This window comes from Thermobia domestica, chromosome 7, assembly GCF_964235325.1.
Source record: "Thermobia domestica chromosome 7, izTheDome1.hap1.1, whole genome shotgun sequence".
Taxonomy (NCBI): Eukaryota; Metazoa; Arthropoda; class Insecta; order Zygentoma; family Lepismatidae; genus Thermobia; species Thermobia domestica.
In genome coordinates, this window is record NC_137460.1 from 299,286,579 (window position 1) to 299,430,757 (window position 144,179).

Genomic DNA, 144,179 nt, shown 5'->3' on the forward strand with positions numbered 1-144,179 from the left:
GCGATTTGCTGAATTCTCTGTACATCGAATTTTTTCTTTCTAAGCGTCAGTTTCTCAATGTTGGACTAGCCGGTTCTATTCCTGCTGAGGTAATTATGGAATTTTTATCATTTGTAATATTGATACTTCTGATGCATACTAATATGACAAACGTTCGATTTCTCTGGTTCTTAGAGTTGAGACGATTTCTTCAGAGGTTAAAAACCAACAACAAGAAGATACGTCATCAGTATCAACCTTGATTCGTACTGTCTGGGACAGGGCCGGCGGAAGGGGAAAATATCACCCGGGCAAAGAATCCATATGGCACCCCCTACAACCCATTGGTTTTACTGAGTTTAAATTTGCTATGCTACCTTACAGATAGCTGCTTTTAAAGCATAACTCCTTGAACTCTATAACTACGAGGGCTATCCAGAAAGTAGATTACGTTTTCGTCTGTGTCCGCTAGGGGCGGGGCTAGCGCGGCCATCTTGGGGTCAGAGCGTTGCGCAGCTCAGTCGGCATCTAGCCGTGCTAGTGAGAGGTTCGTGCTGTGCTCCGTTAAGATACTGTGACGGTTTGAAATGTCTGCGTTAATTGAAAATCCCGCGAGCTGCGAGGTGCGTGCAGTAATAAGGTTTCTGACAGCAAAAAACTGTAAACCGATAGAAATCTATCGGCAGCTGTGTGAAGTGTATGGGGACAACATTATCACTGAAGGTGGAGTGCGACAGTGGGTCATAAGATTTAAAAATGGCCGAACCAATGTTCACGACGAAGATCGAAGTGGGAGACCCAGCAAAGTGACTGCCGAACTTGTCGAAAAAGTCGATGTTAAAGTCCGTGAAAATCGAAAGTTCACAATAACGGAACTTTCTTTGAGTTTTCCACAAATTTCGCGAAGTTTGTTGCACGAAATCATCAGCGAAAAGCTTGGTTACCACAAGTTTTGTGCAAGATGGATTCCAAAAATCTTGACAGAGGACCACAAAAATCAGCGAATGGCTGGAGCGTTGCACTTTTTGGACGCCTACAATAAGGATGGTGACTCTTTACTCGATCGCATCGTTACTGGTGACGAAACATGGGTGAAACACGTGAACTGTGAAACGAAATTGCAATCAATGCAGTGGGGGCACACAGGTTCTCCCCAAAAACCCAAGAAATGCATGCAAACAATGTCGGCAAGGAAGATGATGGCGACTGTTTTTTGGGACAGAAAAGGTGTGATTTTGGTGGACTTCCTGGAAAGACGCACTACAATAAACGCTCAAAGGTATTGCCAAACTCTGCAAAACCTCAGAAGAGCAATTCAAAACAAGCGCAGAGGAATGTTGAGCTCTAAGATCTTGTTGATTCACGACAACGCCCGGCCCCACACGCAAATGTCACGCGTGAAGTTCTTGAATCTTCTTCAGTGGGAGTTGTTTCCTCATCCGCCGTACAGTCCCGACCTGGCACCGAGCGACTTCCACCTATTCCCAGCAATGAAGAAGTGGCTGGCTATGCAGCGTTTTGATGACGACGAACAGCTGCAAGAAGAGGTAACGAAGTGGTTGAAGTCGCAGGCGGCCGAATTTTTTCGACGAAGGAATTTCCAAGCTCGTACATCGCTACGATAAATGCCTTAATTTGAATGGTGACTATGTCGAAAAGTAGTATTTGTGTGTGGCTTTCATCTGTATATAATAAAATTTGTTTCCTATACTTTGTTGATTTTTTATTCCAAAACGTAATCTACTTTCTGGATAGCCCTCGTATAACTATAAGAATCAATTATCAAACTGAGTAAGATCTTAACTTTTGTCAGTTAAATACACAGAGTAAGTTTTGGTTAACGATATACGAAACAATTATTTACACATGAGCATGCAAAATATTCTACGTCACTGATTAGAAATTTACAGAACGATTCAAGAAACAACGATTTATATAAAATTAAGATTCATGATGCGATACAGCATTTATTTACACATATATACATAAACAACCTTCTTAACTGCGAAAGAGAACACATATATGAATAAAATAATATACAAACATATTTCGTAACAGCATTGTACAAAGATTTCGTAATACAAATAATACAACCAGTAATATAATTTTATATCTTTATACAGTTTTGATGCAAATTGTCCTTTGACTTGTTTACAATGCTAAGTAAATTTAACTTTTCGTGCCTTTTTCTCTGCAAAGTAATTAATTAAAGTATCAGTGTCAAGCTCACACAGAACATCACATTCAATAGACATCATAGAAAGGCCTACAAGACGCTCTTGCGTCATCGTTGATCGTAGGTAGTTCTTTATAAGTTTCAACTTGGAGAAACTTTTTTCTGCTGAAGCTACACTTACAGGAATAGTTAGCAAGATTCTTAGAGCAATAGTTGCATTTGAAAATAACCCAATAAGGGAGTTCTTGCAAATATATGTAAGTACTTGCAACGGTTTGCTCCTACTTTCAGAACCGAGAAATGAATGTAAAAGTAAGAGCTCTTGATATAACTGAAATTCGTCAACATCACAGTGATCTTTGTCTGTGCAACACTTTAGTAAATATTCTTTGTCCGTTATTCGATGGATGTCACACAAAAACCCAAATATTTCGCTGTGCTGCTTCAGTTGTTGAAATCTTTCATTCAGGGAACAGATAATTGTGTCTAATGTGCAAAAATAGAAGTTACTTTTAAACGCACTGTATGGATCATTAATCGGTTCGTCTTCAGATTCATACAAAAATTTTCTAGGTCGGAGTTTTGGTTCATTCTCAAATTGTGGTTGAATCTCGAGCTCTTCAGCAATTACTTTGGCATCAACCAAAATATTCTGGAAACCTTCATCACTTCGCATGTTCTCAAGGCGACACTTGGTTTTCTTAAGCAGATCAACTGCTTGCTGAATGTCCACTGATTCTTGTTGGAAAACATGGCTAACCACATTAACACAAGAAAGAACTTCATATCAAAACACCACAACACAAACGAACTTAAAATTCAGGAGCTTCCTAGCCAGGGAACAAGCCTTATTTTTGCCCATAACGTCTATCTTTGAGTCCTTTGATGCTTCGAAAAGAGCATCGTAAATTTCTCCTAACTGGTAGCGAAACGATTTGACAGCATCAATACAACTCTACTTAATTAATAGATGAATGCTTGAAATACAGCTAAAGTTGGTTAATACACATCTAACGAGTAAAAGTCTCATCGCTTTGGTACATGTATCAAGCATCAGTGTTGGTATAGAATGTAATTATTGCTACTTATATCAATGGGGAAAGAACTTTCTTTGAGCCTGAAGTTCGCCGCCTATCTGAGAGGCCACCACCCTTCCCACCCCAGCCTGCTAAGACGTTACGTGTGTAAACACCTCTTCTCTATTAAACGTAATAAAACGAAAATACGTTACGTAATGTAGGCCTACTTACCTGTACTGTGCTGTTATCTTCTGGAATATTTGTTGATTCCTTGCTGGTTTCCTCATTCTCTGGTTCTACGTCTTCATTTCCATTATTGTCTGTTTCAGGAGTACGAAAGAATTTCTTTAATGCTGCTGACTGTTTCTCATTTTCAGCCGCTAATTGTGCTCTTCTTTTTCTGTATACATTTCCAGAAGGCTTCTTTTTTTCCGACATATTGATAAAGAACACATTAACGCAACGATTCTTCTACTAAGAGTCGAAATTCAGGAGACAAAAGAAGAACACGCACACCATGAAGCCTGCACTACATGTACTCCCATGCGCAAAAAAAATTGCGCGTATACTGTAACTCACGATTTTCCGCATTTATTCCTTTTTCCTTACGTTTATGGGTAAAATTGAGTTATTAGTACGGTGTATGTGGAGATATTAGAGAGCAATCCATCTAAGGAGATATTTCCAAAAAATATAATAAAATAATAAAAATATAAACAAAAAACAAAATTATGCTCGGTTTTGTGTATACTGGCAACGATGATTTCTAGGGATTTTTTCAGTAGCACAGCACGATTGCGGAGGGAATTCAGTAGGGGAGTCGAGGAGATGGATCAAGGAACTGGATACTGGACTAAAATGTTGCATTTATTGGTTAAAACCGAGTGTGTAGATTGCCTGCCAAATATAAATTAGCTTCTGTAACTAAGATGTCGTACGAAAATATAGAATTAAACAGAAAAACAGAAAAACTTATGTTAAGGTTCGAAGCGGTACGCACCATGGTTATGAAGATTATTTCTTAAGAAAAAAGAACAAACACAACGTAGCCTGTGTGGTTAGGTGGATAGAGTGGCAGACTCGTAGATATTTTATTATTTTGACACCACATTGAATCCCATCCTATCCCATCCCATTTTTTTAACAAAACATTATTGGAAGTGTATAACTTTGATGTTAATAAGAACCGAAACAGTATAATAAGGAAATAAATTATTGATAGTATCCTTTAATCGACGTATTTATTCAGCATTAGAATACGTGTACTATTGGAAACAGTTATTGTTTTCAGTTTATGGTCTTGTATGTTACCTGACCGTTCTTGAACAGCAGACAACTCACTTCGGATTTGTGTGTCAAGAACAGGAAAAATAACATACGCGACCTTGACAGTCTTCCCAAGTTTAACCCTTGTTATATCGACATGACGTTACATCGAATGATGCTTGTTGTCGTGAAAAAAGGAAGAAAGGAAAAATCTGATGTCAAATTATCGTTTGTCTGTGTGTGTGTGTGCTTGTGTTTGTTTTTTTTCTTTTTAGAGTATTGACTTTCTCCCTCTCTCTCTTTTTTTCATATACACAATTGCAAGAAATTATGACCGACCTTTGTGGGTTTATTGGGAATAGGACGATTTATTTTGGATTGCTAACAGACGACATTTTTTTAACCATTTGCTTTAAACTTTGGCTTTGTGGCTCTTAGCACCCACGAAAGGTCATTATAAACTATATAAGCAGTTCCCGTTTTCACCGGCCGCTGAAAAGATATTGGGGAAGAGAAAAGTGCTTGCCGTAAAGATAATGAATAAAAAAACAAATTAAAACAAATAATTTATAAATCTTTATAATACACTGTAAAGTTACGAGCGATTACGGCTAAGAATTTAACGTGAGATTAAAATTACGAATATTATATATTATGATTAAACAAATAATATACAATAAGTAAACTACAAGCAAATTAAGTGCTTAAAAACAATTACTTTATTTTTAATTTTTATTTTTTTAAAATTATTTACTTTGATTAGATGGCCTTTTTGATTTATAGGAATGATTTTTTAAAAATTTTATTTATAATTTGCGCTAGCGGCAACGAATGAGAGTAGGGGATAATTTATATAAAACTTGCGTTTTATTATGCACTGCACAAGGAGGGTGGGGATTAAGTCAGCCGCAGTTTTTTTCTTTTGGGCTTTTTTTTTTTTTTTACAGAAATTTGGTTTTCTGTAAAAGTCAAAAACTAATTTGAGTGTTATGCTTATATTTACTAAATTCTAACGACGACAAAAACACGATTTCAAAATGCAATCATTAGTCTGTGTAAGGAATGTTTTCGTTGAACGAAGCTAAATTATACAGATCTATGTATGCGGAACACGAATATTTCCAAAAGATAGCATGAATATGAACGATAATCATACCATATTTCTACATTATATAGTAGCGTGAAAAACTGATATTAAAATGATATAACAAACAGGCATAAGCTTTTTATTCTAGCACGGCAACACATTAAACTTAACTCATTAAATTTTGGGAATTACAAATTATCACCTTACGTGTCGTTGTATTCCTATTCGTTTTCACGTTCGAGCGACGAAAGAAGAAATTGTAGTAATAGTGATAAAAATCGAATTCGAGATTTTAATGAATTCAAGTTTCACGACCCCACATATCGAAAAAGTAATTTTGAGGTCTCTCCATCTGTTCGTCTGTCGGTTCGTGACGCTTTTTCATGTATTCAAATAGAGGCCATACTGTTCGACGTATCTGGACCGAATTCTAGACATGAAGTTTTTATAACACTTTAAAAAAACTAACTAACTATATGGCCTATGGAACCCGGAGGTTCAATGCCGCGTTCACAAAAGCTCTCCACTGACTTCTATTCTTAGCTAACTGCATCCAGTTTCTACTTCGTATTCCAATCTCTGCGAGATCCATCTTAATATTGTCCTCCCATCTGCGCCTAGGTCTTCCTAATGGTCGTTTTCCGATTGGTCTTCCAGTCAAGACTTTGAAAGCATTTCTACTTTCTTCCATTCTAGCTACATGACCCGCCCACCTAAGCCTCCTAGACTTGACGACCCTAACAATGTTGGGTAGATCATATAAATTGTGTAGTTCCTCGTTATGAAGTTTCCGCCATTCTCGTTCCCCTTGGGTCCGAATATTCGTCTCAGGATCTTCTTCTCAAATACTTTCAGTCTATGTTCTTCCCTCAGAGTAAGTGACCATTTTTCGCAGCCATACAGAACAACAGACATAATAATCGTTTTGTATATTTTAAGCTTCAAATTCCTCGACAGAATTCGCGACAACAAGAGATTTTGAACCGAATAGTAACACGAATTCCCTGCTTTGAGTCGACATTTAATTTCTTCGTGAATATGATTTTCCTCTCTTAATATTGATCCTAGATATTTGAAACTATCCACTTTACCAAAAGTATTATTTAATATTTTAACGCATCCATAATTTGCTGTATTCCGGTCCCGACGCACTTCCATGTATTTAGTTTTCTCTGCATTTACTTCTAAACCCATGTCCCTGCAAGAGTTTAATGAGATCTCTGCATTTCTTTCTATTGTTCTCCTATCATCCCCTATTAAATTTACATCATCAGCATATGCCATAACCTGGTCAATACCGTTCAACTGTAGGCCCTGGTTGCTATCTTTGATTTTCCTTATAGCGTATTCCAGAACGAAGTTAAATAATAATGGCGACAACGCATCTTCTTTTTTCAGGCCATTTTCGACGTGAAAGCTCGTGGACAAAAATTTTCCTACCCGGACTTTACTTTGGGATTCATTTAAACATATCTTAATTAATGTAATTAGCTTTCTCGGTATTCCAAGTTCTGTAAGAACGTTGTACAATGCTTCGCTCCTAACCGAGTCGTAGGCCTTCCTAAAATCAATAAATAGATTATGTAATAGGGTATTATATTCCCACTTCTTTCCGAGTGTTTGTTCAATGGTAAATATTTGGTCGATAGTTGATCGATTTCGTCTAAATCCGCACTGATAATCTCCAATAATTTCATCTGCGTATGGGGTCAATCTTGCTAATACAATGTTTGACAGGATTTTATAGGATGTTGACAGAAGAGAAATGCCTCGATAATCATTACTGTCAGTTTTGTCGCCTTTCTTGTGAATTGGAACAATGATTGATTCTTTCCACTCTCGTGGCAATTCTTCCTTGTTCCAGGTAAGGAGAATGAGTTTGTGCATCTTGTTCCACAATTTCTCGCCTCCAGCGAAAATTAACTCAGCCGGAATTTCATCTACACCCGGAGATTTGTATTTCTTTAATTTCTTTTTAGCGGTTTCTACTTCTATTTGGTTGGGTTCTAGAATATACGGTTTTGCGGTGTGTATCTCCTTTTCTCCACGCACACCAGTTTTAAGTTGCGTGTTAAGCAAATCGTCAAAGAAATCTTTCCATCTATTTAAGATGCTATCCGTGTCAGTGAGAACTGTACCGTCAGATTTATTTAATATATAAGCACGAGGTTGGTAACCTATCTTAAATTCGTTGATTCCCTTATACATGTCCCGGATGTTTTTATTTTTACTATTATCTTCAAGTTCCTTAATTTTAGCTTTCAGAAAATCGCGTTTCTTTGTTCTAAAAGTTTTGGAAGTTTCCCGCTTGATATCTGCGAAATTTTGTGTAGTTATTTCATTCGGATTTTGTAGCCAGCCTAATTTTGCCTGTTTTCTCTTCTCTGCTAGTTTTATGCATTCCTGGTCGAACCATGGTTTATTCCTACGTATTTTCGCGTGTCCCAATTTTTCTTTTGCTCAAATGTTAATGCTATCTCTAATTTCAATCCAGGTATCCTCAACACTAGTGCACTCCGAATCTTCTAAAATCGAGAATCAATTCGAAACTTCAATCTGGTATTGTTCTCTTACCTGGCTCTCTTCTAATTTCTTTAAATCGAATCTCTCCGTTTTCGGACAATGAATATTACCTTTATTCAACGATAACCTCTCTCTTATTGTCGCTGCTACCAGGTAGTGATCAGTGTCACAATCAGCCCCTCTAAACGACCGGACATCAATTATGCTAGATTGCCTTGTTCTATCTACTAAAACATGATCAATTTGATTATGTGTTTTCCCGTCTGGTGATGTCCAAGTGTATTTATGAATGTCGCGATGTGGGAATTTTGTACTCTTCACGATTAAGTTTTTGGATGTTGCAAAGTTCACGAGTCTAACTTCGTTGTTATTACTTTCCTTATGCAGACTTTCGTTCCCTAAAGATTTTGTTTGTATTTTTACAAATATAGTATGAATCATTGCTCTGAAAAAATACGTAAGGTGTAATTTACTGTATGGGATGCATTTTTTTGAACAATTTTCTCAATCACATTTTATAAATAAATGTATCATTAATAACCTGACAATATGACACAACTCGTTCGTCCTGTAAACATTCAGAAGAGGTAGTTTAGCCTACTCTTCGACGATTTTCCCATTAACGCCTGACCCAATTTTGTTCATATTTCATAAATAAATGTTACATAAATAACCTAACGATATGGTATAATTCCATCATCCTAAAAAGCTAGAAATGGTATATTACTTTTCGGAGCAAGTTTTACCCTACGATTTTGTCGATAATTACTCTGGCAATTTTGTTCGTATTTCATAAATAGCATAACTCGTTTGTCCTGAAAAGATATACAATGGATATTTTATTCTTGGGGATGACTTTTTTAACGATTTTCTCAGAAAGTATTCAGACGCTTTTGCTCATAGTTCACATACAATTATCTCCTTAATAATTCTAATGTATGGCATAAGTTATTTCTAACAGAAATATGACGAATGGGTACTTTACTTTTGGACGCAAGTTGCTTCGAACAAACTTTTCTAAAACATTATTTTATTCGCATTTCCCAAATAAATGTTTCAGTAATAGCTGCAGCCTAACACGAGTCAGTTTAAGAAATTCGAGCGAGAAAATTCAGTGCGTTTCATCCGTACCCATTCTGAAATATATTTTTAAATGTTACACCCAATCACAATTTTCCTAACAAAATCCAAACTTCTTTTTAAATGTGCCTTGCTGTGGCCAAATGGTTCAAGTGCATTGGTTCTGGATTTGATTGCCGGTGAGAGGTAGTGTATTTTTATCCAACGTTAAGGAATAGGTGCAAAGAGAAAAGTGTTTAAACTAGTCTAACCAAGCTAATGAATAATACAAAGAAATAATACAATATTACGAAATTATAGAAGAAACGTCGTTAATATTAGATATTTGCGTGTAAAAGTCCAACCCATGACTGTCAACTCCAAAGGTAAGAAAGTGAAACATCCAATACCAGGTTAATCAGTGGTCTCTAGTTAAAGCTATCCTACTAAGAAGTGATTGAGATACCAAAAAATATTGTAATCGCTGGGAGACATGTTAGGAGAATACATTGGGTGAGAGAGTTTAATACTGGAACTCATGAATAGTCTCTGCACCTTCGTTGAGTATTGAAGTGCGTAGGTCTATATAGGTTTGCATTGAAATGAGCATTAATACACAACATCTGTTGAACATTACGGGGGGCTTGCGGACAGGTTTGCAGTACATTTTACGGGGTTCGATATTGTAACGATCCTAGCAAATTCCTCAGCCTTTCCGCACTGTACTCTATAAGTTAAATTCGTGCTTAATTAAAACTATGTGTTTAAATTTAACACTGTTAACCGTTAATACCTGTGCACAACGGGCAACAATCCGCCAGTAATTCTTTATTTTTGCCCTTTGTTTTAGCGCCATAAATGTCTTTGTTCATAAATTTCTTTGTCTATGGTTTTGCATATACGTAGCGTGGACATTAAATTTTGACTTCTACGCCATATGCATCTAATTACAAACACACCTATAGAACGAACACAACAAACTTGGAATATATAGTTTATGTATGGAAAATCATACACGAGGCGCTGCACGGGAGAGCAGTGTGCATACATATGGCAGTCAACTTCCTAAGAAATTTATAATAATAATAATAATAATAATAATAATAATAATAATAATAATAATAATAATAATAATAATAATAATAATAAAAACAGAAAACGAAACAATTATTTACATAATGTATTTATTTAAGCATGGAAGTGCAATAGACTTAAGTTATTTCTCTCTCTCTCTCTCTTTGAAGGCAACAATCTTTAGGGTGCCAAGACGTAGAAAAGGACTTGTGGCACTCATGACTATAGAGTGGTGTGTGTTTGGCACATCGGGTTCCTTCGTTGTTAGCCCCAGCTTTCTAGACCGGATGCAGTTATTCCCGGTAGAAAATACAAGAAAATATACCTTTCTATTACTATTGAAGTAAATAATTACACTCATTCCCTCAACGTGATACTTGTTTGTTTAACTGTATACAGACAGCTGATCCATGGGAGAATCGTTGATAATAATAAATAAAATAAACTCGACAAATATTCTTGTAATTTGCTGTGCACGCCACTGTGCCAGTTATCCGGTTGTGGCACACTGGAATATAGGGTATGGCTTTCTAATCTTTCCCCAACTATTTTAACTGCTTCAATTGAAATTAATCTATAATAATAAGAGTGAATTTAGTCTTCTTACCCTTCGATTTAGAAATAAGGTCCGCTAGAATTGTATATTTAAAAAATAATAATACTCAGAATTTTATAGAGTAGTTTGTTTTATTCGAAATAACATACTTCCTGCAACTGTTTGGGTTGGAATTATTTGAGATAAAATCTTTAAGTTTTACGACCCACGGTTATACCGACTAGGCTAAAGGACACGGTGATGATGAGAAATGAATGAAATGGTCTAATGAAGAAAGTGGGAGAAAACGGGAGAACACCGAGAAAACCCATGCACATGGTGTTTGTCCACCACAAAATTCACTTGGTGCGAGCTGGGGTCGAACCAAGGATCCCATGCACCAAAGGTGAACGCTTTATCACTGAGCCACCGCGGCCCCTCTGAAATTATTTATAGGAGAGAGTGACTACTTTATGAAAACTTGATATCGAACACATTTGTTTAAAAATACCAGCTTTTTGTGAAATATTGCTTAATATTCAGGAAAACCTAAGTCAATAAAATAATAATAATAATAATAATAATAATAATAATAATAATAATAATAATAATAATAATAATAATAATAATCTTAAATTAAAAACTCTCTGGACCTAGTGCATTGGCACAATTCCACGAATTAAAAAGAGTTTGTTTACTTCTCATGTAAGTGTAGAAGGCTTAATCCCTGTTGCTTTCAATATACGAAGAAGGTATCCAACTGTCAAATGATATGCTACATAAAATGCCCTATGCAACATAATGTAATATAGAGTCATCATTTCAGGTTGTTTAAAGAACACTTTCGTTTTAGCAAGAAAGGAAGAAAACAGAAAATACTCAGTTTTAATTGTTGGATATTAAATGCAGTTCGGATGAATGGAGTAAGACACCGTAGTTCATTGTATGAAATATAGTGGGAGTGACCAAGCCATTGCCTATGGAAATATGGAAAGAGATACGTTAATGGTGTTAGTTGCCAACTGTTGTAGAAATGAAAAATTTAAGGAAATCTCTAAAACTCTAAAATCACAGATCCAAATTGACTAACTGCTAAGTGAAACTGCTAAATCTGACTAAAGCAAAAAAAAAAAGTCTTAATGACCTGTGTTGCAGTTTCAGACACATCATTCTCATATCAAAACTACGATAGAAGTAAATTATGAATACAGGTGAATTTGCAGTTATGGAATACCAACAAATGATTTTGCTAGATGTAAATTTTGGGGAAACATTTTTATAAGGTTTGAGATTTATTTATTGGTTTGTTTGTTTATTAGCTTCTCCATGCCGTAAACGTCGCCAACACCTAGTGGCCCACTTGCTGGTAAATGACGATCGTCAATATAGCGACGCGTCGAAGGATTGCCGCTAGTGTGCCACTAGTGGCAGGGATTCGTCGAGTCGAAGCAGATATCTAGAATCGGGGATATTGAAGTTACCACCACGTAACAGCGAGGACTTCATTTTGATCCCCGCTCCTTTGATTTGTCACGGAGAATCGCAAAGGGACCAACACGAACTATCGCCAGTCATGTGCATGCGGTTATTATTATATATTACTTTTCCCTGACGAATTGTTATTATAAGGACAATACTTGAGCTCCGAGGGTCAAGAGTAACTCCTGCCTTTACATCATGAAGTGAAAAATCTTGAGATGGGTGCGTATAATTGTATGAATTTAGTTGGCAACTGTCACCGATCACTAGCAAGTGAATATGGGAGAACTATGAAAAAAGTAAATAGACGCTTGCAATTTTGTTATAAAATTACATGACGAGTGCGTTTGATCTGATTCCAAACAGTTATCGTCAAATATACACGGTTAATGGAGCACTCTGATTAGAAATATTAAAAATTCTTCAACGATTTATCACTCTACAAGCTGTCTTCATAATCGCCTCCGTGGCGAATTCGGAAGAACACGCAACTAATAACCCTAAGATTGGTGGTTCACGCCCAGCTCAGGGCACTTTATTTTTACTTTTTTAAAAAATGTTTGTAGACTCACCTTAATGCAAAGGCGATTTAACGTATTTTAGGGGGACAATTTTGTGGTTCGTTGGCGTTCCGTCGCTTCTCTGTCAGTGGTGGTATAATTTTCAAAGCGGAAGTGGGACCAATTTTTGGCTGCGGGACCACCAATTTTTAGGGACATGTCGCTAGTTGCCTATCGGTAGTCCACCGACGCTTACGGCATGGGGTTGTCCCCTCACAAGTGAGGCAGATTGTAATCGACAAAGAGTGTTTGGGAAAAAGGGAAACATCTTCCGACTTCGACTTCTGAATAATCCTTTTAGGATCAAGTCGAATCAAGGCTGCGTCACGGGAAGGTAGAACAAGTGAGGCAATCTTTCCAAGCACTACGCTGAAGAGCCTCTGTCTCATTCAAGACTTAGACTCTTCAGGAAAAGTAACAAGTTTATTACTTGTAATTTATTCTTTGAGTCAAAGTATTTTGCAATAAACCATCGTTTTGTAAGATATTTTTACGATTGTATATTATTAATTTCGAAAATTGTACACATAATATAATTTCCCATCATGGATTTGAAAAAATCAAAGTTCGAACAAAGAAAGATCTTCGATCCACATGTCTCTTTCATTATTGACCCTTAATTTATTTTAGTCCTAGGCAAAGTGAATCGACGGGATGGGTCTAAGTGAAAACATTCATTCAGATGGTTAAGTAATCTGGAAATTCCTGCTGTTATTTCACGAAACACAACAAATCTTGAGAAACAAAAACAATTTTGCTTACCAAGGGAAGGGAGTAAATCATCTGCTTATGTTTGCTTAACTAGGAAGAAGGCAAGGGCGCCGATCCTAGGGGGCCGGGCCCCCCAAAGCTCATGTAGGCCCCCTTTGTATTTATGAATATACAATATTTGGCATAATTTGAATGCAATTTGCCTTAAAATCCTAATATATATCGTCTGCATTTGAATGCCCTCCCAGAAAATAAATTTACAGAGAAATCGGCGCCCTTGGAAGAAGGTCTAGTGAAAGGAATAAAAATGTAATAACGTAATGCTTGAACAACTCTATCTAATGAAGAAAAGTAAATTAGTATTCAACACTTCTTTCAATTTTAAGCATTTCAAAGATTCTCGTAATTTAGTAGCGTCCCGGATTTGCATTTTTGAAGTACGGGTACTCTATCTATACCTTAACGTTTCAGACCACGCGCTTAAGCCGCTTTGCCACAAGAGGCACATAGGAGTTTTTCTTTCGATTTCCTTAGGAATATTGAGAATGGTATGACTTTTAAAACTATGTTTAAAAAAAGAATACATATCGACACAATAAGATGATAATCTAATACCTAGGAAATATATTGAATTGTTTTTAATTTGTTCTCACGCTACCAAAACAGTATTTATTTTTTTATTCCAGCCTTTTAATATAAGCATTTCACACTATTGTCTGTTCTAGGACAATACAATTCTAGTTCATGTATATGCTAGCTTTGGAAATACAGTAGAATTTCGCTTATCCGACATAAACAGGCAGGCAGAACGCTGGATAATTGTGCTAAGAAAAGACCTATTAAAAGTAAAACTTATGATATAATTTTACATATTACACATCTAATAATAATGTTTTATAACAAATAACTGCACTGCACTGAATCAGGGACGTATCCAGCGTGAGGGCCTGAGGGCTGTCCCCCTCCGAAACTCAAGCACTTTTTAATAAACATGCTTTTACCCTTTTGAGATTCTTTTATATCAGTTTACTAATAGTCAGTGTCCAAACTTTGGGCAATGTGCTGTTGTCTTGTTATAATTCTAAGAACATACCATAATGCCATTATACCATTTGGAATTAAAGAACAGGAATTAAATAGGATTAACATTTTGTTTCTGTTCTGTTTTTAACTTTAATATATTAGAACGATACACTCAATGTCTTCTTCCTATTTTTGTTAGGTGATATACGTAGCAGACAGTTCTCTTTAGTTACATTTCACTCGAAAATATGTTTCATTTTGTTTGTGCTATAATGCAGTTTCCAAAGTAAACCGGTTAATAAATGAAAAGTAGGAAAAAGTTTAAGAGAAATACAGAACTGTTGCATTATTATTATTAATATTATTATTATTATTATTATTATTATTATTATTATTATTATTATTATTATTATTATTATTATTATTATTATTATTGATATTGATATTTTTAAAACATTAGAATTACGTGCTTACGAGGATTCGTGTTGGGCCCCCTCCGAATAGAAAACCTGGATACGTGTCTGCACTGACTGATAGATGTATGAGTCAACGTGTAGACGGGCGCGCTAGGCGATATACATGAAAAATAGATTAAGACCAAAACTTGCAGTTCTTCTTACCGATTGGTGCTTTCTGCAATGATATATCGGATCATACGGTATGTGTAACAAAGGATGGTCGGATAAGCGAGACCATGGTGTATTGGTGTTTCACGCACCTAAACCTGTAAAATGTTTGTATAAACGATTATCTTTCACTCCCTAGCTAAATTTGTGGGTATGATCACACACCATGCCTCATAAAGTATAGTCTTATAAAGAAAAAAAAAATTTTAGCTCAAAGCTAAAGGGAAGTCAACTTCGGTAATTCACTTTAGTTCTTTTTTTTTAATAATGGCAAACTAGTCCATTTCATCACGATAAATCACGTTTGATACTAAGATGTCTTTTTGTGTCCGTATATATCCTTTACATTTTGTTGGAGACAAAATTGTTATTTTCCCAAGAAAACAGGGTGAGAGAAGCTATACAACAACATGAACTGAAAACAATAGCTGTTACCAATAATACTGTAATCCTGGATATCAATAAGTTGTCCTTAGTATATTGCTTCGGTTCTTATTAACATGAAAATTATAATGTTTTGTAAAAAAAATAAAGAATGGAATAGGATGGGATTCGATGTGGTGTCAAAGTAATAAAATAACTACGAGTCCGCCACTCTATCCACCTAACCACACAGGCTACGTTGTGTTTGATCTTTTTTCTAGGGAAAGAATCTTCATAACCATGGTGCGTATCGCTTCGAACCTTAACATATGAGTTTTCCTGTTTAATTCTATATTTTCGTACGACATCTTAGTTACAGAAGCTAATTTATATTTGGCAGGCAATCTACACACTAGGTTTTAACCAATAAATGCAACATTTTAGTCCAGTATCCAGTTCCTTGATCCATCTCCTCGACTCCCCTACTCAATTCCCTCCGCAATCGTGCTGTGCTACTGAAAAAATCCTTAGAAATCATCGTGGCCAGTATACACAAAACCGAGCATAATTTTGTTTTTTGTTTATATTTTTATTATTTTATTATATTTTTTTGGAAATATCTCCTTAGATGGATTGCTCTCTATTATCTCCACATACACCGTACTAATAACTCAATTTTACCCATAAACGTAAGGAAAAAGGAATAAATACGGAAAATCGTGAGTTACAGTATACGCGCATTTTTTTTTTTTTTTGCGCATGGGAGTACATGACTTCTGATTTATAATGTTCTTTCACGAGACATTTGACAGTACAAACAGGACTAATTTCTTTTTTGTTACCGATAACTCAATATTGTTTGTGTGTATTGTTAGAGCGGCCGACATAGCTTTGTCGCAAGGAGTGCAACTGTCGGCACCGCGGCGGTTGTAAGTGTCAAAGCGTGTTATTGTTGCTCAAAACTCCCAATTCTCAACAATAGCCTTTAGCTTTGTCAGCGGAGATTTTTTATAGACAAATAAGGTGAAGGGATGAAGGGATTTCCTTTATAGGAGATTTAAGAAGAAACCGGGGTTGTTATAAAGAGTGAGGCCTATGGCATGAGATAATAACCAATGTTGCTACACAATTTATGAAAAAGTTAATTTTTAGTTCACCGTTTACAATAATATAAATTTAGCAAGGATTTTGGCGCCCCCAAACTCCCCTAAAATTTGGCGCCCCGGGCGGTCGCCCGGCTCGCCCAGCCCTTCCGCCGGTACTGAACTTACCTCAAATTCAAAGAACGGAGTAAAGTCACGCTGTGACAGGAGGTACACCTTCGTTCATTCAAGATCTTCGAGGAAGTAGAACTTGAAAATGGAATTAAGAATTTTATTTAGGCCTGAAACGTGTTCAACTATAAAGTGACATCACTATCAGCCAATCAGAAACGAGGAAATTAATAGATGAAATCACGGAGAATCAATGAAAACACAGTTTTCATCATGTATCATGAGCCGAAACGTGATGTAAGGAAACAATCTGATTGGTTCTGACATTATTCACGTTTTTCCCCTTACACACCAATCGTTACGACATCTAGTATCGCAATTTTGATCGTGACATCATACCGTTGACCCGTTAGTTTCTTCCGAAATTCAAATTAGCACATATAAAATGTGATTCAATTTCCTTAAACTTGATTAAAAAATGTAACACTCACCGATATGTTACGAAAGTGTTTTGACATAAATGTAAAGTTGAGCTTTAAAAGTCCGTCAGCTGAGAAAAAAATTGCTGATGTAGTATAAGCAGATTCTGCAATTTCACAATAACAAACTGTGACGATGTGCAGACTCTTTTGTATTACTTAGCTCGTTTTATTCCACCATAATGTAGAGATCTGCTCACGCTAATTCTATAGCGGATGTCACAAAGAAAATATAATCAAATTACACCATGATTTTCATGGGAAAGGTGGTTTAATCATGGGGAATGACAACATTATTTATAAAAAGTAAGTTTATTACATAACTAAAATGGTAATATATGACAACATTTAATTGAATGATTAATAAGAATAATGTGATATTTGATAGTTCATTTGATTGTTATATATCTTAATATAAATTGATTAACAGGCAAGTTATTCAGGCAAGTTATTGGAGATGGAAAATGAAATACTAGTATGCGACAACAGTTCTTAACCTTGAAAGTTTTATGGTAGGTACACAAATCATTTTGAAGTACCGCATGACATCTCTAAACTTGAATTTTATGATGCAACTAGAGATTATACATACCTTATGGTAGTATTCTTGTAACTCTTAGAAACTTTGACGATGATTCTGTCTGGCTACAACCGACGTCTCGAACCTATGCACCTCTGGACCTCGGACCTTCTGAACTTCTGCACCTCTCAACAACCGTTTGAGACCTTGAGGTTCTTTTATATTATTCTCGAGGGTCACACCCAAGTCTCACATCCGTCAGTACATCCGTTTTATCATCTCCACAAATATGGAAACTTATTGCTCTTTTGCATTTTGATTGGCTCTTAGAGACTGCCGCACCCAAAATACGTGGCGTGACACACATGTACATACGTGTACTGTCACAGCCGGAAGAATTCAATAGCGTGATCTCTAGATTTATCTATAGATTCATATCTATTTAACCAATTTCAACATATTAATGCGGTGTCACGTTGCCAAAATCATGATTATGTATCCCGTATGATGACAATGAGTAATCTTCGACAAGTAAACTTCCTACAAAATTGCGCAGCAAAAGCAACATTAGTCACCTTCAGAAGGTTTTACGTATTTCCTTTTTCTGTTGCTAGCTTGTAGCAAGTCAAGAGAGAAAAATGTCTTTTAAAATGCATATTAATCAAAATAATCTTTTTCAATTCCTTCAATATAGAGCAATGTAACCATATTTTTGAACTCAGCGTCACATTGCCACTGCTTCATAATTTTCGACCTCGAAAATCATCAAGAAGCGAGCGTTGAAGCTGGAACATAGATATCCAAACTTTCCGAGTGACCCTCGTAAATATATATATATATATATATATATATATATATATATATATATATATATATATATATATATATATATATATATATATATTGAAAAAAAAGTTTTTGCAAAGTGAAGAAAGCATAGGTCATGTATACTTATGAGTCTGTTGTCAGCATAGTCGCATTTCATCTTTTCTTAACAATAATACAGAGAACGTTTATAACAAAATGGTGTCCCTGTTTCTTCACATAACACAGCTAAAATGGAAATACAGTTGATTATGAATGAGTTACATCAACTAACAAGAATATTTTAGTGATTAGGAATGAGTAACATCAATTAACAAAAATATTTTAGTTTGACACATCATATAACATTACTGATGTACTATATCAAAGTAAAGATGAACAACATTTCAATGTGCTAAAATTTGCAAGAAGTCACTTGAATGAAATATTACACTAAAGTTGAAAAGTTAATGACATATTGAACATGCTACATTAAGAGGAAAAGTCAATTTTCTCAATTATCGTAAATGCTACGATTGCAAGAATGCAACAGGAGAACAACCTACATAATGTTCATTAACAACTAACAGTTCTCAGTTCTAAAGATTCATTATTAAAAAAATCTTGCATAAAAACCTTAACGACAAGTATCCACATTTTATTGGAATTGTAATATATGCAAAAGGGACAGAGAATAAAGTAATGACAGAGAGTGAACTAGACTACTGGACAATAACAGAGAACCGTCCGGTTTATCATTCTAACGGCGATTTTGTAATGTTCAGCACACTATCTTAAATTCAATTCAGTTTCTTTAGTACAGTAGATTCACTAATGGCAAATTCTGAGCTTTAATAAAAGTGAGTATTAATATACGGTTACGTACGTTAAATACTACAATCTAGTGAGATGTGCACCATCTCATACTCAACGAAATAGGGTCCCATTAGAAATTTAACACCACACAAAAATAGTATTGTTATAATTAGTAACAATGTAATATACTCAGGAGCACAATAGTTTGCATTATTTCATTACATTACACACATATTTTAATTTCAATATTGTGCTTATGAAGTGATTGAATGAAATAAGAGAACATAAACCATTGATTAAGAGATTGGCACCTAAGATGAATGGAAAAGAAGATATGCCAACACATAAATTGTGGTAATTACATAGCAAGACAGCCGTGTTGCGTTGTTTACAAGGATAAATGAATGATTACAATTTAGTCACCCAAGTAATTGGTAATGAGTAATTAGTAACGTCAACTATTAATGGGGTTTAAATAGAGAATGGTTACATAAGGATTCGAGATATCAACAAAGGTTGAATTACTATTATTGACTACAATTGATTTGTTAATTTATTATAATGAATTTCCAATATTTAAGTTCATGTAGATTCAAGGAGGAACTACCGTCAAACTGTTGATATTGTGATCTTGAATTTTAATTTACTATAGGTTATATTATTTTAAGCGTGACAAACAACGAATATTAGTTCAATATTGAGAAATATATATATATATATATATATATATATATATATATATATATATATATATATATATATAGAAATTGCCTTGAGTCTACATGTCATGAATTTAAAATTTATTGGAACCCTGTTTCGTTTTAAGTAATCCTCCAAAATAATGAATAATCCTCTCTTTCCTTTCTCCTTTTTTGTGCGTTTTAAAAAGTTTACAGGTGTATTCAAAGGAGCGAGGAAAGAAAAGGATCCTTTGTTGTTTATTATTCGGGAACTTCGGAGAATCGAACCAATACTTAGTTAGATTTGGGACCTTCACACCTAGTGGTTTTTACTTCCGCCTGGTCATGGGCGAGTTTTTAGGTATACCGAATTGAGCCAATTAAAGAAGTTTAATCATTCACATATTATTAATCTGTGACGAGGGGGAATCGAACCTCAGAGTACTTGTATTCAGGAACTAAATCGGATCCTTAATATAATTTTGAATCAACATGGAATCAATCTGGAGTCAACGTTTCCAGGGGGCTATTTCACTAACATCACGACAATTGAACAGATACATAGAATAAAAAAAATTACAATTTCATGCATAGACGAATTACATGAGAGGAAATATTAGATAACAAGTATTATGAGCTACGCCGTGGACAACCACAATGCTTCGATAGGGGTTTCCTGTTTACGCATTAAAATGATATTACAGGAACTTGTGTGAATGCAACGAAGAAGGTTGCAGCAATATTTCCATCTGTAAGTATGAGTTTTAAACCAAGATAGGGTATACATAACTACAATTATATCCTTCAAGCTGTTTATGTGCGATATCGATATACTAGTGAAAAAATGTGGGGATGGGACGTTTTAATTCTTACTAATGTTAGCAAGTGAACCCATAACGCCTAATATGGGTTGAAAATATGTTTTCTGTTATTCGATTGGTGGCTGTAATTTATTAGTGGAAATCCGTTCGGGCGTTGGCAGGAAATGTTGATTCGTATCAAAGTATACTATTGTTCTTTAATATTCAATCCTAGGAATTCAGAAGGTATGCCAAGTAGGTGGTGTACAGTGTACAGTGTATTTAGTGCAATTTTAGGGCAGTTATTTAGTAAAGTGAAGACTTAGACAAAAAAATTGATGTAGAATTAGTATTAAAACGAAAGTATTAAAGCGAGAACGAAAGTATTAAAACGAGTACAAGAAAAGGAAAGTTTCGTTAACCAGGTAAGTAAATAGGCATATTCGAATGTCTTTTCCTTAGTCCTACCAAACATCATATAGACTACCACGAATAACACATTAGTGATACTGCAGGTGCTCCAGGAATACTATTTTTGAAGGGTGAACTATCCTTATAAAGTTCACAGTCATTCACTTGTCCGTCCAATAGGTGTTCCAAATGTCTGTAGATTTAACCAATTTTTAGAAGTATCCCCTTTCAGTGCTGGCCGTTAATTTTGAACGAGGTGCCTCTCGAGCCGTAGTCAAGAGTTACTCATGAAAAGACAATTGAAAATATATTAATTCATAATCTTATAAGCTCTAAATAACAACTAAATAAACTCTAATTAAGAAATCCAAATCATTAATACATAACAATAATATTAATCACCATTAACGAATTTTAATACATTAATACTTAATGATAACTTCTGTAACAGCACAACACAATTAATAGAATGGATATATAGTAAGGAAGGATAAATAATTTATTCTATATTCTTATATTGTTATTTTATGTTCTTGTTCATCCTTTTTTTTATGAGTATGAAAACGTTGGTAGTATAATCTAAAGTGCATGCGTAGCCGCATAATAATGCATTTGTCTGTTCATTCATATGTGTGTCCTTGTTCTGCTGATAGCGAGTAGTTGGAATTTTGTGATGATAAAGTCTTCCGGGCTTCCAACTTTACGTAATAATTTGTTACATAAGATTAAGTAATAGTGAAGTTGAAGAGTATAAAATGTTTGCATGCAAATGTTGCATAGACTTTCTCTCTTTTATATATATATATATATATATATATATATATATATATATATATATATCTTTTAAAATAGTAAATAGGTAAAAGAAATCCACACAATTGATATTAGGCAAACCCCTGTTCATATGATTAATTATTTATGGTGTTATTTGTCTATTTTACCTAATCAAGAGTCTACCTGTGTCTTTTAATAATATAATTTGTATTAAGAGATAATAGGGGTCTGTCGTCGGCTAGAAATGAGAATACATTTTAAATAACTTGATTGTACTTACAACTTGTGGCAAAACAAGCTTTCATCAGTATAGAAAGGAACTAGATTATTACAAAATTACTTTATTTTCCTATGTTAAATAGCATGTTGTACCATATAAATTAGTGGGATAAAATTTATTAGATAATGAAAATAATATTAGATAATGAAAATTTATTAGATAATGAATTTCTTGAATTACGTCCCATGATTATGCCTGTTAGGCTAATGGAGACGGTGGCGATGAGTAATGATTGAAATGATGAAATGAAGGAAGTGGGAAGAAACGGGAAAATCTTGAGAAAACACACGGTGTTGTCCACCATAATTATTAAGATAAGAACACTAATGAGTAAAACTTAGAATATAAGGTTAGAATGCACGTTGAAGAGGAAGAAGACACTCATTCAATGACATTTAAGAGGACTCACTCACTGGCCGCTCAAAATACTTCCGGTACAATTTAGGAAAATTTACTCCAATTATTCGGGGACGCCGGTAGCAGAAAGTTAAACTATACCATAAAAGTTTGCATGATGTAACGCCCTGTCTGGTGTGTGGATGGACCCTGACAGTCTGCAATGGGGTTGATGGCACTATGTTGGTTACTAACAACTTCCGTTAGCGGCAACCCTGACTCTAGTGTGATTTTAATTTAACTTCGTTAGGCAGGGGTGTCCCTGGGGGAATGTTATTAATTCACTTCGCATGCTCTCAGCAAGTGGATGTGAGAGGACTGAAGTATTTCACCAATTAACACCTACACATTGGAACAAGACTTGAATGCATGGAGTCTGGAGTATATGTAGAATTAGTAATTAGAGGGAATGTAGCATGAGTAATGACATGTAATGCATGTAGTAGTGTAATATGTAGTATTGACATAACTTGCTTGATTTCCTTTTCACTTTTCTTATTATCACAATATAGTTTATTATCAGTTATATAACTGATGCAACGCAAAGGTTTTATGCATGTTTCATTGGCAAGGTTTTGTTGAGTGTTTTTGTTTCTTATTTTATTTTAGTTTTTTTTTCATAATCAGTAGTGCACTCAAGGAAGTTATATCTATATGTGTGCTAACTGTATCCATAAGTAATATACTATTGGGATATATGAGTAATATACTAATTAATAAGCTAGCCTATAAGTTACTGAACATAGTGTTCTTATATAAAATATGTGAACGAAGTCAACACTCTATATATATTACACATAGGGAATGATAATGACTCGGTCTTTGCTTAAAATCATCATAAGCTATTGTGCAAAAATATATATATATATATATCGACAATGTGCAAAATATATAATAATCTAACAATTTAACTAAATAACTATTACATATACATATTCAAATAAATCTAGCGATTATATAACGTTACTTCTACACTTCTAATGATAAAACAACAGTAATCAATATTAATCAATAATACAAAGATAATCAACATTAGCCTGAAACATAACTTGCGCAACACATATAATTATGTACTAATAATATCACCATAACTACATTATCATCTGTAATCAAAGCTCATCTGTAATCAAAACAATATAACGTTCATAATAGTACCTTAATAAGGAGTAGTAAGGCGCATAACTCAATAACATTTGATATATTCAGATAGTCAGCACAGGTAAGAGTCAAACTGTCTAGGAAATAGAAATCACTCTTAGGACTGACGCTTCATCCAACCTAAAGCGGTCAGAGTAAATGCACTCGTACGCAGAAAGCCTTCTTGAGATAGGCTACTGTGGAGCACATATTCCTTATTAGCCAATGGAACAATAATATTTTTTAGCTAATTTAATGGTGACAATTAGATAACAATGTAAAGGTCATGATTAAAGACAAACGTCTAAACAGAGTTCGAAATGGAGCAGTGGGCGAACAAGGATCAGCCTCCATTTTGTAACACAATATCAAAGGCAATTCCGTGCTCACTCGAGAACGGAAGGCTTCCTATCCGAGAGCATCCTAAATTCTTTAAATTTTCAGCTTTGATTAAATAACTTTAGAATTCATTTAATGTTATTAATTTTCCTTGCAGTATAATTTGCTATTTGGTGTGAGTAAGGTGGAAAACAGTTCCTTTACTGCTGAAATAGAGATCCCATCAGAATAGGACCAATCCAAACCATGAATTTAGTGGTCTGAAAGTGAATACGTTTTCATAATATGCACCCTTGAGAAAATAAAAGTTATTTATAGTGACTACTGCCTTGTAATTAGCAATGATGAAGGAACTATGCCTATTAATGGATGTTAATTAATTATTAATCTTATTATTGTTTCCAGATTATAGAATGCTCATGACTATTCATTTGTTTTAATGTACGGTACAATTTAGTTACAATTTATTATTATTATTATTATTATTATTATTATTATTATTATTATTATTATTATTATTATTGCATGAAAACTTTCTGAGTAAGGCTGTTGCCATTCAACTTGACCTAATTCCAATAGTAGAGGATTCATCTCAATTAGTAATGATGGTGATTTTTATATCTTAGAACCTTCTTTTTAAAGTAACGCACTTCATTGCATACAAATTATAGATAAGGATTGTTGTCCTGAGAGTGTGTGCTAATAACAGTTGAATAAGGAAGTAGATAACTTACTTCCGGAATGTAGTAACTACTCAAGAAAACACTATTACATAATAGCAGATAATACTGTTATAAAGTAAGATCGTTGAGAAAAGAACAATGTTTGATTTAACAAATATGAAGAATATCACAATATATATTTTTTAACAAGTATGAAATATATTACAAAACATATACTTGCTTAGAGAGAGAGACCTTTTTAAAAAAAGGTACAGAACGTTGCTGGATCAGGCCGGAAATAAACCGGAAATAAAAAGAAGTAAAGGGGAAGAAGGCGTCCTTGCTTCATAACAGAGCACATTCATGCCTATACCTACATTCATGCCAATCCCCCCAAAAAAAATAAAGAGGGAGGGGTACACAGGTATTTCGGGGCTACCTATAGTGCTCAAGCAAACGGTGAATTGTGAATTGTCATCCATCTGCAGTATCTGTAATACAATGATGTATGTAACTATAATACCTTTTTATAGAATATACTATAATGTTGCATTGCATTAATACAAACAAAGCAAGACGTAATTACTTACGACCAATGACAATTTATAGAGGCATTATCTGTAAAAGGAAGCAAAACATGATTATACAAAATTAAATTATTGTTGCTCGTGTTCTTGTCTGTTTCTGTTTTCAAATGACAATTTCATCGTTCTCACTGCTGCAATATCTAATGCTTTAGAGTAAAATAATACTAATAGAAATATGGAAACGTACACCTTTCTTCTATACGAGGACGAAGCACACAGTGATTCATGATTGGTTATCTTATGATATAAGGGAATATAAATTATTATATGAGTCCCTTTTATATATTTTTATTTCCTTAGCTATCTCTTCTAACTACTAATTACCTGCGCAGAAATTTAAACAGTAAAAGGAAAGAAAATAAAATTGAAAGAAATACAATGAATAAGATAAAAAATACCAATGCTCGCTTATTTTTGAGTTTTATCTATAGGTCTTACATTTTGAGAGTTCTATCCTTATTGTTAATCTGTCTATCACGTCTGGCCTCTATTAATATAATGACCTCCTATACCACGGCCTCTATTATTATAGAATCATTGTCCTCCATGATTCATCAGTACACTCTGTCGATTGATTTTAACTTGGGTAGACTATATGTCACATTATGGAGCTCCAAGAGAGCATCAAGGAGGGCACGTAAACCTACTTAACCTTAGCAGATCCATTCAACTTTAGTCAATCAACTTTATTTATACACGACCTGCCTTAAGAGTAAGATATTTTCCAATACACGGGGTTCAAACCAGTTGTAATATGTAATATGTATTCATAATTAACTCTAGTTTGTTACATGCTTTTAGAACTGCATACTTAATTCTAAAACGTTCATAAGGTGTTTTATTCCGTCTTGCCAATAAGGCAATGGTTCACTAAGCTCAGATGAGGTTGCGTGGGCAAAAGCCTATCTGGACCTACAAAATACGAAGGCGTATCCTATTTTTAATTCTTATTCTCTCTCATTAATGCGATTTTCAATCCTTCTGACGGAAGTATTACTTTTAACAAATAAATATTTTTTTTTATTTTCCATTTCTCTATTTCTCTCTTCTTTTCACTTGGTGTTTTTTGTTTTGTCTGTCTGTCTGTCTGTCTTTGGTCTGCTGTCAACACCAGGAATATAGTACCTACGCAAGGAATCAAGCTGTTTCCTTAGTTGTATATACTTTCTTCTTATTCTCTTTTCTCTCCTTTTTTTTGTAGCAGGGTTTCCGACCATATATGGATTTAAAACCATTTTGTACTTCTCTCAACTACTCTTTTCTCTATTTATTCCTTCTATACATATAAATATATTTACTTAATTGATTGGGTACCCATTTACTTATTTAATTATTTATTTAGGTATTGATATAACATTTCTTTCAGAAAGCCTGCATCAACATTGAATTTCACGTTAGAAGTTCCTACGCCTATCGCGATAACTTAACATTTTTTAACTATGAAATGATCGAACAATTCGATCAGGTTGAAACTAGAGAACTTGGACAATATAACTTCGTTCGTTCAACATTAACTTTCTTAATGATGCACGTTGCATACATTTAGGAAATAACCCGGCTTAGTTACCAAACTTGTAATGAGGTCTAATCATTTTCTTTTTACGTATGGGCTTTCCTACGCTTATCAATTTTGGCTTGTTGTTTTTACTGCTGACTAGTTAAGACCTTTGTGATAATTTTCTTTATACGATCAAGATTCTTTTTCACGAGTTTTCCATACGGGGTTCGGCATGGAGTCTCGAGTTCGAGTCCTAATTCAGCCATTCTACCAAACACCAATTCAAAAGGAGAACAAGGATGGTGTTTGTGTTTTATAGTATTATAAGAGTAACAAGCAGTTCTAACAAATAGAGCCCAATCTTTCTGGGAAGTTGACATATATTTCTTCAAATAGTTTACCAAAGCTTGATCATATTTCTCCATTCGTGAATTTATTCTATGATGGTAATTAATACTAAACTTTTGATGTATACCGAGTAGAGTCATAATTTCGCTAGTTACTTGTGTGTGGAATTTAGAACCAAGGTCTGACAATATATGGCGGGGTGGACCAAAATAACAAATAATATCCTTCAACAAAAACTTTGCAACTTTCTTGGCTATTATTGTTCTTAATGGTCGTGCCACTACATAGTTTGGAAACATATCGACAGCGGTGATGACATACTTATAACCATTAGAGGAGAGCAGTGGGCCAAATACTTCCAAATTTAAGGTATGGAAAGGAGCTAGTGGTTTAATTGGTTCATGCAACCCTAATGCTGTAGTGGTTGAGTCCTTACGTTCTTGACATTCGCGACATGTCTTAATATATTGTTTGATATCGAATCCCATTCGAGGCCAAAAAAATCGCTCATTGACACGAGAAAACACTTTGCTCTCTCCAAGATGTCCGCCTTCTAGACATGATGTATGGATAGCATATAAAATTTCACGGATCATACATCGTGGAACATTGTTTTAAATCGTTATTGGCTTTACGATATAACACCTCGTCTACTAATACATAAGGGCGAGCCTCATTATTAGTAGGATCAGACCTTACTAAATCACGAATTCTACCAAAATATTCGTCTTCTTTCTGTGCCTTGATTACATCAGTCGCGTCAATTTTCATCGTGTTTATACACAGTCCATCTTCGCGATTGGCATTTTCTTCCTCACTTAGAGTTTGCGTCGGATATCATGACATACAATCTGAATGACGATTAGAGGGATTACCCCTTATCGCTTTAATCGTAAAGTTGTAAGATTGTAAGCGGATTAACCAACGAAGATATTTGCCTTTCAGATTTTTCATGTTCCTTAAATAGCAAACACAACAACTATCAGTAAATGCAGTGAAGTGAGGCACTCCTATTAGATATTCATGGAAGTGTAACACGGTTTGTACCAAAGCCATGGTCTCTTTTTCTGGGATCGTTAAGGACTTAGCTTCATGGTCTGAGATTTTTCTGCTATAATAAGCAATCGGTTTCTTCTCTCCATTCTTGATTTGCATTAATACGGCGCGAATTCCGTATTCAGAAGCATCTACATACAATTCGGTAGCATCTGCTTCAGGATCAAAGATGGCTAATACTGGGGCAGTAACGAGTTTCTCCTTTAAGATATTAAAGGCTTGACGTTCTTTATCTCCAAATTGAAAAATTACATCAGGCTTACTCAAATCTATTAAGGGCTTCGCGATAACTGAAAAGTTTTTAATAAATCTTCGATTATAACTAGCCAATCCAACGAAACTGCGTACATCACGAACTGTTTTTTGTTCGGGAAAGTTAGTGATAGCCTCGACTCGTTTAGGATCTATCTTAACCCCTTCGCGTCCTACGACGAATCCTAAGATTGGTAGTTCAGCTTACATAAAGTGATATTTTGAGGGATTTAATTTTAGATTGGCTTCTCGCAAACGAGTGAATACTTTCCGAAGTCTATCTAACTTTTCGTCTATAGATTTTCCAAAAACAATCAAGTCATCCACGAAGCATGCCATAATATTGAATTTTAACCCTGCAAACACTTTGTCGATCATTCTTTGAAATGCTACGGAGGAAGTGGAGAGACCTTTTGGGACCACATTAAAATTAAACAAACCGGCACTACAAATGAATGCAGTTTTCAATTTATCCTCTTCCTTTAAGGGAATTTGTAGAAAACCAGATCTGAGGTCTATTGAACTTATGAATTGAATATTTGTGAATAAATCTATTAGGTCGTTGAGTGATGGAAGAGCGTAACTCTCAGGAGATATGACGGAGTTCAATTTTCTATAGTCCACTATGAGTTTCTTAGAATTATCTCTCTTCTTAACTAAAAAAACTGGTGATGCGTATGAAGACCAACAACTAGAAATGATGTTTTGTTTAAGCAAATTATCAATCTCTTCTTTCATGGCTCCTTTTGTCTCTAAGGTCTCTCTGTAGGGTGGTGAAGATACAGGGATGTTTGAAAATAATTCTATGCTATGCTCATATTCGTGTGTTACAGTTATATCATTTATTGTCCACGCAATAATATCTTGAAATTCATTCAATAGATCTACTACCCTTTTTCGATCTTCAGACGAAAGGTCAGGGGAAGTGTCAATTTCTTTGCCAACATCGTGTTGTAATTTAGATTTCGAATTTTCGACTTTCTCAGCGGAGAGTGGGCTGGCTTTAACCGTGTTCACTCTTATCTCTGGTGTAGGAATACATTTCTCCAAATGTCCTATGATTTGAGCATCTGGAATAGTCACGTCCCGCTTACTCAAATTAAACACAGGCAGTTTAGCATACCCATTTTCTTCTACATAAATTGTAGGTGGTATTAAACATGAGTAAGTTCGATACAAAACATCATTCGGTTCAACATAATGATCTCCAGTTATAGGATAACATGGCTTAACTTGCACTAAACCAACTTTCCCAGCAGGTATTTGCATGCGCTTGGCAGTTGTGATCAAGTTACGAGATGTTTCCTGCTCAATACAGTTGATTTTCAATATAGGACATTCGTCCTCAGGTTGGGAATCACAATGTGCGTCTTCAGAAAGGGAGATTGAATCATGAAGTTCTAAACTACTTTGAGGCACGTCAATGTTCGTAGGTGGTACTGATGTTGAGCTAACGCTTCTATTCGTCCTAGAGTTACCATTTTTGTTGCAAAACTGAACATGTGACAGATTTAATACTGTTTGTTCCTTGCGGCTTGGCAAATACTGAACATAAAACTTCATGTTAGGATGTCTTTGATTGCCATTAATAGTTATAGACTGTAACCCTATACCGTACGTGTAACGCTGAATGAAATCTATTCCTAGAACCATTTTCTCGTCTAATTGAGACTGTTTAACTAATGCCACATTTAACCATAAACGACGCGATCTTCGACCATAAGTCCAACTTGGAAACTTAACCGAACCACTGGGAGTGATTGAGTTAACTTATCCGCTAATGTGCGCAAACGAATAGTGGCACGCATTCGCTTAGCAACTGGAAAATTTTGAGGGATCATTTCTTCAGCCAAAACAGAGACTTGCGAACCACTGTCTAATAATGCGTCTACTTTTTTATTAAAAATTCGAATTGTAGTCGTGGGCAATCTTTGATCACACAAATTCGTTCGAGCTCTTTTCACTTCAATTGGCCTACCATCTCTCCCGATTTCACGTTTATATGTCCACATTCTTTTAACAAACGAATTGTTTTAGCACCCATATAAGGTTTTACATGATGTGGTCTTAATTCTCTATATTTTTTCTTCATTTCCCGATTAGATTCAGTATAAATGTCAGCTAAATACAATAAACGCAACACATGAATAGCTTGATCTATTGTCGATACTTCCTTTAATACTAAGGCCTGGACATAATTTGAAAGCAACGCTTTATACAATAGGCGTAACAATTCTCTCTCTCCCATTTCAGGTCTTACGAACTTCCAGTCTCGTATTAAAGTATATGCGAAGTTATCAGGTGGGAAACGAGGAGGGAGTCGTTTTCTCCTTAATTTTTGTTCAAGCTGTCCTTTATATAAATCGTCAGGAAATGCTCGAGAAATCATTTGCTTTAATTCTCGAAACTGCAACTGTTGGATGGCATCCTTGTGACATAGGAACCAATCAAGGGCAGAATTTTCGAGACAGGCCGCTAGATATATACATTGCTCCTGGTCGAGCCAATCGAGAGCACGATATATGGTCTGATATTCATCAAGGAATCTTGTAACAGATTCTTTAGGGCTTCCTTTAAATTTCGGCAATTTCAATACCGGGACACTGGCTACTCGATCTTCTGTTTCTTCCCGTGCACTTGATTCATCAGAATCTTGTCAATTTTCTATTTGGGGTCGTTTCGGAGGGAGTAAATTAACATTTATTGCCTTATTCTCGTCCAAGGGTAATGAATCCTCTGAGGGAGTCTTCACTTCGTGATTATCTAAAATTTCTTGCCTAATATTATTATATAACAAAAGCGCAAGTGCGTTATCGGCAGTGGGAGAATATTTCACTTGAGGAGGATGAGAAGCAATTTGCGGATATTTAAGGAGACGTAGATTTTCAATACAAGGTTCTTCATTTATAAACTCTTTAAGTTCTTCGCCTGAGTCATATGAGAAAGGACTCGGTGTTAGTACGTCACGTGCAGTCTTTTCCTGACAGAGCTCCTTCTTTGCCAATTGTTTAATTTTGTCTTCTGAATCATATTTACTTGATTCAGGTGGAGAATTTTCAAGGGGTCGCCCACATGAGGTGGTATGTCAAATGGAAAATAAACTTCATCCATGACCGCTTCTGAAGCAACTACTTGCTGCTGTTCTTCTTTCTTTAAAGGTGTTGACGCTAACTTAGGATCGAACTCAAAGTCACTAGTCATAATACCAGGGGATTCTTCGGAAGAACTAACTGCACCTTCATTAGAAGGGTTAGTCAGTTTTTCTGGCTTAAGAAAAATTGTGCGTTTCGCGACCGCTGGTTTATACTGTGTACTGTCCAAAGGAGTCAAGGATGGCATTTTATTACAAGTTTCTTCGAACTTAGCTAAATTCTCTTTATAATGCTGCGTTTGTGTTATCGGTTCCCTATCCACAGGATAGGGTAAACTATTCTGCTGTGGATGGTTTATCCGCGGTTCAAGTAAAGTAGGCGAACTGGCTACTCGGAAACTGGCTTGCTGCACGGGCAGATCTGTTGCTTCTTTTGCCAGGGGACATACTTCGGAGCGCAAAGCCTGCGTAAGCGCGGCTTTCTCAGCAAGAATTTTTCTGCAATATTTGCAACTTGCTTCCCCCGTTTTTGCAATATACCAAGCATGAAATTTTGGTGGGGATTTCTTAGGTTTGAAAAAGGGGAACCAATGGAAAGACATTTTGAATTACTGTTTTCACTATTTTTTCTTTGTTTTGTTTTCTCTAATCAGAAAAAATTAATGGGGGGGTATTTCACTATGAGCAATATAATCAGATCACTAATTGACATTAGAATCCAAAATAACACAATTGCAGTAATGCGACAACTTACATAATTTGCTTAAATTATCATGCACTATGAACAAAATACCAAAACATAACATAAGACATAAAATAGAAAAGGAAAAGATGTCATAGCAGCACCACAAAATTTTTCGTCCCGAAAAATGAAAAAGAAAGAAGAAAAGCTTTGGACGAGCCCCCATTTGTGACGATGTGCAGACTCTTTTGTATTACTTAGCTCGTTTTATTCCACCATAATGTAGAGATCTGCTCACGCTAATTCTACAGCGGATGTCACAAAGAAAATATAATCAAATTACACCATGATTTTCATGGGAAAGGTGGTTTAATCTAGGGGAATGACAACATTATTTATAAAAAGTAAGTTTATTAGATAACTAAAATGGTAATATATGACAACATTTTATTGAATGATTAATAAGAATAATGTGATATTTGATAGTTCATTTGATTGTTATATATCTTAATATAAATTGATTAACAGGCAAGTTATTCAGGCAAGTTATTGGAGATGGAAAATGAAATACGAAGTATGCGACAACAGTTCTTAACCTTGAAAGTTTTATGGTAGGTACACAAATCATTTTGAAGTACCGCATGACATCTCTAAACTTGAATTTTATGATGCAACTAGAGATTATACATACCTTATGGTAGTATTCTTGTAACTCTTAGAAACTTTGACGATGATTCTGTCTGGTTACAACCGACGTCTCGAACCTATGCACCTCTGGACCTCGGACCTTCTGAACTTCTGCACCTCTCAACAACCGTTTGAGACCTTGAGGTTCTTTTATATTATTCTCGAGGGTCACACCCAAGTCTCACATCCGTCAGTACATCCGTTTTATCATCTCCACAAATATGGAAACTTATTGCTCTTTTGCATTTTGATTGGCTCTTAGAAACTGCCGCACCCAAAATACGTGGCGTGACACATATGTACATACGTGTACTGTCACAGCCGGAAGAATTCAATAGCGTGATCTCTAGAGTTATCTATAGATTCATATCTATTTAACCAATTTCAACATATTAATGCGGTGTCACGTTGCCAAAATCATGATTATGTATCCTGTAGGATGACTATGAGTAATCTTCGACAAGTAAACTTCCTACAAAATTGCACAGCAAAAGCAACATTAGTCACCTTCAGAAGGTTTTACGTATTTCCTTTTTCTGTTGCTAGCTTGTAGCAAGTCAAGAGAGAAAAATGTCTTTTAAAATGCATATTAATCAAAATAATCTTTTTCAATTCCTTCAATAAAGAGCAATGTAACCATATTTTTGAACTCAGGGTAACAACGAGCAGAAATGTGTAATGAAACATAATCTTTCATGTTCTTTTCATACGCAAAATTGCTCTCACCGAAGAGGCATGGTGACTCAGCATTTATTTCTGATGTGTGAGGTCTCTGCTTCAATCCGCAGGCAAGTAAGTTCATCTTTCCACATGTTTCGTTCTATCATTTCTCATCATCGTTTCAAGGGGGACGTCAAACTCAACATTTCCTGAAACTAGCACCAAGAATCAAACTCAGGACCATTGGAATGTCTATAACATAGGAATCAACAAATTAAAACTTCTCAATGGAGTACGGTGCCTCAGCGCTTATTTCTGATGTGTGAGGTGTCTGCTTCAATCCTCAGTCAAGGAAGTTCATGTTTTCCCTGTTTCGTCCTATCATTTCTCATCACCATCGTTTTTCGCGGGAACGTTAAATTCAACATTTCCTAAACTAGCACCAAGAATCGAACTTGGGACGATTGCAACACATTTAAGGTATCGATGTTCACCCCTGAAGTGCAGCAAAATGGATCACAAAGTAGTTATCAAATTTAAGAGAATAATCTTAAATATGCTTCCATATAACGTAATAAGGTTCCAAAATCAATACTCATCAAAGAGAACGATGACTCCCAAATTTAAAAAGTAAACCATTGTACTCTATTATATAACAAAAATGTCTCTTGAAAGATAATAGGACAAGCTAAAAAAAAACAAGTTCCGAAATTGATATTTTTATACTCATCAAAGGGAACGAGGACCCTCTCGTCACGTGGATCAAGGTGATCTTATGTGTCCTGAGTGATCCCTGCCCCCTGAGTAAGCATAAGCAAAATTTCAATAGGTAATGCAATCCCGAACCAAATCATCTCTAAATCATTCGCTATGGTCCATGTGGGAGCCCAAATTGTATAATCAAAAGTGAAATAGGGTCACCCCGACGTCAAACAAACACATTATATCAAACCAAATACCTTTACTTCATTCACGCCAGTAAGGGACGTGGTGGCTCAGTGATAGAGCGTTCACCTCTGCTGTATGGGGTCCCTGGTTCAAACCCCACGAAAGTAATTTTGTGTTGGGCAACATTATGCTCGGTATACTCCAATTTTCTCCCATACTTGCATTCCTTTCTCATCGTCACCGTCTCCTTTAGCCTAGCCGGCATAACTGTGGGACGTAAAACTAAAGATTTCATTCGCACCAGTGATAGTCCATCTCATCAAAGGGATCACAATCCCCAAATTTTATGCCATAAAAGGGAACGAAAATAAAAAGCATTCATAAACCTGTACTATTTTCATAAGGTAATGAATCATCAAGACCATATTTTTATAAATTTTAAAGAATCATCATGACCTCTAATCCAAAACTCCCAATTCAATGACGTCATAGCCGGGCCAAGGTACCTCTGACTCATTTGCACCGGCGTGCATGGCCCCTGAATAAGTATTAGCAAAATTTCAATAGGTGATGCAATCCCGGGCCAAAGCATCCCTCATTCATTCGCTATGGTCCATGAGGCCCCAAATTGGATGATCAATAGTTCGATAGGGTGACGCAATTACTACTCTACCCAGATATCGAAAACTATTCACTTGTTCTATTTTCTCCACTCCTTCTTTTATATTTGACACAGACCCCTTAGTTCCAATCACCATGGCTTTTGTCTTTCTAACATTTATTTTCATCCCACATTCTTCAAAGCCCTTTCTCATTTTTCTGACATTTTATTGATTTTCTTTTCAGATTCTGCAACAAGCGCCATATCATCTGCAAATCTTATGCGTCTAATGATTCTACCTCCTACCGAAATACCATCATCATGTAAACTCTTTTTCACTATCTCTTCTAGATAGACATTAAATAGTGTTGGCGAGAGGCAGCATTCTTGTCGAACTCCCCTTCCAATTGCACTCTCTTCCGTCAGTTCTTCCCCTATCCTAACACTTACTTGTTGGTTCATGTATAAGTTTCTTATAAGTCTTCTATCTTTCCATTCCAACCATATCTTCGTTAGAACTCCCAACAACAATTTCCCATTCACGCGGTCAAAAGCCTTTTCTAGATCAATAAATATAACATACACCTCTTTCCCTTTTTCTATAAATCTTTCACCGATCGCTCTTAATAATCCAATTGCATCTCTTGTGCCCTTGCCTCTTCTGAACCTGAACTGCTCCTCCTCAACTTCTTTATTTGTTCTTTCATATAAGTTTCTGTTCAGTATTCGGAGCAGAATTTTAGCTGCATGAGATATGAGACTAATAGTTCTATAATCCTCACATCCCTTTGGGTTCGATTTCTTAGCCATCGGTATCATGATCGTTTTCAGAAAGTCTTTCGGCCATACTCCTGTTTCATATATTTCATTGCATAGTCGGAACAATTCTTTCTTTCCCTTGTCTCCTATATATTTAATGAATTCGATTGGTATGTTATCTATTCCGGTTGCCTTTCCATTCCTAATCTCGGATATAGCTTTTTCACCCTCATCCCTAAGAATACTAAATCCTTTATCATCCTCCCCTACTTCATTTTCTACTTCAACATTTAGGCTACACGGTCTATCCCTACTCTCATATAAGTCTTCAATGTATTCTTTCCACCTTCCTATGTCCTCATTTCTCTCGCTGACTACCTTCCCATTCTTATTTTCTACTGCCATCATAATACCCCCTTGTTTCCTTCGAAATTCCATAGATAACTAAAGCAATGTGAAAAGCTGGATACTTGACATGCGAGGTTAATAATGTGTGACATTAACTATGTGTGAAGTAAACAAAAAATGGAATAATAGAAAGCCTGTAGTTTATGTATTTATTAGAGCATGATTAAAAATTGGATTATTTAAATTTTAATTTAAATTGAATAGATATGTGTATTAATAAATGTGTTTTTCTTTGCTTTTCCACTTGATTGGTTCTCCTTGATACCGAAACTGATTTTATATTTGGACTGAAGAGGAAAATTTGAGAGCCAGAGCTAATTATGTGAGGTATGATTTTCCGGTCGTTTTTCATTTTAACGTATGCGGACTGCTGAGTGTGGTTTCTTGTTTTGTTGGTTTCTGATAAGTAAATCAATGTGAAAAGCTGGATACTTGTCATGCGAGGTTAATAATGTGTGATATTCACTATATGTGAATTCAACAAGAAATGGAATAATAGAAAGATTAATATTTTGCATATTTTAGACGTATTTTTTTGATACTATAGAAATGATTAAAACATAAATTAGTTATTTAGAATTGGTATTGAGTTCTTGAAATTGTTGGAGTATGTAGTTTTTATTGTATAGTGTGTTTGCTATCATCAGGATTGATAACAAACTGATTAAAATAAAGAGTAAATATTATACGAATGGGATGTTTGATATTTTAGTATTTACTTTTGGATCACTGCCACCCAGGTTTCGTTTTCAAAAACGTGTTTGTAACTTCCCTCCGGTCTGGGGAAAATGCTACGAAATAGAGCAGGTTCTATCTACAAGAAATGTCATAGGATATGCCATGGCATGAAAATGCTATAGCATTTGCTACTTTACACGATTTTTGCTACGAGAAATGGTACGATAAATGCTTCCGTCTAAAACAAGCCTTAAGAATATAGCCTTATGTAACTTTCTTATTTTCATACATAAGATCACAAATTGTTAGTTTTATATGCTTATGTTCCTTGGTACTTATATACAATAAAAGGTTTAATTAGAAATTCGATACCGGACCACCTCTTGTTTTAGTACTTTTCAATGTCAAGATCTGACAACATTATATTTTGATGAGTTTACGCTGTTCCAATATCACCGACGCTGTTCCTGTGTAAACGTGAAAATCGAAAATTTAATTGTGTTACTCTCTTATCCTTATTAACATAAGGAGTAAGTAGAGTTACAATAAATAGTCCAAAATTCATGGCTCCCAGATAAAGAATTTAGCCATTTAATTAAAGAAGTGAGGAATAAAAGTGAAACGACATACTGTTTACTTTGTAAAGTGTATTTCAGAGCGCAGAAAACTGAGTTAAGCAAACATGTCAGCTAGGAAATTAGAGAGTTGCTCATTTTATATTAAGTTCATTGCAGTTCTATTACTCCCGAGGTAGTATGGAGTTTACATTAAAACATAACCGCGGCCAACCTATATATCTGATATAATTCCAACTCTATGTATTCCAAATCGATAAGGATATATATGATTCGTAAAAGTGTATACCTACAAATTAATTCATTTTTTACATTGGGACTACAACTAGTTCAAATCCACTACCTTTGGAGCATAACCTCGCTAGTTTTTAATATCCAGACCTGGTAACAGCGTGTGTTTATTGTTTGTATGTTGTAAGCGGTGTTGTATGTGGAGGCGGGTGGACTTTTACTGACAGGTACTCTTGTTTTACTGTGCGGAACGGATCCATAGGTTGTAAAATGTACACAAAAATTTGCGTAAGTCTTTAATTTGCCCATAATATATCGAGAACAAAACCCCAGTGGGAATATTCCCGGTGGGAAGGAATTTAAAAAATGGGATTATTCCCGTTTTTTTTCCTGGGAATTTATTTCAATTTCTTTATCTTCCAAATTATAAGAACCATATGACTACTTACTTTATTTTAATATATTATGATTTACTTCTAGGTTTTAAAGAACTTGGAGATTAAAAAATTTAAAATTATTGACGGTACTTTATATAACTAATAATATGATTCTCTAAGTTCCATTTCCATTGGCACTAAAAAGTAAGGTAATTGTTTAGAATTGGGGGGCCAAAACTAGCAAAAAATAGGATGATTTACGTAAGAAATGAGTTGATAATGATGTTCAAGTAGTCAAGGAAGTATAGAACACATTTTTTTTTAGGGCAGTAGGGGCTTTATACAAAACGGAAAGGTAAGTAGAAGTGATTTATGTGAGAAAAGAAAGTGAATTGTTGGTAACGAAGATACAAAAAAAAAAGAAAGTGCCATGCGGGGCACTAACCCGCCCTCATTCGCTAACGCTCGCTCTGCAACGCTGTCTGAATTTAATGTTGGGAACGTAATTTAACGCATGAAACCATAAAACAAACGCATGGAAATTAAATATCGCAAAAAAGTAGTTGCTAATACTAAAGAACTGCCAAAATTAACTAAGTACTAATTTACAAATGATGAAATGGAACCATTTTGTAAAGTAATTTAGAATTATGTAGAAATAGAAATGAAGTACTATTAGTAATCCCTGTACCACCATTAGTAATAGAAGTCGGTCTGTCTCCTCTCTCTGACTCGAATTTCAGAAGAAGTACTCGGACTTCTTTTACATGTGAATTAGCGTATGGAATTTTGAGAATTAGGTAGAGCGAAAGGTTGTGTATGGCAATGTTACGTGCTAAACTATAAAGATAAGTAAGTATCTTGCAAATTTTGTGAACATAAATATGTATGCGCAAAGGTTGATAAATTGGTGAGACATGTATCTTCTAGCATTTACCCAATGTAATTGCTATATAACATTTATAAATTTAATGTGTTCATAATATCAGTAATAGAGTCAAGTTGAGCAAATCCACTTACATATAAATTTAAACTGTTACTATATAATTTTTTCACACATATTTAATTGATAGAGCATATTGTAAATAAATATACATTTATGCGTACTTTCTAAATATAACAAAGTGTTAATAAAGTAACATAGTACCGTTCAGAATATACAGTTTAAAGAATCCTCTGTGGACAACAGTAATAATATGCTGTAATATAAAAATTAGCTCAACTTTGAAATCATAATATAGTAATATAATGCAATTTTCTTCCTGATTGAACATAAATTCCCGCATAAATTCCCATTTTGGGAATATTCCCGAAAAATATCTTCCCGGGAATTTACCCATCACTACTTCTAACCCGTTCCTACCAGTACTACTATTACCTATGATGGACAATGAGAATATTTTCGGGTGTTTTCCATGATATGAACACTGAAAGGAATTTATTTTCATTTATTATGATTTACGTTTTAAATAATTTGGAGGTTAAAAGAATAAAATTCGTTGACTGCACTTTATATAGCCTAACTAATTAATAATATGATTTTTAAATTCCCATTTCTATTTGTACTAGAAAGTATCAAAATACTAATTTATAAATGACGAAAACGAACCACTTTGTGAAGTTATCTAGAAATTCTTTAGACAGAGCTGTGTATCTACACATCGAATAACCGTTAGTAATGCATGTTGTCGTCGTCTCTGACTCGAATTTCGCTCTCTGAGGAACAATCAAATATTGAATAATAGAATCTTTGTAGCTGTAAATACATTTACATTTAAAATATAATATTATCAAAATGAGGGTTGCATCTCAGGATGTTTCGTTAGTACTTGCGTTTCCGGACCTGTGTTAATTAGTATTTGTTTTCTTCTTTACGTGTGTATACATGTGCAAGCGTTATTGCAGAATTTTTGTAACACCGTAAATATTGTAAATAATTTTCTTAAATTAGAGATTTAATAGTACACAGTAACAAAGCACAGTGTACTTTAATCAACATTCTGTATATATGCCATTCCTTACACTAGCAACCTTACGAGTTTTTCGACAGACTAAGGCCGCGCCTCCATTGCATCCGAATGCGACTGCGAACGCGAATGCGAATGCGAACTGCGAATTCATGTGCCTCTACTACATCCGAAGTTTTGTGAATGCGAATCAAGTTGTAATATCTCTTTCAAACCTTCAATGTGAAATATTTTTGCTTGAAAATTCATATCTTAAAGTTTTCAGAGCAATAATAATAATAATAATAATAATAATAATAATAATAATAATAATAATAATAGTGTATTAATTTCCTTTGTGCGCAAAATAGAGTGAATGTCGCAAATGTCGCTCCTGTTATTATTATGCTTCTGTGGTTACCGCTATGTTCACTTTAAAATAAATAAACTAAATAAAATTAGAGATTGCAAAATCAACCAACTTTCTAAGAAAATTTTCTCCATGAGTAAAAAACCCGTTTTTGCTATTTCAAACATATTAGTCAACAATTATATGTATTCGTAAAATCATTATTTGAGGAACAAAGAGGAAATATAAATTGAATAAAAAGTTGCGGTTCGTGTATTAATTAGCTTTTCATATTTTAAAGAGAAAAGAAATAAAATTATAAATATCTTCCACTCCAAGTTCTTTACTTACATCTGCCCATAATTTGTTCACGATGTGTCGTTTGTGGTAATCTGGATGACCTTGGATCCACAATGGAACTTTATAAAAAACACAATTTATTAAAACATCAACATCTATTTCCGTTATTATTTTCATTTTTATCTCCGCACCTCGCACCGTCGACTACTTTCACGCAAAAAGAACTTTCTTCTCTCACGTAGCGCTCAATTTCTCTGCAGACGACGCTCCATTCGCATCAGTTCGGACGAACAATCCCAGCATGTTGGGATCGTTCGCATTCGCATCTTTTCGTCGGTTTTCGCAATTCGCAGGTCGGAACTAGTCGAGGCACTCCAATTCATTTACACGTGCTGGGAAATTCGCATTCGCATTCGCAATCGCATTCGGATGCAATGGAGGCGCGGCCTAAGTATCTTGTGGCAGTTGCATAACTTAAATTCTTTATAACATAAGTAATTAATGTGTTTACAATATCAGTAGTAGGATCAAGTTTAGATAATTCACTAACATGTAAATTTATACTGCTTAACGGTGTAAAATTTTTGGACTTTCTATACCAAATATCTCCAAAGTATTTACTTGCATAAGACATATTTGTAAATATACATTTATGCGTATTCTCTAAATATAATTAAATAACATAATACCGTTCAAAATATACGTTTTAAAGAACCTATGGAGATAACAATCACAAATATACTCTGATAAAAAAAACTAATTTTAATTAGAAATCATAATATAGCAATAGAATGCAATTTTCTTTTTGTTTGTACATACATTCCCGGAATATTCCCATTTTTTTAAATCTTCCTGGGATGATTCCCAGCGAATATTCTCGAAAAATATATTTTCGAGAATTTGCGCGTTCCTACTATAACCGTACTCTTAGTACTACTACGGGAGGCGCGGTTGCTCAGTTGTAGAGCGTTCATCTCTGGTGCTTGGGATCCCGGGTTCGATCCCAGCCCCTGCCAAGTGAACTTTGTGGTGGACAAACACCGTGCTCGTGGGTTTTCTCGGGGTTCTCCCGTTTCCTCCCACTTTCTTCATTCCACCGTTTCACTCATCTCTCATCATCACCGTCTCCTTTAGCCTAACCGACAAAAACGTGGGACGTAAAATTCAGATTTCATTTCATTCTTAGTACTACTACCACTATTTGTACTGTTTATCCGTCTAGTAAAACGTCATGCCTTATAACGTAATCCAACGTAACTTAATTTAGTCCAACCAAATGTAACTGAATGCAGTACAATTCGGTCAGTTTTTACGATTTTGAAGTTGGTCCGGCGACACAGCAGTAATGTCTAATTTTGCATCTGTGACCTGTATGTTGTATCTCTGAGCCCTTATTTTTTAAAACCGTCAGTGTTTTTCTAGAAGAAAATATACCAATGTGAGTGTATAAAATATTCAATTCACAATGTGGCAACGTGAATTTAGACATGTTTATAAATAAACTTAGGGGTTAACTTGGCAATGCTTGCACCAACTTGTATACTCACTCAGAAAAAAAAAAAAAAAAAAACTAAAATGAGTCAAAACTACCCTAAGGTTAAGCTAACCCATTCCTATCTCTATCTTACAGTACTGAAGCGGTCCTACATGTCGATGCGAAGGTGGATCAAGTATATTAAAGTCTACTCTGAGTTAGTATTTCACGTAAAAATTTCGTACTTACGGTTCTTATTATCCTCCAGAATTTTTCGCTCTCATCAGAAAATTCTACTTAGCATAGATGGAAATCACGGGATCCACCAGAAATAGTTGGGTGGAATTTTACTATACGAATCTAGAGATTCTAAGATGTACGGAAACATTTGGCCAAGCCTTAAATTTGCACATATTATGTCTAGAACAGAAACCATCCTACACCTACGGGGCTTCTAACCCGTTCCTACTACTACTCCTACTGCTAAAACTACTTGTACTGTGGATCTGTATAGTAAAACTGCACGAATAATTGTTTAAAACATAAATTCTTTCATGATTTGTGTGTAAATACTCGGTACTATAGAAAATATCTACAATAAAAAAGAAACCAGTTTGTGTTACCAAACAACACGAATGCCTTGTGATTCAAACACTGCGAATCTCGTGCTCTGGTGTGTCATTAAATCAGCCTATTAATTGCATATCTTGGGAAAGATTCCTCCTGAGGTCCCCTCATTCCTACAATCAATCACTCGCAAATAATTTTCATAAATCCAAAGGGAATAATATGCTGCTGGTAGTTCTGTCGTACAATATGCTAAATTAGATCAAATCTATTGATGCGTGTGAAATGCCCCTGGAGCAAAAAGATTACCGGCTGGCACGTTCACTAAATTCCTTTTCCAATTTTATGAGAATAATATTGTCAGGTATATTTTCTCGCCATTTTTGTGCTAGGATGAGATAAAATCGGTATCAGACAAGAACACCGACAGAATAGTAAGGACGATTTCCTCTTCATCCAGTAAGTAAATTCCGGTCTGTGAAATCCAGGGTATAATTTAAGATTGCCAACTTCGTACAATTACTAAGGAAAACAAAATATATCTTGATTGGAAACATTGGCGGATTAAACCAAACGTCTTAGGGGGGCTCTTTATTGTAGAGTGGGATATGTTCCCCGAAATCCCCCCCCCCCAAAAAAAAAGAAAGGTAAAACGGATTCAGGAAAAGTGGGTGAAAGATATAATTGCTACGGAATTTTCACCACAATGCCCCCTCCCCGAAAAGATATTCTGTCTACAGGCCTGGTCGTGGCTATGCTTTACTAAATATTTCGCTAGAAAAAATATCAGGTTAAACATATTTTAGAACGCTCATAATATTTCTGTATTTTAGTAAAATGAATTAAACAAAAGGACAAAAGAACTTACAAGTTTCAACGCAAAACACGCTTTTCGGCGAATACCACACAAAGCGTATTTGTCGATATAATATTGTCGCGATCTACGACAGTGTCCCTATGACATTTAAAAGTGCTAGTCCATTCAGCCGCTTTTCGCCAAAACGAGATCGCAACCACGTTTTCAGTCGGTGCAATGTCGATTAAGATTGTTCTGCACTGGCCACGCTCGAATGCAGGGTTACAAATTTAGTTGATGTTGAGTTAAACGTCGTTTTCAGCAGCGAGGCTATATGAGACCTACTGATTAACGTGGAATCCGTACCACAGGGCTACAAGTATGCGCAGCAGTTTTCGAATAGTCACGTGAAGATCTTCGTCGCTGGTGGTTAAGGCCTCCAACGCAGTCCGTGATAGAGTTCCATTTAGAAGTGCAGATTGCAAATTCAGAACTAAAGAGGGAAAACAGCATATTTTCTTGAGTTCCGATAGTTTTGCAAAATCTTTCTGCTAGAACGCGGAAGTTGTTGCTCAGAGTTTAGTCACTTGCGCGTGTTGGCAATAGAATGTTGAGTCCGTATACATTTAAAACTTCCTGCGCAAGACGAGTTTTGAGGTCTTCTACAACCGACTCCATCAAAGGAATGTAGACAGTTCTCCAGTAGTAAGATGTCGTGTCATCTGCCCTGAGGTTCGTACGATGTGTTGTCTTTGGGTGAGATGAGAAGTTTGAATCTGCACGTCGACACTGGAAAACCATTCTGGATGTTGCTTCGAAAGTTGCCTTGAATTCTTTGCTGTTTGAACGCTTCTTGTTTAATGCTGCGATTGTGTCGTGAATGGCATCTGACGTTGCGTTCATGTCTAAATTCGTCTTCTGCAAAAGTCGATTGAGGAGAGAGTTATCGTGAGAACACCCTGAAGACACGTAATAGTTACGATAAACTCGCTGTCGTGCATAGCAGAAGAAAGTGCCCATGCTTTGGCTGCTGTATCTAACTCGGATCATTTTGAACACACTATAGAACCTTACTTATTTATTGGAATTTCACGTAAAATTGTAACACCGCGTCGTTCCCTTCAACCCATCTCGTTTCACACAATGTCTCCGACTGGCCACTAACCATAAGCTTAAGGACAGTATTACGTTTTGACGATGCGGTGAAAAACGCAATGATCTCTTTCGTTGTTCCCAGACAGTTCCTCATGCACTGTACTGACGACGACCTGGAGATGGACAAGTTGAGGCTGTGACTGCAATATGAACAGTGCAGAGCGTCTGAAGCCTCTTTCTGGATCTCCTGCACTGCCCGGCGACTTTGAGAGGTCATGACGGCGCAACCATCTGTACCAATACCAACGCAGTTTTTCGGGTCGAGTGAGAAATCTCGTAGCAAAGATAGAACAATTTCTCCAATTTTCCCTCCAGTCAGTGAGAGTTCGGGCGGTTCTGCGTCTTCGGATTTCGAGCTCGAACCAATGTCCTCACATTTCAGCTCTGCTGATCGAGGATGAATGAAACCGAAGCAGTCTTCTCTTATTTCACCCTTGTGTTCGTACCTTAGAATCAAACACAGATGAGATGTGTGCGAAACGACCGTAGTCTCATCAAACATAATAGAATAAAACTGACGTGATTTCTCATCCCCAACCCTCAATGAGGGCATTTTTTTTTATCGGCAAAAATGATCCTTTCCGATGCTTTCTTCCAGTGATTCTTTAAGAGATCGTCACTACAAGCCATTCTAAATTTGAGCAATTCTCGAAAATTGCCCTCGTTGAACTTAGTTTCTGCACCGCCACCATCTGAGGTCCAATTATCCACACACGCACCGTCCTTGTGCAAGGGCGCCGATCCTGGGTGCCGGGCCCCCCAAACTCATGTGGGCCTCCCTATTGTAGTTATGAATATACAATATTTAATATAATTTGAATGCAATTTGTTCTAAAATCCTCATATATATACATTCTGTATCTGAATGGCCTCCCAAATTTAGGTAGAAATCGGCGCCCTTGTCCGTGTGGCCTTGAAAAGCAATGCCTTGACTCCCAAGGAATTACACATTTCCCAACATTAATTTCAGTTTGTCGCGATTTTGGATGACTTGTCTTCTTGACGAGTTGATTTGATTCTCGACTGATTTCACTGGTCCTCAGTAGTTTTTCAGAAACGCTTTTCCGACCTCAAGAGCGTTAATATAATATTGTGCCTTGTTGTGAGTTTCTAAAATACCGTAGAAAGTAGCGAATTTATTCAAAGTTTTAATCTCAAGAGTTTGGAGAGGCACGTTTCTTCGATAGCCCCCCCCCTTCAAAACCCGTTGCAAAAAGTGAGCAATATTTACAAAAAAAAAAAAAATATATATCTCTCCTTATGGAAAAGAACCAGCCATGGATAGTTTTCCAGATGTTCTGGACTCAAGTAACATCGTCCTTCTTCCAGAGATTTATCTGATATTATGACTCGAATTATCGTTAGACGGAGACTATTTTTAAATAGAATTTAAAGAATTAACCCTCTTTTGAAATAATGCAAGAATGATCCCAAACTTTCGTTCGTGTGGCGGTAAGCTACGAGCGGCAGTGTGTGCAATTTTAATATTTTAGAGGGCTCTTGGGGGGGCGATCGCCCCCCTCGCCCCCTCCTTTAATCCGCCCATGATTGGAAACATGTCTTTATGTCAGCACAGTCTCAGTATATTCGGCCACGCAGTACGCATACGTCTTTAATACCCAGTGTTAATATGTGATTGGAAAATTAATTGTAGTAATGACGAGTTGAGATGTTTTCTGTCTAAGATTGAAAGAAACACTGCGAAAGCACCTGTAACCCTACTTCAGTCCGATCGGAAAAACCTCCTGAGGGAGTTTTGTAGCTCCGGGAGGAAACATTCACTGTCGTAGAAAAAGGAATTTGAGATGAAGATTATCAGGCAACTATGATATAATGTACTAACACTCATGTCTGAGTCAAACCAATATTTGTAAAAGGAGGAAATAATATATGATTGTTTGCCTATAAGGTAGAGAAAAACATGCAGATTTTCTTTAGGCCCACTACTCGAAATAATTGGCGAAAAAATATAATTGTTTTACTAATTTCCTTCTTATTGAGCCCTGAAGGATTTGCGGTTGTCAACATGAAAATATGTCGTTTGGCGTAGATAAAGTCCTATGGGACCACCAGAAGTAATTGTTGAAAAATTAGAGTTCTTTTACAATTTGCGTATAAATACAGCTTTTGGATATATAATGTAACAAATACAGCGTAAAAAAATCACCAGGCTGTGCTAGACAGCCATTACAAACTACAAATGCTCTCTACCCTAGTCGTAGCAAGGCGTGTGCGGGGCTGTGTGAAAAGGAAGCCTCGAAAAAAAATGTAATAATATATAAGAAAATAATAATGATATGGAAGAAATAACCTATAGGCCATGATATTTCGTATGCAAGTAGAAGAAAGTAATAGGTTTTCCTTTAACAAGGGGTAAAATTAAATATCATATATTGGTGAGTATTTCGATATTTCTGTATATTTATGTATTTTTAGCATTTGGGTATATCCTTATAAGAAGTAGCAAAATTTCTGATATTTTAAAGTAGTGCTTTCAGTACTTTTTACATCCCTAGTGTGATCACAAACAATTCCAATTACTAACTCAATTTCACCTGAAGCGGCAACTACCGTTGTCTTCTTCATTTATTGTCCTTGCCCCCACCTGTTTTTGTTACACCATTGTCATAAGGACCTCAGTTTCTAAAGTTTAAAATGCAATAAAACATATGAATATGATACTAATCTCGCCAAGTAAACTGCACAGAGATTATTTATGATGCAGTTTTTCCTAAGACTGAAGTAGATATTCTTCGAACGAAAAATCACCTATCAGACACCATCGGCTACACGCACATCTTTTTCAAAGAGCAGACAGACCGACATCTATTACTAAACTTGTTTCAAGGTGTATTTATGGTACTTCATTTCTATTTCTACAGAATGTCTATATTACTTTACAAAGTGGTTTCTTTTCATCATTTGGAACTTAGTACTTTACTTCTTTCTAGTGCAAATGGAAATCTAACTTAACGAATCATCTATCTATTAAAATGCTAAAACAGGAATTAAAAGCGCTTGCGCTCCAATCCATAACTTTTGCTTTCAAATCTTTCATTTACGGTTATATGTGATTTCACGTTTAAAAGAGACAAACATCTTAAATTTGTGTACTTTAAGTAAATACGTTAACAAGATCTTTTTCATAAAATTTATGATATAAAATTATTGCAAAACCGTTTGTATTTTAATAAGCCTTCTCTAAAGTAAATGCACGTGAATTATGCTTCCATCTTCTCGAGAAGTAAATGATAATAAATCAAAGTAATTAGTTATATTGTTCTTATAATTTCGAAAATAAAGTAAAGAAAGGGAAATAAATTCCACCCAGGTCCCAGGCATTTACCTAGCTATATGCCAGGAGAAAAAACCTGGAATATCCTCATTTTTTATTTTCCGTGCACTGGGAATAATCCCACTGGCTACTGGTACTAGTGCCACTTTGTCCTAATCTAAGCTAACCATATTCAGTCTAACCAAACATCTTGAGGTCATTCCGTATTTTTCTTTAACAAATTGTGTGCATAGTCTCAACATAAGGCATAGTTATGCGAAGTGACATAATAGCTACTATTTGGATTATCTCGATTTTTCAGATACGATAAAAATTTGTATAGCATTGCTGTCATGTTTAATTTTAAAAATATAAGCTAGTAATATAGTAGAAAATATTTTAGTTTTGGCTTTTCTGTGCTCATGCAACAGTTATCTACGTTGAGTATTGGTAACTATATAGTATGTAAAGAAAAGAGAAAAAAGCAAGTATCGTATCTCGATAAAATATAATAATGTATTAGAAAAGTATAATGATATGGAAGAAAGAAAATAGATGCCTATAATATCTCGTATGCAAGTAGAAGAAAATAATAGGTTTTTCTTTCACATGGGGTAAAATTTAAAAAATCATATATTGGTGAGTATTTCCATATTTCTGTATAGTTCTGTATTTTCGGCTTTTAGGTCTATCAATATTTTGGTATAAGTAGTAGTAAAATTAAGGATATTTTAAAGTACTCCTTTCAGTACTTTTTCTATCCCTAGTGTGATTTTAAACAATTTAACCCACTAATTAAATTTCACCTGAAGCTCCAGTTACCGTTGTCTTCTTCCGGCCCGCTCATAAATTTTGTTAAAGCGAATAATATTTTTATTGGTTTCAGATCTATTGGTTTTTCACGAACATTAACTCCTGAAGGTTTCAAATCTCCGACGTGAACAGTTTTGTATGATCAAAATGGCTTCACATTATTTAAAATTAGCGTATAATAGAACTGAAATAAAAACAGAAAACGATCGTATTAAAGTTGAAATGAAAGCCGAAAATGAGTCATTTGAAGAATGTGATTATAAGCTACGTGCTAGTAACACTAATGACCATAAAGACCCTCTTGCAGTACATGTGGAACATAAGAAACGAGAAAGTGCAACGGAAATAGAGAATATCGATTTACAAAGGAATGAAGATGAAACAATATCAGATTGGAAACTAACTTCGAAAGCTATATGTTTGGTGAAGCGTTTACCCACGGCTAATGCATTTGAAAATGCCGAAAATTTTCGCAGTAACATCAGGCCAATATCTTCCGATCTTACAAACATCACAGAAGGGTCAAGCAGTCACATGTTTGCCACTATCGGAGACAAGGACGATGACGAAGAGGATGTTCAAGAAAAAGATAATCGAGAAGTTGGTAGCAATGCACAGGCCCTGAGGTACGTTTTAGTGCATTTATTTCATCTGGGATATGTTTTGTATAAATATTTCTTTTCAACATTTGCGATACTTAGTTAAGTATTTACTTTTCCTTTATTTTAAACTCTATTATTGGAATCGCAAACATTTGAACACATAAATAATGCAACCTAATGCGTAGCGTTGTAAAAGGTAATACATTTCGGCACTGAGATAATTATGCAAAGGTAATTGTATATTGCTAGAAACCTCCTTGCACCAGGGTTGAATATCAGGATTAAAAACTTATACGGCTCTTCGTAATGTCAATATTTGGTAATACGTTTCCTATTACAGGGAAGTGTACCTCGCCGAATTATCTATATCTTTCCTCTCTCACTCAAAAAGTTTTCATGGTATAAAAATGATACTTTAATATTCATTTATATATCGGTTTTGAAACATTATTTTATATACTAAACGCCTTAATAATTAAGAATACCAAATGTGGATCACAAGAAGGAATTATCGAGTTTTTTTCTTTCTATATATATATTGACAATCTGACTGCATCTGTGCCTAAATTAATGGGGATGAAAGTGCTTAATATGATGCAGTAAGGCCGCTTCTGCCCACTATCCGGAATGGACAGGAATAAACCATAGTTTAGCGAGAGGTTAATAATAAATGAGTGAAATCAATTATCTTTAAATAACAACTATATTCTGATTAATTAATTTAAAGTGTATTGTGTGATGTTTATGCTTTTGGATATAACATGACACTCTGAGTCGCAGAACCTATAAACTTCTGAGAATTTAACATAGGCCACAACACAGCCGATGACATACCTGTTAAGTCTGTTGTTGGAACCATAGGCGATGATTGAACTGGAACTCGATGTCCGGTATCCAGCTGTCACCCGACAACTGGATGTCGTCTGGTCTCGAACCTGCGACCGAGGTATCTTGGAACCTCGTTCAGCTTCTTCGTAGGATGTTCGTGCCTCAATCGCTCTATCCAAACTTCGATCAAACTACTACTCCAAACTGCCCGTATACTGCCATCTATACTGTCTCTGAACTGCCTCCCTGATCCAACAAAGAATAGCTTCTTATTCCATCTTCCAGACGATGGAATGTGTCCCCTCAACTTTGGAATGACGTCAAAATGTCACAGCTGTTAGCAACTTTCATTTCTCGATTGTTGTGCCATGTCCAAAATTCTCAGACAATTCATTTCTGCTAAACTGCATATTATGTCACACCCGAAATGTGTATTTGTGAACAAAGCTGAGTACACAAAATATTTTATAACAACATAGAGCTTACACGCTCTTTTCTTAAATTCTGTCTTTTCATCATTATTTACACATTATGTCTAGACGACATATAAACAATAACAAACATCATGCGTAATTACTTACAGCATGACAATGTTTACTTTTTCTGATTCTGATTAAACACAACATAATTTTATCTTATTAAGATTTTGAATCAGATTAACTTTTACAATAATAACAATAAAATGATATTAAAAATTGATTACTTATCGGATCCATCCACATGCCCCCTTTTCAAAGCTAAGGTAGCATCGATACCGATTAGATCTCCGTGGAGATCGGCTTTTATTTATTTATTTTAAAACAATAATTATTTTATTAACATAATATCTCTTTCAGCAAATGCAATTAATCATTTTTAACATATAAATAATGCTTCTTTGAACTATTTATCTTAAAAACAAAAATCTTCCTCTATTTGATCACAATATTCATCTTTATTTCATTTATTCAATTTCTTTGTTTATTTACGTATTTTTTTTCAAGTGTTCATTCTATCCAAATAGCTCTTAGAACGCATTCTTGCGCCATCTGTTATCAAAACCTTGAACTTCTTGAAGCTCAACTCTCACAACTAATGATAAACTAGCAATTCGTTTCGCACTTCCAAAGGATGGTATTTCCTTTCCGGATGTCCATGCATACTTCTTTATCATACTTTCCAGCTATATTGTTTTTCCTTGCTCTTCAAGAATATAATCTTACCAGATCTGTTTTCCTTTTTTTCACTACTAAAACTGTAACTCAATATGCGAAAACACTAATATTTTTACTGCACACTTTTTATGATTTTCTTTCACTCAATCATCACTACAAAAACCAAAAACAAAAATTTCACTTTTGCCAAAAACTACACCAACTCCCACAATCTGTTCTTGTGGAATTGGCTACACTTGCTTCACTTCAACTCACTGATGATTCAGTTTTTTTTTCTTTTTCTTTTCTTTTGCCAACCTTGACCATCAACTACGTGGCCTAGTTTTTACTTCAACCACGTCAGTCTGCAATCATTTCCTTCCATTTCACAAGTTGTGAACAATATTCGAAATGTCGATCAATTTTCGAACAATTGATCTGTCATCGATCCAGTCCTTGACCTATGATAAAAACTCATTTATTATCAGTACTACAATCTGAGAATGTCATATCTTTTAGTTTACTGGTGTTATGTGTTTTCGTGTAGTGTATTTTCAATATCTTTAATGACCTGCTGCTTCATGAATTACGTCTAGATTACTATTTGGTAAGTACAACTATTAATTAATTACATTTACATTTAAATTATTATTATTATTATTATTATTATTATTATTATTACTATTCGCGTTATGTTATTTAAATTACATTATTTATTTAATTCACAATTTATTTAATTTCCCTGACTAGTGATAACTAAAACCAAAACCTGTTTACAGATTCGGGGTTTTGATCGATGGAATTCCACATTCCCTTGGAATTCGAACACGGACTTTGGATGTTTAATGGCGGTCCACCTCGCCATCCATCTCTAAACAAGATTTGTTTCTAGTTACCTTATTAACAAAAAAAAAAATATCTATTAAAATTACATTATATTACTTTTCTTTATTTATTTCTATTCTCTTTATTTTTTTCAAAATATTATTCTTCTTCACACTGTTAAATGTTCTCTTTTTTTTTCAACAATCGGTATTGGATTACGCACTATAGTCAAAATATCACTTAACTATACTTGTTCGTCAATATTCGGTGTAAAATTTACATTACCTGACCGGCAGATAATTAAATTTTAATTAATCTTAAAATTCGGTATTCTTACTCTCTATCAATGTATCGGCTTATTTTCGTTGTTGGTAGCTAATCAACAACCAATTATTTTTGCCATCGTCTATATCCATGTATTTTTCTCGTCATAAATCTATAAATATTACTTGAAGTACTTAACTTACGTACGCACACTATATTATTCTAAATTAAATTAAATTAAATGCCATAGGCCTCATCTTTGAAACGATTTCTCTAATCTCGTATATAAACGAAGATATTTCTTTATCGTCTCCAATTATTTCTCTATCTTTGTTAAGGGTAACTCTTGATCAGTCATAGCTGTATCTTTTTCTTCCCAAAACTTATTTCTTCTTACGTACTATATTCTATAATATATTTCTTCAATATTATTACTTCTTGGCGCTTATCTATTTATCTCTATATACTTCATCTATTTCTATATAATATCTCATATTCTCATATATCTCATATATTTCATATATCTCATATTATTTATCTATAATCTTCTCAATATTCACATTTCTCTATATATGTATATTATTTGTCTAACTCAAGTATATTTTTACGTCATATCCATTATTATTTTTACATTGTCACTATTTTCTATCTGCTATCATAGTTTATCTCTCTATTCGTCTATTTCACTATTTCTCATTCTCTCCAATCCTTACTTCCTTCTTTCCTCTCAATCCTAATGATAATAAGTGTGAATGACATGTTGCTTATTTTACTACTACCTCTAGGCCTGGAACAAAACCTAGTTACAACTAGACTTGCCAACCTCTTTTCTATTATTCTTCTAAAAATTACTTTACATTACTATTCATGATATTTCATGCTTTTCCTCTTACTATGCACTTATTCCTAACTTAAAACGAAATTTTGAACTTTTAATTTAGAACTCTTCGGAATATTCTAGATAAACTAGACTCACTAAAAAAAATTGTCACCGCTTTACAAAGGGTAAACGAGGCATCTATTTCTCTCTGTATCTGTCTCTTCTTGCTTTACCATCGAAGACTTATGTGAATCTCTACAAAAATTATTCTCATCGACGTTTTGGTCACTCCCACTTTGAACTTAACGAGAATGTGACTTCCCGTCTACCTAGTATTTTCCTCTAAGAAAATTTGCCTAATTCATTTCTGTTTTTCTTCCAATTACTATATTTTAATACAACTAAAGTCATTATTCACCAGTTATTATCATCATTCTTTTTTTTCATTCGTCTAAACTTTGCCTCTTAAATCGTAGACTTTATAATCTCCTATATTTCTTTTTTATCGATAGCTTAAATAATCTCATAGTTCTTCATTACGTTATAACTAATATTACTTATTTCTTCTCTATTAAAATAATTACTTCTTTATATTCTTTATGTTCACCTAATCTTTTTATCGTTTAAATTTTTATCTTCATTTATTAATTAATTTATCTCATTATTTATAATCTTTAGCATTATTTATTACCTATATTTAAATATATGTCTTAATCCTATTTTCTTCTAGCCTACTTAATTCTATTTTATTCTAGCTTACTTAACTCTACAATAATAACCTAATACCCATATCAATACTAAAATATTAACTTATGTCTAACTTAAATCTTACTGTATTTCTAACTATATTTACCTATAATAATAATAACCGAAAATTCCCAAAATATTAAATAATAATATATATGTCTACTAATAACAGTAATCCTAAATATGTACATCTACTTTACATAACTACTAATTCACTCTATTGAAATAGCTTAACATTTCTTTGTATAAATAGCTCGGCAAATGCTGCTACATCTAATGCCGTTTTATCATTTGCAATGATAAACTTGGCTTCTTTTTCATACTTTGCCATAATTGGAATTACTTCCGCAATTATAATTGCTTGTGAACATTCAAACCTGGATCTAAACATCTCCAACCACTGGTTCACCATAATCTGGTGTTTGCAACCCTTAAAAATTGCACATATTTTATACCTATGTCATTCCGTTTTAATAATGAAAAACGTTGCCCCATGCAACGCACTACAAGTCTCTGATATATTCGAAATTGTGGCGAGCACATGACGCCTCATCCCAAGCTCTACTAAATCTTCCATACTGAAATTATTTTCTGTGAATCCCATTACATAATAATTAGTATAGACTTTGTCAACTATGTTTTCTGTTATTTCCTTTTCCACAATACTTCCAAACGTAGGATTGTACTCGACGAAATGTCGCAGTACCCGTTGGTCTAATAAATAAAACCTCGTGTTGGTAAACAACGTCGCGGGCTTTCCATTTCCTTTTAACACAGGATAATGAATCCTGTTGTTATTCAATAACGACAACATTTTTCTTACTATTCTAGAGGGTGGGTGGGCGGGATTATTTCTTATTAAATTTTCACTCTAATGTTTAAATTTACATTTGGGGATCTCCACTAATATCACTAATGTGATATACTGTCTCCAACATGAGACTAATTTATATCTTTACTACGTACTAAGATCGAAAGCTCACAGCATCTCAAACCATGACAATACGTTGGGATCTTAAAGGCGTAAGCCATCAGCATACTCCACCATGACAAGTTGTTTATTTGACCTTTAAATTCTAACCTAGATTGCCCTACTGGGGTCGAACCAAGGACTACCTTAACCATTTCAATGGTGGGTTAGTAAGAAATTTAAAATGCTATACCTCCCGGAAATCGAACCAAAGGTCGCCTCCACCATTTCAATGGTGGGTAACTAAAACTTTAAAATACTAGACCTCCCGGTAATCGAACCAACGGTCGCCTCCACCATTTCAACCTCCCTGCATCGGGTCTATAAGTTAATGAGGGCTGAAAGTGCTTAATATGATGCAGTAAGGCCGCTTCTGTCCACTATCCGGAATGGACAGGAATAAACCATAGTTTAGCGAGAGGTTAATAATAAATGAGTGAAATCAATTATCTTTAAATAACAACTATATTCTGATTAATTAATTTAAAGTGTATTGTGTGATGCTTATGCTTTTGGATATAACATGACACTCTCAGTCGCAGAACCTATAAACTTCTGAGAATTTAACATAGGCCACAACACAGCCGATGACATACCTGTTAAGTCTGTTGTTGGAACCATGGGCGATGATTGAACTGGAACTCGATGTCTGGTATCCAGCTGTCACCCGACAACTGGATGTCGTCTGGTCTCGAACCTGCGACCAAGGTATCTTGGAACCTCGTTCAGCTTCTTCGTAGGATGTTCGTGCCTCAATCGCTCTATCCAAACTTCCATCAAACTACTACTCCATACTGCCCTCTATACTGCCCGTATACTGCCATCTATACTGTCTCTGAACTGCCTCCCTGATCCAACAAAGAATAGCTTTTTATTCCATCTTCCAGACGATGGAATGTATCCCCTCAACTTTGAAATGACGTCAAAATGTCACAGCTGTTAGCAACTTTCATTTCTCGATTGTTGTGCCATGTCCAAAATTCTCAGACAATTCATTTCTGCTAAACTGCATATTATGTCATACCCGAAATGTGTATTTTGTGAACAAAGCTGAGTACACAAAATATTTTATAACAACATAGAGCTTACACGCTCTTTTCTTAAATTCTGTCTTTTCATCATTATTTACACATTATGTCTAAACGACATATAAACAATAACAAACATCATGCGTAATTACTTACAGCATGACAATGTTTACTTTTTCTGATTCTGATTAAACACAACATAATTTTATCTTATTAAGATTTTGAATCAGATTAACTTTTACAATAATAACAATAAAATGATATTAAAAATTGATTACTTATCGGATCCATCCACAATATATATATATATATATATATATATATATATATATATATAAGATCCTTGCACGAATTATCGAGTTTTATATATGACGTTACAGAATTCTTTCACTTATTGTGATTGCTTTAATATTGATGTATCATTAACGAACTCGTACTAGACCAACCATAAATTCAACTTTTCCTCTTTTACAAGTAGCTTATTTTATTATATGGCTTATTAACTTAACTTGTAAAAGTTCGTTTCTTACAAGGTTATATCTTGAGATGGAGTGTCTCATAATATGCACTTGTACCGTCCGCAAAGCTAATAGATAAAAAGGTTTTTTCTTGCTACTTTTGTATGACATTTGTAGGTAAAATAATATGTTCTGTTAAAAAAACGCTTTCCTTTGTTCTTTGAACATTGACCATGTTACAAGGTCAAGGTTGCTCACTGGAGAAGTCATCACCTCCAGCCGGCATTGGGGCTACTGGTTCTGTCCCAAATCACGATGGTTCCTTCGGTTTCTTGGAGTTCTGACGTGTTCTCACTGTCCTCTTTGCACTATTGTTATGCGTTTCATCTTCTCCTTTAGCCAGCGTTCATAAACATGGGATGTTTAAACTTAAAATAACCATTCTACAAATAAATGTTACAGTTACGTAGCCCAAGGTAAGAGAATCTAAGAGGATTGAAATTCTATTGAAATCGATAGGATTTAATAACATTACAAAGAGAAATAAATTATGAATACTCAACTACTCTCTTTCGATTTTTTCAAGCGAATACATTACTTCGATACTTCATTTTGCTTAGGTATAGACAGCAATGCCTATCCTATAACGAAATGTTATCAAGTTATAACTTTAGGGTTTTTTCTTTGTATTTAATGATAATTAGTCACATAACCGTTAATGGTAATTAGTCATAGTCAGAAATATTGAAACTGGTGCTTTGTAATTGTTTAATGAAATGGTAAGCAAACACTATTAATATAACGTGTGCTTTTGTACGTTTATTAAATAAGTAAGCATTAAATTATTTCAATGATTTGGAGTAAGAAGTTGATTACCTCGAAATTTTGAGTTTCAAGTAGACGACTTTTGATAGAAAGTGTGAGATAAAAAAGAGAATGAAGAAGAACGAAAATATTTAAGACTTTCAGTAACAGACTGACTTATGTAGGAAGTGACTTCAATTTACCCTCACTGAAACTTTGCTTCTGCGTGCACTTTTGACTCTTGCTTTTAGGCAAGCTATAACCCATATTCAACCTGCATATATCATAATGGCGTGATGTACAGTTACTGTAGAGGAAAGGCTCGTTTTAGAATTAGCCATAAAGATTCACATTCTGGATGTCAACGTTCTTTCTGTTTTTTTCCCTCTCACCACGTAAAATTTATTTCAATCATGTATTACATTTAAATAAGTACACATAGAAATGTTAATATATAATGATCATTTTCGGCAAATGTTTCTTAGACGCCGAACATAACAGATGAAGGTTGACAACAGTGGTTGCTAAGAATGGTAGATCATAGTATTTACTAAGGTTAAGGTACATATTTGGTTTAGTGGATCGTGGTGTGAAGTAGTGAGTGTTTCATGGATGAAGTTTTTATTGACTCATGCTTTTCGGATACACACATCACCTTTTTAAATCTGAAATATATTTGACAATTTTCTAATATATTTTTTTTTTTTGTCCGATTAAAGTGTTCAATAGAAGAACAATATTAAGATTACACGTTACAGTAGTGATGAGTAATGTATAATGTTAACTTTCTTACCGATATTTCGGATGGAAATCTCGAACTCCTTGCATTGGGATGTTTAAGCTCTTCTCTAAAGGTTTTGGTTATTAGCATTTTATTGATAGTATTTCGGTGGATTCACTAATAACTAATTAAACGTGTAATCCACCTATATTTAACACAATATTACCCTATGCGTTCCAGCCCTGATGATTCATTACTATTAAGAATAGATAAAAAACTTCTCGACTGGAATGCTTACAATTAAGTATTAAGTATTCCATCTTCTAACAGTCCTACTGGTAACGAAATGTTTTTCTCTATTTTTCGAAGAAGTAAGAAGGAAAGTCTAACTAAACGAGTGGATGAAATAACAGGTGAAGTGGCCACACGTATTCAAGAGGTCAGAACATGTTTGGAGTATAGAACGTGAGTTAGTGAGAAATATAAGCAATATGAATAAACAAGTATGTAAGGTAACCCAACAATTATCCCAACGTATAGATGAAACAAGTAAGCATTTCAATGATGTTAATACCTGTTTAACAAGGCAACTTGAACAACTAAAAGAGAGTATAGATGAAGATATCGATAAGATAAGGGAAACTAAACAATGACATGACAATTATGCAACAAGAAGTAACCCGAGTTGAAGCAGATAATGAAGTGTTATCACAAAAAGAATAGATGACCTTATTATTTGTCAGGATAATATAAACGCGCGTACCTCTAGTAATCATGACAGTGAATTATGGCGAAGTGAACAGTGCAAATCGTGTTAAGATTGATGAACAACACTTTAGTTTTGATTATTGTAGAGTTGGCAAACGTAGCAATGACAGTGTAAAAGTATTTTACGACTCTGATCAATGTGTGATAGCTTCAAAGAAGTCCCGTTGTAAAACAAGACCTTCACAAAGCAGTAATGCAGGGGAAGAACGATGCAGATTTTTCCATAAAAGAAAGAAGGAAAAGCATGTGCATGATTCTCTTTTGTATCATGTGGGAGATCCAGGAAGAGAGAGATAGGCAGAAGAAATATATTATGGGACACCAAGTGACATAGACGTCATACCCGTACTGGATAAGAAAAGTCATCCTATTAAGATGAGCCGATTACCAGTCAACCTGACTGAAATAAAGCACTTCACAAGATTTAGTGGACAACCCAATAGACCCCTAGTGCTAACCTTCTTAGCGAGAGTTGAAGTAGCTGCCATTATGAACTTGTTAAATCAACAATTTCTTCGAATAATTCCTCTAATATTTGATGACCCGCCGAGGAGTTAGCTCAAATTGTAAAGGAAGCCTTTTCATTATATCAGAAGTTAGTGAACCCATTGATATAGACGCGTCTATCTTCACCAGTTGTGGCAAGTAAATTGACTGTATGCAGAAATTAGCATTTTGACACTCGCAAGTAACCTACTGTAAGGAATTTGATACACATAAATTGCAGCAATTGCAAGAATTATGTCCGAATACACCTGAACCTCACATTCTCTCGGACATCATGGCAACTAGGTTGAAAATACAGTAAGGTATTGGTCTTTTCACCGGTATATTCCTTTCCGGGAGCGAGTAGAGTCTCTACGAATGGGGAAGGAATTAGGAAGTTTGATATATATGAAAAAAGTTATCAGACGACATGCAACAATAAGGTAGATCGACTGATTCTTCAGCAAGAAGTAATGCCTCAGGAAACAAACATGGGACCAAGACCACGAAAAGGACGATCTCCATGGAATGGCAAGTAGAAAAAGATGGGAAAGCGCAACTGGAAGCCAAACATCTGATCAAGAAGATTCACTCACAAATGAACCAGGAATACCCTCAACCCAACTCTGTGATATTAATACATATAAACCCAAAAAAGAGTCTCGTAGTCACACAGCATTTTGAACATCCAACAGAGAAGACCACACGTGGTAATGACCAGGCTTGCTCACAATCTAACCATTGATCGGGAGACTGTTAAGACGCATTGATAGTGGTCCATATCGACAGCGTGTGGAAAATGATATTACTGCAATACAGAGGTATCTTATTTGTTCTGCCCACACCGCAAAGGGAGAAATAGAGGATAAGAGTGATGTAGAAGATGAGGAAAGAAGCCAAGATATTATGGATAATTCATCCATTTCACAAGCAAGATTAACATTTCCATAAACGGAGTTTAGTACCAAAGGCTATTGAACAGCGGCAGTGAAGTTTCTCTTATGTCTTGTGATGCATGGAGGCGCGCTAGCTACAATGTGACGCACTCTCGATTGTTATGTGCCAGCGATGTATTTTGCAGAGAAGGCCAGGAGAGTGTTAGGCGAGATTCAGATATTGGTCTCAATAGGTAGTGTTCAAATTAACGTCCAAGCGTTTTTCGTATGGGCGCTGAGTGTAGAGATTTTTTTATGATGCATTGATGCAGTAAAGAAATTAGGCGCTGCTTTGAATTTCAATCATCCAATTATTAGAATTCGAGGACAGGATGTGAGTAAAATAATCCGTATGCTTCTTCTTCTATCAGAAGAACTACTAAAAGCAGTATTGAAGACTCTTACTTGGTACAATACTTAAGGCCAGACAACACAATTGGGTTAACTGATCGTGTTACTGAAAGAAAGAAAGAGACGCGTGAGTGCAATGAATCAGCTGATTCCTTAAATCAGACGCAGAAAGAAGGTTAAGGGATTAATCGATGAATTAAGGGAAATGTTCCAAGATCATCATGGATGACGACATAAACTTACATTTAAGGTAGAGGTGAATGCACAAGATTCCATAGCAAGAAAAAAAATCATACTCCACTGAAGTATAGATCTCGAATTAGAGAAGAAATCAAAAAAATGTATGAAGCTGGAATTTTACAATCAAGTGTATCTACCTATTCTAACCCCATTTTCCAAATTAAAATGTGTTTGGGTGTGAAAGAAATGAAAAACATATCCGACTAAGACAGTTGAAGGAGCAATTGATAACGTTTATTAAAACTAGGTATAGCAAGTTTCTATCTCAATTGGATTTTCTTCTCTTACCATGCAATGCAATTACACCCTATTTCGCGACAATTTACTTTTGAAGAAAAAAAAATAGAAATTTACGGTTGTGCAGTACGGATACATCAATGTATCAATACAACTGGTTGCAGCATTCCAAAGAATATTGCCAAAACAGGAATTTGGTAAAGGAGTCGGTAGATACGTAGACTACGTATACTTATCTCATGACACCCTTGATGGGAATACAATAATTAAGAACATTAATTGCATGTTTGAAAAAAGCCACTATTTACGTGAGTCTCGAGAAGTGAGCTAAATGTCGATCAACTCGGAAGTTCCTTGAATACATTATCTCTCCAGCTGGATAGAGAAGGATGTGCAATCTAACTCCAATAGTAAAGTACACAAGGCCTGTAAGCATAAGATCGCTACAACGATTCCTAGGTTTCCTTCAATATTTAGTATACTTTTTTGAGAGCTTGTCCGGAGTTGCCGCACCGCCTTACGCATTTTTAGAAAAGGGAAGAAAATGGTTGTGGACAGAATAGTGTGAAGCGTCATTTATTAGATTAAATCAAAGGATTTTCGAACAAGTAAAATTAGCACTGCCAGACCTTAATGTTGGGTTTATGTACAGGCGTGACACATCCCATATATCACTAGCCACCTCTTTAGAACAAGAACAAGATGGAAAAATGAGAATAATCCAATCCTGACGTATTCAAGGTGAGCATCCCAAAAAAACGCTTGTTTCAGTACTGTTAGTCTTACCATGACGAAGGCCATTGAGGAGTTGATCGAACCATCGCCACGATACAACAAGCTTTGTATTGAAAAAACACGAAACCAAATATGACTTGTTGCATCACTGATTACAGAAAATGTACGGAAACAAAAGACGACTATTACCCTATTGTGAAATTGATCGCATCATCACATTAATGTCAGACAAATTGTGTATATTGATTTTCTACGACAATGGCCCCCATCAACCAAAAATGCAGATATATACTATATGTTTCAGAATAATTTGCGGTATATTTGGTCACATATCCACATCGTAAAGCCAACACCCAGGTTGTTATTAGGAGCTTGCAGGACTATTTTGAGCACTTAGACCGACCCGAAATTTTATGTGAGAATGCTTCGGTGGTCTACATACACCCCTTTACTGAAGTGAGGGGAATTTAGGCATCAAGATACATTACACAATAAGGTATCGTCCGAGCAATAACTTCACCGAAAGGTAACATCTAGATCTTCTAAGACTCTTTCAAATGATAGTTAACGAAGATCACTAGATATGGTATCAGCATCTTCAACCATGCCTGAGATTGATTTATAGCGATAGCGTGTCAAGTTCGCTAGGTGTATCTCCAGCATCCCTAATGTTAAATATAGATGAGCATGCTGCTCTTACGAGACTTTTGAACAGTAACTCAATAAGGAATGTGACGACCCTGATTATCTCAAGAGTGGCAAGAAATGTTACTGAAATCAGAGCAGAAGAATGTAAAATTGAAGAGAAGGAATGAATAACATAATTCGAATCAAGATAAGAAGCAGGAGATCTTATTTTCATAAAAGAACATCATCTAAGTAAACATGCAGAAGCTAAGTCGTTAAATATTTTTAGAGGCCCGTATATCTGTAGAGACACATTTAGTGATAAGGTAGTTCAGCTTGTAAATCCTAATGATGGGAATACACTACCCTTTGAGTCGGTAGATAATTGTCGATTATGCAAACCATCTGAACACACCGAGAGAATGCGTTGAAATAGCAAATCAACATATGCAAAATAACGTTAATAACAATTGAACGATTAAAAAAAGATATTGTTGCGAGCTCAATCTCCTAGTTGCAAGTTCCAGATTATATCTGATATTTTGCATTATTATGTATAAACACTTGCGTAAATTAACAATCCGCTTCATCTATACCGCTAGGGTCCTCGAACTACTCTCAAGAAGTTCGGTCCTTGTTCGAGGCAATTTATTACCAGTCAGAAAGACGATAATAGCAGTGACGTTGGGAATACAGATAGTTGGGATTGATGGAAGTTCCAAACTTGACAGGAAATAATTTCCCACGCTGGAAGCAGGAGAAAGCAGAGGGTAGTATGGAACAACCATCCGTCAGTGTATGTGAATAATAAATGTTCAAATATTAAGTGGACGTTCTATATGTTGGATGTATCTACAATAATACTGTAAAAGTGATAGTGTGTATGCCGATATTTGTTGATATAAATAGTCATCGATTTGTGTCGGTGTATTGCTACGTCCAATGGTATACGTAAAGAAATTTATATAAAGGCTTTCGATAGTAAGAGTACGGGATATAAGATAATGTATCGAGTGGATTACTACATTTTTTAATATTTACATTATTGTTGTATAAGTGAAGGTATTCAAATCAATAGTAACTCATATCGGGTTTTCTAAAAATGGCGCCCACGGACCACAGTATACTATTCTACAGGTCACAATATAGCAGAAATGCAATATGGTGAATTGCCTTCCTCGGCCTTTTTCAGCCGCTATGGAGAACTAAACTTTTTCTATATGGTAACATAATTAAAACACTACACTGGTAAACAAGATTGTTTTATACATTCAATTAAAAACTACATGATACGCCTTGACCTTCTAACTAAGATCCACATTATGTTGATTGGGCACCGTCAAAGAAAGCTTGAACAAGACCATTAAATACCTCAAATTTACACATTTAAAGAAATATTGTTTACAAGAGTCGCGAATGAACTTGAAACAACGTTCAAACTACCATAGATGTATTAAATTACGTTTTATGTAGTTGTTAATAGGTGGCAGTCCAAAACAATTGATCGGAAGTATGAAAACAAATAAAAGCGAAACTGCGTACTGATCTACTTCAGACCTACGCATGAATATGTATATTAGTATTTCTCAACTTTCTCCAGGCATTTGAAGTTTAATAGATTATATTAAATAATTTAGGAAACAGAAAATTGATCTTGTATTAACGCCATCGAATTTTCAGTAAGTATTTTGTACCTTTTACATTAAATACGAGTTTGGTTAGCTTAGGTTAAAAGAATAAAGTGCTGCTTAGGCATAAAAATCGTTACCTGTACTAAGCTTTTTTAAAAATCTGATTATCCATATAACGTACTGATGACAGAATTACACTCAAGAAAAAATCGAACTGTTTCTCCTAATTTTGTATAATAGATGGCAATGACTGTCTTTTCATGTTATTTATGCTATGGCATCGGAGACTGTTTAACAAAGGATAAAAACAGGAAACCAAACGAAACAATGATAATACTTTTTCAGCTAATGGACTTACCGCCCATATCTGCATCAGACTTTTTACACAAACTTATCCCATATTTGGTACTGGTTTAGAATAACCCGTCAAACAAATAGCAATTTTACTGTTAAAATTTGTGAGTGCATATGAAAGAGGATTGTCTGGGACAAGGATTTCCACTGTCGGAACATGCTTGTATAATGTAGGAAACATTTCCACAGTTGGAACATGCTTGTATAATGTAGGAAACAAGTATTTTATGTTTGGAAGTTAAATGTTACCAGTATCAAATCATTACAAGGGCTATAGTTGAATTCAAATGAGTGAATGTTAGTCAAAGGATTGTTTCACTATTGTTATTTATGCATTATTCTTATTCTTGTGTTTCCTGCACTATAACCTCCATCAATGACGCGCCTGCTCCCTATGGACGTATTCTTGCGTGGGCCCTGTTCTACCCTCCTGCCCTGATACTGTTAAATATCATTCTCGATATTAGTTTTTTTCCATTTCGTATATGTAGCATAAGTTTGAATGTGCTTTTTTACTTTACGGGAAATACCTCATAAAATTAATTACGTGCATATGAACGCAACTCCTACCTTAAGAAATAACTTCTAAAACACTACGTGTAAATTTCGTGATAGAAGAATTGCATATATTATAACAGCATAGCATGTCATCTCCAGGCAGTGTTTCTTCCAGATTTGTTTTTTGGGGGCACTAATCCCCAGAGCTCTGACAGTCCCCACGCAGCAAAACAAATTAATACGTTTATTATATAATAAAAATAGAATAGTACCAGCAGTGCCCCTGGCGGAAAACTGAGTGCCCCCCCACGGAACATTATTTCAGAAAGAAACACTGTTTCCAGGGTACCTCAATTTGCGGGCATATTATCAATCTGTACGTAATTATTTATTATAATCCCAGATTAACAACAGTACAAAACGTCTTATTGAAGCAAGAAAAGTGATATATATATTATTTGATTGGCTCTTCTTTCTTAATCTACACCCGATATTTTTGTATATTAAGTTCTCAAATTAGTATTATTATACTTATCAATTAACCCTTTTCTTGGCAAGGAGACTTGTGTTGCTCAGAAAAATATTGGATGCGACTTCCGTGCCATTATAAAATAATAGAGAATTGCACATGTTAGTTAAATGTTTTATTTAGACAAGGCTGTGATGTAATGTATCCCATAGGATACATTGCCAAATAGGTATTCAAAGAACGAAATATGTTCCAAAAAATTATGTATACCAAAGGATACATTGTCAAGAAAAGGGTTAATCAAAATTTAACATAGTTATAAGGATGCAAACACTGTAAGTACCTACAGTAAATCGTTTATATTATCAACAATAATATTAACAATATCTTCCAGTGCGAATATTTGCTTTTTTTTTTGTTATTATAATGCATACGTTCAATATCAGATAATTGTGGAAAAGAGTAATAAAAAGATATTTATTGAACAACTGCTGCTCTGTCTCACGACGCCATCATAGTTGTTTTGTATTTTCGTGGAATCATCTCGGGCGCTGATTGGCTTTTGAATGCACTTGAATTATATTGCTTAGAACATGACTGAAACGAAATCTCTTGAACGAAACTATTGAATTCAAGACAAAAATGACGTCTTTTTCATCAAATACTCTTGAATGGTCTTGAACAAGAGTCTTGTTCAAGCTTTCTTGGATCGTCTACAAGCAGTATTAGAGATACACAATATCTGTATACAATGCAACTATACCAATATATTAGCCACAAAATCTACCTGCTTCCTCATTGGTCGGAACAAATAGCCAGTTAACGACGCCCGTTGAAGACATAGACACCCAAAAATATGAATACTCAACAAATAAGAGAACACTTCAAAATAACAAGAAAAATATCATGAATCAGCATTAACGTATAATTCCCTGTATTTGTCAGGGTGGTAAAATGAATAATGATGAAGGGTGGTATGATGGCAAGGTTAAATAATTAATAGATGGTCAGTATGAATTAGTGGATAAGAAGAAAGAAGAGATCATACAAGAAATAAAGGAAGAAGAATGGGGTCAAAAAGTGGGTAAATGAATAAAGGAGAATACCAGTGTTAAAAGGTTTTGCAAAGATTCACTGAAAGGATGTGAAATTAAGACCAGTGATGGATTGTAAGAATAATTAATTTGAACCATTGGAGACTGATTTAATACCAGTTTTAAAGTGGATAAGAGACAGGACTCATTGGTAGTTAAGGAATATAGTGAGGTAATAGACTACATAACTAATGCTGTAATTGAAAACAATTGTATTTTGTTTAGTCTGGATGTCCATGGGGGAAGAAAGTATGAAAAATTTAAACGGGAGAACATAAGAAAAGATCTCAACTTATGGGATTTTAGTTTTTGTAAACTGAAGAGTGACATATAAAGAATTAAGGAAGGTTTGAGTATAGGGTCTAAGGTAAGCCCTGTGTTATCAGATATCATTATGGAAGAAGAAGGTAATGGAGAAGGGAAGATCAGGTATTTGTGTAGGTGTGTTGGTGACTGTTTTGGGATTTGGGAAGAGTCTAAAGAAGAGATATTGGATTTTGTAAAAATCATTTGAGGATTAGGAAAAACGCATAGAGTTAGTGCTTGAGATAAAGAAGTAATGTATTCTTTGTTATCTGGATGACTAAAGAAGGGAGGAGAATTAGAACACAATGGTACCAGAAAGAATTCAATGCGGTTATTTATTGTAATAAAAAAACTAGTGTGGACAAAAGCAAAAAATCTAATTTTATAAGAATTATGATGACACGAATTACCAACGTTAGTAACAAAAATGTAGAGGACAACATTGAAAAGTTTGGAAAGCAGTTATATGAGAATGGGTATAAAGATATTTTTAAAGCTTCTGTGGGTTTCGCGAAAGATAAAAAATGGGAGGAAGTTAAAGAAGTAATATGGAATGGTATTATTGAGTTAGAGTAGGAAACAGAAGTTCTTAAAATGATGCTAAGAAAGCAGGGTGTGAGAACGTACAGAAAAGGCAGTAGAAGGTTGTTAGAGTTAGTGAGAAGTAAGGGAAAAGATTCAAAGCAAAAGGAGAAGAAAGGTCTTATATACTGTATAAAATGTTTAGATTGTGATATGAAATCTATTGGAGAAAGGGGTAAATTTTTGAATGAAAGAGTTAAACAACATAAGAGTGATAACATAAAAGTGATGTAAATATAGTAGAGAAATTAATGCTATATACAAACATGTCAATAGGACATAAGGTGTACTAGGAGAAGGTTATTATCTTAGAATATGAAAAAAGTATGTTTCCGAGGAAGTGGAAGGAGGCACGGCGGGTAGAAAAAAGAGATAAGTACTTAATGAACTGGAGTAAAGGCTTGAGTGTTAATACAGAATGGAAAACGCTCATTCACAAATGCAGGGGATTGTGTGTTATTGTTGATTCATAATGTTTTTCTTATTATTTTGAAAGGTTCTCTTATTGGTCGAGTCATCATATATTTGGGCGTCTGTGATTGACTTAAGCTATCTTCAACGGGCGTCGTTATTTTCTATTTGTCCAGACCAATGAAGGAGCAGGAAGGTTTTTCTGGCTTGTATATTAGTATGGTTGCACTGTATACAGATTTAGTGTATGTCTGATGAGGATCTTGATTAGAAGATCGAGACGTAACATGTAAAGTATTTGTTTTTATGAATAATATAGTCTTGTTTAGCATTGCAGTGTTTTACTTATGTTGTTATTTGCAAGACGTGCAATAATGGTGTGTTGTCAGATGGCAACAATAGCAGTTAATCTACGAATCCTTCACGTTGTTACATCGATTATCGGCAGATGGAGTTATAGATGATAGGTGCAGAGTAATAGAAATCACATAATATATGTCATAGCAGTAATATTGAGAGTATCTGGGAATTATATCGAATATGCTAAATGGCTAATCTTCCGTTTCAGCGTTCTTCATTGGTAAGTCCGTTCTCGATTGCAGAATAGGTTGTTATTGGTTGTACTTTTCTTTAGTCCAATGGACATTGATAATAACTCCATCTCTTAGTATCGGTGGCATTATATCATGGTCTAAGAAAAGGCACAACTGGAGTCATTTATGTGTGTGTGTGCGTGTGTTACACAACTTACGCAGCGGATTGATACAAAAGGAAGTATCTTCTTGATAACTTGTTTAACATCATAACAGTGAAATTTATTTTTAAATACTTGTACTAGTGAAATACTTGTCTTGTTAAGTATCATTGTAGAAATTGAAGAAAACATTTTTTAAATAATTTCTGCATTACAAGTATTACGAGGATAGTACTTTGTGTGAAACAGAACCAAAAAATGCCAATCCTCAGAAATATATCGATGCAGAGGCGGCGGTTTTGTAAATCAGTAGAGGCCCTTTAATTAACATTCAAGATCAAGAATCTCAGCTTGGGGTGCAGATAACACTCAGACTTATTGGAGAATCCTTTTCCGGACAATTCTGGAAATTGGTGCCCCTAAAATTGCAATTTTAAGTATTTTTGAATGAATAGATTTTTTCGTGTTTTTTCTTTTTTGTCATAGTGGAAAATATATATTCTTGGATGAGAGTATAGCGGCTTACCTAATGATGCTTTAAGATTCTAACCCCCGTCTTTACAAGAAACAGACATCAATGTGTCATCCGGACATCCGCATCAAACGTAGTCCATTCGATAAACATAACAAACATATGTTCATGCACAAAAGAGTAGGTGCAATGGACAAGGGAGTAAGTACCTGAGGCCCAATAACCCTTTTATTATAAAGAAAATCGTAGACTTGCAGTGAAATAGATATTGCATCAACTCTCTTCATTCCAGAGTCATGGTTTATAGTTCATTCTCTTCAGCACGAAACTAGCTTTCCAGAGGTGCTGTGTAACATACTTGAAAAGATGAAATTGAATGTCGAAAAAATTCCCTCCACAATTCTTTATCAATTTTGGACTCCTCTGGAGTGGCCCCGGGTAAAAGCACACAAACCAAATGTATCTCGAAAAATTATATAGGGAATAAGAAATGTGTGTAGCAAGTTTTGTTTTGATAGACGGAACACATATGAGGAAAAAGCTTTATAGGCCTATATCAATACACGCTTTTCTTTCATACTTATTCTGCCTATCAATACAAAACTTTTTATGGCAAATTTTACTTTGGAAGGGGGTGATGCAGTGAAAATTATAAATAAATATAAACTCTATAAAAGAATTGAATGTTCATAGCTTCAATACACATTCGTTTACAAACTTTAGTTAATAAGGCAATAATTCTCTAAAGGATACATATACTGGATATAGTAAGTGGAGATATAGTAACAAGCATTAAAGTGTAGTAAGTTATAGTATATTGCCTTCTGACGAAGAGCGTACATAGAAAAAAAAGCCCACAGATGGTACTATAAAATGCACATTATAACAAATATCCCGTTCGACAGGATTTAGCTGGATTGTGTATAATCAGGATGTAAGTTTTTTTCCCCTGTCGTTTCAAATTTTTATACTGTAGCTAAGTCTTATAGGTTTAACTTCATTATATGTCCAATTGTCTCGAGATGCTGCGTTAATGTCAAAAAATTTTGTGACTCATACAAAATTTTTAACTCTTCCGGCTTTAGTAGAGAGGTTGCTTTTAACTGATGAGTAGCTACTGTAGTTTCCAAACATATTGGTTTATGCTTGTACCCATCATCGCTTCGCGCCTGCTCCCTACGGGACCAGCCCCGCAAGTTTCGTCCAGCCTTAAGAGAAATATGTACTATTATTGTACAGTTGGTGCATGTTTTACGCATCAATAATATTTTCAAAGTATATCAGTTGGCAAGCATATTGATCTATACGATTATTTGGACATGCATCAAGATAATAACACTCTATATTAGAATAAAATATTATTTTAAGAAATGAAAATGAAACGCAATAATACACTATGCGATCAAAAGTATCCGGACACCCCCAAAACATACGTTTTTCATATTAGGTGCATTGTGGTGCCACCTACTGCCAGATACTCATTATCAGCGACCTCAGTAATCATTAGACATTGTGAGAAGTCAGAATAGGGCACTCCGCGGAACTCACGGACTTCGAATGTGGTCAGGGGATTGGGTGTCACTTGTGTCAGAAGTCTGTACGCGAAATTTCCACGCTCCTAAACATCCCTATAAGTTCACTGTTTCTGATGTGATAGTGAAGTGGAAACGTGAAGGGACACGTAAGCACAAAAGCGTACAGGCCAACCTCGTCTGTTGACTGACAGAGACTGCCGGCAGTTGAAGAGGGTCGTAAAATTTAATAGGCAGACATCTATCCGGACATCACACAGGAATTCCAAACTGCATCAGGATCTACTCCAAGTACTATGACAGGCGTGAGGTGAGAAAACTTGGATTTCAACGTCGAGCGGCTGCTCATAAGCCACATATCACGCAGGTAAATGCCAAACGACGTCTCGCTTCATGTAAAGAGCGTAAACATTGGACGATTGAACAGTGGAAAAACGTTGTGTGGAGTGACGAATCACGGTACACAATGTAGCGATCCGCTGGCAGGGTGTGGATATGGCGAATGCCCGGCGAACGTCATCTGTCAGCATGTGTAGTGCCAACAGTAAAATTCCGAGGTGGTGGTGTTATGGTGTGGTCATGTTTCTCTTGGAGGGGGTTTGCACCCCTTGTTGTTTTGTGTGGCACTCTCACAGCGCAGGTCTACATTGATGTTTTAAACTCCTTCTTGCTTCCCACTTTTGAAGAGCAATTCGGGGATGGCGATTGCATCTTTCAACACTATCGAGCATGTGTTCATATTGCATGGCCTGTAGCGGAGTGGTTACACGACCATAACATCCCTGTAATGGACTGGCCTGCACAGAGTTCTGACTTGAATCCTATAGAACACCTTTGTGATGTTTTGGAACGCCGACTTCGTGCCAGGCCTCACCGACCTACATCGATACCTCCCCTCAGTTCGGCACTCCGTGAGAAATAGGCTGGCATTCCCCAAGAAAACTTCCAGCACCTGATTGAAAGTATGCCTGCGAGAGTGGAAGCTGTCATCAAGGCTACAGGTGGACCAACACCATATTGAATTCCAGCAGTACTAATGGAGGGCACCACGAACTTGTATGTCATTTTCAGCCAGGTGTCCGCATACTTTTGATCACATAGTGTATCATAAAGTGGATGACAGCTTGTAGAACCAGGGAGGATTGATTTAAACAAGTCTGATTTAAATTACCTTATTTTTAAATAAAAATCGATAATTTAAATCAAATTCCGAAATAAATTAATTGAAAATGAAAATAAGTAAAATCTCATTTCTGTTCTGTTACTTCGATTATGTAAGTTAATAATCATATTACAATAAGACTCAAATATACAGTATGTAGAGTATAGTATGAAAACAAGTGTCATGCAGTGGATGATGAGGGAAAATCCCGTTTTGAACTTGGAACGGAGCAATCCTGCTTTCTTCTCTTGGTAACATTGGGTTTGGGTTTATAAATCGTTAACTATTCCAACGGGGAAATAACCATGGACATTTAAGACGAAAATTCTTTTGTGTGCGTGTCTGTTTGTTTCTTCCCAGATAATAGGGCATATTTAGAGTGTTCCTATCCCCTCTTCGAATTTTTTTAGACCTTGTAACTTTAGGCGAAATTTATGTATTTTATGCCGCAAGCTAGTTCCGATTTTTTAAAAATAGACCCTTGGCAAATATCAATAACGTTTGTGAAAAAAGTGTCATTTTGATAAACGTTGCTGTAGTTTTTCCTTAAGAGTCTTCCTACTCAGAAAATTTGTCTTCCTACTCTCAGAAAAACATGTATGCTCTCATTCCTTCCTGTTAATTAACAAAGTGAAATATTGTCATAATTTTTGGATATGTTATAGACTTGGGATTATACTATGTAGCTTCAGGGTCCCTTTCTCAAAAACCTAATATATTTTATTAGATCTATGATGAAAGTTACGGTAATTTTGTGAATCAATAAAAGTTTAAAAAACACGACATTTGAAATTTTAACGGTTGTTCTCCTTAAATCAATATTTTAATTTAGTTGTTTCAAATGTGTCGTAATACATATATTAAACGTAAGAAGGCGTCATTTATGAACTATTATGCATTGACTAAATTCGATATTTGAATACTTTTTCTCTTTCTAAGTGGACATAATGCTCCTTCAACTGCTAGGTGTCACTACATGTATTTTCCCTTCTTCCCCTTTCTTTTTGGCAATAGCTGAAGTCGGGGAAGGGTGGGTGCGTGGGGACTTCTGTTGAAAGAAAAACGACAAGGAATGTATGTGAGTAGAAATTCCAGCTTCATTTTCGGAACATAGAAAATTCTGACTAGTCTTGGTTTTTAAATTTTTCCTATTTCATACGTAAACGGCAATCATCCGTAAGGAATGTCGTATTTGATAAAACCAAAGATTCACACTTTTTCATTTTATTTTATTTATTTATTCTACAAATTTCCTTTGTAATAGGAAAATAATTAACATGTTATAACGGCAACATTTAGTATGCCAAAATATCAATTATTTTCATGCATTTGTGTCGGAGAGTAAGGCAACCGATTTTCCCTATACCTTATAATGGCCTTGGTACAGTCTTAATGCAGGCTCTCTAGATCTGATTCCATTTCGTCTGATTTCACCTAGCTTCGTAAGTGTTCTCAACATGCGGGGTCAACAAGGGCGCCGATCCTATGGGGCCAAGAGGGCACGAGCTCCCTAAAGCTCATGTGGGCCCCCTCACATTGTATTTATAATTATACAATATTTGTTATAGTTTGAATGCAATTTGCCTTAAAATCCTCATATATTCCTTTTGCATCTGGATGGGCCCCCCAAATTTACAGAGAATCGGCGCCCTTGGGGGTCAACACCAACATTTTTAATTATTCTTGTTGGAATCGAATCCGGAACCACGCTCTCATCACGTAGGATAATATCCGGATGAAGGAAATGGTTTTAAGAAGCTCATATAGGAGGGAGGCATATTAGTCTCTTCTGCTCATTGAGATGATCATCCGCGCAGTGACTTTACCTTTGAAATGTATTCCTTCTTAAAATGTTTCCTTCTAATTTTCTTACGTTGTTTCGGGGGACACGGTGGCTCAGAAGTAAAGCGCTTACCTCTGGTGGGGATGGGGTTCTTGGTTTGATCCCCGGACAAGTAAATTTGTGGTGGACATCATGTCCATGTTTTTTTCGGGGTACTTCCGTTTCCTCCCAATTTCATCGTACCAATTCTTCCATCATCATTCACTTGATTTAATCATTGTCTCCCATAGCCTAACGGGCATAATCATGGGACGTTGAAAAATATTTCATTTTTCTTATGTCGTCAGATTTTGACAAAGGGAATTTGAAAATATCCTGCATCTGACATATATTTTCTTTTAGATAAACTTTTAAAACTTCTATCTTTCTACTCGATCAACATTTGTGTGTGTCCGCTCAACCCCGTAAACCTTATCCAATTGTACAGTAAAAGCTCCTTATTCGCGCTTCCTTCATTCGCGTTTTCACTATTCGCGGATAAAAAAAAATGCGACCCAATTCTTATATTCCCGGCTAAAGATTTCTTTATTCGCGGATCTAATCAGTACGTACATACATAATAATAAAAAGGATTCCAATGGGTATCCAACCCAATATCCTTTGTAAACGCCGTCAAATGGATTAATAAAATGTAAAATAGAACTTATTACAACTTTCCCTAAAGTATGTTGTTAAATGATATCGCCGATGTATTGGTTCGGACTTCGACATAAGCCGTCTTCGCCGCGATCGGTGTTTTTGAGAATGTAAACGAACAGAATGAAAGCAACCTTATTACTCAATGAATAAAGTATATTTCTAAATGCCGCCACATTATTAGACGTTCCGTCCTTTGGTAAGAGCCGCTTTGCGTGTTTTATTGTTTCGTCTTTCCATTCGTTACAAAAATAGTGATCTAGTAACACGTCTCTACCACTGTCTTCCTAATTTATACAGTAATGTCAACTAAAAAAAAATGAGAAACGTGTTTCGACACGAAAAAAATCTGTGTTACCGCTTAAAGTGAAAATAGAAATGCTTGATCGTTTACGCCTTGGAGAGTCGCCTGCACCCATATCACGCTCATTCAATGTCAACGAATCAACTGTACTATCGATAAAAAAAAACCGAAGATAAAATAAGGTCGTCTCTAGCTTCAACTTCACTGTCAGCGAAAATTGTTCGTAATCCAGCAATACAAAAAATGGAAGTGGCGTTGTCATTATGGATCGAAGACCGCAACCAGAAAAGGGTGCCCCTGAGTGGTCCTCCGGGAGAAAGTAAAGCGTCTTTACGCTCATTTTAAAGAACCTGATGGTAGTTGTAGTGGTGAATGTACAGATAGAGGATTTCAAGCATCGGAAGGTTGGTTCAACAAATTTAAGGTGGGACAATCATTGCATAATATTGAAATCGTTGGAGAAGCTGCATCTACAGACACTGCTGCAGCAGAACGATATCCAGAAGAATTTGCAAACTTAGTAGCTGATGGAGGATACAAACCTTAGCAAGTATTTAATGCAGACGAAACTACACTGTTTTGGAAGAGAATGCCAAACAAAACATTCATTTCTAAAAGCGGAAAGTCTGCTCCTGGATTTAAGGCAGCAAAGGATAGAGTTACGCTGCTGCTATGTTCTAATGCATCTGGAGATTGTGTCATTAAACCACTGATGCTTTACAGATCGTTAAATCCTCGGGCTTTAAAAAATCTAAACAAGGACGACCTGCCAGTGTTTTGGCGTGCTAATAAGAAAGCGTGTGTTACAAGCGCTATTTTTTGTGACTGGTTCCGGAATTCTTTTGTGTCTGAAGTTGAAACTTATTTTAAAAAACAGAATTTAGACTTTAAAGCAGTTCTTGTTTTGAACAATGCACCAGGTCATCCTGGCGAACTTGAAACTATGCATCCAAATATAAAAGTGACATTTTTACCTCCCAACACGACGGCTTTGCTTCAACATGGACCAAGGAATAATCCAGCTCTATTACATTAGACGAACCTTCAAAATCGTATTGTATAATATGGAATGTAATCCTGATATGAATGTTATGGAATGCTGGAAGAAATTTGACATAGCAAAATGCATCGTAAACATAAAAGAAGTATTGGAAGAACTGAAGCCACACACATTGAAGTCATGCTGGAAAAAACTGTAGCCTGCTCTGACTGCGGAAAATGACGAAGAATGTGTGCAAATTAAAACTTTGACTGCAAACATAGCCGAAATTGCGAGTGGAATAGGACGAGATTGGTTCGAACAGATAGAATCAAGTGACATTCATGAATTGCTTGAATCGCAAGATGAAGATTTGACTGAAACCGACTTGGAGGAAATGTTAAATTCACAGCCCATTGAAGAAGGGGCTTCAACAAGCACTGGAAACATGACATTTAATTTGAAAAATCTTAGTGAAGGTTTAAGAATGGCAAATGAGCTTTTCTGATTTCTTTATGAAAATTGATCCGTCTATGGAACGAAGTGTTATTTTTAAGAGGCAAATTGCTAATGCCACTGCTGAATATCAGTCTGAATTGAAGCAGCTTTTAAAAACTGCCAAGCAAGAAAAAATACAAAATTCTTCAAACCATTGCCTAAGCCTGAAGATAATTAGTCAATATGGTCAAAAACTTCAATTACAGTAAATTGATTTTTTATATATGTATTTGTTTTTTTTTTATTTTGTCATCTAGGAACGTATCCCCTATAATCCTATATAAATTACCATTACGTATTCACGGTTTCTGTATTCGCGGCATATTTATAGAACATATACCCCGCGAATAAAGAGCTTTTACTGTATAGTAACATTTTGTACCTTCCTCCAACCTTCCGAAATAAACCAGTTTTATGCATTACATTGCCCGGTAATAAGGTTTTTTTTTTTAAAAAAAAAGGTAAAATTCACTCCAAGTTGCAAGGTTGCACACATACAAAATTATTTTCTGGTATAATATATTTAAAAATTATTAGATTTTGATAAAACCTTGTATGTAGATCTGAGTATTTTAGGGTGTCAATATAATTCCCATCTGTTATGGCTAAAATCGGCCATTGCAAATACAAGAAGATGAAAGTGGGTAATCTCCCCGCAAATTTCGAAGCTTCCTCATTTAAATTACTGTATGTAGTAAAAATTTCTGCGACGTCAACTTTTGCCAAATTCTTCTAATTATGAAAAATGATATAGGATTGTGTTCTGATGCAGGATGGCGTGTATTTTCTTTGATGCTTACCAATCATCTCACTCCTTTGATGCTTACCAATCATCCAAAACGGTATGCGTGTCACGGTACGCCAAAATTATGGAAGATTCTAAGATCTAAATTTATTCAATCTCATTAATTGGTTTCAGAAGGAAATAGTAAAATGTTTGTTTATAATTTAAATTGTTGTAATTAGGTTGCAGACATATTATATCATCATATTACGCATTGTTGATGCTTGTTGTTTTCTTCAAGGAATAGACACGAGTCTGCAGTGTCATAAGAATAACAAAACAAATACGAAACAAATAAATGTAAAACGTTGTAGAATTTTACGTCAACATGTACACATTATCAAAATTAGGTAAAAGTGTGAATTTCGCAGACATAAGCTGTCTGGAGAATTTGGTTAATGAGAGAAAATGCAGAAATTGTGATTCAGCACAATTTCGGCTCAGAGATGTAAGAGTTTCAGAATTTGTAATCAAGGAACAACAAATTCGTCATCGTGAACACGAAGATAAAAAGCTAATGTTTGACTGAATTTGGATGAGTCTCAGGAAGTCTATAGGATCAGTCGGCGGAGTTCCATTTGGATGAGTCTCCAAGGATTGTTCGCAGTAGAATTGCTATTGGGAATTAGCTGTTAACAACTACAGTTCCAGTGGACATCCATCCACTGTGAGGAAGTTAGAAGACGAACTTCGTAGCCAGAAGTTCGAATCCAGTTCATCGAGGTATGTTATAATACATCTCTGATATTCTAACGTTGACCAATTCACCAACAGGTATATGAAATGTGAATTAGTAGTTTTACCTAATATCTTACATCACAACATCCTATTAAACTCTACTTTAAAAGATCACTTAATAAATGAATAGTCTAAAGTTAAACAGTCTCAGTTATAAGTAATTAATTCACCTTTCGCATGTTGTTCTATAAAAATCCTACGCAGTAGGTTGGTGGAGATAGAAGTGTTAATGTATTCCTATCTACTCCAGATAGTAGGTAGAAGCAACTAATACTGTGTCATTAAGTTGTACATCCCTGCATATTAGCCCCAAAGCACAGTATTGTTGTCATGGTGCAGATGCTTAGGAGTTCGATTCCCGGTAATAGTAATTACCTGTCGCAAGCCAAGAGTAATTTGAAAGAGTAATAACATGCGTTAGGTTTGATTAGCCATCAGGATTAGGATAAGAATCGAACCAACGGATTCGATTCCCGTTACGATATTAAGGGATATAGTATAGTCACTAGGCGATAAGCATGGCTATAGGCCATAAGGGTAATTTAACCCACACCACCCGCCCTCACTGGGTGCTAAAATTAAGCTTAATATTTGTAGAAATGTCGTTTTCAAGGCAACAGTGTTGTCATCATTGTTATTCATCCAGCGACATGCTTGGATGCTACGATAAGTATTCATACTTAGACATGTAAATAGAGAAATAGATAGCTAATTTAATAGAAAAATAGATTACTAGATAGTTTATTATGGATATGACAGTCAAGATTTTGATTAATCTTGAAGAATTTTTATTATAACAGGAAGTGACAATTATTAATTATTAATTATTAAGTATTATTATGATTATTATATTATTAAACTTATGATTATATTTTATTAATGTTAATAAGAAAAAAAGATGCTAGCTAAATAAATAAGTTAATGAGTAAGCAAAGAATATATATATACTAGTTGAAATATAGAGAGCTCTAGCTATAGCTATAAGGAATAAAGAAGCTTACTATAAGATATTTTAGGGGAAATAGGACTTTGCTATATGCAGTCAGCTAAGAAACCCTTAATAGATACAGAACATTAAGAGACGAGTTAAAGTATCATGTTTATTAAACTGATCGGAGATATCGTTTCAAAGCTTAGGCCATTTGGCAAAATGAATTAATTAAGTATTATATAGCATTATTAACATTACATTATTATTAAGATTATTATTATATTATATTATTAATTATTATTATATTATTGATTAAACCAGAAAGTGACAACAACTTGGATAGTTTTTATGTTGCAAGGCCAGGGACTAAAAACGTTTAAGTTAAGAACTAAGAATAGACGATTATGGAGTACAATAAATGTACTATGGATTATCGATACAACATCTAGATATATCAATTTTATTAAGTTTATACCCGATTTTGACAAATTAAATAGATAAATACATAATAAAATAAATTTGAGTATGGAGAAGAATGGAGATTTAAATTAAATATTTTTTTAAATAAATAAATAAATAGTAGTAACGAAAGTTAAATAAATAAATGAAGTAACTGTATGCAAAATGTTATTTATAGATGTCTTGCGAGTATGGCCGCAAGTAATCATCCAAAGCCTATTCCCAGATTCATGGAAATATGAGTCTGCATCAGTAAAAATCCCGAATCTGTAAATATGTTTTGTGTACAGTGAATTGTAATAAAATAAGTGATCTAATAATAAGTTTAATAAGAAAATAGGTTACGGGAAACTTAAATAATAATAGGAATAAAAATATTTTTTTAAATAAGACATTTGTAGTATTATAAATAGAGTTTAAATTTAATGAATAATATCAACTAATAGAAATAATAAAAATTAGGGTACTTACCATTAAAAAGTAGAGATGATGTATATATGAGTAAAGGATGTGAAAAAAAATATAACACTGTCACACACGTAAAGTAATCACACATCACGAATTTGAAAAATGCACACTTAATTAAAAAAAAGTAATAATATTCACAATCACATTTGGTTCACATTTGGACTGTGAATTGGTTAATTCAGATATCGAGGTGGTATTATTTCATGCAGTAAAACTGTAAGAGTGAATGGACGAAGAGTGGACGTGGATCGTTATGTGTTGGAAGGACGTTTTACACGTTGAGCGGATACATAATCTGGTCAAGGTTAAACGGAAGTCAGGAAAGGAGAAGAAGAAAGATGAAGTTTTGCTAAGATCATCACTTTAACATAAAAGCGTTGACGCAGAGTTGACATTGAGTTGCCAACTATGTTGATCAATTTGGGTCAAGTTTGCTGAAACAATAATGCTGTTTTTGTTAGTGTATTAGGGTTTTGGTGAATTTAAGATGAAAAATCATAGTGAAAGTGCATAAAAATATACTATTGTGTGTGTGTATATATAAATTAAATATCAATATATCAGTTTCAATTTCCCTAAGAAAGGACTTAGGTTGGAAACATTCGTTAGTGTGTTGACGACAGACAAGTTTCAAGTAGTGTTGAGTTTCTACAACAGATGGCAGATACATGCAGTATACTGTTATCAAACATATGTGGATTTATAAGTAGAAAAGAATTAATTGAACTTTTGAAAAAAAAAGAAAATTCGTGAGAATTAATAATCATTAATTTTTGTTTGTTTTTCTCAACAGTATAATTTTGGCTTTCAATTTAAAAGAATTATTTTGTAATTTGCACATGAATTAATAATTTTGAAATTTTATATACAGTGAGTTCTCCGAAAGCCGATCTTTTTCAAAGATCTAGTCGTCATCGGAGATGCCTCAGTTTAAAGTGGGGGCGTGTCACGGTATGCGTGTCACGGTACGCCAAAATTATGGAAGATTCTAAGATCTAAATTTATTCAATCTCATTAATTGGTTTCAGAAGGAAATAGTAAAATGTTTGTTTATAATTTAAATTGTTGTAATTAGGTTGCAGACATATTATATCATCATATTACGCATTGCTGATGCTTGTTGTTTTCTTCAAGGAATAGACACGAGTCTGCAGTGTCATAAGAATAACAAAAACAAATACGAAACAAATAAATGTAAAACGTTGTAGAAATTTATGTCAACATGTACACATTATCAGAATTAGGTAAAAGTGTGAATTTCGCAGACATAAGCTGTCTGGAGAATTTGGTTAATGAGAGAAAATGCAGAAATTGTGATTCAGCACAATTTCGGCTCAGAGATGTAAGAGTTTCAGAATTTGTAATCAAGGAACAACAAATTCGTCATCGTGAACACGAAGATAAAAAGCTAATGTTTGACTGAATTTGGATGAGTCTCAGGAAGTCTATAGGATCAGTCGGCGGAGTTCCATTTGGATGAGTCTCCAAGGATTATTCGCAGTAGAATTGCTATTGGGAATTAGCTGTTAACAACTACAGTTCCAGTGGACATCCATCCACTGTGAGGAAGTTAGAAGACGAACTTCGTAGCCAGAAGTTCGAATCCAGTTCATCGAGGTATGTTATAATACATCTCTGATATTCTAACGTTGACCAATTCACCAACAATTATATGAAATGTGAATTAGTAGTTTTACCTAATATCTTACATCACAACATCCTATTAAACTTTACTTTAAAAGATCACTTAATAAATGAATAGTCTAAAGTTAAACAGTCTCAGTTATAAGTAATTAATTCACCTTTCGCATGTTGTTCTATAAAAATCCTACGCAGTAGGTTGGTGGAGATAGAAGTGTTAATGTATTCCTATCTACTCCAGATAGTAGGTAGAAGCAACTAATACTGTGTCATTAAGTTGTACATCCCTGCATATTAGCCCCAAAGCACAGTGTTTGTTGACACCTTGTAGTTAAAGTCTGTCAAAAAATATAAGGTTAAACTCCTAAATTAAAATGAAATAATTCTGGACTGAATACAACAAGACAAAATCAGCCTAGGAAATGTCGGCATACAAGAAGGTGTGTCGAAATCACAAACCACTGGAGAGTAACCTGGAAAAGAAATGTCCAAGATAAATAGTTGTAGAAAAGACTTGGAAAGACATTCATCCAGCAGTGGATTGATAGTGGTTGATTATGATGATGGTGATGATTTTATTATATCCGGACCTCAGAGGTAAACTAAGCCAAGTCATAATTTCGTAATTTTACAAGAGAAGCCAAAAACTGTTTCCTTAAGTATGACGTATAATACTGCTTTTCAAACTATAATTTCTTGGCTTCAGTAAAAAATGCCGCTGGAGTGAATGTGTTGCCAGTAGCTTTTGCAATCTGTGCGAGTCGACCTGCACTGTAGCATATAGCTACAGTATGTCGATTTCTGAATCGGTTGTTCGTGGACGACTAATAGCATAATTCTATGAATTGTTAGTAGGTATAAGAACTTCAGTGTCTGATTTTACTTTGATCATCATTTGATTTACTTACGACAACCCATGATTGGATTTTGGGAAATCATACAAAGAATAATAGTTGTCTATAAGAAGCGGATAAGCGAAAAGCAAACTAAAACATGTTATGGCCGCAGTTGCTCAGTGTTTACCGGTGGCAATAGCCGAGTGGTCTCGGGCGTTTGCCTTCGGATCACGAGGCGCGATCCACTGGGGTTTCAAACCCCTTTGGTGAGCATGGTCGGAATTTTAGCTGTCCTCCATCTTTCTGTCTGCGGATCCCTGTCGTGTTTGGATTAAGTAGAATATGTATGAGATGACCATGGAGACCAATATTCCGGTTGGAATGACCTTTTTTTTTTTTTAAAGAAAAAGTGGAAAAGCGTTCATCTCTGCAGCACGAGGTCCCCTTTTCGATTCCAGCTTGCGCCAAGTAAGCGTTTTTGGTGGATAAACACAGTGTGCGTGAGTTTTCTCGGGATTTTTCCGTTTCATCCTACTTTAATTCCACCATTTCATTCTTTTCTTACCATCTTTGTCTACCTTAGCGTCGATGTATCACCATGTGACGTTAAACTAGATATTTGATTTCATTTCAAAACATATTAGTGGTGTTTTTCAAAAACTAATGAAAAGTGTGGAACATCAGTAATTCCGTACACCATAGGTGCCGACTACATGGGCATTCCTTGGCTCCGAGGCTTCAGCACCCGTTGGAAATTTTTAATGTGTGCACATAAAATTAATATTGCAATAACATTTTCATGACATTGAGAAAAAACAGTGCATGTGACCGCAGGTTTGGTTTCATGGGCGAATGCTTATAGCGCATACATTTAATAACTGTTTACCAATATACACTGATCACCAGTTGAATTAGAGACAAGAAAAGAGTTACAGAAACTGCCCTGCAGAGGCTACACCAGAGTATGTGAATGAAACACATCGCGCGTGTACTGCTGCCATGTGCATCCTCTCTCGATATCCGTATCAGTGCCGCGCGCGATGGCTAAGACGAAGGACCTGAGGACCGTGGTCAAATATTAGGGGTCAGACTACTGGCTCAATTTTGGAAGTGAATACGGCACTTGGACTTTGTGACAACATGGACTCGTCTCCACAATATTTTCTGAGAGTTTTTATTTATGTATCATGATCTTTGAGGTATCCTACTGTTTGGACTATACAACTATTAAGTTTTTGGAATGGAGAGACGTTTAGTTATTGGTTTAGTGTGGACTATATTATGTGAAATTATATTGGAAGTAAAAAAACTCGGTTTTGTAAAAAAAAAAGTCTAAAAAGAAGAAATTTAGAATCGAAAATGGGAAATTTAAATGTGAAAAAAAAACAGAAAAGAAGTTACATTTAAAAGTAATTTAGTTGTTTGTATTTAGTATTATGTAATCTTACGTCAGTAGTCAACTTTTGTATCATTGATCTCTTCCTCGTGGCTGGTGCGTTGCTTTGCTAGCGCCGGAAGCTAGAAAGAATTGAAAGTTGCCTGAGGTGCTGTTGCGTAGCTCGGAAGCAATCCCACCCGTGCTCTCTGTCTGCCACGTCAATGAGTTGTTGTATGCAAGCTTGAGCGGGTGTGTGTAAATTCTAACAGGGACGTTTTTTGATCGAATTATTTTCTATTTTCGCAATTACATCGCTCGGATTTGAGTTAGAATTTTTGACTTTTCCAATCAACTTGACTAATCATTGTGTGAATTTGTTACTGTTTGGAAATATAAAGTCAGCTGTTTTTTTCTCCTGAATTACTGGTCGTTGATGAGAGAGGTGGACTAAGCCTGCCGTTAAAATTTTTGTGGTAAGTAGAGAATAATTATATTTTGTATTTCTCTATGTATGTCTGTCTTTCTCCATGTTATTGAGTTCTCCGCTATTAAAGTAAGGGTTTTTCGTAGTTTGTTTTCTTTTTTTAATTTAGTTTGTTTGAGGATATGTTGCCTTTGTTTAAATTGTTTGCTTATTTCAGTAAAGTTACGTTTTGATTGGTAAAGTTAGTACTATTTCAGGTTTGTCAAAGGGTCCATTTGTAATAATTTAGCGTCCCATTTTCGTAGCTTCAGTTTTGAATAATTTTGTTTAATTTGGTTTGAAGGTTAGTTGGAAAATCAGCGTCCCATTTTCGTTGCTTCAATTTTTGAGTACCTTTGAGGTGTTCATTTATTTTGTTAATGGTTTCGTTCTATTTGGTTTAGCGTCCTATTTGAAAAATCAGGTCTGCTAAATGATTTTCTTCGTTTTAGATTAACGACCCATTTGAATTAATACAGTATTGAGTATCTTTACAAGATTAGTTTATATTTTGGAGGTTTTTCGTTTAAGTTAGTGCCCAAAATATTAAACAAGTTCGGTGCTTTTGGCTTATTTTGTTTGGGTGATTGAAGCTAGCATATTCATTTAAATTACTTAAGGTTGAATTTTACTCAGTTCGTTGCCGTCATTATTGGTTGTTGGGGGTAATTTCGTGTTCTAATTTAATAATCTTAAGTGTTGTTAAATTAACCTTCTGAATTAGTCATAAATTTGTTTGTTTGAACTTATAGTCCTAGTTGGTTTGCTCTGAATTTATATTTTTGATTTGTTTTGTTATTTTGATTCCGATTAGTCTTTAAATAGGGATTTTTTTTGTTCTTGACTCAAATAAATTTGTTGGTTTGGAATTTATCATATTTTTGTGTAAGCTTCGACCAGGTTTAATAGCTTTACAGACTTGTTGCTGTTTAGTGAAACTATTTGTTGGAAGTTAGTTAGATTTAGAAATTATTGGAATTCTGCATTGATCAATTTTCTGAGGTTATATCTTTTTTGAACCCAATTAAATCACTATAGCTTGTAGTGGTGATCTTTAGCGGATTATTAATTGGATTGGTTTGGGTTTTCGATTTGAAAATTAGCGTCACAATCTACTCCTTAATTTGGCTTGCATAAATAAATAAAAAAAAGAGAATCTGGTTTTGTCAGCTGACTATTGCCTTACAGATTATAGATATATATATCAAATTGAATATTTCTCGGTTGTAGAGATTTTGTAATAGTTAATCGTTGCAATTAAATTATATTTTATTCTACAAATTTTGTTAGTATCTAGCGAGAATAGTAGTTATGAAGTATCGAAACTGTTGTTAATTAAAGAATTGAATAGGAGTGAAATTATATGTAGTATGCTTAAGAAGTGATATTTATTGTAATAATTCTCACCAAATTTTTGCGTGAAACTGCTAAAGAAAATAAATTGTTGAATTGAATTCAGTTGGCTTTCAATTGATATTTTGCTTATATAAATCTTAAAAACATAGTTATATATTTTTATTTACTTAAGATTTTCCAATTGAGGTTGGCGTTGAATTACAGGGGCACGGTTGTGATACTCAAAGCACCCCACTATATTGTGATCGGCCGATTCGTCCTCACTAATAGTTCATTATTCCGAACTCTTTTTTGGTGTGAGATTGTTGGACGAATTAGATGGTCTCTCACTTTTAAGCGCGGGAGCGTTACACCTTTCAAAGGCAACTGAATCAAGGGCTTGTCGTGAGTACCTGGTTTGATTTTAAACCGCAGCCGCACCGGCAAACTGCCGCGGCCAGGAGAGTGCCGACTACATGGGTAAGCGCCTTCTGGCCCGCATCGTAACAGCCGATAGACCTTCTACAGTGCGTCACATCGCGGAGAGGTTCAATGCAGGACAACAACGCCATGTGAGGAGCCACAAAATACACAACCACCTACTCGGCATGGGGTAAAGAATCCATCGGCGCACGCAAGTACCCCATCTAACCGCACAACACAGGAAGCATAGTCTAGCATGGACAAAGTAACACCGCCACTGGACCGTGAAAATGGTTTGATTTTAAACCGCAGCCGCACCGGCAAACTGCCGCGGCCAGGAGAGTGCCGACGACATGGGTAAGCGCCTTCTGGCCCGCATCGTAACAGCCGATAGACCTTCTACAGTGCGTCACATCGCGGAGAGGTTCAATGCAGGACAACAACGCCATGTGAGGAGCCACAAAATACACAACCACCTACTCGGCATGGGGTAAAGAATCCATCGGCGCACGCAAGTACCCCATCTAACCGCACAACACAGGAAGCATAGTCTTGCATGGACAAAGTAACACCGCCACTGGACCGTGAAAATGTGAGAAATTTTTGCCTGGACAGATAAGTAACGTTTCACATTGGAAAATGCGATGGTCGGGTACGAATGCGTGGTGCGTCGCCAACCACATGAGGCAATGAATCCATCGTGCCTGCAGGGAACTGTTCAGGCCGATGATTGTGGTTTGCATGGATTGAAATTTGTCCCCTAACACGTATGACATGGTTCCTCACAAGTAAACGCTACGGCGACCTTCTGGATAACCATGTCCTGTCATTTGCTCGGCTGCAACATACGAACGGTGATCTCGTCTTTCAGCAGGACAACGCGCCGGCCCACTGCTCTAGGATCGCAGCAGAGTAGTTTTATGAGCACTTCTCTGATCTGGCAACTCTTTCCTGGCCATCACGGACTTCAATCCTGTCGAACACATCTGTGTTCGCTGCGACGCTACGGAACAATGCCTTCGGACTGTGGACACTCTTCCGACCAACCTGCGGGCTCTGTGGCAGACGTTGCAGCAAATATGGATCGAGATGCCACAACAACATTTCAGGCGCCTCGTGAAGTCCATGCTGTGCTGGGCAGTCACCGTGTGAAGATGGTGCTATACGGTATTAGGCAGGTGTATCTAACTCAAATATGATCAGTGTAACTTTTTCCCTCCTTAGATATACGGCACATCGAGGATTGGGCGATATAACTTTATACAACAATAAATAATCCATGTTCAAAAGTGAGAATGATTTTGTACAGTTATTTCAGATAAATTCGAGTTTGATGCCGTTATTTTGTAGTTCTAATCCACGTCGAAAATCTATGTACAAATAAATTCAGTTTGCACAATAGACAGACAGGTATTAAGATATCAATTATTGTAAAATATGAAGAGGTTTCATTATAACCATTGTTATTTTATTTCGTCTCTTTTTGGCCTACTAAACATATCATCATCATCATAGCTGTTCTGCAATTATTGGCAGGTCACTTGCTGCAACTAAGAAGTTTCGATGTATGGTAATCCTCAGCTAGTTTCTTCGTCTTGACGTAGCAAATTTCTATTTTAATACCTTTCTTCAACTGGTCTCCTTCGCCCCTCTCTCTCTCTTTCCTTCCACCATACCCTCTAGCACGTCCCTCATAATACAATTCTTCCTTAGCTAATGTCCCAACCATTTCCCCATTCTCCTCTTAATTACATCTACATTCTTCTTTCCTCTCTTACCGCTACTATTTTTAACAGTTTCTCATTCGTTTTCCATTCAACCACGCTAATCCTCTCCTTGCTCCATACAAACGTTTCGAAAGCCTCCAATTTTTTTCTTCGCTTTTGGGTAATGTCTATATTTCTGCCCCTTAGACTACATATTGGATTAGTAAAACAAAATATGAATATTTAATTGGAAATTTGTACATTACAAAGATTAACTAATCGTGACTGAAAAGAAAAAACTGACACCTTTAGAGTGTAAAAATAATTTTGTAATTCATGGTATTTCAGTTACCTCTGCCGTCATGATTTTCTTTCATGAGTCTCACGGGCAGCCTCCCCAGTTTGGGAACCAGTGGAGTATTAGATCTGTTAAAAATATGAAGAAATCACTAATGTTGTGATTTGTGTTGTAAGTAGTGAAGCGTGGGCACCCATTTAAAAAAAAGAAATAAAGGTCGTCGCCTATGTTGTACACTATCACCATACTCACACGAAGTTAAACTATATTACATTTAAAAACATATATTGTAATTCCGTTACTACTGGCGCGTTATAGAAGTTATTATCCCTTATATCCAAAGCAAAATTTACCTATGAAAATCATTTGATTTCTTAAATGCAACACTTGCAAGCAAGACCAAGACCAAGGGTTCCGATGCAAGACCAAGACTAAGACTGGATGTGCAAAACCAAGACCAAGATCACCCGGGTCTTGGTCTTGCTCTCGTCCTTGCATGCGCTCATCATCATCACTAAGTAGGATGCTTTTAGACTTACATTATTAACCTGTAGAAAGTACATATTGTATTAAAAAAGTACTCTTAACTCAATTTCGACCAAAAAGTGATTGAGCATAGTCTACCTCTGAAGTTTATATATATATATATATATATATATATATATATATATATATGCAGGGTGTCTCAAAAGTCCCCTGATATAGGGTAACTGTTATTATCAGAGTTACAACAAAATGTAAGAGGGAAACCCATTTCCAGTGTTTTCAATCTAAAGTGAAATTATTTTTTAAATCGGGCGAAGTGTTTGGGCTGTACACTCTTTATACGCCCAATGTTAAATGAAAATGCAACCTGGACCTACAACATAAAGTGAATGAGGCCATGTTTGAAGTGCAGGCTGGCCATCGACACGTTAGCGTAAGAGACAGTGATTTCATTTCCTTATGTTGTAGATTCAGGTAAATGTCAACGTTGCATTTTCATTTAGCATTGGTCGCATAAAGAGTGTACAGCACAAACGGCTTGCCCGATTTAAAAAAAATACTTCACTTTAGTTTGAAAATATCATATTTGGAAACTGTATACTCCTCTTACATTTTGTTGTAACTCTGATAATAACAGAATTATCCTGTGTCACGGGACTTTTGAGACGTCCTGTATATAACGTTTACTGGGTAAGGTAGGGTAAAAATCGTTCCAAAATTTATCGAAAGTCGTACAACGAAAAAAAAAGTGTTTTTGATTATTCAATCCTTCATGTTCCAGCAGAATTCCGAAAATTAATACAAAACAAATCCGACAGAAAGTTAAGAATCACTTGTCCTGGCGAGTGAGAGAAAATAGACATAGATAACTCGAAAAAAGATACACATATTATTACGTATATACTTATATAATATGTATGTCCATGTTTCGCAAGTGACTGGATTTCAGTCAATATAAAATTCCAACGTAATTAGTTTTCTCGAGTAAAGGTCACATACACCACTGAGAGCTCAGGAATAAGCTTAATCTATGTTTGTATGCTTACGTAATGCATTGCGAACTTAATGAACTTGTATAAAAAGCAGAATGTATTTAAAGTGAGACGTGAACTATGCGAAACATCGGACTTTGAATTAACTTGTTTGGTGATCCAACCCGAGACCACATATAGCAAAGATGAGTGCCGTAGCTCCCACTACAAGGTTCAGGAAGTTCGTGTTATAAAGCATTTCATCAATTTGAAACAAAATATATTGTGGTAATAATTTACCCTATTTGTTAAGATAATCAACGTTATATTATGTTTTTAAAATGACAGTCAAAGCAGAATATATTGGATAATAAATTATAAATTGAAAATTTCAATTTCAGTACGATTAAATACACTCGTGCTGCGTTATCCGTTAGGAGCTATTGAACAAAGGAAGGAAATTAACTACTATATAGTACTGAAGTTAATTTATTATATTTTAATTGTATATACTGTACTAAGGCTATATGAAACAAAGTCTGTTGCTGATAGTGAAATATGGGTTACTATTAGGGTTTTATCCCAGGTATGACATACCACTGATCATTGAACCTGGAACACACGCATGGAAAGCATTAGCGGTAGCAAAGTAGCTATGAAGAGGTACACAATACCATAATTCTAAGTCAAGAATGAAAGCAAAAATAAGCGGAAACGACCAAAGATGTCCAAACTCATGAGGTCGGCGCTCACGAGTTCCGAACTCACGCTCGCTCGACTTCAACCTCACGAAGTGAGCGTGAGATCAGACTGGTTATGTGAGCGTGAGATTGAGTGAGCGTAAGGTTAGAATGATATGAGCGTGCGGTCAGACTGGTGATGTGAGCGTGAGGTCAGGCTGTTGATGTGAGCATGAGGTCAGACTGGTGAGGTGAGCGTGAGGTCGAAATGGGTTTGTGAGCGTGAGGTTGAGTGAGGTTGGAGCAAAGTAGACACCTGGTTCTTCCAATAGCAGAGAGAACTATATTGTAATTCGAAAACACTGTAAACTTTTTCTTCTGTACACAAAAGCTTCTTTTTCCCTATCTGAAGATAACACCTGCTGTTAAACGACCATAGGGAAGCAGGGACTATCTTTGGTCCCCGGCCTTTTTTTTTTCATTGGCCAACGTGGAATAGAAGTTTTAGTGTCTTTGTCATCAGGTATTTCTTAGAAGCAAATAGAAGATAATCATGGAATGTCTTGATGTTTTGTCAGGCACACTGGAGTATTTGACCTCGAAATCCGGTCAAGAACATTCATAATTTAGTATCATAAAATAACCTATTAAATTATTTTTTTTGTATTTACCTACATTTTTAATGATACATTACCGGCAAAACTGGTTTGAATATTTTCCTTTGTCCCCTTAATTATAAGTTGCTCTTGTGATTTCGCTTGCCGTTGTTTAATAGGAATTTTGTAGACTAAGTCAGGGTTTTATTTACGAATTTTCTAGAGGGGAGTGGAATCTTGAATCTTGGGCTAGATGTTAACGACATAAGAATAGCAGCCCTCCCCTGCCCTCGGCCGAGGCGAGCCCATCTCTCCAACTACTTGGGCGCATTTTTCCCCCGAATATACTGTTCGCCCCCAAAACAGAGTGCTTAAATTCTTAGCTAGATTCCCCCTCCCCAATGAGTTTCCACACTGGTTTGCATGTCGAATGCATGCAGACTGCATCACTTAGTAGCCCGTGTCCATTCTTTCTAAACAGGATCATTCTATACAGTATTTTCTTCCACCTTCCGTCAAAATTTTATCCTTTCACGCCCCAAAGAATACATTCATTCACCTTGACAGTTGCCGTTCTTAAAAGGAAAATTATAGTATAATTAAAAGTGTGATTCTGTCATTTTTAAAGAAAATATGCTCTCCCCCCGAAAAAAAGTCTAACAGGTGCAACCAACGCCCTAAAAGCAGCCTGTGGGCACTCCTGCCTGATCCAAATAGAAAATAGAATTTACATATTTTCTGAGCGAGTATTTGAGAGACATTATTACATCTTGATAAGTATATAGAATTTCATATACACCGACTATTTACTTGGAAATGAAATTCATATAGTTAGCAAGTAATTGTTTTTGTATAGATATAACTACGCAGAACAGCCATAAATAAATGTTTTGTATTACTAGAGTAAATGTGCTGTCCTCGACCACTTAATTCATTTTCATATAATCCTTAATCGTTGTTCAGAGAGCGGAACAACTTAGGAGGATGCAACTAGCTCACGTGTGTTCCTAAAGCTATATTTCATCTATATTTTATCCAAAACAGATATACCTTATACCATTTATGTAATATTAGTCGGACTATGATTGATTTAATTTTAGTGTTCGACCAGGGCCGTATTTATTGTTTTGCCGCCCCTAGGCTCAAAAGCGTTTAGCGCTCTCCTCTCCCCGTCGATGAACAAAATTTTAACAATACGAAATAATCATATAGAAAAGCTTATTTTATAAATATCTTCGTTTTTGTACAAATTTTACTGGATTTTCACTTTGTATCCTGTAAAGAAAAATTTGAATTGTTGCAAATTCATTTTTTAAGTAAATTTACAGAGAATGATTAATTTGAGTTTTACAACAGAGTTAGTTTAATAATACAAGAAATTCGTTTCGAATTTTCGACTGTACGCAATAGTTTTAATATTGAAACTACCGAGAGTGTCTCTAAAATGACCAGAATAACTGTTTGAACTGTTGAAATTTATCTATATAGAGATTGGTAAGGTGGCAGATGTCGAGGGTCAAATGCGAAAGAGAACTTAGGAGAGGGGGCGAAGCGCAACATACGGACCGGCCTCTATGCAAATGTCTACTGCAAGTATAAGGTTAAAGTTTGACTTAACTTCGACCAATGATTTCGAGCCATAGATTTGCAAAATCAATTCTTGGAGAGCTTCCACTTTACTTATAATTATTATTATTATTATTATTATTATTATTATTATTATTATTATTATTATTATTATTGAACTGACTTTTTTGGGAGGCGCGGTGGCTCAGTGGTAGAGCGTTCACTTTTGGTGTGTAGGGAGCCGGCTTTGATTTTAGCCCCCGCCAACTGAACTTTGTGGTGGACAAGCACCGTATGCGTGGGTTTTCTCCCACTATTAATTCCGCCCCATTTCATTCATTCTTTCATCATCATCGTCTCCTTTAGCCTAACCGGCATAATCGTGGAACATAAAACTCAAATTTTATTTCGTGGGCTATTCTCGAAATAAGAATGTTGATGTGTTTTTTTTCCTTCGACTTCAGAGTATACTCTTACTTATGATATATTTTATAGGTAGATTTCTTTTTTTATTACTGCTGCAATCAGCATAACATGTTTATAAATAGGCAATCGAACACTGTATCCTTCAGCAATAGAATTATTGAATATGTGAGTATTACTAATGAAACCATAAATTAGTTCATTTCAACCCAGGATCCGAAATCGTTTGAAAATGGTGGGGTGAAGGAATTTCGTCTAATTTGTCTGAACATTTTCATTACAATTATATTTTCATTTTAAGGTATAAATAAAGGTGTATTTAAACTTATAAAGGTGTCAGAGGTCATATTTCTATTTTATATTTTATATTCATAAAATGTCCAGATTTATGAAACATTTGAAACATTTGAAACGTTTGAAATGAATTTTTGAACATGATTAGCACTTGGGTCGACTTTCTGTTATCAACTCGTTTTGAGTGAAAAATGGATCGTAGGCGTGGAAACAGAGACTATATTTCTTGAGAAGAATGAAGGCTTCTTTATAGCAAACGCATTTTTTAACATGGGTCGGAGTCGGACTGAGATTTTCCTTTTTCACTTATTAGATAGTCTATTGTTTCTTCCCCATTATTTGTATATGTACCATTTGTTCTTTTCAGAGTTTAGAGTGTGGTAGGTGTTTTACTTATAATTGTAGAGTTCACCCCAGGGATCTAGATTTAAATTAATTTTAATGTGTTTTCCAGCTGTTTTTCTTTGATTCTATCATTTTATTTTAGTATTTTTTAAACTCTATAATCTATAATCTGTTTCGTCTTAAATTACTTTCTGTTATATGTTGAAGTTTCCTAGCTTTACGTGTTTTTCTTTTCACGTCTTCTATTTCACTGGTCCGGAAGGTTTCAGTTTTACTCTGTAATCGTTAGGTTGTCTTTTTTCCTTTTGTTGAGTTTGTAATTGCTAATTTTGTTCTATCTTCTATTTTCTCTGCTAATTCATCTAAGTTGCTCTTTTCTTGTATCTGCGGTACATTTATCGGAGATATATGGGTTTAAGACGCAACATCCACTTGAAAACCTAGTTTTCCTAGAATTCCTTCTGTGCTGGCAAAACTGTGGCCACTAAACTATATTAGATGACGTGATAGAGTCTGTATATAAGATAATAATTTTATATTGTACTACAAAACGATAATTTGATATATAACTGAAAACTATACAAATAGCCCGCTTTCAACCCTTAAAGCGTAGATCATTTGCCTACTGGTTTTTAGTAAAGATTTTATGTAGCAAATTTCACCATCCTGACATAATCCACTTGTCATATATCCTAGTTTCGGCCTACAATTTACATAAGTTCGACTACTCATAGGATCCTCATTGCAGTCCGAGGCAGTAATAACTTCAGTATAAAATTTAATTTCAAACGATTTGCTCGTTTCCTGACCTAATGAAAGAAGCTGGATTTGAAATTTACATACTGAGAAGTAATACACAGATCTTTTACCTTTTCTTGGGAATACAGTATTTCCCAAAACACTAGTGCACGACGCAGTTAATTTTGAATGATAAGCATGCGTACTAAGTCATCTCTCTCTAAGAAGAGTGACTCGTGAGATGATAATTTTTGACGAACATTTCTAATTCTGTTCTTATCATACCCATTTCAATGAAAGGAAGATGATAAAAACTGAGGTGAAGTTAGACATCCAATATATTATAAAATTCATTTCAAAAAATTCAACCACCTTCCCTTTATAATGTAAATTATAACACGTTTCTTTCATTTTTTAAATAAACAGTGGATCATTTATCTTGACACGTTCTTTAAACTTTAAAGTAATAAACAATAAGCACTGAACTTTTTCGCAATGCAAATAATACCCGAGAGACGTTGTTTGACATACCCTGCGATAGTAGTATTGAAAACCAAGTATAGAATTTTGTTTTCGTTCAATGTCGTCATGAGTATATTACAAATTTAAATTCTAGGTGCTAACCGGATTGTAGAATAGCAGAGTGTTTTTCCGGTGTGCAAGATGAAGACGTTACAGCTTAAAAACCTATGAAATTCGAAATGCTTGTAACAGTAATAACACAAAGGAGACGAACGGGGCACTATATTTGCTCATTATCCTAGCGCCGAATTTTATATTCCTAATTACATTTCTTATAAATAGGTGAAAAGTTACGAGGAATTGGAAACTCGACGTTTCTCGAAAGGTTTTATTTCGAGAAAGCACCTAATATTGTATCACATTTAACCACGTAGATATATTTCAATGGCCCTGAAGATCGTAATGTGGATTAAAATTTTAATATATCAGAACAGTCTGAGAATAGTAAAATCAAATATATGAAAACAATCCGAGGGTACAAAAATACCAGCAGTTTATGCTACACTGCAAAATTTTAAAAGTTGTTATAGCCTTCCTTTGTTCCCTTGTGATTATAGTAACTGTCTCTGGTAGTTGTAATTGCAACAAGTTCTCGCATTGACTAAAGTTTCTATCACTTAAATTAACAATGTTATTTATAAATATATTAATTGACTTCCTACGTCCATTTTCACCTATAAAATCATGTTCATTCCATACTGTAACATATGCACCTTGGTGCGTACTTGAGTTAATCTGATTTCTAACTTTTAAATGTAAACACAATGGATTCTCGTCTGTGGAGAATATAAGTGCTACGGAAAACACTCGATTGTTGTAAATTCCGTATTTCTTCGACATATCATGTAATAGTTCCATAGTATGAGATTTCAGTTCATCACGAAATATGTACGAGTGCTTGGGAATAGTGATGGGCAGTGGGAATATTCCCGGTGGGAAGGAAAATAAAAAATGGGAATATTCCCTCTTTTTTCCCTGGCATATAAATTCCCGGGAAGGAATTTATTTTCATTACTTTATCTTCCAAATTAGAAGAACCATGTGTCTAATTACTTTATTTTCATTTATTATTATTCTAGGTTTTAAAAATTTGGAGATTTAAAAAAAACTTTTGACCGTACTATAAATACCTAATATGATATTTTAATTACCATTTCTATTTGCACTAAAGAGGAGCAAAGTACAAATTTAGAAATGATAAAAAGGAACAAGTTTGTAAAGTAATGTATAAATTATTTAGAAACAAAGATGAAGTACAATTAATACACCCCGAAACATCGTTAGTAATAGATGTCGGTGTCTCCTCTCTCTGACTCGACGTCTCTTACATGTGAAATAACGCATGAAATTTCAAGAAATAGGTAGCAAGAAAGGTCGTGTGTTTCAATGTTAGGTGCTAAATTATAACACTAGGTCAGTATCTTGCAAATATTGTGAACATAAGAATGTATGCGCAACTTGTAAATTATTCATTCTAGCTTCGGAAAATTCAAGATTACTAATAAGACGCCAACTGACTAAAGCAGTATATATGTATATATATTTTAAGATCATATATTTGTGTATATATTTTAAGATTATGCACAAATATATAATCTTTAAATATATATATTGCTTTGCTCAATTGGACTTTTATTAGAATGTATGCGGAAGTATGTCTTCTGAGACATGGTGAAACATGTGTCTTCTGATAGTTACCCAACCTAATTTGTTTATAACATATAAAAATTTAATATATTTATAATAACAATATTAGAATCAACTTTAGAAAATCCACTTACGTATAAATTTAAACTGTTTAGCGGTGTAAAAATATGTGGAAGTACTATACCATTTTTTCCACATATTTACTTGCATAGAACATATTGTAAGTAAATATACATTTATGGGTATTCTCTAAATATAATAACATAATGCCGTTCAGAATATAAATTTTGAAAAATCACCTGGACATAACAGTACTAATTAACGGTGATAAGAAACGAATTATCCTATGAAATCATAATATACTAATATAATTCAATTTTCTTTGTGATTGTACAAAAATTTCCGGAATATTACCCATCACTACTTGGGAACCTCTCATATTTTAGATGCAAAAGAAGTGTAATACAAACTAAATATATTCCTATTAGTGCTGCACTTTATATACCAACGCTTGCATTTTTGTGGTGTTTCATCTTATATATTTCCATTTCGTGTTTATTCAATTTTTTTTTGCAGATTCCGTAAACATACTCCTTCCAGAAGAGCACACACGTTCATTACACCAATGGATAATATTTCTCATTTTGGTAAGGTACCCCGTACTAACAAGGAAGTTTGCAAAAGAATCTCTCGATCACTTTTGCCAACACAAGCGTTAATACATACAGCAGAAAATTCTTGTACGTGCCAAGACTGCAAAAAGGAATGTATTAATCGTTCAAATTCGGCTGCACACATGGTAATACATACTGGTGAGAGAACTCATACGTGTGAAGAGTGTGGAAGCAGATTTACTCATCGTGGAAAGTTGGCAAGACAAATGTTAATACATACGGGCGAAAAACCGCACAGATGCCAAGAGTGTGCAGAGGGATTTACTCAGTCTGGATGTTTGAAAGCACACATGTTGATACATAAGGATGAAAAACCCCACACGTGCAAGAAATGTGGAAGGGGATTTTCTCAACGCGGAAATTTGGCGACACACATGTTAACACATGCGAGTAAAAAATCCCACACGTGCCAAGAATGTGGAAAGGGATTTTATCATCGTGCAAAATTATCAACACACATGTTTATACATACGGGTGAAAAACCCCACACGTGCCAAGAATGTGGAAAGGGATTTAAAAGACCTGGAAATTTGGCATCACACATGTTAATACATACGGGTGAAAAACCCCACACGTGCCAAGAATGTGGAAAGGGATTTAAAAGACCTGGAAATTTGGCATCACACTTGTTAATACATACGGGTGAAAAATCCCACACGTGCCAGGAATGTGGAAAGGGATTTTCTCAACGTGGAAGTTTGGCAGGACATATGTTAATACATAAGGGTGAAAAACCCCACACGTGCCAAGAATGCGGAAAGGGATTTAATAGACGTGGAAATTTGGCAACACACATGTTAATACATACGGGTGAAAAACCCCTCACCTGTGAAGTATGCGGAAAGAGATTTATTAGTCGTGGAAATTTGGCAGCACATATGTTAATACATACGGGTCAAAAACCCCACACGTGCCAAGAATGTGGAAAGGGATTTTCTCAACGCGGAAGTTTGGCAGAACATATGTTAATACATTCCGGAGAAAAACCCCTCACCTGTAAAGTATGCGGAAAGAGATTTATTAGACGTGGGAATTTGGCAGAACATATGTTAATACATACGGGTCAAAAACCCCACACCTGCCAAGAATGCGGAAAGAGATTTAATAGACGTGCAAACTTGGCAGGACATATGTTAATACATACAGGTGAAAAACCCCACACGTGCCAAGAATGTGGAAAGGGATTTTCTCAACGTGGAAATTTGGCAACACACATGTTAATACATACGGGTGAAAAATCCCACACGTGCCAGGAATGTGGAAAGGGATTTTCTCAACGTGGAAGTTTGGCAAGACATATGTTAATACATACGGGTGAAAAAACCACAGGTGTCAACAATGCGGAAGGGGATTTACTGGACGTTTAAATTTGACAAAACATATATTAATACATATGTGTGAGAAACCGAATGGTGCCTAGAATGCGGACAGGGATTTACTGGACGCGAAATTTGACGAGACACGTGTTAGCGCATAGGGTGAAAATTCCCACATGTGCCAAGAATGTGGAAAGGGATTTTCTCAACGTAGAAACTTGGCAACACACATGTTAATACATACGGGCAAGAACTACCACACGTGCCAATAATATAGAAAAGGATTTTCTGAACGTAGAAACTTGGCAACACACATGTTAATACATACGGGCGAAAACTCCCACACGTGACAAGAGTGCGGAGAGGGATTTACCGGACGTGGAAATTTAGCAGTATACATGTTTATATATAAGAATGAAAAACCTCACGTGTGCCAAGAATGTGCTAAGTGATTTTCTCAACGTGGAAATTGGGCAAGACATCTTTGAATACATACAGGTGCAAAACCCGACACATGCCAACAGTGTCGCAATTGGTTTAGTAAAGGTTCAAGTTTTGCAAGTTACATGTTAATACATATCGGTGTAAATCCCACAGGTGCCAAGAATGCAGAAAGGAATTTAATCGACGTGGAGATTTGCCAAAACTCATGTTAATCTAAACGGGTGTAAAACTCCACTTATGCCAGCAGTGTGGAAAGACGTTTTCTAGCAGTTCAAGTTTGGCAAGGCTCATGTTAATACATACAGGTGTAAAACCGCAGGGTGCCAAAAGATTTACACAACCTGGAAATTTTTCAGCACATGTTAATACATACTGGTAAAAATCCCCCACACGTCCCAAGAATGTGCAAAAGGACTCAATCTGGAAGTTTGGCAGCACTAGGGGTGGGACTTGGGTATTTACCCACTGGGTAGATAAATAAAAAATGGGTAAATACCGAAATTTTATTTACCTACCCAAATGGGTATTTATTACAAACTGCAAGATTACCTAATAAGAATACATAAAAAATAGCAGAATAAAATCTTCCAGATACAAACGTGTTTAAAGAAAGATGCAACCCTGAAACTGGAAACATAATTTATATCTTGTAACATTGCTTGGAACAATTCCTTTTTGTAATTAAGTTCAGTACTGGTATTGATTTGAGACTTTTTGAGAGTAGACATGCCTCTTATCTTAGTTGAATTTCCTAAGATTTATATTATTCATGAAGAGAAAAAACTGAAACTGGGTAGAAATAAAAGTAATATTTGGAGCGCGTATTATGTACGAAGTGACAAATCAGTAAACTGCAAGTATTGTGGTAAATACTATACACGAAAATGTAAATGAAATGTCAGATCATGTGAGTAAATGTTTTAAGTGTCCTGAAAGTCTAAAGAAAACAATTTTTAACGGTTTACAAGGGAAAAATTTCTTTGATTGTTGGCTAAAAATTGGGACAGAACAAGTGAATGGAAGTGAACAACCTACGTCAGGTTGTAGCAACAATAAAAGCATTGATGACTCTTTAGTAACGAGGGTGGCTGATAAAACTTTGATGCGGTTTCAGATATGAAGAGTTCCCCCATCTATGAAGAATGTTCATCTAGTAGCATTACCAGTTTTATGGATAAAACGAGAGCTGATGAAAACGTTAGTAGCCTATATATGCATACCGTATCATATGTAAATTATTGAGTTAATGAGCTCACACATGTTAATAAGTTCAAATTTGGCAACACATGTTAATACATATAGGTGAAAAAAGTCAAAATGTCCCAAGAGTATGGAAGAGGATTTACTGATAGTTATAGTTCGACAAAACACATGTTGACACATAGAAGTGACGAGCTCACGGGCGCAAATAGTGTCAAAAGGGAGTTATTAGAAAATATTCGGTAAAACATATATTCCTACATAGAGATGCAAAAAAGCCGGCTTTTTTGAATCGATAATTTTTTGCACATAAAAAGCCGGCTTTTTTGGGAAAAATACGAGAATTTTGGAAATTTTGGATTTTTCATTTTCATGATTTTTCTATTTAAATAGCTTTCTTATCGTATACTCTAAAGTTAAATAATATTTCATGAACTAAATGCTGTATTTCGCTCTGGAATTCAGCATCATGATGGATGGAACACATATTTTATAAATTAAAGTAAACATAGAGTACGTAGTATTTGAGGGCAGCTGTAGAAGATATTTAACTTTATTTTAACTTCTGAGTTATCGACATTTTTTCTTTTCTACGTCATTTCTTTTTAGTCATCTGTGTTTCATTTCCTAGAGATTAGTAGGCCTACTCCAGCTTCTAGCACGTAAGTTAAATTTTGTTTTTCAATGTATCCGTCAGAGAGTACGTTTGTCAGTATATCTGTCAAAGCGTACTTCCACATTCTTGTTATACTGTAGCTGTGCAATGATTTAGCAATAATCTTCCAGATACAAACTTGAATACCATTTTATACAAATAATCATAACCGGATTCAGAAAAGTGTTTTGAGAGGTGTTTCTCTCCTCAATGTTTTTTTTTTCTAAAATTTCCTAATTTTTATTAGGGAGTTTATGAGTATAAGCATAACTAATATTTCGTTTTGTTTGTATATTCAGCAACAAGCTTCCGGATACAAACTTGAAGACCATTTAATACTGACAATCAGTGAGGGATTTAGAAAAGTATTTTGGGAGGGGTTTTTCTTATTAATGTTTAGTTTTTCTAAAAATACCTCATTTTTATTTGAGAAGAGCTGAAAGTTTATGAGTAAAGGCATAACAAATATTTCGTTTGTTTTAGAAATTCTGTAATTCCGGGGTACGAACTTCACCTGTAAAACATCCCCACCCTAACCTCCTTCGCAAATCCGTCACTGATAGTAATTAGTAATAACAACAATTTAAAAATGATAAGAAAGGAAGTTGGCCAGAACTCACAGTACACGCATTATCTCTACATTCACAGATACAATCAACAAAAACTTTTGTCAGAATCGTCGAATGCAGGGTTGAATCCCGGACTTATCGATAGAAGCGCAAAAGCTAACCACTCACTCATGGTTGTTGTGCAGTTGTGCTTAACTTAAATATATTCTCTCTCTCTCTCTATGGCCTATGGAATCCGAAGGTCCATTGCCCCGTTCACAAAAGCTCTCCACTGACTTTAATCCTTAGCCAACTGGATACAGTCTTTACTTTGTATTCCTATTTCTGCGAGATCCATTTTAATAGTATCCTCCCATCTGCGCCTAATGGACGTTTTCCGATTGGATTTCCAGTTAAATCTTTGAAAGAGTTCCTACCTTCTTCCATTCTGACTGCATGACCTGCCTACCTGAGCCTCCTATACTTGATGACCGTAACGATGTTTGGTAAACCGTATAAATTATGCAGTTTTTCGTTATGAAGTTTCCCTCATTCCCGTTCCTCTTGGATCCGAATATTCATCTCAGGATTTTATTTTCAAATACTTTCAGTCTGCGTTCTTCCCTCAAGCGACCATGTTTTATAACCATAAAACACAACAGGCATGATTATCGTTTTATAACTTTAAGCTTTAAATTCCTCGACAGAATTCGCGACGACAAAATACTTTGAACTGAATAACACGAATTTCCTGATTTTAGTCGACATTTAATTTCTTTGTGAATATGATTTTGGTCTGGTGTTATTGATCCCAGATATTTGAAAGTATCCACTTTGTCGAAAGTAATATTTGATATTTTAACGCATCCATAATTTGCCATATTACTATCTCAGTGAACTTCCATGTATTTAGTTTTTCTCTGCATTTATTTCTAAACCTAAGCGTTTAATAAGGACTCTGCATTTCTTTTTATTGTTCTCCTATCATCCCAAATTTACATCATCAGCATACGCCGTAACCTGGTGAATACAATTCAGCTCTAGGGCCTGGTTGCTATCTTTAATTTTCCTAATAGCGTACTCCGGAACAAAGCTGAACAATAATGGCGATAACGCATCTTCTTGTTTCAGGCCATTCTCGACGTGGAAGCTCATGGACAAGAATTTTTCTGCTCGGACTTTACTTTGAGATTCATTTAAACACATTTTAATTAATCTAACTAGATTTTTCGGTATTCCGAATTCTGTAAGAATGTTGTACAATATTTCCCTCCTATCCAAGTCGAAAGCCTTTTTGAAACCAATAAACAGCTGATGTACTGGGTAATATATTCCCATTTCTTTTCGAGCATTTATCGAATAGTAAATATCTGGTCGATAGTTGATCGATTTTCCTAAATCCACACTGATAATCTCCAATAATTACATCTGCATATGGAATCAATCTTGTTAATAGAATGTTAAGAAAAATGCCTCGATAATTATTATATTCAGTTTTGTCGCCTTTCTAGTGAATTCGAAAAGTAATTGATTCTTTCCACTCTTCTTAAATGTATTCCATAGGATTTTTTTTTTTTTTTAAGTTTCGTAATGATATATTGAATTCCTGTCGTTAAAAGTTCAGAAACCTTCAGGGCTTGGTAAACCGTGATGGTGGTTATAAGTCTAGGAAACCGCACGATCAGACGAACAGTCTATTACGCATATGATCCATTAACAGAAAATTTGGTACTTTTCCGATTCTGAACAAGCTTAAGGAACAGTCTGTGAATTATACCTATAGAATTCAGAATTTTACCGATTTTGTAGATTCCAAGGACCTGATAGATGGTAACATTATTAAGTATGTGATCAATGAATGAAAAAATAGTTCGAATATTCATATGTATATAAAATTTAAAACGTAAAAAATTCAAGAATGTACAGGACCACCCTAAACTAAGCTCTTGATGTGCAGCTTTTAAGATTGTCATATAAATGTATTTCTCTCATGTTTTATTTTTTGTTTGAAAACGAGGGTGTGTGATATTTTGAAGTAATAATACTACATGCAATTTAGATAGTTATTTGTGTATCTTTTTTATAAAAAAAAACTACTTATTTTTCTTTGTAAGAAGTTAAAAAATTATATATATATTAATATATTAATATATTGTGGATGCACTCAATAATCAATTATTATCATTATCGTTTATTGTTAATTATCTAAGAATAATCTGATTTAAAATTGTATTGAAATAAAGTCAAGTTTTGGTTACATAAAGAATAAGGGAAAATGTAAACACTAACATGTAGTAAGATATTACACATGGTTTTGTTATTGTTTATGTGGCATTGCCTAGACACAGTGTTTGCATTATGTTGTAAAGAAAAGAATTGAGAAAAGAGCGTGTAAGCTTTAAAATGAAGTAAGATATTTGTAAATTCAGCTTGTTAACAAAATACACAATTTAGGATATGACATAATATGCAGATTGGCAGAAATAAACTGTCTGAGAATTTTGGACATGGCATGACAATGGAGAAACGAAAGTTTTCCAATAGCTAAGGCATCTGACGTCAATCCAGAGATGAGCAGACGAATTCCATCGTCTGGAACATGACAATAAAAACCAAATCTTTGTTGAATTGTGAGGGAAGTTGAGTGGAAGTACTCAAGCGATTATAGTCGAGAGAGAAGAGGTCGACGAGGTGTGTGGAACCTCGGTCTTAGGATCGAGACCAGACGGTCTCCTGTTGTTGGCTTATAGTTGGACAATAGTCAACAAACCAACCATTGTCCATGTTCCAGTCTACGAGCAGTTCCAGGTATGTCATCAGCTATGTTGTTGCCTATGTCTAAATTCTCTGAGGTTTTTGAGTACTAAAATCTGAGAGTGTTATGTCGTATATATCTTTAACATCACACTTTACACATTACTAAATTAATCAGAATACATTAATTATTTAAATTAATTTGATGTTTGTCATTTAAATTAACCTCTCGCGAAACGTACAGTAAAATTGGTTTAATACCTGTCCATTTCGGATAATGGACGGAAGCAACCTTCTTGCATTAGTAAGCAATTTATCCCCAGATTTAAGGCACGATGCAGCGAGGTTGTCATGGTAGAGTATGCTGAAAGGCTCAAGCCTTGTACCGATCCCAGGGGTATTTAGAAGCCATTATTAAGGTTATCATGGAGCAGATGCTTAGGTTCGATTCCAGTTAATACATAAGTAATTTATTACCTCTCGCACGTTAAGCGTAAATCCTACATTATAAATTTTTATCGTAGGTTATTTGGTGGAGATATGATCATTATCGCATTCCAGTCTAGATTGTCACGGTGCGTGTATAATTAGTTCCAAATAATTTAAATTAATCACCATTGTTATGGTGGTGACATTTTAAGGTGGAGATCCCTAATATAAGATTTAATAGCTAAGATTAAAGTGTTTAAATTCTAAAGAAATTTAAAACCCACCCGCCCACCCTTGCAGATATTTGTTTTAGAAATTAAGTTGGATATATTGGTAAAATATGTTATCGTTAATAAACAATCATAGGGTTCATTACCCTGTGATGAAAGATAATGGGAAACCTGCAACCATGTTTACGAACGCACGGTACTATTATCTGGATCAGTGAGTATTGCGACACTTTGTCGGATACAGTCCAACATTTGGAGTAAAAACTGAGAGTAAAATCAAAGAAAATATACTAGATAGAGTATATAGAAATTATTATGTAGTACAGTTTACGGAAAAGGATTTTAGCATGGATGATCTCTTAGAACTGGGTTTCAGACGACATGTGCTTGCGACGATATCAAATATTTCCGAAACATGTATTACATTACGTGGGGCAATCTTTTTCGTCATAAAAACAGAAGGGTACAAATATAAGATTTGTGCTGTATTCAAAGCAAGTAAAGATCAAATGAGAGTGAATCAGTGGCTTGATAGATTTAGGTTTCGTTTTGAGTGCTCTCAAGCGATTCAAATTGCCGAGTTACTTCCTACGGTAGCTCAATATGAGAAGGAGGCCCAATTCATTATAGCTAATGACAGTTTGTTATTAGATTTAGCAGCTTTTGCTGACTTATTCATTAAAAGAAACTCTAAGATGTTCCAGTAAATTGAATAATCAGTTGTGTAATTATATGTAAATAATTAGGCTTAGAATTATTAGCGGAAATAAGTTAATGGGTATTATAGTAAAGAGTTATTATATATAAATATAGTTATAAGTATAGTTATAATTATTTTAGAACTAAGTTAATGTTATATTATTATTATGATATTATAGGTTAGGCTAGAATAATAATAGAATTATGTAATAATATTAGGAAGTTAGAAAGATTTAGTTAAGTATAGTAAATAAATAAATCGAAATGTTTAATTAGTGAGATAAATTGAGTACTGAATAAAAATACAGAACTAAAAGATAAAGTGATTAAGTAAACATAAGGAGTAAGAAGGAGTAGGAGAAATAAGTCTAGTTGTGAGATAAAATGATTAAGGAATAAACAAGGGATACGAAATATGACGTTAAAGAAGAATGGAAATATAATGAATAATGCTATCTATAAATGAAAATATAGGGAATAAGAATATCTAGAGTAAAAGGAGAAGGCAAAGACTAGACAAAATGCATGATGAAAATTAGTGGTTAATGGCTGTAGCTGGTAAGAAAATTAAAAATTAAAATTACATAATGACTTAATTAGTACATGAACATTAAAATTTAGGCGAATTTCTTGGAGAATAAAATACTAAGTAGACGGGAAATCACATTCTCGTTGAGTTAAAAGTGGGTCTTTCCAAAACGTCAATGAGGATATTTTATTTAGAGAATCACATAAGTCTTCGATGATAGAGTTAGAAGAGACAAGGAGGATGCCTCGTTTATCATTTGCGAAGCGGTGACAAATTCTTTTTGGGGTGAATCCAGTCTATTTAGAATAAAATCCTAAGAGTACGAAATTAAGAGTTAAAAAATTAAGTATGTAATTGAGAATGAAAGAAGTAAGAAGTAACAAGAGAAGTAATTTTAAGTAATTTCAGTAAATAATAGAAGAGAGGCTGGCGGATCTAGTAGAAGACTAGGTTAGTTTCAGGCCTAGAAGTAATAAGTAGCGAGTCATTAACGCTTATTTTCATAAAGATTGAGACGAGAGATGAAAGAGAGAATTATGTATAATCAGGATAGTAAGAGAAAGAGAGCCGTAGAATAATAGATAAATAGAAAAGTGATAGCATAAAGATAGAGAATAATATTGTGACTATTAAAAAATAAGTATGGATGTGACTTTAATAATACCTAAGTTAGACAAATAGTGTATATATTATAGAAAAGAAATATGAATATAGAGAAGAATATAGAAAATACATACGAGGAATAGTATAGAAAATAGATGAAATATAAATATAGAGAAATAAGTATATATATGCTAGGAAGTGAAAATAAAGCATAAATGAGGTTAAAGAGAATATATAGTAAGAAAGAAAAAAAAATGAGAGAAAGAAGAAATAAGTTTAGGGAAGAAAAAGATGCAGGTATTACCGATCTAAAGTTGCCCTAAATAAAGATAAGAACAATTTCGAGACGATAAACATATATATACGTTAAGATACTAGATTTACAGTGATCGTTTCAAAGCTTAGGCCAAATGGCATTTAATATAATGGATTTATAAGGATAACATAGATACACTGGACGTTGCGTACGTTATGTAGTAAAGTTAAGTAATTTAAGTTATACTTATATGATTATGAGATAAAAGATACACGGATATAGACTATGGCAAAAATTGTTTTGTTGCTGGTTAGCTACCAAGAACAGAAAATGAGCCAATATATAGATTTAGAATAATAATACCGAATGTGATAATGTATTAAAATTTAATTATCTGCATGCGAGGTAATTTAAATTTTATAACGATTAATGACAAAAGAAAATAGTTGGGAGACGTCTTGACTATTATTATTATTATGCGGAAGTGATAGGAAGGTTAATATCGATTTTTGAAAAAAATGTAATTATGAGTGTGAAGAAGAATGACATTTTTGAAAAAAATAAAAATAAATAAATAATAGTGATATATTTGATAGAGTTTAATATTAACAGATAGGTTTTAAAATAAAACGATAACTAGAAACAAAGCAGGTTTATAGATGCACGGCAAGTCGAGCAGCCGTTGAACATCCAAAGCTCATCGAAATCCAAGGAAATGTGGATTTCCATCGATTAAAACCCCGAATCTGTAAACAGGTTTTGGTTGTAGTTATCGATATTTAGGGTGATTAAATAAATATATTCTTGTGAATTAAATAAATAGATTGATTTAAATAAAAGAACGCGAATAATATTAATAATAATATTAATAATGTAACTGTAACTATAATAAATAAATATATGTACTTACCCAAACAGTAATAGTATGCACTCTATGCGCAGTTCACGAAAAACATAGTTAAGTGAACATAGCGAAACTACACTACACAGAACATAACACAGATAAATTGAAAACATTTCATACTCAGTTAACAGTGTTTAATATATATGAGTTTTTGCATAGGTTAACGAGAATATAGATGACGAAACAATTTCACGAAAATTGAAGAATATTGGTGAGGATTAGATTAACATTCCGAATGTAGTTCACAATTTGTGGAGTAAAAAGAACTTGGTGAAGACCGGCTTGGTGTTTGTAGACTAAAAAGTGGGACACGTCAACGGAAGACATTGTCAAGGTTGACTTCAAAAACACTGACATAGCAGTGCGTTCAGAAGTGTAATCAAGTGTTGCCAATTACACAAAAAAAGATTGTGCAAGTTTGTACAATACTGACATAGTGAAATTTTTTTTAACGGCGTAGGTTATGAAGAAAAAGTGATAAAATAATAAAATAGTGTAAAGCTAATCTGTTGGTGTTTTTCGTGTGTTAAATTACAGTCTTATCAGTGTAAAAGAAAAAGGAAACCAGGTAAGGATAAATTCCTGGCGACCAAAATAAAAACATTGGAGTTGGAAGTTATGGTAATGAACTATGTGTTGACATCCGGAAGGAAAATTCCGTCATTCAGATGTGTGAAAACGAAATGATAACTGAAGTGAGTATGTATGTATCTTGGCTGGTGTGATCAGTACCACGTAGTTCACGTTTTAACTAATAGATGGCAGAGGAATACGTTTTAGAGACTATGTGGATATTATGAACGTTTGAAAAAAGTAAATAAACAAATATACAGAATGAATTAATTTAAGAAATAAAAATAGTAGTAATGTAAATAAATAAAGAAGGTCTTATAAAATGAATGAGATAAATAACTAAGATAATGACAATTTATGTGTTTTGTTTGTAGGATAAAAAGCATTTTTGTTTTGGAAAAAAAGGTACTGTAATAATCAGATTATTTATTATTTTAAATAGGTAAACAGAGACCGATCTCCACGGAGATCTAGTCGGTAACGATGTTACCTCAGTTTTGAGGGGGGGCATGTGGATGCACTCAATGATCAATTATTATCATTATCGTTTATTGTTAACTATCTAAGAATAATCTGATTTAAAATTGTATTGAAATAAAGTCAAGTTTTGGTTACATAAAGAATAAGGGAAAATGTAAACACTAACATGTAGTAAGATATTACACATGGTTTTGTTATTGTTTATGTGACATTGTCTAGACAGTGTTTGCATTATGTTGTAAAGAAAAGAATTGAGAAAAGAGCGTGTAAGCTTTAAAATGAAGTAAGATATTTGTAAATTCAGCTTGTTAACAAAATACACAATTTGGGATATGACATAATATGCAGATTGGCAGAAATAAACTGTCTGAGAATTTTGGACATGGCATGACAATGGAGAAACGAAAGTTTTCCAATAGCTAAGGCATCTGACGTCAATCCAGAGATGAGCAGACAAATTCCATCGTCTGGAACATGACAATAAAAACCAAATCTTTGTTGAATTGTGAGGGAAGTTGAGTGGAAGTACTCAAGCGATTATAGTCGAGAGAGAAGAGGTCGACGAGGTGTGTGGAACTTCGGTCTTAGGATCGAGACCAGACGGTCTCCTGTTGTTGGCTTATAGTTGGACAATAGTCAACAAACCAACCATTGTCCATGTTCCAGTCTACGAGCAGTTCCAGGTATGTCGTCAGCTATGTTGTTGCCTATGTCTAAATTCTCTGAGGTTTTTGAGTACTGAAATCTGAGAATGTTATGTCGTATCTATCTTTAACATCACACTTTACACATTACTAAATTAATCAGAATACATTAGTTATTTAAATTAATTTGATGTTTGTCATTGAAATTAACCTCTCGCGAAACGTACAGTAAAATTGGTTTAATACCTGTCCATTTCCGATAATGGACGGAAGCAATCTTCTTGTATCAGTAAGCAATTCATCCCCAGATTTAAGGCACGATGCAGCGAGGTTGTCAATATATATATATTAGTTAATCCTTTAGAATTCATAACGTAAATATGTTAAGAATTTTAAAAAAATCTTTTCGAAATTCATGTTTTATTTTAGAGGTTCTATATTATTATCTACATCAACCACTAATCAAATGAGTTCTTGTGCTGTAGAGAAGCGAAACAAAGTCTGTTTTATTAATTTAAAGCAAAATTTTGAAAAAAGCCCAAAAATTTCCCAAGCAAAAAAGCGAAGCAGAAAAATACGAGTTCTTTCCCAAAAAGCCGTTTTTTTTTTCGAGCTGTTGCATCTCTATTCCTACATGCAGCTAAAACCTCATTATTGCCAAGAGTATCGAAAGGTATTCCGGGAAAAACTCTTCTGGTAAACAAGTCACATATACAGATGAACAGCCTCACAAATGTGCCAAAATTGTGAAAACGTAATTACTAAGAAGTCAGACTTAGCAGCACATATAGTTGAAAATGCATAGAGTTGAAAGGTCTCACACGTGTCAAAAGTTTGAAAAGTTTGGATTTCCATTTTAATTGCACTTAGATTCACACGTACATGTATAAAACTTTAAGTGACCGAAACTGTCCAAACTGATTTATTAAAAATTCACTTGGCAAAAGCTATATCGATATGTACAGACGTAACCCTAGACATGCATAGTGTATGGAAAAAGATATAGTCTAAGTTCAGATATTTATTTATTTATAATAGGTTTCAGATACAGCCAATTTTACACTGAAACATTTTAAACACTTGTGTAACATAACAATAGAATAATTTGAAATCAAGACAGTGCAGTACAATGGCAACATTACAAAGATAGTTCATTTATAGATATGAAGGTATGCTCATTTGAAAAAAAAAAACGTCTATAGTTTCTGGTAGCTGATTATACGTGATAACAATTCGGTTAAGAAGGAACCTCTGGACAATATTATTCTCTCAGAGCTCGAGTGTAGAAGAGATCACTAGACCGTGTTGTTCTAGCGGGTACGCTTAAATTGATCTGTTAACTGTTCACACGATATATGGCCATTTACAATTTTATGCAAAAATATTAGGTCAGAAATTGTTTCTAACTAAGGGAGATTTGATATTGAGAAATGTTAAAACGTCCTTTCTCGAAAGTGTTCGGAGATGAGGTACTCAATACGATACAATAACTAAAAAGATATTAATTACAGAATTTAATTTTTTCAGACGAGTAGGGCAGGCCATAAACCAAATAGAAGAACCGTACTCAATAGTGGGAGCAACATATGACATAGGACAAGCTTAAGGAATTAGGGTTTTTTATGTCAGTGAAGAGATAAAGGAGTTCTAGTTTCCTCATAACAGTATAAGATATTGTGCTTATATGATCCGCAAAAGTAAGCTTAATGTCAATAGTAACATCACTATCCCTGAAAGAGGTGACAGGACTTGTTGTGATGACCAATTTTGTACCTTTTCTTAAGAGTAATCGTAAGAGAAGCACATTTCTCGATGTTTAAACTGTTTCCAAGAGTTACACCGGTTGAGAAGAATACAAGCATCACGGTGGATAGCAAGATCATCGTACTCTGATTTAACTTTTCTTTAGAGTTTGCAATCATCAACAAATAGAATATTGGTAGAGCTGTTTTAAACGAAGAAGGCAGATCATCCATGTATAATAAAAATAGAAGTGGACCCAGAACACTGCCTTGAGGAACTCCAAAAGTTACTGGAATAAAGTCAGAAAAGTAACCTGAAACTGAAACTCGTCCTATTACTGAGATATGTTTCTAGAAGACTAAGTAATTTACCATGTATATTGAATCTAGAACTGAGTTTGTATAGAAGAAGATAGTGTGCAAGAGAATTGAAAGCCTTAGACAGGTCCAAATACAAAATGTCGAGTTGAGAAGTTTCTGAGATGCTGTCCGCAGCATCGGACAGAAGTACTAATAAATTAGTAAGACAAGATTTTCCTGGCAAAAAAGATTGTAACATTCATCCTAATTGAATAAGATAATGTAACATTCATCCTAAATTAAAAGTTTGCCAACACACATTTTCGAATATACAATTCAAACCCTTTGCACGTAGTAAGATTGAAGTAGAATCCCTTGAATAGTCATATTTAGCAAGATACTTAGTACAGACAGAAGAGAAACCTCGTACCAAGAGAAAAGAGAAGATTTTATTCAAAGGCCAACCTTGGTAACGCACATGTTGAAATGCACAACAAATACGTCATGTACGCCTCACGCTAACATAAAAATAGAAAGCATTCTATTTACCAAGAGTGCAGCAATTTACAGTTCACATGTAGCAGCAAAGGCTAAAACAGTAGAAATATATCTGGCCACAATTGAGGAAAACATACAACCAAAATCCAATTCTCTGAGCTATATTAGAGCATCACATGAATTACATTACATGTGCCTACAGCTGGGGAAAGGCGATCGAAATCAAAATGGGCTGCATAGTGTTAACACATAGAGCTTAGAAAGTTTATATAAACTAAGAGTGGAAGGAAGGGATTACTTTAAAATTGAATTATAAAATACATATTTTATCTGATACAAGTTCCCTGTCTTGAGACAATGAAATTTTTGAAAGTCGAAAATTTTGTACACCCGTAACGCATGCAGACAAAAGGCCTTAACGTGAGAGGAATGTGGAAAAGATTTATTGAAAGATCAGCCTACCAACATCCATGTTAATTCATAGCTGTGAGGATATTTTCAAGTAATAAAAACAAACCACATTTAACCCATTGCACTGAAAGGACAAGTCTAGCGCATCAGAGCCTCCCGGTGCCAGGTCCCACAGTGACGAGTCACACTCGTCATAAAATTTAAACTATTGTAGCATCACGTAGGGTTACTGTATTGATGTTTTGAAAGTTATATCATGATAAAATATCTACAATACACTTTTATAATTTATACGTCAATTATTAACATTCAGATAAAAAATCGTAGCGGAAGGGGTTAAGAAACGAAGTGTTTGCAGATACGTAAAAAAACCGTTTTAATATTGGCAAGAAATTAAATTGAAAGTGATATCTCACAAGAGAGACTTAAAATCGAACGTAACAGAGCGGATTTTATAATTAAGTAAGTTTAAGTAAGCATTTGTAAATAGATATATACACAATTATCCATATATACCTTATATGTACAATTTGCTTTCCCTGGATAAATATGATTACGAAAATCGGTTATAGGTTACTGTTCGAAATTCTGCTTTCTTGATAGCTCCTCATAACCCCGTAAACTGTTTACCTATTTTTTGATTTGAAACGTGTATATATTTTATCCAAGCACATATTAATACATGTATGATATCGGGCGGGAACATAAGAAGAGAAGAAACTCTTCTCTTAATACCCGAAGCAAAGTGATATTGCTCGGAAACATGCATATATGTTAAAAAGCAAAAATTTAATTCAGCGGATTTAGTGTGGTGTACTGATAATTATACAAGCTTAAGTAGAAATAACGTTTTTCATCTCCAATGTTTTTGTAGATCCACTCCATTCTTACAACTTTATTTTTTTAAATATAATACTTTAGATCCTAAGACGAATATTCGAACCTAAGAGGAACGGGAATGGGGAAACTTCATAACGAGGAACTACATAATTTATATGCTTTACCCAGTGGCGTATTTAGGGGGGTGGCTTCCGGGCTTAAGCCCCCCCGAAATCTTACTTAGTATAGTAAAGTAAATGAAATACCTTGTAGAATTTTCACATTTACAGGCAAAGCCCCCCCCGAAAGTTAGCAAAGCCCCTCCCGAAACAAAGTCGTAAATACGCCACTGGCTTTACCCAACAGTGTTAGGGTCGTCAAGTCTAGGAGGCTTAGGTGGGCGGGTCATGTAGCTAGAATGGAAGAAAGTAGAAACGCTTTCAAAGTCTTGACAGGAAGACCAATCGGAAAACGACCATTAGGAAGACCTAGGCGCAGATGGGAGGACAATATTAAGATGTATCTCGCAGAGATTGGAATACAAAGTAGAAACTGGATGCAGTTAGCTAAGGATAGAAGTCAGTGGAGAGCTTTTCTGAAAGCGGCATTGAACCTCCGGGTTCCATAGGCAATAGAGTTAGTTAGTTAGTTAGTTAGTTAATACTTTAGTAGTTTACAAATGATAAGAAAGGAAACAATGTGACAAGTAAGAAATGCGAAAAATTTGATAATGCACGACCCAGAAAATCACTACCAGATACGTGTCCAATTATTAATGCAGTGGAATTAAAAGTGTATTCTGTTTATATGGAGTGTTTTCTTTAGCTCCCGGCGTAAGTACACGTGAGGGAAGTTTCACTCAAGGTATCTATCTCTCTCTCTCTCTCTCTCTCTCTCCTGTGTCTCACTTCAACGTGTGATAGAAACCATATAGTATGAAGCCGGATTATAGGTCTCCATACTATTTCGCTTAGAACAGAATTTTCTAGTAAACCCTCTCCTATACCGATCTTGCGTTTTAGTGACAGCTTTTCCATCTCTTTTACCTAGCAATCAAGTTCGGAAATGGGAAACTTGCATTTAAGCCTAGGAAGGCAGACGTCATTTTCTGCTCGCTACTTCGGAAATATAAGACACTGGGACCATGAATCTCAGATGAGGGCATACACCGAGATTCGTACCAGAAATTTCTGAAACCAAGTTCTTATAACTTCAGTTGTATTTGTGATTAGCTTGTGGATCTATATTGGTTGAAGCAAAGAGAAAATTTCTAACAAGTGATTTTATTACAATGAAGGAAAATGGAAAATTACATGAAAATTTCAAGAGGCTTAATTGGTGTGAAACACAAGCGGTAGGTTCTAACTTTGTATGAAATCAACCCCAACTTAACTGACTGTATGCTATGAGCTGCTAGAACAAAATGTGTAAGTTACTTGAAAAGCCTCTTTCGTGAGACTAAGTTAGGAAAAGTGAAACCGAGACGGGAAAGAAGTTCATATTACCGTAAGGCATGACAATTGTTTACGGGTTAGTGTTGGCTTCTTTCTAATTATCGCTACAGTCAACTATTTATGATTCAACCCTCCAAATCTAAGTTGTGTTACCAACTCCTAAGTTCTAACTTAGAAATTCATACTTGTAAAATGTACTTCTGAGGTGGCAGAGTGACAGCCTACTGATCTCTACGACGTTGGGTTTCAGAGTCACAGCGCCGACAAAATTATCAAACTTAAAATTCAGAGTCACAGCGCCTGCACACCAGCAATGTTTCAACTCTTGCAAGAGGCACAATGCAAGAGCTATTTTATATAAGCTTATTTTTAAACCCCTCGAAAGTAAGAGACATCTTGTGCGTCGTTCTTAGTCCTGGTAGCTCATTACTTGGTTGAAATAATTGAACTATTGGGAAAATATCATTCTCTTTCAAGTGTTTTAAAAAGTAGTATTTACAGGCAAGATTCAGGGAACCTTTAAAAACCCTCGGGTGAGGTTTTGCGGTTCATACATCCGGCATTTAACGTAGATATTGTAAAATATTTTTCAATACTTGTTTTAAAATTCTTTTACTCGAGATTCCTACATAGTTTGTTATTAAAGTACTTATTAACATATCCCCATTTTATTGTCAGTATGTGTTGCCAGTAAAACAGTTTAGATTGATCGAGCCCCTGGTGTGATAACCACAGTATTTCATCTCACGCCCAGCATTTCCCCCCCCCCCCAGTACGAAATCTTGACTAATCGAACCAATATATGTTGCCACTAAAATGGTTTAAAATGATAGAGACCTGGTCTGATAACCACATTATTTCATGTCACGAACCCCCCAATTACGAAATCCTCGTTACGTGCCTGCAACAGTACACATACTTTACATAGTATAATAATATACTCTATAATTTTTTGCAATGAAGCAAACCGGAAGATGAAATTCCTGTGATATTAAAGTGGAATGTTCTACAATATAATCATTATTCATTGTCCATATTCCTATCAGTACTTTTGCCACGGACTGAGAACTACAAGACTAATAGAAATAGAAATTAGAGATTTCATTCTTTTTTTCTCTCACACTAAAGTACTTCTGCATTTTGCTAAGATTATAATTTCTTTTAAATATAAGTTCCCTATCCCAGGCTAATTCTGGCTGGGATCGTGTTTATTAGGGATGAGCATAGCCAAGTTGAAGTGAGTTTTATTTGAAAGTTGACTCCACTCGAAAAATTTTGTCCAACTGAAGTTGAGCCTATTCAAAACGAAGCAAATGCTGGATGTAATTTTAAGAATTGTAAAAAGAAGACATAAGGACGTGAGAAACACGAATACAAAGGATCATAGGGGACTTTAATGTCCACTGCACTGCAATAATAATAATAATAATAATAATAATAGGAATGTGAAAAAGAAAATTGAAAAGATTTTTCCCTTTCAGTTTTTTATCTTCGTTGCTGTCTATTTCATATATCCTCCTATCTTTCTTCTTTTCTATTATAACACGGCGTATAAGAAAGATATGCTGCTTTTTTCTGCGAATACTAAAAAGTACAGTCTGTCAGGAAAGTAAATGTACACCTGTTTTTTGAGTCTAGCATTCCCGCGCTCCATCCATGGAGAGTATGAGAATTAAATCAATCAAATGTTTACTGAGCGGCAAGAAGAAAAGTCTAATCTAAATAAGACATTGCAGAGGGGCACAAACTGTGAATACGAATAGTGTATAGAGTAAATAAAGGACGACACCGAAAGAGAATCCAGAAACAGCTGCTAAACGGAGAAAAAAAGATTAAAAATTGTCGAAGTGGGAACATAAAATACAAATACCAGCAAATACGCTGATAACGAAACGTTTACCTAGCAATCAGGGATGAATTCAGGGGGTAGCCCGGGGGGAATCTCCCCCCGAAGAAAATTCATTCCGGCCCGGAGAAACTCAAAAAATTTCAGTCACAAAATGTAGAAATTACTTCACCCCATTATTTGCTTTTCTTTCCGTGCACGTGCAGACGAAATCCGATCTCTCAATATACATATAAATGACGCAGACCCATTCTATATAAATATTAAACATGTAACATCTAAGATAGGATACCAAATAGTGAATAAAAGTTGCATTTCTTAACGCTATGACCGAGTTTGGCAGAACATGAAATTGTTAACTGTTGAAGAAAGGTTTGTATTTTAGTAGGTACTATACTCTCGCCCTATATTATATATTAGTAGGTAGCACTAGCACAGATTGAGATAGGAAAGGAAAGATAGAGGAGATCTTTTGATCATTCTATATGATCTCTGATGTCAGCAGACTTCAGTTCTTGAAAATGTACAGTTCTTACATTATCTTAAATAGAGCGCCTAAATCCCATTCCTCGCATCGAAAGTAACAGACGTAATGTGTTTTACGATTGTTAAAGTAAACACACTTTTCTTCATTTAAAAATAAGTCAGTTAAAGGGTGAGATTCAGAGGGCGTCATTTAGAGGGATCAGGGAGGAACAGTTATCCTTCCTGGGTTAGAGATTTATATAGAATTTATCAATATAATAGTAGTATATAAGTGAAAGATTGCTATTGAAGGTGATGAAGATCCTGCTCAATGCCGTGCCATGTGGGAGAGGCAAGCGGGGCGACGGCCCCGGGCGCCGAAGTAAGTGCGATGTGGGCATGTGCAGATATATGAAATGAAAGGAAAAAAGTAATGAAAAGTGCTCAAAATCAAGGAAAAGCAGGGTTTAGTTTTTAAAATTTTCTTACCTTTCGCGGCTGGTCCGTCGACCTCACTCATATATACGGGGGTGCCTTCGTATACACTCGCGCCAAGCGCTGATTTTCCACGACACGGCACTAATCCTACTGAAGATTTCGTAAACTAAACTATTGATGTGTATGCAGTGAAGAAACCAAGGCTAATATGCTTGATTTAGAATCAGAAGTGTGAGAAAGAATGATAACTTTTTGTTAAGATATTCCTATGTATGTTTGTTTTAGGAAAAATATATTTGAGTTAATTTAAATCTTTTTAAAAACTTCTACATTAGTAACAAACAGTAACTACTGAATATAGGAAATAATAACAAAAATAGCTACTGTAAATAGCAGTTAAAGTTTAGTCTAAAATATTTTTGCCAGTCTTTATTTAATGTTTTAGATAAAATTAAAGGATTGTTTTTTTCAATTTTAATCTCACATAGAATATTTATCAGCAATTAGTCTCACAAGGTACATTCGCGAAGTGTCCCCTCGGGATTCATGTAAAACTGATTTAAATGCAAAGTTCTCCATGGCCTAATGTGTATTGTACTAATTTTAGCAGCCCATATAGGTAATTTGCATATTTATGAGCCTTCATATACCCGGAATTCAGTCACACACTACTATAACACTCGGTCACAAAATTGCTTTTAGTTTCTTTAGATGTAACTGAACATGAATGTGGGCATATGGAAAACAAATAGGATCAAGTACTGCTTCTCTGGCACTTGGTATGCACACCGGCCGCCATCTTGGATCCGCAATATTGAGTTCAACTTTCGGTTTTTCAAATGGGAATAGGTGCATGTGATACATCAAATTCATATAAAATTTTCTCGGAAATTCATTGGTGTAGTGAGTTTTACGGTAGCTTGTACCATTTGCGAGATATTACATGTTAAATCCCTCTAGGCACTTCGCGAATAGACATTACAGAGTAATGTGAGTTACGCTTACGTTTTTGATGTTGACAAATCAAAACAATTTCTAACTGGAAAATACTGTAGGTATAAACAAACCCTCAACAACATTGGTGTCATAATCTTACAACATTTCTGTGAGTGATTGTTATTACTTCCATGTTATTCCACGAACGAGGAAGTATTGTATTACGAACATAATGCCTAATGTAAATCTAGATACGACCAGATTTTGGTGAAGATCTACCATATCCTATTTACGTCTGTGTGTCTGTATGTATGTACGTTCAGAAGACATTTCGTCAACAATGAATCACGTAAATAAAAGATCACATATTCATACGAGGCCCTGCACAACTTTTTAATGGTTGAATTTGTGAAGTGCCTCACATTTAACATTCAATATCTTGCAAATGGTACAAGCTACCGTAAATCTCACTACACCAATGAATTTCCGAGAAAATTTTGTATGAATTTGATGTATCACATGCACCTATTCCCATTTGAAAAAACGAAAATTGAATCCAATATGGCGGATCCAAGATGGCGGCCAGTGTAGATAAAACCTGTCAGAGAAGCAGTACTTGATCCAATTTGTTTTGCATATGCCCACATTCATATTCCTTTACATCTAAAGAAACTAAAAGCAATTTTGTGACCAAGCATTATAGTAGTGTATGAATTCCGGATATATGAAGGCCCATAAATATGCAAATTACCCGTATGGCCCGCTAAAATTAGTACAATACACTTTGGGGCGCGGAAAACTTTGCATTTAAATCAATTTTAGACGAATCGCGAGGGGACACTTCGCGAATGTACCTTGTCAATATTAGGTAAGATGTGCATGTGAATGGAATTGTTAAATATGCTGCTTTCTTGCAAAAATACAGAAAAATAACCCTCCCCCCGAGGAGTTGACATTCCCCCCGGGTGAAAATGTCTGAATTCAACACTGCTAGCAATGATCTTGGTGTAGTGGTTAAGGTGTTAGGTAGTGGCTTACAAATGCCAAGAACATCAGTTCGAATTCCCTGCAAGAAGATTTTTAAAAATTTTTGTTAATATTATAATACATACAATTCATGAGAGATGGTAAAAGAGGTCGTATTTAATCTTTCGTACCAATTATTATTGTTCGAAAGAGAAGAATATCCGAACAAATGCCACGAAATTCTCATTTCGAATGTAAACGCCAGTAGTAGAAAATGGATCGATCTGGAACAGACCTGAGCCAGTTTTAGCCAACTCACAAGCCACTGAGAAAATGACCACCGTGCACCGTGAGCCCACGGTCTTTTACGACCTCCATTTTAGGGGTGAATTCGTTCTCTTTTATGACCACTTTTTAGGGGGTGTACTCGTTCCCTTTTATGAGCATATTTTCCAACCCCTATGAACAAACAGCAGAACATCAGACTACGTAACATAACGAACATACAAAAGAGCAAATTGAACTCGTTCTCTTTTCTGAGCACATTTTAAGGGGTGACCTCGTTCTCTTTTACGACCTCCATTTTAGAGGGTGTACTCGTTCCCTTTTATGAGCACTTTTTCAATCCTTATTTTAACATAGGAGATAACACATAAGATTACGAACACATAGAAGAGAAGATAACACTACGTAACACACAGCAGAACAGATAACACATAGCACAACTAATAAAAGAACATGGCATATTTTCCAACCCTTATTTTAAGATAACAGAAATTACACTGAGACTATGAACACACAGCAGAGCATAAGAGTACGTAACACACAAGGGTGTATTCATTCCCTTTTATGAGCATATTTTCCAACCCCTATTCTGAACATAGCAGATAACACATAGAAGAGCAGATAACACATAGAGCTATTTTAACATAGTAGGTAACATAAGATTACGAACACATATAAGAGCAGAAGACTACATAACATAGCAGGCCTCCATTTTAGGGGTGAACTCGTTCCCTTTTACAACCTCTATTTTAACATAACAGAAATGACACTGAGATTATGAACACACAACAGAACAGGTAATACATAGCACAGTTAATAAAAGAACATGGCTTATTTTCAACCCCTATTTTAACATAACAGAAATGACTCTGAGATTATGAACACACAACAGAACAGGTAATACATAGCACAGTTAATAAAAGAACATGGATTATTTTCCAACCCCTATTTTAACATGACAGTGACTACGAAACATAGTGAAGATTAGATAACATATAAGAGTACATAACACAACAAGGGTGTATTCGTTCTCTTTTATGAGCATATTTTCCAACCCTTATTTGAACATAGCAGAGAATGGGGGTGTATTCGTTTTCAACCCAACATTATTTTCTTTTACGGGGGTAGCAAGACCCCCAACCCTCCTCCTTTCTCATCCAGGGCTTGGGTTATTTGAACATAACAGATAATACATTCGACCTCTATAGCAATGGTTCTAAGCTATATTTGAACATAGCAGAGATGATTATTTAAAGAATGCGAAACTTCCGTGTTTTGTTATCAGTTACATAATAACTTCCGTCATATGTAGATAATTCTCATTACGTCATTTATCCGGATTTTAAAAAACATTGACCTAGTTTTCTCTTTAACAGACAATAACTTGTCATTCAACGATAGGAATCCCTGAACGTAATGTAATCAATCACAAAGGTATAAAAAAAAAAGAGGGGAATCCCCCAGAGGATGACTCATACTATTGCGCAATGCTGTCAGACAGGTATAAAAGACTGACCGACATGTTTTTTGTAATCACTTCCTGTTCAGCATCCGAAGCGTAAAGTTCAGATATTTTTTGTGTGTGTGCGTTTATATTAGTAGTGTGGTTTATTAATAGTGTGGTTTTGTTTTCTTTTGTAAGTAAGACATTTTATAATAATACTATTCATATTATATTATAAAAACTCAGTTCAAAATTATTATAGTAACTTTGAGGAGTTAGTTTAAAAAAAAATGGCAACAAAAAAGGTTAAATCAAATATTATCAATTCTGATACTCTATTTAATAATAATTTTAAAAAAAATTATTTTAAAATGTGATACTGAATTAAATGAGGATAGTGGATGTTTTTTAAAGAATAAAAGAAAAGACTGTTTAGATATATTACAACAAGAACAAACTAAGACATCGTTTAAAGTAAATTTTTCTTTGGGTACAACTTTTGTAAAACCAGTAGATTTAGAAACATGTAGATTCTTTGTAAATAGTGGTAACGAAATTATTTTGCCGAGTACAGATTTGAATTCTATAATTGAAAAACTATTTAATAAAATTTTAGTTGAACAAGAAAATAGGGCAATTAAGAAATCAGGGTGGTCTTTATGTTCTGAACCAAACCATCAATTAGAAATTAAAATCAGTAAATATGATCCGCTTTCGGCTTCTTCTTTTATAAAATTACCTCAATGGATTTTATCCAAAAAGAAATGTGTTTTAAATATTCAAAATAATGATAATAGATGTTTTATGTACTGCATTATAGCTGCGTTGCATCCAGTAAAAGAACATCCAAATCGTGTGAATAATTACATACAATATAGTAATAATTTATTACCATTATTTGAAAAAAACAATATACAGTTTCCCGTCGAAGTAGAACACATAAGCAAATTTGAACATATGTATAATTCCGTATTTCCTAAAGAACAAATTTCCATTAATATATATGGCATTAACTATGATCATGAAACTATTTTCCCATTACATATAAGCGAAAACACAGCTGTAGGTAAACATATTGATTTACTGTATTGTGAAGAAAATTGCAATAGTCATTATTGTCTTATAAAAAATATCAATGCGTTATTGAAGAGTCATAAAGAGAAAACTTATGTAAAATTGCCTCAATGGATTTTATCCACAAAATGTGTTTTAAATATTCAAAATAACGATAATAGAAGTTTTATATATAGTATTCTAGCTGCATTGCATCCCGCAAAAGAACATCCAAATCGTGTGAATAATTACATACAATATAGTAATACTTTATTACCGTTATTTGAAAAATTTCCAGTCGAAATAGCACACATAAGCAAATTTGAACATATGTATAATTCCGTATTTCCTAAAGAACAAATTTCCATTAATATATATGGCATTAACTATGATCATGAAACTATTTTCCCATTATATATAAGCGAAAACACAGCTGTAGGTAAGCATATTGATTTATTATATTTAAACTCTCATTATTGTCTAATAAAAAATATCAATGCGTTATTGAAGAGTCATATAAAATTGCCTCAATGGATTTTATTCACAAAATGTGTTTCAAATATTCAAAATAACGATAATAGAAGTTTTATGTATAGTATTCTAGCTGCATTGCATCCCACAAAAGATAATCCACATCGTGTGAATAATTACATACAATATAGTAATACTTTATTACCGTTATTTGAAAAATTTCCAGTCGAAATAGCACACATAAGCAAATTTGAACATATGTATAATTCCGTATTTCCTAAAGAACAAATTTCCATTAATATATATGGCATTAATTATGATCATGAAACTATTTTCCCATTACATATAAGCGAAAACACAGCTGTAGGTAAACATATTGATTTATTATATTTAAACTCTCATTATTGTTTAATTACAAATTTAAATGGTTTAGTCAGACATCAGTTAGGTAGTCATCAAACATTTATTTGTAGACGATGTTTAATATCTTTTTATAACAAATCAAAATTAGATGAACATGACAAATTATGTAAAGAACACACTCCAACCAAAATTAACATGCCGAAACAAGGAGAAGTTTTAAAATTTCGAAAATTGAAATTGTTATTACAGAATGATGTGATAATAATTGCAGATATGGAAAGTTTATTAAAACCTATAAATAAACAAAGTGGATCTCATACAGTACAAATTCACCAACATATACCATGCAGTTTTGGTTATATTGTATGTTGGAGTAACAACTATATGAAATCAGATTTAGTTCTTTATCGGGGAGAAAATGTATCGATGAAGTTTATGTCTGCTATGTAGAATGAATTAAGAAAAATCATAAACATATTAGATCAAGAAAAACCATTAATACCATTAACTAGTTCTCAGTTACAGGAGTTTAACCGATCCACTGAATGCTCAGTTTGTGATAGTAAATATACGAGTGACAATAGAAAAGTTAAACATCATAACCATTTAACTGGTCAATTTATTGCCACGGTGTGCAACAAGTGTAATTTACAAATTAAGCGTCAAAGTAATTTTATCCCTGTCTTCTTCCATAATTTGTCTGGGTATGATGCACATTTATTTGTGAAAGAATTAGGTTGCACCCCGGGAAATATTTTTGTAATTGCTGAAAGCACTGAGAAATACATAACATTCTCTAAGCACTTTAATTTTAATGGTAGACCTATCGAGTTACGTTTTGTAGACTTATTTAAATTCCTACCGTATAGTCTCGAAAATTTGGTGTCAAAATTAAAACCTGAGCAATTTGTCTACACAAAGCAATATTTTTCCGATGAAAAGTTTCCTTTAATTCTCCGTAAGGGAATTTATTTTTATGAATACATAACAAATTTAGATACATTTAAAGAAACTGAATTTCCTGGAAGAGAGGCGTTTAGTAGCAAATTGAATGGAACACAAATTTCCGAGACTGATTATCAATATGCAAAACTGATTTGGCGTGTGTTTAAATGTGAAAATTTAGGGGACTACCACGATCTATATTTAAAATGTGATGTACTTCTCACAGCAGATGTGTTGGAGAATTTTAGAAAGACATGTTTAAATGCTTTTTGTATTGATCCGATTAATTGTTTTACTGCACCTGGGTTGGCATGGCAAGCCATGTTATATAGAACAAAAATTGAACTTGAACTTTTATCAGATATCAATATGTATATGTTTGTAGAAAAATCGATTCGCGGAGGTATTACTCAAGCTGTGTTAAGGTATGCCAAAGGTAATAATCCTTACGTACATGATTTTGATGCGGAAAAAGAAAAATCTTATTTACTGTATATTGACATGAACAATCTGTACGGACTATCAATGATTGACTATTTACCATATGATGGTTTTCGGTGGGAGGATAAAATTGACAACTGGCAAGACAAACATAAAATTATCAATTGGCCCACGGATAGTGAATGGGGATTTTTTCTAGAAGTGGACTTAGAGTATCCAAATTATTTACACGAATACCATTCTGATTTTCCGTGTGCTCCAACTAATGAAATTCCACCGAATGGTAAATATTCAAAATTACTATTGACACTTAAACCGAAATCGAATTATATCTTGCATTATAGAGTATTACAATTTTATCTAAAACAAGGTTTAATATTGGTAAAAGTACATAAAATATTATGGTTTCGTCAATCTAAATGGCTTGCATCTTATATTCAAGAAAATACTCAACGCCGTGCAAATGCTACAATTGAATTTGAAAAAGATTTCTATAAGTTATTAAATAATTCTGTATACGGAAAGACAATGGAGAATGTACGAAAACGAATTGATATAAAATTAATTAACAATGAAAAAAGTGTAAAAAATTAGTAGCGCAAAATCAGTTTGAAAATTGGGTAAAATTGGCTGATAATTTGGCATTGTTTCATATGGTAAAAAAATCGGTAACCCTTAATAAACCAATTTACGTAGGAGCAACAGTTTTAGAATTATCAAAATTAGCAATGTATGAATTCCATTATAATATAATGAAACCGCGATATGGAGATAAAATTAGAATTGCATATATGGATACTGACTCTTTCATTTACCAAATTAAAACTAACAATATTTATAACGATATAAAAGATATGAATGAGTATTTTGACACCTCAAATTATCCTGAAAATAATTCTTTATATAGCACAAAAAATAAACACGTTTTGGGTAAAATGAAAGACGAATTAGGTGGAGTTCCTATGATTGAATATGTTGGGTTACGAGCAAAAAATTATGCTATAAAAACTGGTGAAAATAAAGAATTGAAAAAATGTAAAGGGATCAAGAAAAATATAGTTAAAGAACAAATTACGTTTGACGATTATAAATCATGTATATTTAAAAACGAAACGATCTATAAAACACAATTTGAAATTAAAAGTAAATACCATAATTTAACAACAAATCAGGTAAGAAAATTAGCATTAGATCCGTATGATGACAAAAGAAAAATTTTAAATTGTAATATACACACTGTTCCTTGGGGGTATAATAATAATAAAGATGTAAAATGTACGATTTGTATATTGTAAATACGATATAAAATTTTTTTTGGATATATTAGTATTAAAAAAAATGTCACAATCAGTTCGAGAACAAATAGTTGCAGAATTACATAAAAGTGCAAGACGAAACTATCCTCGAATACCTGTTATAACGAAAGGGATTCATGATTTATGGCAAGCTGATTTAGTTGAAATGAATAGTGGAAAATTGAAAGGTCTAGCAAAAATTAATCGAAATTACAAATATTTATTAATTGTGATAGATACATTCTCTAAATATGCTTGGGCTATTGCTGTGAAAAATAAAACTGGGAAAGAAATTACACAAGCATTTATAACAGTAATGAGAAAAGCAAACAAAAGCCCTAAATTTTTACAAACTGACAGGGGTCGAGAATTTTATAACTCAGAGTTTCAGAAGGCGATGAACCAAAATAACATTAAACATTATTCCACGTACAGTGATGTGAAAGCAAGTATTATTGAAAGATTTAATAGATCGTTACGTAATTTAATGTGGAGACAATTTACACTGCAGGGAAATTATAAATGGATTGGCATTCTGCCGGAATTACTACATAAATATAATAATACTATTCATTCCACTATTAAAATGAAACCTATCGACGCTATTAAAAAAGAAAATGAAAAACATCTATTGACAAACATCTATTGCAAAAAGTTTTCTGTGATAAAAAGAAAAAGTAAATTTAAGATAGGTGAATATGTAAGAATTAGTAAACTTAAGCGTCCTGGTTTTGATAGAGGTTTTACACGCAATTGGAGTACAGAAATTTTTCGAATTGCTAAAGTTTTCTTCACTAATCCTCCGACATATCACTTAGTAGACTCAAATAATAAACCTATTGAAGGAAGATTTTACGGACACGAATTACAATTAACGAAATTTCCAAACACATATTTAATTGAAAAAGTGTTGCGAAAGAAAAATAATAAGGCCTATGTGAAATGGTTAGGTCTGCCAAAAAGTGAAAATTCTTGGATTGATTTAAAACATACTATATTGTAAAAAAAAGAGAAGTCAAGAATTTATAGGTGAAGCATGTCGTCACAAGTTTTTCTTGTAGATTTTATAATTTCAAAAGGTGAATTTTCGTTGCTTAGTTAAATTATCATCATCATCACGAGGTCTATCAGTATCACAAGTAAAAAGTATATTAAATCAAATTTGTTCTTCCACAAACGCTGTTTTTTTATGTAAAGGAGAAAAGAAAGCAAAATATTTAAAAACGCTATTTAAAATAAATGCAATATATCTGTAATAGAGATGGAATGGAAAATTCCTTTTACGAAATCGAATAGGGTAAATACAGTATTAGTAGAAACGATAGTTTTTAATTAAGTAGAGAGTAAAAAAAATGGATAATCAAATTTTAAATCGTTATTATTATTATTTCGATGAAATCGAGGTATGTGTTGGTCTAGCATACGATGGTGAGGGAGAATTTTCTGTTATTATCATTTTACATAATTACTATGATCGTATTCGTCTTTCACCTGATGAGTGGTATACTTTTCTATCATATTATTCATATATTGAAAACTACTTTAATGCTGTTACAAATTCTTCATTGCCTACACAATTTTTCATTAGTGAAAATTATAAAATATCATTGTCAGATACTCTTAACGGTATTCGTCAGTGTTTTATTCGCTCGTCAGATGACGATAGTAATGGTCAGGTAAATTTCAGTGTTTGTACATGGCGAAAACTCCAGCTTCATTTGCCGTGCATTCAGCGGACCATAATTACTTGTTCTCAATTATGTAAAGTTGTAAACATGCCTGAAAAGTAATAATAATAATATGTTATTATATTCATAATTATTTTGTGGTGTAACAGAATATGGAGTTTCAACATCCATTTACTTGTATTATAGCTGGCCCCACTGGGTGTGGTAAATCATATTTTGTAAAAGAGTTTTTAAAACATTATGCCGAAAAATGGAAGAATATAGTATGGTGTTATGGTGAGTGGCAACCTCTGTATGAAACTCTATCCTCAGGTTGTACATTTAAAGAAGGGCTCCCCAAAATAGATGATTTTCCAGCACAAGCTGGCCCCCATCTGGTAATTATTGACGATTTAATGCGAGAATGTGATACACGAATTGTTGACTTTTTTACTAAAGGTAGCCACCACCGAGATTTAAGTGTTATTTTTATAACACAAAATATGTTTCATCAAGCTAAAGGTATGCGAGACATATCATTAAATTGCCATTATATAATATGTTTTAAAAACCCCAGAGACCAGGCTCAAATTAATTATCTAGCACGCCAATTATATCCTGGTAACACAAAATTTGTACAGGAAGCCTATCAGGATGCAACACAAGATCCTCATAGTTATTTGGTTTTTGATTTAAAACAGGGCACTCCCGACGAACATCGTGTTCGAACAAAAATTTTCCCCTCAGATTCTTACAATTACGTTTATGTACCGGTAAAAAAATAATCTCAATAACTGATATATCTTAATACTCAATTTTAATATAATAGCTACAAAAAGAAAAAAAATGATTAGCAAAGAGAGTGCACATTTACTAAAACTTTTAGCAAAGGCAAAACCCAAAGTACGCCAAGCAATTTTACAAAATGCTGATCCCGAATTAATTCGTTCTATTTGTGAATGTTCCTATAACGTATTACAAGGAAATGTTCCGTTAAATAAAAAAGAGAAAAATAGATTAAAAAGATATAGAAAGGAATTGAGGTATTTAGCGAAAAAAGGTCCATCATTAAAACAAAAGAAAAAACGAATAATTGTACAAAAAGGTGGGTTTCTTACTGCTTTGCTTGCACCTATTATTGGAGGTATACTATCTACTTTAATTAAATAATTATGCAGCATGCACAAAAGCTTGTTTTAATTGCACCAGAAAAATTGCACCAATATCAAACTATATCTAATTTAGATGATGAGATGAAAAATATTTTAAATAATAAAAATATGAGTGTTGAAGAAAAATGGATGCGCTATAAAGAGGTGTTACAAAAATATTTACACATTGTGCAAAAACCTACTGCAACAACATCAACTAGTGTTGGTACTAAGAAGGAGGAGGAGGAGGACGGGGACGAAGAGGATGAAATACTATCTACTCTTCCCGAAAATTGTCTGCGTAAAGCAAGACCTTTATTACGTAGATTAAAACAAAATTCCAACATTCATTGGGACGATAATGGAAATGTGAATATTAATAATATAGTAGATCTAATAGCAGATTTTGTCAGGTATCGCAAGAAAAATATTCCCCCTACAGGCTGGGAACCCTTCGCTGTACTGTTAGCAAAATCCAATATACCTTTAGAGTATATAGGCAACCCACAGCGTATAGCAGATCTGCCGCTGCTGCTGATCCAAAACAGGAAGAAGAAGAAGAAGAGGAGGAGGAGCCACCACGTAAACGTAAAGTTGTCAACAGATGGTGTGATTATAAAATATGAAGAAGCTGGACGATATTTATTATAACCCTTCACACTCTGCCTCGTTTTCAACCGCAACGTCATTATGGAGAGCTGTGAAGAAATCTATTCCTTTACACAAAGTGCAACAGTGGGTAAAAGAACAGTCGGCTTATACTCTGCATAAGCCAGTACGTAAAAAGTTTCCACGTAATTCCTATTTAGTGTTCAATATTGACGATCAGTGGCAAGCGGATTTAAACGATATGCACAGTCTGCAAAAGTATATTTTAACAGTGATTGATTTGTTTAGTCGTTATGCCTGGGCTGTGCCTGTACGTACAAAAACTGGTGAAAACATTTAAGCAGATATTTGCATCTACACGTCGTAGACCATTACGTCTACAAACAGAGTTTGTTAATAGACCATTTCAGTAATTCTTCACAACACAGAACGCCGATATTAAAGCAAGTGTGGTGGAACGAATGTGGAAATATTTTACAGCCAAGAAGACTTACCGATACATAGATGTGCTATCGAAACTTGTTCAGGCATATAATTCTAGACCACATAGGGCTCATCAATTACCACCCGCCAGTGTGAACCAGGACACTTTTCAACAAGTTTGGAATAAATTAATAAAACCAATGCCACATACTAACATTGCAAAATATAAAAAAGGTGATACTGTGCGCATTACTAAAGCAAAACGGCATTTTGAAAAAGGGTACAAAAAAAAGTGGACTGTAGAAATATTTAAAATAAAACAGGTGATACATAAGGAAAAGAAAGTGGTTTATGTGTTGGAGGACTTAAATGGTGAAGTAATTGATGGTACATGTTACGAGGAGGAATTACAAGGAGTGCCTCTGCCTAAAGTTTATGAAGTTAAAGGTAAACGTGTACTTGTTCGTTGGCGGGGATATCCCCCTTCCTTTAATTCATGGATTCCTGTGTCACATTTAAAAAACATTTAGCCACAATACAATATTATAAACAACTGTTATATCTGTATATATAGGAAAAAATAATAATAATGAATGATCCATACTTTAAATACTATTCTCACCAAGCAGGAGGTGGTTATCACGTGTATAGAGGTGCACCATATCAAGAAGGTTATGGTATTGGAAGTTTTTTAGGTGGTTTATTTCGAAGTGTATTTCCGTTAATTAAACAAGGAGCAAAAACTGTTGGTAAAGAATTGTTACGTACAGGAGTTAATGTAGCTGGAGATGTATTAGGTGATAATAGACCTATTGACGAAGCTTTAACATCACGTTGGCAAGAAGCTAAAAATAATTTAAAAACTAAAGCTCAAAATAAAATAAATCAAGTGTTGGTAGGATCTGGAAGAAAACGGAGAAAAGTTCATTTTGCAAAGACGACTGGTGGTACAAAGAAAAGGAAGAGTGATATTTTTGATTAATATGGAACAGACTAGCTTTTATCTTACACTACCGAGTAACAGTTCTATGGAGTATTTTCCACAAAATACTTTGTCATGTTATACCACCAAATTATATCATCCATTGGTGCTAGAGAAAGGTGAGTGGGAGACGGCAGTTGTTGAAGTACATTATACAAATTCATTTCAGAATGTTTCCAAATATACTAATAATATTTATTACCGGCTCATGAATACAGAAAGCTGGAACATAACTAAAATCTTACCAAGCCACTATTATCATGTTGATGATATTCTATCTCAAATTAATCATAAAAGTGATATATTAAATTTACAATTAAAAGTTAAAGCATCAGTAAAACGAATTGAAGTCAGTAGAGTAATAAAAGATCAAGAGAGGCGTATAGAAGTACGTCTATCTCCTGAACTAGCCAGAATACTAGGTTTTGATCACATACAACAAGAAGATATTGCAGTTGTGCATCATGCTCGTTATCCACCTGATTTACAAAAATCGCTACCTACACTTATGTATATTTACAGTGATATTGTAGAACCACAAATGGTGGGTGACACAGTAGCTCCATTGTTACGTATTATAAATACAAATATTACAGAGTATGGTATTAATAATGTACATATTTTTGACAATCCTCACTATGTCTCCGTGCAACGTAAACAATTTGATCAAATTATTATTGATTTAAGAGATAGTACAGGTAATCCACTTCCTTTCCAACATGGCAGTGTATGTGTAAAATTACATTTTCGCAAACGTAATACGGTATTATAAATTTTACCATGTGTGTATATTAATAGAGAGAAAAAAAAATGCAGTGTGAGTGTATGAAATCAGAATTAGATTTATTTGCTGGTTTACCCACTCAAACCAGTATTATAGGTAATAAAATAGTTCCATATAAGCCTGTGGCTTCGATAGCTGATAATGCACCAATAGAATTTGTTGTCCCCGGTCATGGGGATGACTATATTGACTTATCGCACACAATGTTTTATATTAAAGGTAAAATTACTAAATCAGATGGTTCTAATTTAACTTCTGCCGATAAGAAAATCGGCCCTGTAAATGATTTTCTCAATGCAATGTTCAGTGAATTGCAATTATATTTAAATAATCAACTTATTTCCTACTCTTCACACACATATCCATATCGGGCGTATATTGAAAAACTACTAAATTATAATGCTGAAGCTAAATCAACGCATCTTCAAACATCAATGTGGTTTAAAGATACTGCAGGGCATATGGACAGTGTGGCCGATGCTAATGTAGGATTTAAACAACGTTTTCTTCTCACTACTTTAAGTCAGTCATTTGAATTATTGGGTTATATTCATGCTGATATATTTAATCAGGAGAAATTTTTACTGAATGGTGTACAACTGCGCATTAAACTAATTCCAGCTAAACCTACATTCTGTCTAATGGGTGACGCAGATGCTGATGGAAAAGTTGTAATTACCGATGCAACATTGCTTGTGAAAAAGGTTGATGTATCACCAGCAGTTAAAATAGCACAAAATAAAGTATTACAAAATCCTAAATTTAGAGTAAAATATCCTATAACAAAAGTGCAAGTGAAGACTGAAACGCTGCCACAAGGAATTATGGATAGTACACTTCCAGATCTATTTTCAGGCCTAGTGCCTAAACGTATTATTATTGGTTTTGTTACTAATACTGCTTTTAATGGTACTTATCAGACAAATCCGTTCAATTTTCAGCATTTTAATATGTCATTTTTTACACTGTATGTTGATGGAACAGCTGTGCCTTCCAAACCACTACAACCTGATTTTGATAATAAGCTATATATACAAGCATATTCCACGTTATTTACTCAGGTATTTATTATTCTAATCAAGGTAATAATATTTCACTAGCCGAATATCCTAATGGTTATACTCTACTGGTGTTTGATTTAACTCCCGATTCTAGTGCTAGTGCTGGATTTCATACTAGCCCACAACGGCAAGGAAGTGTACGTTTAGAGGTTCATTTTAAAGAAGCACTGCCATCTCCTGTAACAACAATTATTTATGGTGAATTCTCTTCAGAATTAGAAATTGATTTCCAGAGAAAAGTATATATTAATTAAAGGGAAAAAATGTTAAATACAATTGAGCTTTATGAAGCATTACAACAAAATCTGCCTAAAGATCATTTTATTGGTGTGTATGCCGCCGATGAGTTACCTCTGTTTATTCATACATTTCCAGCCGCCATAATTATAAACACTGATTCTAGTGATAAGCCTGGTGAACATTGGGTTGCTGTTTATATATCTAATATGTGTGTGGGAGAGTATTTCGATAGCTATGGTATACCTCCCTATATACAACATCATATAAGGTTTTTAAAACGAAACTGTTTGTATTATACATGGAATAATAGGCGTATTCAAGGTGATTTATCTCAATTTTGTGGACATTACTGTTTCCTATATTTAGCATGTCGTGCATCTGGTTATTCGATGCAGGATTTTTTAAACAAATTCTCACTCACTACTATTGATGCTAATGATATTATGCTTTATTCATTTATGAGAGTATGATGATGTTATTTTTTTAAACTCCGCCATTGCCGGTCCCAAGCCCTGGATGAGAAAGGAGGAGGGTTGGGGGTCTTGCTACCCCCGTAAAAGAAAATAATGTTATGTTAAAATAAGGGTTGGAAAATATGCTCATAAAAGGAAACGAGTACACCCTCTAAAATGGAGGTCGTAAAAGAGAACGAGTTCACCCCCTTAAAATGATGGGTTCAAATAGGGTTGGAAGGGTGGAACAAGTCTTATGTATCTGCTGTGTGTTCACCTCTGCTATGTTTCGTAGTCTCTGTCATGTTGAAATAGGGGTTGAAAAATATGCTCATAAAAGAGAATGAATACACCCTTGAAAAAGTGTTATGTGCTCTGCTGTGTTAAGTGTTATCTGCTTTGCTATGTGTTCGTAATTAAAATAGGGGTTGAAAACGAGTACACCCCTTCTATGTTTCATATTCTTATCTGTTATCTGATCTTCTGTGTGTTACGTAGTGTTATGTGCTCTTCTATGTGTTCGTAATTAACATATGGGTTGAAAAATATGCTCATAAAAGGGAACGAGTTCACCCCCTAAAATGTGCTCGTAAAAGAGAATGAATACACCCCCAAAAAAGTGGTCATAAAAGAGAAAGAATTCACCCCTAAAATGGAGGTCGTAAAAGACCGTGGGCTCACGGTGCACGGTGGTCATTTTCTCAGTGGCTTGTGAGTTGGCTAAAACTGGCTCAGGTCTGTTCCAGATCGATCCATTTTCTACTACTAACGCCATTTGCAATTAGCAAAGAATAAAAATTGAAGGCTCCGACGTAGCTGCAAAAAGTTAAAAAAATGGAAGTGGAGGGGATCGAACCCGTACTCATGATCATTAAAAATACAATTATTACATGCCTTAAACCTCTCGACCACGATTTCTATTTTGAGTGCTGGGATGCTTCTGCTTAGGTTAGACTGGTCAATACGTTTTACAAAGAGGCATGGTTTAGCTCCGACGCAGAACAGGTGCGAGAAGGGAGCGAGACACTTTTTTTCTTTCTCTCTCTCTCTCTCTGTGTGTGTGTGTGTGTGTGTGTGTGTGTGTGTGTTTGTGTGTGTGTGTATATTTACATCCGCTAATGATTATGAAATCGAATATTATTCGAAGCTCTCTTGCACCCACTGGAAAACGCGAAGTATATTAACATATTTTTGCATATATTGTTATTGTAGACTGTTCCCATAATGCCCAACGACTTCGATTTTACAAAATTTGAGGAATAAATTTCACTTTTTATTTTGTAGTCAATTTGAAGGCATTTAGTTATACTACCATTAAGAAACCCATATACATCATATTAATAATCAATCATTATGGAACAATTTCATGTGTTACACGCAGCAGTGGTACCAGTCTTTGAAAGTTTCATTTACAACTTTTTTCATTTTTCTTTTTTAATTGATTTTGTGAGTAATGGTGCATTCAGTATAAAGGTACAACAAGATCTCTTTCTCTCTCTCTCTCTCTCTCTCTCTCTCCCTGTCTGTCTGCCTGTGTCTGTGTGTTTCTAGTTTCCGGCGTAAGCGTGTGGATAATACCAGGTATACTTCCGTGTGTACATATCCTAGTGTGTGTGTGTGGCGGGGGTATATGAAGTATTATTTGGGATCGCGTAGTGGAATTTATCGATATTAGTACGTACATACGTGCGGCCGTTACTTCACACGATAACTTTGGACGAATGCGATTTTTTTAAATTCTGCTTTTTGCAATAAATAAGTAGAGTGATTCTTCTCGAGGAAGTTCCTTAATGGAGGTGATTCACCAACTGAAAGTGGTAGAAATGGGTCATTTCCGATTTTAACGTTGATCACTATAGAGCGGAAATGGTAATAAATAGTAAGAAGCAGTTTTCGGCAATCGATAAAGGGTATCAAGGATAACTTCCAGTTTCATCCTTAACATCCTGGTAAAACCGGAAGAGATAGAAATTAACCTAACTATGACTTCTGGCTTCAAATTAATCTACATAGTGGGATAAGAAGAAGCTGTTTTAGGAATTAATATAGCGTCGTGGCAATAAATATCGTCTTCTCTCTTAAACTTCTGATCAAGTGGGAAGTAGCAAGAGTCAAGTACTTTCCATTTTAGTGTTGATTACAACAGATTAAAACGATATTAAATAGCGAGAAGAGGTTTTCTGAAATCAATTAAGTGTTCCAAGAATATGTTCTATCTTGATTCTAATCTTTCTACTAAAACTTGAAGTGGTAGAAATGAATCGCTTCCGGTTATATCATTGAGCGTTATAGAATGGATAGCGAGAAGGCTTTTTAGGTAATTCATTAAGTGCTCCAAGAGTATATTCCATTTGGGCAGTAATCCATCTATTCAAATCGGAAGTGAAATAAATATACTAGAGCTTCTGGTTTCCAAGCCACTATAGAAAATATAACATGATCCTCTTTAAGATTTTATTATTATTAGGATCACGTAGTGGAACTTGTAATATCGTAATGTTAGTACGTACGTACATACATACGTCCGTTACTTCGAAGGATAACATTTGAAAGGATGCGAATTTTCTATTTTTATTATTATTATTATTATTATTATTATTATTATTATTATTTTTTGCAATAAGTAGATACCCAGATAACACAGAAAATTTTTTAAAAATGTTTAAAAATTTGCAAAGGCAAACTTAAAAGTTTGCAAAGAACTTGCCTTTTCAAATGAGAAAATTTGCCGAAAGTTCAATGGAAATAACGAAGTTGACCCCGGGTTGACTTTGCAGCAAAGTTGCCTCAGAAAACGAAAACATCTGCCAATACAAACGAAATGTTTGCGACTGCACAGCAAGAAAGTTTGCCAGGACTTTGCTGCAAATATTTTGTGTAAATTTTCTTTAACATAATTTCCGAAAATGAGCTGATAAATTTGGTGAAAATATTAAAAAATTTTGCAGCAACATTGCAGAAAGTGCTCTCACGATCGCAAGATCATGTTTGCTGCAAATGTATCAGATAATATTTACTGCAAATTTATAAAGTAATATTTGTTGCAAATTTATAAGGTATATTTGGTGCAAATTTATAAGGTGATGTTTGTTTCAAATTTAGAAGGTAATGTTTGTTTCAAATTTAGAAGGTAATGTTTGTAGCAAATTTAGAAGGTACTGTTTGTTGCAAATTTAGTATAAGGCTAAAATATGTATCAAAATTCTGAAACTAGTAATCGAGGTATAAGTCAAAATATTAACTGCTTGCGATTTAATATTATTAAAACATAGGAAACACAATCTAGCATTCCGTTTGCATTCATGGAATAATCACCTGTGACGTTTAGAAGATATTTTTCATTGTTATTTCCAGGTTCCGCCTAAATATAATCGGAATGAGACATTCTGTTTCGTATGCTTTAATAGTCTTTAAACCCCAAGCAGTTTATATTCTGACTTGTACCTCACTAGTTTCAGAATTTTTCTACATAACTTAATCAAAATTTGCAGCAATTGTCTTGAAACTAGTACAACTATATATAAAAAAGCAAACGAGATAGGCTGATAAGGGTCATTTTTCGCCCATCGAACACCGAAAAAATTGTAGAGTCCGATTCAGACAAGTTTGCAATGTCTGTATACTGGAAGATATGTTTTGTATGTGAATATAATAAATACGTGAGAAAGAAAATAATAAGGCATAGAAATTAGTGCCCTAAAAGAGGTAGTTTTGCGTCATTTTGACAATGTTTGCTGTCGTTGACGTAGGCTTGTAGTAAGAAGGATTCGATGAACCTAAATAAACCAGACTCGTAATAATATAACGCTGTGTAAGCTTTGATAGGAGGATCAATTTATTTTGTTTCAGTGTGTCTTTCGACCTATGAGTGAACAAAATGTATCTAACCTCTACCGACACTTTACATTTTTCTGGTGTTCGATAAGCGAAAAATGGCCCTTATCAGCCTACATCCTTTTGGAGAGAGCAAATATAGAAGGTAGTTTGCTACCTTCCAGCTGCACTTTTCTTGTTCATAAAATAAGAAGTAACTTATAACCGACTATTTTAACGTCATTTAATTTATATATGTGTAGGGGAAGGTAGTACACAGTGGATCATTGTACACAGTGGATCAGAAGGCGTTATTCATTTATTTATTGCACAAATTCAACTTGCGCATGTCAGTTATTCTGTTTTCACATTACACACTTATGAACGAAATGTCAACAACAATGGATGCTTCTTATTTGTGGTGAAGTGAAAAATATGTTTTCCTTGTGCTGAAGTAAAAAATGAAGTAATAGACGTGAATGCTCTGACGCTGTGATTTATCTTGTAATTTAGAATATCGCGGACATGGGAGGTAGGTAAGAATGTATTTGTAATATAGCATTGTTTATTTTGTTCTTCTACTTTAATAGTTCCTTGTTGTGGGAAACTGTTTGGGTTGACACCAACAAGTACACAGTGGATCACATCGGTGTGGTACACAGTGGATCACATCGGTGTGGTACACAGTGGATTGATCCACTCTGTACCTCATTGTGTTTATGGAAGTTCAATGTATTTGGCATACTCGTTTAGAAACAAGTCATAGTATTGGCATTTCACGGAGCTTTTAATATCATGTTACACGTTACAGATTAATGGTTTAACCACAAGGAAATATACGCAAGGGAACATGAAAGACATTTATTTAGATGAGAGAAGCAGTGCAATTAGTGGTGGGGCAGGGATATTCTATTAGCAGCGTTGGTAAATTGAAGAACATTGATTACACAACTTTGAGCAGATGTGTCAAAAAATAAGAAAGTACCAGGTGACAATGTTAAAATGAAGTCAAATTATTCTGTACGACAAATATTCACTTCAGAGTTGGAGCATTTATTTCCGAAATATATAAAAATGTGCAACAAAATATCTTAGTCTACGTTGCCGTGAGGCGTTTGGCATATGAAATTGATAAGAATAATATATCGATACCTGCTTAGTGGGAAAAAAGCAAAATTCTGGTCTAGAGTGAATCGTAATAAAGATCTTAATATTCGAAATCCCGAAGATGTGTTGAATAGCGTCAATCTTAGACTCTCAAGATTGATGTCATTCAACAAACACAATGCTGAGGCATTCTTTAGTAATTTACGTAACTTATCTACGAAATATCCCAAATTCTGTAGCCTTTCACGTATTTTCAACTTAGACATGAACTAGAACAGATCATACATCCAAGAAAGTAATAATAGAGAAAGAAGCCCGTGAATAAAAGGAGTACAAATTCAGCAGCAATCTGAGGCAAAACGGATAAAATAAAGACTTTCAGTCCTGAAGAAAGGAAAAGAAAATGATAGTTCAACGGGGAATGATGATTTTAAGTCAATTATATTATAAGATTCTTTAGATGATGATGATACTTTAGAAAACGAAATCTTTCAGTTTAACGTCACACGATTATGCCCCTCACGCTAAGGAATACGGACCATGTTACTTTAGAGACAGAAACTACTAGCCTACTTATTGATGATTTGGAACAGAGTCAAAGAAAAGTTCAACCTGGTGATTACGTTCTTGTAAGATTTCTTTCACGGACACATTATATTGGTCAAATCACGACTAGGAAAGACAATAAAAAATGATTTTTGATTTCGTTTCTAAGAAGTGAGAAGATACATGAAAGTCCACGTCTCATATAGCCTCGCTGCTGAAAAGGGACGTTAAACTCAAAATCAGCTCAACTCAAGATACATGGAAGTTTCGTCCACCCAAATAATCCAGATATTTTACCCACACACAATATTTGAATAGTAAGACGGCTTCCAAAACCTCTTATTGTGAAGAATAAAATACTGTCTGTTAATATCAGGTTGCTGGTAGAGTTAAATGGAATTGATCTCCGCTAACCTTTTGAAGTTTCAAAGGATGATAATGTCGAGCTGGACATATATTTTTGTCGTCATAGTGAAACTGATAATTTGAATAATCAGACTAATTGAACTCAGTACAGAAAGTTAAATTCTCCATTTTATAACAAATTGATTATGCTATTGTGCATAACTACTAAATTTACTAATCCAAAACCAAAGATTCTCCGTACAAGATATCAATTTAATTGTCTAAAAAGTTTGTTTTATAACAGTCGTTTGTATTGTTTATTTTGGTAATCAATTTCTGAAATTAATACTATGCTATTAAGATGCTTGTAATACTTCGATTCTAACTTTTATTTAGAATTTTAAAATTTATTTTGTATTGTGAGTAATAGAGATTTTGACAATAATGCTTACAATTTTATGTAGATTTGGAGATTTTCAGATGATGGGCCCCTTTATCATACGGTTTCTATTCATTACTTTCAATACATTGTTCCTTTGATCCACTGTGTACGCATATATCATCATCATCAATGGCAAAAAGAACTACGTTACGAACGCTTCTCAATTACAGGAGCTGTAAAGTTTGCACTCTACAGTGTGTGAATGATGACCTTGTGTGTAGTGCAAAAGTGTGTAACTTGCAGGTAGTGCAAAAGTGTATTTATGTTACAGTAATCTGTTCTGTTCTATGTTAGAAATATATTTTATACTTTAAAGGACAACTATGGTAAGTCGAAACCAATTTTGCTCTTTTGTTATCTGTGTGTCGTAAGTTGACAAATTTATAATATATTAGTGGAAATAGAAGTTGAACTTGTACAAGGGTACTTGTACCAATGTTGTAAGTTACTTACTCATCACGTTACAAATCTCAACTGGACACGATGAAGTTAACAACTTAACAACACGATGAAAATGCTAAATTTTAAGCACTGTTTTATTAAGTGTGCGTTAAGTGATAAATACAAAAATGCCTATGTTAGAACTGCATTTATAAGGCGATTTTTTTCCTATACTGTTATTTCTTCTTTACTGTAAGTTTAGTCATCTATTTTCTATGGTATTTTATTTTATGTTTATCGGTAGAAAAGGCAGTCATCATATCATGTGTGTCAGTGTAGCCTTTCAGTTTCGCCAGGGCTCAATTACTGCTTTAATGGTGTTTTTACATACATTTTAGTTATAACCTTTGTTTTTGAATATGGGTAGTACAAACATAAACAATGTGGGGTTTCAGATCCTTACTCAATCTGCTGCTTCGTCAAATTTTAAGATTATGCATGCAAATGTCCGTTCTCTTTTTCCTAAAATTGACGAAGTACGGCTACTCGCTGTCTCCACAAAATGTTCCGTTTTGATTATATCGGAAACATGGTTGGACGATTCTATAAGTACAAGGCAAATTCAGATTCCAGGATATTCAGTCATTTGCAGTGACAAAGGGAGAGGTGGAGGCATTCTGATTTACTACTTAAAACATATTAAAGTAAAAGTTATTGACTTTCAATCTAACGATGTTCATCAAGATATAGAAATTTTAAATCTTGTTGTTAATGTGAACCACTTGTCAATTGGTATTACTGCTGTATATAGATCTCCCAGCATACCATATAGAGAATTGTCAGCGATCGAAGATGCTGTATTGGAACTATATCCACAAGTCGACCAAATATTCGTTGTTGGTGATTTCAATTGCGATCAACTCTGTCCAGATAAACAAGAAACTATTTACTTGAAATCTATTATTAACATATTAGGTTTCACACAGTTAATAAATGAACCCACGAGAGTCACGGAAACTACTGAATCTTTGCTAGATTTAATTATTACTGACAACACGGAACAGATACACTCGTTTGGAGTTAGTCCACCCATTGGAACATCAGACCACAGCGTAATTCACGTCACTCTCAAGCTTCATACAATATCCAAAACTCCCAGTAGAGTAATTCAGTGTCGTACTTACGCTTCATTTAATACCGAATCGTTTTATCATGATGCACAAAATTACAACTGGGATGATATTATTCAAATGGAAACAATAGATAATAAAGTTGAATTTTTACAAAACTCTATACTCGACATTTTTGATAACCATGCACCGCTGAAAACGAAAAGGCTATCTAAGAACACTCTTCCCTTTATTTCAAGTAACACAAAACTTTTAATGAAGTTGCGTGACCGTGCTTACAGAAAATATAAAAGAACGAAGAATCAGGTGCATTGGGAGGATTACAGACGTTTGCGTAACTTCACAACTACTGTTGTGCGACAAGAAAAGACTGCGTATTTTTCTGATCGTATGAGATCTACTAATGATGTACGTAACATATGGAAAACTTTGCGTGATCTTGGTGTAGGTAAAAGCGATTCATGCTTGATTCTTCCAGATGATGTAAATGACATTGAAGCTATAAATTCACATTTCACAAGTGTCTATAAAATGTCTGAGACAAGCACTGAAGTGCTTGATCATCAAACGCATTGGTTTTCATCGCGTAAACTAAATAGCAATATTGAAACGTTTAAGTTTCACACTGTAAACGAAATAGAAGTTAAGACTGCAATACACAGTATTAAGTCCAACACATGTGCGTTTGATGGAATAACAGGAAAAATGCTTCGACTGTCTGTTCCGTTTATTTTAACTCCACTTACTCACATAGTAAATCACTCATTAACTCAAGGTTGTTTTCCAGAACTATGGAAGCGAGCGAAGGTGGTTCCACTGCCCAAGAAGACAGTTGTACAGTCGCTTGATGAACTTCGTCCCATCAGTATACTTCCAATTATCTCCAAAGTACTAGAAAAAGTAGCATTTCAGCAATTAACAACTTATATCAATAAAAATGAAATATTGCCTGTTACTCAATCCGGCTTCCGTAAAGAACATAGCACAATCACAGCCCTTTTAGAAATTACAGATTCAATTTTGAATTCAATAGAAAATTCAATGGTAACAGTTTTGGTCTTGTTGGATCTTTCGAAGGCTTTTGATCTAGTAAATCATAAACTCCTACTGGCCAAAATGAAATATTACAACTTCTCGGAATCAGTTATTAAATGGTTCCACAGCTATCTCTCTTGTAGACAGCAACAAGTAATACTAAGAGGAGAAAAGACTCAGGTATCTACTCCATCCCTGATAAAGGCAGGAGTTCCGCAAGGTTCAATATTAGGTCCCCTATTATTTTCACTCTTTTCAGCAGATCTTTCTACAGTCATAAAACATTCATCAGTTCACTTCTATGCGGATGATACACAGATCTTCATCAGTAGTACGCCTGAAAATATTATGGACACAATAGAGTTACTTAATACGGATCTTTTAGCTGTTAGCAACTGGTGCCTTAAGAATGGTCTTTTACTTAATCCATTAAAATGTGTTTTCACTGTATTGGGAACATCACATCAGTTGAGCAAAATCAACCCTGATGACCTAAAAGTAACTGTAGTGAATTCCAATATTCCATTTTCTCCCTTTGTAAAAGATCTAGGCTTAATAATAGACCAAGGGCTTAGCTGGAATAAACACATTTCTGAGCAGTGTATTAAAGCTAAGCGCATCTTACGACAGCTTTATAAATTAAAAGGCTATTTGTCGCAAGAAACAAGACTATATTTTGTTAACACTCTCATTTTGCCTCTGTTCGATTACTGCGATTCAATATATGGTAGCTCTCTCTCCACTCAAAATACTAGGGCAATTCAGAAAATACAGAATTACTCTATACGCTTCTCTCTCAATTACAGGAAGTCTCAGCATATTCTGCCGGTACTTAATGAATACAATATCCTAACCATGTCCCGAAGACGGTATCTCCGATACTGTTGTTTACTATACAAAATAAATTCACATAAAGCACCACCTTACTTGCATCATAAATTAACATGTAGATCAGAAATTCGTTGCTACAATACACGAGGAAGTAATAAACTGAATATGCCCCGGCATTCTTTAAAAATAACAGAGAAGGCATTTTCAATTTCGGCAGTAAGAATCTGGAACTCCCTACCAAAGTCAATCACTGACAAACCGTATAATTCATTTAAATCATCACTCCAAACATTATTATTTAGAGATCAGAGACAAAGCATTGGCACACATGAAAGGTTTACTACAGTTTGAAATTGGTATGAAATTGGACCAGCAGTATGAGTATAATTTTTTTTCATTTACATTTACTGTGTGTTTTGTTTATCCTTAGTATTATTGAATGTATCATGTTATATTGTTATTTGTATCTTGTATCTTATTTGTCTTTATTTTTTTATTTTTTTTATTTCTTTTCTTTGTAATGATGACAAGGGTTAGGTGGCAGAGCAGCCTCCGGCTGAACCTCGCCCGCTGAAATAAAGAGAAATTCAATTCAATTCAATTCAATATATTCAATACGATGGTGGTACACAGTGAATCACTTTACAAGCATTAGCGTTAACTGTAACTGTAAAATACAGAGCAGCGCTTCATATTAATAAATTACTTACGAATGTAGTGGAGACATGTGTCCATGTTTTACACTAAACAAATTCCAGTAATAGTTGCATTAAACGGATTTATGCTGAAAGTTTTAAAAATTGATCCACTGTGTACTACCCTCCCCTATACATAAATACTTAAAAAATAGAAAACGCCTAAACCTGAATATTTCTGAAGGTTACATCAACGTTTACTCCATCACTTACTCTTGTAATGGACACGAAAACTTTCTCTGGTTCCTCGTAGGGAGATTTCGACTTAAAAGCGAGCCACTGAAACAAATCTAATAAATTTGACCTTTCAACGAATTTAGCCTGTACATTTTAATCCAAAATTTTACAGTCAGCTGCACAATTTGCTCAGCAAAGTAGTAATTGACGACAAATTACCCAATAACAAGACATTATACTCGAAGATAATGCACAAGGGAAAACAGACACTTCCAAATGCATAAACAAACATGGCGGCATCCAGATGGCTCCAAGAACAAAGGATTAAGCCTTTTCTAAATTGTCGTGTTGAAAAAAAAACAGTAAAAATCATGGTAATGGCACAACCGTATTAGAATGTGTGAGGACAAGCATATAAAAATAACTATAAGATGATTAGAATGAAACATTAAAAAATACTATACGGTAAATAAAGGGCATTATATATATAAAAAACATGTATATATATAGTTTGATTTTGACTTTAGAATGACAATGTACTACAAACTATAACAATACTTAGTGATCATATTACAGAATGCATAAGGGGATTAACAGAAACTGTTTTATAGAAAAAAAGTTGAAAAAAGCAAGTTGTTGTGTGTATATATAATAATACTTAGTACCAGATGCCAATTTCTGAAGTCTCTTCACAACGCATCCCACCACTTTTTTTTGAGTTTGAAAATTGTGCGAAAATGGAAGAAAATATCAAAATTTCGAATTCTGCAAGCTTCCTATCTCGAATCAACCTGATTTCGCATCAAGCACAGATAGAACACACTCAACATGTAAAAATAACTATTCCATTTAGTAAAATCATCTGCTTATAAGCGAACCCGGCAACAGAAAAAGAGTGAAACCTAACTTTATAGAACATCAAAATTTTTATAATGTGGACCCGTCTTTTCTTAGTGGGAAGCACTAAACATTTTTCGCTACTTGTCAAATATAAAAAACTTACGAACGATAAACGCACATACAAAGGATATATCCTTTGTCTGTGGATAAGCGTACTTAAATTTCAAATTATACTTAACGAATTCGCAATTTATCTACTTACTCAACGATCATATCCCTGTACTTACTTTCACACACATTCACAAAATAACGCCAGGCTGCCTGGGTCAATAAAAACATGTGATAAGAAACCAGTGAGTTTATTCTGGAGTCCTCTGATGTATTGGCTTTTCTCGATTCTCACTTCCGGCTTGTTTTGTCACAGTTGATGTAGCGAAGTGAATTCTGGGTACGATGCGCGCGCACTCGGATATATTATCACATATTTGCTTTCAGCAAATTTTCAAAACAAGTTTTTTAAAGAAATGCAAACTGTTTGCGACGGCAAACTTTCAACGCTATATTTTCAAAAAAGATGCAAGTTAATTGCAGCGGTGAATTTATTTTTACAAATCAGTGAAAAGTTGCAGATCATATTAAAAGCTTGTAATAAATATTAAGAAATTTTGCTTTCGCAAACTTTCAGATTGTTTGCTCCACTAAACGAAGCAAAAATTTGCCGCAAGTATTCGTGCTATCTGGG

At 34.7% G+C, this 144,179-nt stretch overlaps 2 protein-coding genes across 5 annotated transcripts; one reads left to right on the plus strand and one right to left on the minus strand.

The window, feature by feature from the left end:
* Positions 1-2,138: 2,138 nt before the first annotated feature.
* Positions 2,139-2,831, minus strand: LOC145689814 (zinc finger MYM-type protein 1-like). Its single transcript, XM_081764021.1, has one exon. It carries the CDS (start codon positions 2,829-2,831, stop codon positions 2,139-2,141), a length of 693 nt encoding a protein of 230 aa, XP_081620147.1.
* A 34,568-nt stretch (positions 2,832-37,399) lies between these two features.
* Positions 37,400-99,009, plus strand: LOC145691099 (uncharacterized). Of its 4 annotated transcripts, none has more exons than XM_081766787.1 (3): positions 37,400-37,473; positions 48,918-49,470; positions 96,193-99,009. In XM_081766787.1, the coding sequence occupies exons 2-3, from the start codon at positions 48,983-48,985 to the stop codon at positions 97,655-97,657; spliced, it is 1,953 nt and encodes a 650-aa protein (XP_081622913.1). In that variant the 5' UTR covers positions 37,400-37,473; positions 48,918-48,982; the 3' UTR covers positions 97,658-99,009. The 4 variants fall into 4 exon arrangements, with proteins under 4 accessions (XP_081622913.1, XP_081622910.1, XP_081622911.1 ...); XM_081766784.1 differs by having other exon boundaries at positions 37,403-37,517; XM_081766785.1 differs by lacking the exon at positions 37,400-37,473 and adding an exon at positions 37,592-38,081.
* Positions 99,010-144,179: the final 45,170 nt, after the last annotated feature.

Coding starts and splice junctions, on each gene's coding strand:
- LOC145689814 (XM_081764021.1), bottom strand. CDS start 2,831: ATGCGAAGTGATGAAGGTTTCCAGAATATTTTGGTTGATGCCAAAGTA.
- LOC145691099 (XM_081766787.1), top strand. CDS start 48,983: ATGATCAAAATGGCTTCACATTATTTAAAATTAGCGTATAATAGAACT. Junction 49,471..96,192: donor AGCAATGCACAGGCCCTGAG/GTACGTTTTAGT, acceptor TTTTTTTTGCAG/ATTCCGTAAACATACTCCTT.